This window comes from Chiloscyllium punctatum, chromosome 3 (assembly GCF_047496795.1).
Source record: "Chiloscyllium punctatum isolate Juve2018m chromosome 3, sChiPun1.3, whole genome shotgun sequence".
NCBI lineage: Eukaryota > Metazoa > Chordata > Chondrichthyes > Orectolobiformes > Hemiscylliidae > Chiloscyllium > Chiloscyllium punctatum.
Genome location: NC_092741.1, coordinates 39,445,093 through 39,589,271, shown reverse-complemented (window position 1 = coordinate 39,589,271; position 144,179 = coordinate 39,445,093). Strand labels below are relative to the sequence as shown.

The window sequence follows — 144,179 nt, the reverse complement described above, 5'->3', positions numbered from 1 at the left end:
TTTCCCTCCCCACCATTATCAGCGTTCCCTCTGTGACTCCCTCGTCAGGTCCACGCCCCTCACCAGTCCACACCCCACTCCTAGCACCTTTCCCTACCATCGCAGGAAGTGCAAAACCTGCGCCCACACTACTCCCCTCACCTCCGCCCAAAGTCCCCAAAGGATCGTTTCACGTCTTTCAGAAATTTACCTGTACCTCTACCAATGTCATCTACTGCATTCATTGCACCCAGTGTGATCTCTTCATCGGGGAGACAGGACACCTTTTTGCGGATTGTTTCAGAGAACATCTCTGGGACACCTGAACCCACCAACCCCACTGCCCCATGGTTGAACACTTCAACTCCCCCTCCCATTCCAACAAGGACATGCAGGTCCTGGGCCTCCTCCACCACCAAGCTGTTACCACCTGACGCCTGGAGGAGGAATGCCTCATATTCTACCTTGGGACCCTGCAACCACAGGGGATAAATGTGGATTTCAGCAGCTTCCTCATTTCCCCACCCTCTACATTATCCCAGTCCCAAACCTCTAACTTGGCACCACCCTCCAGACCTGTCCATCACTCCCCCCCTGACCGATTGCCTTCTCCCTCACCTTCATCCACCTATCGCTTTTTCAGCTACCTTCCCCCAATCCCTACCCCCTTCCATTTATCTCTCAGCCCCGATCCACAAGCATCATTCCTGATGAAGGGCTTAAGTACAAAACATTGATTCTCCTTCTCCTCGGATGCTGCCTGACCTGCTGTGCTTTTCCAGCACTACACCTTCGACTTAAATGTGATCTAACCTTATTAATTACTCTACCATGCGGAGCTTTGTCAAACACCTTACTGAAGACCATATAGACAATGTCCACCACTCTACCTTCATCAATCTTCTTTGTCATTTCTTCAAAAAAATCGTGAGACACAATTTCACACATACAAAACCATGTTGACTATCCCTAAGCAGTCCTTGCCTTTCTAAAAACATGTGTACCCTGTCCCTCAGAATTCCCTCCAACAACCTGCCCAATACTGATTTCAGCCTCACTAGTCTATAGTTCCCTGGCTTTTCCTTACCACTTTTCTTAAATAATGCACCACATTTACCTCCAATCCTTCAGCACCTCACCTATGGCTATCAATGATACAAATGTCTTAGCAAGGGGCCCAGCAATCACTTCCCTAGCTTCCCACAATGTGCTGGGGTACACCTGATCCAGTCCTGGGGATTTATCTATTTTTCTGCATTTGAAGATGTCCAGCACTTCCTCCTCTGTAACATGGACATTTTTCAAGATATCACTATTTATTTACCCAAGTTTTCTAGCTTCCATACCCTTTTGCACAGTAAACATTGATGCAAAATACTCATTTTGTTTCTCAGCCATCCCCTGCAGTTGCACATATATAATGTAGAAACAAAAACAGAAATTGCTGGAAAAGCTCAGCAAGTATAGCAACATCTGTGGAGAGAAATCAGAGTTAATGTTTTGGATAAGGTGACTCTTTTTCAGAACTAAAATTTAACCTTGAATATATTCAATAATCCAGCCTCTACTGCTTTCCAGTTGAATTGAATTTCATAGAATCCTTACACTGCAGAAAGAGGCCACTTAACCTTTTGAGTCTGCACAGACCCTCCAACAAGCAACCTACCCCCGTAACTACCATGGATGATCCACGTAGTCTGCACATCTTTAAGTTGGGGGAGGAAACCAGAGCACCTGGTGGAAATCCATGCAGACACAGGGAGAACATGCAAACTTCAGACAATCACTCGAATTTGAGATTTGAATCCGAGTCCCTGGAGTTGTGAGGTAGCAGTGCCAACCACTGCTCCACTGTGCTGCCCAGAATCACCATTTTACATTATAATGAACCTCTGAAGAAAAAAATCTCCTCATCTCTGTCCTAAATGGGAGGCAGATTTCTTATTCATAAACCATGTGCCCTAGTTCTAAACTCCCTGCAAGTGGAAACATCCTCCCTGATTTTGTCCTACTCCCTGCACCCCCTCCCCAGCGTCTTATGTTTCACTGAAATCACCTGCAATTCTTCTGAGCCAGAGTAACTCTAATGTCCTCAATTGTTCTTTGTTCTTCATAAAATCAGTGGTTCACCCCAATTATAAGTTAATTGAGTAAAGTGAACTTTTTCTGAATTTTTATCATGCAATTTTATCTTTTTTTCAAATAAGGAGACCCAAACTGCACACAGTATTCTAAGTGCAGCAATGTACAGAATTACTCAATCAGAGAAACCTGACAGCACAGAAAAGGGCACTCCTGTTGTTGAATCTATCCTGGCCAAGAAATTACTTACCCACCCTAATTCCTCTTGGCATAAATTGGTCTTTAGCCCTAGAGATTACAACACTTCAGGTGCATATCCAGTCACCTATTAAACAAGTTGAGGGTTTTGTTTCCACTATCCTTTCAGGCAGTGATTCCATACCCCTACCCCTCTCTGCTGAAGATTTTCTTTATCTCCCCTCTAATTTTTCTGCCAGTCACTTTAAATCTATGCCCCTAGTGACTAAACCCTCTGCTAAGGTAAATAGGCCCTTCCCATCAACTGTATGTAGGCCCCTGACAATTTTGTAAATTGCAATTTAATCTCTTACTTTTTATTCATTCATGGGGTAAAGGTTCACTGGCTGACCAGCATTTATTAACAATCCCTAGTTGCCCTTGATAAGTTGATGGTGAGCTGACTTCTTTAATCAGTGCAGTCCATGTACTGTAGGTTGACCCACAATGCCCTGAGGGAGGGAATTCCAGGATTTTGATCAAATAACACTGAAGGAACTGTGATATATTTCCAAGTCAAGATGGTGAGTGGCACAGAAAGGAACTTGCAAGCGATGGTGTTCCCAAGTATCTGATCTCCTTGTTCTTCTAGAAGGAAGTAGTCAAGGGTTTGGAAAGTGCTGTCTAAGGATCTTAGTGAATTTCTGCATCTTGTAGTAGTACACACTGCTCCTATTGAGCGTAAGTGGTGAAGGGATTGGATATTTGTGGATATGGTGCCAAGCAAGTGGGCTGCTTTGTCCTGCATGGTATCAAGCTTCTTGAATATTGTTGGAGCTTCACCCATCTGGGCAAGTGGGAAGTATTCCATCACACTCCTGACTTGTGCCTTGTAGATGATGAACAGGCTTTGGGAGTCAGGAGGTGAGTTACCCGCTGCAATATTCCTAGCCTCTGATCTGCTCTTGCAGCCACTGTATTAATGAGGTGAGTCGCGCTGAGTTTCTGATCAAACAGCATTAGCTGTAACCCCAACCAGAGTTTGTCCTCTGATATCCATTGAGCATAGTTTTGCTTGGACTCCTTGATGCCACACTTAGGTGAACGTGGCCTTGATGTCAAGGGATGTCACTTTCATCTTACCTCTGGATTTCAGCTTGTTTGTGTTTGAACGAAGGCTGTAATGAGGTCAGGAGCTGAGTGGCCCTAGTGGAACCCAAACTGGGCATCATTGATCAGGTTACTGCTGAGCAAGTGCTGCTAGATAGCTCTGTTAATGACACCTTCCATAACTTTACTAATGACTGATGAGGCAGTAATTGGCCAGGTTGGATTTGTTCTGCTTTTTGTGTACAGGACATACCTGGGCAATTTTCCACATTGTGGGGTAAATGCCAGTTGTAGCTATACTGGAACAGCTTGGCTAGGGGAGCTGCAAGTTCTGGTGCACAAGTCTTCAATATTATTGCCGGAATGTTGTCAGGGCTCATAGCCTTTGCACTATTCAGTGCCTCCAACTATTTCTTGATATCATGAAGAGTGAATCAAATTGGCTGAGGACTGGTATCTGTGATACAGGGGATGATTGACCACTTAGCACTTCTGGCAGAAGATTGCTGCAAATGCTTTAGCCTTATCCTTTGTTCAGATGTGTTGGGATCTTCCATCATGGAGGATGGGGATATTTGTGGGGCTTCCTCCTCCAGTGAATTGTTTAATTGTCCACCACCATTCATGACTGAATGTAGCAGGACTGCAGAGCTTAGCTCTGACCCACTGATTGTGGAATTGTTTAGCTCTGTCTATCAATTGCTGCTTATGCTGTTTGGCAAACAGGTAGTCCTGTACGCTAGCTTCACCAGGTTGACACCTTATCTTCAGGTATTCCTGATGCTGCTCTTGGCATGCCCTCCTGGAACCAGGGTTGATCCCTGGCTTAATGGTAATGGTTGGGTGGGGAATATGCTGAGCTATGAGGTTACAAATTGTGCTGGAGTACAATTCTGCTGCTGTTGATGGCCCACAGTGCCTCATGGATGCCCAGAATTGAGTTGCTGGATCTGTTCAAAGTCTGTCCCATTTAGCACGGTGATAGTGCCACACAACACAGTGGAAGTTATTCTCAATGTGAAAGTGGGACTTCATCTCCACAAGGACTGTACAGTGGTCACTATTTCTGATACTGCCATGGTCAGATGCTTCTGTAGCTGGCAAATTGGTAAGGATGAGGTCAAGTATGTTTTCCTTCTTGTTGGTTTCCTCACCACCTGCCGGAGATCCAGTCTAGCAGCAATGTCCTTTTGGACCTGACCACCTCAGTCACTAGTGCTGCTGCCGAGCCACTCTTTGTGATGGACATTGAAATCCTCCATTTAGAGCACATTTTGTGCCCTTGCCACCCTCATTGCTTCCTCCATCATGGAGGAGTACTGACTCATCAGATGATTGTCAGAAAAACCCATCTGGCTCACTGATGTCCTTTCAGGAAGAAAGTCTGCCATCCTCACCAGGTCTGTCAAACACATCAGTCTAGATTTTTTTTTCCCGACAATCAGTAATGGATCCATAGATTCTTAATTCCAGATTCTTATACATTGAATTCAAATTCACCATCTGTGGTGATGGGATTTGAGACCATGTCTCCAGACCATAAGCAGAGTTTCTGGATTAATAGCCTAGTCATAATGCCAGTAGGCCATCACCTCCTCAGTTCAAAGGAGAACAAACCCAGGTTATCCAATCTTTCCCATACTTGCATTTCTCCAGTTCTGCCAAATACTTACTAATCTTTTCTACATCTTTTCTACATCATGAGGTGACCTGAGCTGCGCACAGTTTGCAACTTAAAGTCTGATTAATGATTTGTACACTTCCAGCATAACCTGCTCTTATTTTCTATACCTCAGTGAATAAAATAAATAATTCCATTTAACCACCTTATCAATCTATTCTGTTACCTCAGGGATCAATGAACAGTCCTCACTTTCCCTCCACCCCAGTATCCTCCCACTAATTGTTTCTTTGCCTTATCTGGCCAGGGAAATTGTACTGAATAATTTATTGGAACTGTGACTTTTGAGGTTTTAAACAAAGTAGGTCTTAATTTTCCAAAACTCATTAGGTTAGGAAAGGTTCCTTCAGATTGGTAAATAGCTAATGTAACCCCTTTATTCAAAAAAGGAGAAAAACAGGAAACTGTAGGCCAGTCATTTTAACGTCTGTTATAGGGAAAATGTTAGAAGGTATTATTAAAGACATTATAACAGAGCTCTTGGGTAAACTCAACCTAATCCAACAGAGTCAAAATGGTTTTGTCAAAGGGAAATCACATTTAACTAATTTATTGGAGTTCTTTGAAGAAGTAACTTGTGATGTGAATAAAGGGGAACAAGTGGGTGCATTGTATTTAGATTTCCAAAAGGCACTTGGTATGTGCCACATCAAAGGTTACTGCAGAAAATGAAAATGCATGGTGTCGGGGGTAACATATGGCATTGATAGAATGTTGACTAGCTGACAGGAAGCAGAGAGTAGGATGTTTTGTCAAGCTGGCAGGATGTCACGAGTAGTGTTCTATAGGTATCCATGCTGGGGCCTTAATTCTTTGCAATTTATATAAATGAAATGGATGGAGGACTGAAGGTAGGGTTGCTAAACTGGCTCAAAGACAGGTGGGCAAGTGAGTTGTGAATAGGACATAAGGAGCCTACAAAGGGATATATCTTCGAGGAGAAAGTGAGGACTGCAGATGCTGGAGATCAGAGCTGAAAATGTGTTGCTGGAAAAGCGCTGCAGGTCAGGCAGCATCCAAGGAACAGGAGAATCGACATTTCGGGCATCAGCCCTTCTTCAGGATACAAAGGGATATAGATAGTTTTAGTGAGTGGGCAAACATCTGACAAATGGAGTATACAGTGGGCAAGTGTGAAATTATCCATTTTGACAGAAAGAATTTTTTAAAAACTATTTTATCTAAATGGTGAAAAGTTGCGGATCTCTGAAATGCACAGAGATCTGGGTATCCTAGCATATGAATCACTGAAGGATGGTATGCAGGTACAGCAAGTAATCAGGGAAGCTAGTAGAATGTTATGCTTTATTGCGAGGGGAATTGAATGCTAGAATAGGGAGGTTATGCTTCAATTATACAGGATTATATTTGTGAGATTGCATGTAGAGTACTATGTACAGTACAGGTCACTACATATGTAGAAGGATGTTAACGTTGGAAGCAGTTCAAAGAAGGTTTACCAGCTAATACCTGAAATGAGTAGATTGTCTCTTGAGGAAAGGCGAGACAAGCTAATACCTGTATTCTTTGGAGGTTAGAAGAGTCAGAGATGCCTTAATTGAAACATATTAGATCCTGAGGGGACTTGACTGGGTAGATGTTGAAAGGATGTTTCCTCTTGTGGGAGAAGCTAAGGAGCCTTGGAGAATTTCTGCAGTGCATTTTGTCGATAGTACACACTGCTAGCAGTGAACATGCTGAATCTAAATCGTTCGGTCTCCTGATCATTGAAGACAGATATTTGAGCAGAGATGTGCATCAGAACCTTGTGGAAGTTCTAATGTGCTAATCTCCATGGGAGTTATCTGGGAAGTTTCAACTTCTGGTGGATAATTCCACAAATGTCTCCTGACATATTGTGGGACTTGGGTAATGCAGGAAATGTTAGACTGAAGAAAACTCAATCTGAGTGCCTGGAAAATTACAGAGCTGACTTCCTAGTCATTCAGACTGAGCATCCTGACTCCCCCTTCCTGACTAACAACTTGACCCCCTACCCACCAATCCTAACCTCCTGACGAACCATCCTGACTATCGCCCAAACCTTTCCTCCAACCCCACAGCTACATCCTTCAACCACCCAAGTAACTCATTGCATCCAAACTATCCCCATGACCTCTCTGAGTACCTCCCAACCCGACTTCACAAGTTCTCCAACCTCCCAACTATCTCCTGTGACCTCATGACTGCACCCTTGCCCATCAAGTATCCAGCAACATATTCACACTGCTCTCATAGCAATCTGAATTCCACTCCAACCAAAACTTATCAACTTTCACCACCCAACATAACTGCCCACTCTAATATGACCCAACTCTACCACCTCAGCCATCTGTCTCCTCTCTTACTTGCCATAGTAACTTACAACAGCTTACTATAAAGGGTTGGTCTGGTTGGGAATATGCCTTTTGGAGAAAGTGAGAATTGCAGATGCTGGAGCTCAGAGTCAAAATATGTGGTGCTGATAAAGCACAGCCGGTCAGGTAGCATCCAAGGAGCAGGAGAATCTTTTGGAGTTTTGGAGTTTATACCTTTCGGAGTTCGAAGAATGAAAGGTGATCTTATTAAAAACAGATAAAATCCGGAGGGGCCTTGACAGTTTAGGTCGCAGGACAATTCCACTTCTAGCAGAGCCTAGAATAAGGGGCACTATTTTAAAATAATAAGAGGTCTCTATTTTGAGATGGAATTTAAGATGGATTTCTCTCTGAGTGTTGTCAATGTGTGGAGTTCCAAAGGAAACAGCACAGGCTGGGTCATCAAAATTATTGGAAACTGAGTTAGAAAAACCTTTAGAAAGATAGACAAGGGAGCCAAGAGTTGTGAGGGGTAGATAAGGAAGTGGAGTTGAGTTGAAAAAGAAATCAGCTGTGATCCTATGTTACGGCTGAGTAGGCTAAGAATGCTGAATGCCTATGTCTGCTCCTGGCTGTCTATCACTTCACCCATTTGCCACCTCTTCTATGTTCCAGCCTACCCACCTACCATCTTATTTGCCGTCTATCCTACCCAATTATCCATCCTACCCACCTATCATTTCATTTGCCTTCTATCCTACCCAATTACCACCTCATTTACCTTCCATCCTATCCACCTACCACCTCAGCTACCTGCAACTTCATTCATTGTACTCACTTAACTCACCTTCCTACTCAGCCTACATACCTGGTTAATTCACTACTTGAGCCATTCACCAACATTCACACTGGCCCATTAAACTAACCACATGGGACCTAAGACATAGCAGCAGAAGTAGGCTGTTCAGCTCATCAAATCTTCTCAACCATTTAATGAGATCCTGGCTGATCTACTAATATTCAACTCAACTTTCCTACCTTTTCTCCATAACCTTACTGACTAAAGATTTGTCTATCTCTCAGCCTTGAATATACTCAACAACCCTGACTTACAACCCTCCGTGGTCATTTTAGATTGGATACAGGTGTAGGCAAGTCTGGACGAGAATGAAGGTGAAGCTGATGTCGATTTATTAGAGGACGAGGTCTTGAATCTTGCTTTGCTGATTGAAAACAGTATAAATGGTGAACAGGATCATTGCTGTGATGGGTTAGAATGGTGCTGGAAAAGCACAGCAGTTCAGGCAGCATCCGAGGAGCAGTAAAATCGACGTTTTGGGCAGAAGCCCTTCATCAGGAATAGAGGCAGAGAGTCTCCATTCTTCAGGCACTCTGTCTGTATTCCTGATGAAGGGCTTCTGCCCGAAATGTCGATTTTACTGCTCCTTGGATGCTGCCTGACCTGCTGTGCTTTTCCAGCACCATTCTAATCAAGATTCTGGTTTCCAGCATCTGCAGTCATTGTTTTTACCTCATTGCTGTGATGTTGCTTTAGTGAATGAGTTGGACAAGGTGATAAGAAGGTAGTGAAAGCAAAATATTGAGGAGGCTAAAGGGCAGAATGGCCTGTTTGAGTTCCTAATTCTTGTGTCCAAAATACTGTGGATATCTTAGTTCAGAGGCCCAGAGGGGACCTAGGTTCCAACCCTGCCACAGCAGATGGAGCGATTAAAGAAACGATAACTGATTTAATGAGCCATTCGCAGTTTCACTGTACCGTCCATGAGTACTTAGACACGCATGGCTTAATCTTTGAGACAAGCATATGCTACTGGCAGCATCAACCAGGTAGCCAAACCCATAAGACTGTCCACCGGCCGACTGGCGCCCGTGCACCCCTCGAGGTCAACCTGGTACCTGGTTCAACTCTTATGAAATTCAGCCTCTCGTCTGACCCCAAAGCGAGACACCCCGGTACCGATGGGTCAGATGGAGCATCATCTTCACGGAAGAAAGGGTGAGCACACGCCAGCCGAAACCAGTCATGTGCGCGAGCTCAGAGGATAGAGTGGGAGCTCCACCTCCCTGGCTCCTCTCCTCGGCTCATGTCCACCACACAGTGCTGAGAGAAATGGAATTCTGACACGCAAGGGAAACGGAGAGACGGCAAGAGCCCCCCACGTAAAGCCTCACTCCAGGAGCAAGGGCTGTGCACGGGCAAGCACGTTACCGGGGCCCACTCCCAAATGCTCGATTTCGGACCACTGGCTCTGCAAATCTGCGGCTTCTCGGCCTCACCAGAGCAATGTACGAGAGTCCATTTCAGAGGCAGAGGGGAGCCAGCTCTCCCGATCCTGCTGTGGTATCGTGACCCTTGGCAAATGAGAGCCCGTGTCCGGAAGCACCGGGGAGGAACCACTCGGCCTGGAGCACCGGCCCCAACAGGAAAGCTGGCCCGCCAATGGTGGAATTTGAATTCAATAAAAATCTGGAATTAAGAGTCTACTGATGATGATGAATCCATTGTAGATTGTCAGAAAAACCCATCTGGTTCACTAATATCCTTTAGAGAAGGAAACTGCTATCCTTATCCTTTCTGGCCTACATGTGACTCCAGACCCATAGCAATGTGGTTGACTCTTAACTGCCCTCTGACTAAATAGGGGTGGGCAATGAGTGCTGGCCTGACCAGCAACACCCACATCCTGTGAATGAATTTTTAAAAATTGGAACTCTGAAATAAAAACACAAGAACCGGAAACACTCATTTGGATTGGCAGTTAATAGGCTGGATTTTCCCATTTTCTCGAGTGAATTTAATGATGTTCAGGCTGCCAAATGACTAATTGTATATTCTTCACTGCTTAACTTATACAATGGGTTCTGTAAAGCCCAGGTGACATGTGTTAGTTGGCATCTAATTACATTTAGGTAAAAACAAGGACTGCAGATGCTGGAAACCAGAGTCTAGATTAGAGTGGTGCTGGAAAAGCACAGCAGGTCAGGCAGCATCCGAGGAGCAGGAAAATCAACGTTTCGGGCAAAAGCCCTTCATCGGGAATAGAGATTTTCCAGCACCACTCTAATCTAGAATCTAATTACATTTGCTTCGTTGACAGGACAAGGAGGCAATTCATGCAAATTATGTCACAATTGTGATTCCTTGGGTCCATGGAGTGTAATCTTCATTCTTGGACACTAAATGTCCTGCTATTGAAGGGCAACTTGATGCCAGATGAGTCGCATTACTGAATCAGTGGATGCATGTTTAATGCAATTGCCTCTAGCAGGACCTCACCTTCAAACAATTTTACTCTCCCTCAAAGACAAAAATAGCATCTTACCCCACTCACTCTGCCTGCAGTGGTAGCCATCTCATATTGTTCTTGCACAAACACGCAATCAGTTAAGTTAATTGTTGTTTTAAGTCTGTCCAAGAGAAAGGCTGTATTAGTGAGTACAGTGGGTTCTTTCTTGATTATTTGTTTTTGGAGATAAGTCTCTTGATTAAACTTAAAATATAAGCCACAGCTATAAATTTAACCTGGTGCAGTATTTTGTAGAAGAATAAGATGGTGTTATTTTCTGGGTCTGTAGATTGTGAAGGTGCAAAAATGGCCTGTAGTACAGTGATATGTACTTCTTGTCATATGTGGGAGTTTACAGAGAGTTTAAGGGTTACTGCAGATTATATCTGCCATAATTGCTGTTGGATGCGAATCTTATCAGATCGAGTGAATTGGTTGAAGAGACACAGAGAAGCGATGAGGAATTTGCAACAGCAACAGTATGTGATGGATGGCAGTTATAAGAAGGGGGGAACGTCTCAGGTACAGTCACATAGATGGGTTAACTCCAGCAAGGGTAAGAGAGTTCGGCACCTAGGGCAGGAGTCTTTTGTGGCTATCCCCATTTCAAACAGGTATGCTGTTTTGGAAACTGTAGGGGTGATGGATTCTCAGGGGAACGTAGCACGAACAGCCAAGTTTCTGGTATTGAGACTGGCTCTAATGCAACGAGGGTTACGTCAGCTTCCAAGAGATCAATTGTGTTAGGGGGCTCTCTAGTCCGAGGCACAGACAGACGTTTCTGTGGCTAGCAGAGAAAAAGCAAAATGGTGTGTTGTTTCCCTGGTGCTAGGATCAAGGATGTCTCAGAGAGGGTGCAGAATGTTCTCACGAGGGAGAGGGGCCAGCAAGAGGTCATTGTCCACATTGGAACCAACGATATAGGAAGGGGAAAAGTTGAGATTCTGAAGGGAGATTACAGAGAGTTAGGCAGGAATTTAAAAATGAGGCCCTTGAGAGTAGTAATATCTGGATTACTCCCAGTACTGCAAGCTAGTGAGGGCAGGAATAGCAGGATAGAGCAGATGAATGCATGGCTGAGGAGTTGGTGTATGGGAGAAGGATTCATTGGAAGGGGACTAATATACTGGCAGGGAAATTTGCTAGAACTGCTTGGGAGGATTTAAACTAGTGGGGGGGTGGGGGAGGTGGTGGGACCCAGGGAGATAGTGAGGAAAGAGATCAATCTGAGACTGATACAGTTGAGAACAGAAGTGAGTCAAACAGTCAGGGCAGGCAGGGACAAGGTAGGACTAATAAATTAAACTGCATTTATTTCAATGCAAGGGGCCTAACAGGGAAGGCAGATGAACTCAGGGCATGGTTAGGAACATGGGACTGGGATATCATAAGACCATAAGACATAGGAGTGGAAGTAAGGCCATTCGGCCCATCGAGTCCACTCCGCCATTCAATCATGGCTGCTGGGCACTTCAACTCCACTTACCCGCATTCTCCCCGTAGCCCTTAATTCCCCAAGACAACAAAAATCTATCAATCTCTGCCTTGCAGACATTTAGCGTCCCGACCTCCACTGCACTCTGCGGCAATGAATTCCACAGGCCCACCACTCTCTGGCTGAAGAAATGTCTCTGCATTTCTGTTCTGAATTTACCCCCTCTAATTCTACGGCTGTGTCCACGGGTCCTAGTCTCCTCACCTAACGGAAACAATTTTCTAGCGTCCATCCTTTCCAAGCCATGTATTATCTTGTACGTCTCTATTAAGTCTCCCCTTAATCTTCTAAACTCCAATGAATACAATCCCAAGATCCTCAGCCGTTCCTCATATGTTAGACCTACCATTCCAGACATCATCCGTGTGAATCTCCGCTGGACACGTTCCAGTGCCAGTATGTCCTTCCTGAGGTGTGGGGACCAAAACTGGACACAGTACTCCAAATGGGGCCGAACCAGAGCTTTATAAAGTCTCAGTAGCACAATGGTGTTTTTATATTCCAACCCTCTTGAGATAAATGACAACATCGCATTCGCTTTCTTAATCACTGACTCAACCTGCATGTTTACCTTTAGAGAATCCTCGACTAGCACTCCCAGATCCCTTTGTACTTTGGCTTTACGAATTTTCTCACCGTTTAGAAAGTAGTCTGTGCTTTTATTCTTTTTGCCAAAGTGCAAGACCTCGCATTTGTTCACGTTGAATTCCATCAGCCATTTCCTGGACCACTCTCCCAAACTGTCTAGATCCTTCTGCAGCCTTCCCACTTCCTCAGTACGACCTGCCTGTCCACCTATCTTCGTATCATCGGCAAACTTTGCTAGAATGCCCCCAGTCCCTTCATCCAGATCATTAATATATAATGCGAACAGCTGTGGCCCCAACACTGAACTCTGCGGGACACCGCTCGTCACCGGCTGCCATTCTGAAAAAGAACCTTTATCCCAACTCTCTGCCTTCTGTCAGACAGCCAATCCTCAATCCATCCCAGGAGCTCACTTCGAACACGATGGGCCCTCACCTTGCTCAGCAGCCTCCAGTGTGGCACCTTATCAAAGGCCTTTTGGAAGCCTAGATAGACCACATCCACTGGGTTTCCCTGGTCTAACCTGATTGTCACCTCTTCAAAGAATACCAACAGGTTTGTCAGGCATGACCTCCCCTTAGTAAATCCATGTTGACGTGTTCTAATCAGACTCTGCTCTTCTAAGAATTTAGAAACCTCATCCTTAATGATGGATTCTAGAATTTTACCAACAATCGAGGTTAGGCTGATTGGCCTATAATTTTCCATCTTTTGTCTTGAACATCATAGTAATTACAGAAACATGGCTCAGGGATGGGCAGGACTGGCAGCTTAATGTTCCAGGATACAAATGCTACAGGAAGGATAGAAAGGGAGGCAAGAAGGGAAGGGAAGTGGCATTTTTGATAAGGGATAGCATTACAGCTGTGCTGAGGGAGGATATTCCAGGAAATACATCCAGGGAAGTTATTTGGGTGGAACTGAGAAATAAGAATGGGATGACCTCCTTACTGGGATTGTATTATAGATCCCCTAATAGTCAGAGGGAAATTGAGAAACAAACTTGTAAGGCGATCTCAGCTATCTGTAAGAATAATAGGGTGGTTATGGTAGGGGATTTTAACTTTCCAAAGGATAGATCAGATCTAAAAGTTGAAGTTCTAAATTGGAGAAAGGCCAATGTTGACGGTATTAGGCAAGAACTTTCGAAAGCTGATTGAAGGCAGATGTTCGCAGGTAAAGGGACGGCTGGAAAATGGGAAGCTTTCAGAAATGAGATAGCAAAAATCCAGAGAAAGTATATTCCTGTCAGGGAGAAAGGGAAGGCTGGTAGGTATAGGGAATACTGGATGACTAAAGAAATTGAGGTTTGGTTAAGAAAAAGAAGGAAGCATATGTCAGGAATAGACAGGATAGTTCGAGTGAATCCTTAGAAGAGTATAAAGGAAGTAGGAGTATACTTAAGAGGAAAATCAGGAGGGCAAAAGGGGACATGAGATAGCTTTGGCAAATAGAATTAAGGAGAATCCAAAGGGGTTTTACAAATATATTAAGGACAAAAGGGTAACGAGGGAGAGAATAGGGCCCCTCAAAGATCAGCAAGACGGCCTTTGTGTGGAGCCACAGAAAATGGGGGAGATACTAAATGAATATTTTGCATCAGTATTTACTGTGGAAAAGGATATGGAAGATATAGACTGTAGGGAAATAGATAGTGACATCTTACAAAATGTCCAGATTACAAAGGAGGAAGTGTTGGATGTCTTGAACGGTTAAAGGTGGATAAATCCCCAGGACCTGATCAGGTGTACCTGAGAACCTTGTGGAAAGCTAGGGAAGTGATTGCTGGGCCTCTTGCTGAGATATTTGTATCATTGATAGTAATAGGTGAGGTGCCGGAAGACTGGAGGTTGGCAAATGTGGTGCCACTGTTTAAGGAGGGCAGTAAAGACAGGCCAGGGAACTATAGACCAGTGAGCCTGACCTCAGTGGTGGGCAAATTTTAGATTAGATTAGATTCCCTACAGTGTGGAAACAGGCCCTTCGTCCCAACCAGTCCATGCCAACCCTCTGGAGAGTAACCCATCCAGACCCATTTCCCTCTGACTAATGCACCTAGCGCTATGGGCAATTTAGCATGGCCAATTCAGCTGACCTGCACATTTTTTTTTGGACTGTCGGAGGAAACTGGAGCACCTGGAGGAAACCCACGCAAACACAGGGAGAACATGCAAACTCCACACAGACAGTCACCTGAGACTGGAATCAAACCTGGGATCCTGGTGCTGTGAGGCTGCAGTGCTAACCACTGAGCCACCATGCTGGAGGGAATCCTGAGAGACAGGATGTACATGTATTTAGAAAGGCAAGCACTGATTAGGGATCGGCTTTGTGCGTGGGAAATCATATCTCACAAACTTGATTGAGTTGTTTGAAGAAGTAACAAGAAGATTGATGAGGGCAGAGCAGTAGATGTGATCTATATGGACTTCAGTAAGGCATTCGACAAGGTTCCCCATGGGAGACTGATTAGCAAGGTTAGATCTCATGGAATACAGGGAGAACTAGCCATTTGGATACAGAACTGGCTCAAAGGTAGAAGACAGAGGGTGGTGATGGAGGGTTGTTTTTCAGACTGGAGGCCTGTAACCAGTGGAGTGCCACAAGGATCGGTGCTGGGCCCTCTACTTTTTGTCATTTACATAAATGATTTGGATGCAAGCATAAGAGGTACAGTTAGTAAGTTTGCAGATGACACCAAAATTGGAGGTGTAGTGGACAGCGAAGAGGGTTACCTCAGATTACAACAGGATCTGGACCAAATGGGCCATTGGGCTGAGAAATGGCAGATGGAGTTTAATTCAGATAAATGCGAGGTGCTGCATTTTGGGAAAGCAACTCTTAGCAGTACTTATACACTTAATGGTAAGGTCCTTGGATGTTGCTGAACAAAGAGACCTTAGAGTGCAGGTTCATAGCTCCTTGAATGTGGAGTCGCAGCTAGATAGGATAGTGAAGAAGGCGTTTGGTATGCTTTCCTTTATTGGTCAGAGTATTGAGTACAGGAGTTGGGAGGTCATGTTGTGGATGTACAGGACATTGGTTAGGCCACTGTTGGATTATTGTGTGCAATTCTGGTCTCCTTCCTATTGGAAAGATGTTGTGGAACTTGAAAGGGTTCAGAAAAGATTGACAAGGATGTTGCCAGGGTTGGAGGATTTGAGCTACAGGGGGAGGCTGAACAGGCTGGGGCTGTTTTTCCTGGAGCATCGGAGGCTGAAGGGTGACCTTACAGAGGTTTACAAAATTATGAGGGGCATGGATAGGGTAAATAGGCAAAGTCTTTTCACTGGGGTCAGGGAGTCCAGAACTAGAGGGCATAGATTTAGGGTGAGAGGGGAAAGATATAAAAGAGACCTAAGGGGCAACCTTTTCACGCAGAGGGTGGTACATATATGGAATGAGCTGCCAGAGGATGTGGTGGAGGCTGGTACAATTGCAACATTTAAGAGGCATTTGGATGAGTATATGAATAGGAAGGGTTTGGAGGAATATGGGCTGGGCGCTGGCAGGTGGGACTAGATTGGGTTGAGATATCTGGTCATCATGGACAGGTTGGACCAGAAGGTCTGTTTCCATGCTGTACATCTCTATAACTCTATGACTCGAATTGACTTTGGATAAAAGATGGCAAGTTCCAACTTAGCATCTTTGCGAGTGACTAGTTTGCTCCACCTGAGATGCAGGATGATCACCCCACTCTCCCATATTCCCTCTCGTGCTTCTGTCGCTGTGTCCCCAAAACCATTCAGCCATCTCATGTTTACATTCCATTCCTTTTCTGTAACTATTAATGTCCCCAGTTTACCTCAGGGCCATATCCTTATTAGCAATATACTCTCATCAGGTAAAAGACAGTGATAGTGATTTATGAATCCTCCACCCTGCTCCCTACAGCTTCCCCACTCTCCTGTTCCTTTATGGGATCCCACCCTTCTATCTTCAATTGCCATTTTCACTGCAGTCATACTTTCAGTGACCCAGTCCAATAAAGACCATCCCCAATATATAAAGCCCATCCCCAGATTTGAGTTGCCCAATTTTCTCAAGAATCCATGGACTGTCAATTGAAAAGACTCTTGACAGTGGCTCACCCCCTGACTGAGATGTGAGAGTAGCCCCACTCAAGTATAGCCCTCTTGCACCCCCTTGCAATTTCAGCACCACAACAAACCCCACTTTGACCTTTAGGGCTGACCATAGGCCAATCCCCAGAATACGAAGACATCCATCCCCCATTTTCGATAAGGCCCAAACACCTAGCTGATTGCAACCTATGCCCTGGACTGTATTCAGACGATGGGAGCATCTAATTGACCATAACCCCCATGACCACAATAAGACCTGTTCCTTTTTGACCCTCAGATATGGCCATTTGGTTGAGGCACATTTAGTATGTTTGCCGTCTAAGCTGCTGGCACATGCTCTGTGTGACATTGGCATAGTGCCACGCAGTGACTGGTCCATCTATTTGACTGTTCAGTGCTCTGACGTGTGACGAGCTGCCTGCCTCTCCCTTTGCACCAGTAGGCAATGCAAGCCACATAACTGGCAGCTTCCAAGTGAATGAGTGACAAGAAAGGAATCTTACGCTCATTAGGTACATCCTGTGTAGATCCATGAGACGCATATGTGTCCCAGCATGCAAACCATACTGGCAGAAGTGTTCAAGTGCAAGGTTTCCCTGAGCATCTAAGTGAAACTGTGAAGGACCAAAGTGATGTGGGAGTTGGTCTCAGAGCATGGAAGCTGACATGGTCAGGCTGATGGTTTGTTGGTGCCGAGGGGCAGACAAAGGGTGGAGGAGGACAAGTGTCTATTAAACATTTAGTGCCATTGTGGTGCAGACAAAGTTGTCAGATGCCAAGGAAAACAAGCTGCTGTTAGCAAGCTCCAGTTTTCATGATGGGCATTGGCACTGTACAGATTCATGTGGAAAGAGAGGAGAATTGGAAGCTGCGTAAAAATGACATGGCTTGTGGTATTAATGGGATTTTAATGCAGAAAATAAGATAGTCGCTGCACAATACAGAGATTCTGAGGTCATCGAGTTTTCTTTTAAAGTTTGACATTTGGACCTTTTAATTCATTCTCACTTCATTTTCCCAACTGGTTCAATTTGTCCCACACCCTTCAATGCAGTGGAAGATTCAGATCAGAAATGTTTAATCAGAAATAAATTGCTTGTTATAAAGTCATATAAGTCATAGAAGTATACAGCATGGAAACAGACCCTTTGGGGGTCATCCATGCCGACCAGATATCCTAAATAAATCTACTCCCATTTGCCAGCACTTGGTCCATATCCCTCTAAGTAAACCAAATCATCCGACGACATTTCCGCCACCTCCAAACGGACCCCACCACCAGGGATATATTTCCCTCCCCACCCCTTTCCGCCTTTCGCAAAGACCGTTCCCTCCGTCACTACCTGCTCAGGTCCACGTCCCCCAACAACCCACCCTCCCATCCTGGCACCTTCCCCTGCCACCGCAGGAATTGCAAAACCTGCGCCCACACCTCCTCCCTCACCTCCATCTAAGGCCCTAAAGGAGCCTTCCACATCCATCAAAGTTTTGCCTATACATCCACCAATATCATTTACTGTTGCTCCCGATGCGGTCTCCTGTACATTGGGGAGACTGGGCACCTCCTAGCAGAGTGCTTTAGGGAACATCTCCGGGACACCCGCACCAATCAACCACACCGCCCCGTGGCCCAACATTTCAACTCCCCCTCCCACTCTGCCGAGGACATGGAGGTCCTGGGCCTCCTTCACCGCTGCTCCCTCACCACCCGACGCCTGGATGAAGAACGCCTCATCTTCCGCGTTGGAACGCTTCAACCCCAGGGCAACAATGTGGACTTCACCAGTTTCCTCATTTCCCCTTCCCCCCACCTCACCCCATTTCCAAACTTCCAGCTCAGCACTGTCCCCATGACTTGTCCTACCTGCCTATCTTCCTTCCACCTATCCACTCCACCCTCCTCTCTGACCTATCACCTTCATCCCACCCCCATTCACCTATTGTACTCTTTGCTACCTTCCCCCACCCTCCTCTCTGACCTATCACCTCCATCCCCACCCCCACTCACCTACTGTACTCTATGCTACTTTCTCCCCACCCCCACCCTCCTCTCATTTATCTCTCCACCCTTCAGGCACTCTGCCTATATTCCTGATGAAGGGCCTTTGCCCGAAACGTCGATTTTCCTGCTCTTTGGATGCTGCCTGAACTGCTGTGCTTTTCCAGCACCACTCTAATCCAGTATCCCATATCCCTCTAAACCCTTCCTATTCATGTACCCATCCAGATGCCTTTTAAATGTCATAATTATATCAGCCTCCACCACTTCCTCTGACAGCTCATTCCATACACGCACCATCCTCTGCATGAAAAATTTGACCCTTAGGTCCCTTTTAAATCTTTCCCCTCTCACCATAAACCTATGCCCTCTAGTTTTTGACTCTCCTACTCAGGGAAAAGACCTTGACTATTCACCCTATCCATGCCCCTCATAATTTTATAAACCTCTATAAGGTCACTCCTCAGCGTCTGATGCTCAAGGAAAAATAGCCCCAGTCTGTTTAGCCTCTCCCTATAGCTCAAACCTTCCAAATCTGGCAACATCCTAGTGAATCTTTTCTGAACCTTTTCAAGTTTCACAACATCCTTCCTATATTGTTGTCGAGTTTGTCCCAGCTTCAACAAATATATTAATGCTGCCAACTTTACTCAGCTTTACTCATGGAAAGGCTTTCTGTCAGTCTACCCAACACCTGTTCATTTTCATTCAAGCCAAGCTAGCAAAGATAGAAGGCTTATGATTGTGTAATCCACATTGAATCAAAGATACTCATTCAGAACAAAGAGCCCAGACAGATCACCAACCTCACGAGAAGAAGAGTTTTTAACATCCAGAGATTATTATTCCGCTGTTGGTCAGAAAAGCAGTAAATATAAAGAAAAACAACTGTAAAAGGCTATTTGCACAACAATGATGGTCATGGGGGCTATGCTCCCATCATCTTAATACAGTCCAGGAAGTAGGCTGCAATCAGCTAGGTGTTTGGTTCTTATTGAAAGTGGGGGCTCCACAAATCAGGGAAATACTGTCATATTACTGGAAAATACTGAAGCTTTTTGTCTCACACTCATCAGGGAGCATTGATTCACAAGAATATCAGGTAAGGGGAAATCAGTATTTATGCTGCGTGAGAGGAAAGTGCTGACTGGTTAACAAGTGGATGCAGCTTAGTTGAAGAATTCCCATCGAGAATGCACCAGTTAATGATGACTGACAGTTAACTGTAAGTCAAGCTTTGTTTAAATTTTAAACCAGGCAGCTTGACACTGATTGGTCAAGGTATTACCTGAAGAAATGAACCACTAACTGGCTGTCACCAACCGTGTTGATGTGGCATAAGCACAGTCCATGTACATGTTTTCATTTTCCTGCAAAGAATATGGACTTGTGTCTTAATGCATGTAGCTTGCAGTGCATGTAAATGCAACACGTTACCAGCCTGACTGATGAGTCAAAATTGCCTGTCTCAGGTTGGTTGGAAACAGTAAGTACTTTGTTTATTGCAAATTGCAGACCAATCAGGATCAACATGCCTGGTTTAAAATTTAAAACACAGCTTGACAGGTCATCATTAACTAGGCCATCCTGTATGGCAAAAACTCAAACAACCAGAATCCACTTGTTTCCAAGTCGGCACAGTGCTCTCATATTGTACAAATTTTGGTTTCCCAAACATGGGTTTGATTGCAGGTTCCTGATAAGTTTGAAATGGAAAACTTCAACAAAATAAGTCTGTTTTCAGTATACTGACATTCTATACTTTCATATGATCAGGAGTTCAAGTGTTTGAGGAATGGTCATATTTGGCCCAAATAGACTTTTCTCACCAACCTTTCTTAAGTTATTATGTTATTCTGTCTTCCAGCTATTAATATTCTTTCATCCATGAATGATTACTATAATAATCATGCAAAACTTTTCTAGATAGAGTCATAGAGTCATAGAGATGTACAGCATGGAAACAGGCCCTTCTGTCCAACCCGTCCATGCCGACCAGATATCCCAACCCAATCTAGTCCCACCTGCCAACACCTGACCCATATCCCTCCAAACCCTTCCTATTTATACTGCTTCTTAAATGTTGCAGTTGTACCAGCCTCCACCACTTCCTGTGGCAGCTCATTCCATACACATACCACCCTCTGCATGAAAAAGTTGCCCCTTAGGTCTCTTTTATATCTTTCCTCTCTCACCCTAAACCTATGCCCTCTAGTTCTGGACTCCCTGACCCCAGGGAAAAGACTTTGCCTATTTACCCTATCCATGCCCTCATAATTTTGTAAACCTCTATAAGGGGCGGCATGGTGGCACAGTGGTTAGCACTGCTGCCTCACAGCGCCGGAGACCCGGGTTCATTTCCCGCCTCAGGCGACTGACTGTGTGGAGTTTGCATGTTCTCCCCGTGTCTGCGTGGGTTTCCTCCGGGTGCTCCGGTTTCCTCCCACAGTCCAAAGATGTGCAGGTCAGGTGAATTGGCCATGCTAAATTGCCCGTAGTGTTAGGTAAGGGGTAGATGTAGATGTAGGGGTATGGGTGGGTTACGCTTCGGCGGGGCGGTGTGGACTTGTTGGGCCGAAGGGCCTGTTTCCACACTGTAAGTAATCTAATCTAATCTAAAAAAAAATCTAATCTAAGGTCAACCCTCAGCCTCCGACGCTCCAGGGAAAACAGCCCCAGCCTGTTCGGCCTCTCCCTGTAGCTCAAATCCTCCAACCCTGGCAACATCCTTGTAAATCTTTTCTGAACCCTTCCAAGTTTCACAACAACTTTCCGATAGGAAGGAGACCACAATTGTACGCAATATTCCAATACTAAACTCTATCTTAAAATGTTTATGTCAAAACTGCACCTATAAGTAACAATCCTGCATTTAAATACTAGGAATACTAAATACTTTGTTCAAATTCACATAATTTTCTCTGTCATAATAAAAACTAAGTGTTTAGAATTATTAACGAATGTGACAAGAGCAGATAGAAAAATATACTTCTCACTGGTCATGGGGACTAGAACATAGATGTAAGATTAAACATTAAGAATTAAGAATTGAGAGTAAGAGAATCTTCTATGAAGTAAAGATGGGTGTTGAGATGGTGAAATGTTGTAGTGAAGACTTGTCTGACTTTTTCATGGAGCAGGGCCATGTTTTATTTTTTTCTGTTTTATCAGGGTTGGTGTGAACATTTTAGATTGACAAGCAGTAAACATAAATTTTAGGAAAGAAAAACCAAAGCAATCAATCAATAATTTCAAAGTTTTAATAGTAAATAATTAACACATAAATTTAATCATTCAGTCACTCACAGACATAGAATCACTGAGACACCCAGATACAGATTGAACCATTCACTCACCCAGACTGAATTTCTGATGCACATACACACTGGTAATCTGAGTTTTGAGAAGATTTGTAGCTCAGGTTGAGGTTCTGGATGTAGATTTGCTCACTGAGCTGGAAGGTTCATTTTCAGACATTTCTTCACCATATTAGGTAACATCTTCAGTGAGCACTCTGAATGACCTTCCAGTTCAGTGAGCAAACCTACATCCATACTGATAATCCACTCAATCTCACTCTCATAGAAACTAAAGCACTCACTCTCTCTCATTTATACACACATACACACACACACATACACACACACAGAGTTTGTTTCCACCCTTCCAGTGTTTCACCACATTGATACATCGTGTAAGCGACCATATCATTTTCCGTTTTGGACAATGCATTTTGGAAAGCCAAGTACAGTTAGGAATTATACAATGAATGGGAGAACCCTTAGGAAAACTGACATGCAGAGGGATCTGGTTGTGCAGACCCACAGATTTTCACTAGAACACAGGAGGTTGAAGGGCATCTGGATAGAAGTTTATAAGGTTGTGACTGGCATGGCTAAAGTGGAAAGTCTGAGGTTTCTTTTGCCAGGGTGGAGGGGTCAATTACCAGGGGTCACAGGTTCAAGCTGCAAGGGAGGAAGTTTAAAAGGCACGTTCAAAGCAAGTTTTTTACAAGGTGAATGCTTCGAATGTGTTGCTAGTGGAGGTGGTGGAAGCACCTGGATGAATACAGGAAGGGAATAGAGAGATAAGGATCCTGCAAGTGAAGTTTAGAAGGGCAGGCATGGAGGGCTGAAGGGCCTGTTCCTGTGCTGCATTGTTCTTTGTTCTGTGTTTGTTCTAGATTGAATTGTAAATTGCACTACCACATAGCAGAAGTACCAGGAGAGTTTTGCAACTTGGAAAAATTGCATGATGTACATTTTTAGTTGTACAAGACAGTGTTGATTTCCAAAACAGTGGGGAAAAGATTACTTTGAGGTGGAGCAGCTTCAAGAATCTTTGAATTAAGGGAAGCTTACCTGATGACAGGTGCCTTTACCTGATGACAGGTACCTTACCTGATGACAGGTACCTTACCTGGTTGAATTATGATTTGCTATAAATCTGTAGGTGCAGGGCAGCCTGAAATAGAACACATCTCTCTTTCTCCCCCTCTACCTCCATGTGAAAAGACATTAAAGCCAAGAATGCTTGAAAGAAATAATTGTAGCAAGAGAAGACCAAAATCTGCCAGGTAAGCTATCAAAATTGAGACAGACCAACATTTTTATAGACAACTGCAATTGCAGAAACCAAAAGAAACTATGAGTGGTAATTTAACTCTCCCCTGTGATCTGGATTCTTCATCTTCAGAATTTGTTCCATATCTATATATTTTACAAGCCATTGTATTTGTGTCAACTGCCTGTCTTTTATCTGTTTTAATCATGAGTGAGTGTGTATTGTGTTTTTAAACGGACAGAAACATAGAAAAATAGGAGCAGCAGCAGGCCATTCAGCCTTTTGGGCCTGCTCCATCATTCAATATGATCATAGCTGATCACCCACCTTAATATTTTGTTCGTGCTTCCTCCCCACATCCTTTCATCCCCTTAACTCCAATATATTAACTATTCCTTGAAAGTATTCAATGTTTTGGCTTCAAGTACTTTCTGTGACAGAGATTTCTAGTGGCTCACAACTTTCTAGGTGAAGAAAATTCCCCTCTGGACACCTGGGAAAATCCTTCCTGTGTTATAGTCCTCAACAATCCAGTTTTTCTTCATATGTCAGTCCCACCATCCCAGGAATCCATTGAGTAAACCTTTGTAAAATAACTCCGCGAAGACTGGTCTCCCATCACCAAGTCACCCTTTGTTTAAACATGCATAGTACATGATACTGATCCAGCTCCCTCAGCGTGAAGAGAATCTCTGAAACTCCTGCTTATATCTATCAGCTGGGTCTCCTTGATTGGACCAGATGGACAGCCCCAATCAGGGAACTCATATTCTATGAGATAATTTAGCTGACCTTGCTCCAAATACAACATCCCTCCCCCTCCAATTTCTGCCTCGACTATGGGGGCATGTAGTGGACCGTAGACTGCCTCTTGCACCTGGAGCATACTAGCCGAAGAAGCAATAACAGGGGGCGGGGGGGGGGGTCAGGTGGCAAGGCTGCAACATCTCCCGTGTCCATCTCATCTTCATAGGTTTCTTTGAGGCCATACGGAGGGGAAGAACCCACCCGTTCTCACAGCCCTGTGGTTGTTCTGAGGGGCTGGCTATGTTTTGCTTTTGCCCCATTTGCAAGGTTGCAGCTTTCATGTGGTCCATGCACTTGCTCAGGACCGCCTCTCCTTCCTGAACTTTGTATGTCACTGCACCATGCCTCTTACCCTTGCAGGGCCATTCCCATGGTTTCAAAACCAGATATCATCCCCTGAAGTAAACTGTCTCTCTCACTTAGCGGAGTCTTGGTGTCTGGCATTGGTGTTCCTGATGCTGTTTCACTCCTTCACCTCCCACCCTCACCCCTGCCAGGTCCACGAATATCAGGTTTAATTTGGTGCAGAGTTTTCTCTCCTTTAACAATTCTGCAGGAGCTATCCCTGTAGTTGCATGAGTATGGTCTTATAATCAAACAGGATCCATGACAGCTTGGTGTCTAGTGAAGCTGTTGGCTGCTTGTTTAACCCTGTTTTGAAAGTTTGGAGTGCTCTTTGCGCAAGACCATTGGATAATGGATGGTATGAAGCTGTCCTTACATGCCAAATGCCATTCGACTTCAGGAAATACTCAAATTTCCTGCTGGTAAATGATGACCTGTTGTCTGGGAGTTTGTGTACTGGAAAGGATGCTCACTGCTTTTCAAGTGTCATCTCTCTGTTCAGGATATGTTCTGAGTGAGGCTATACAATTGCATTCATTCAAGTGGTGCTCCTAAGCTCAGTCAGCCTGGTGAGGGTGTCCACTTCCATCAGCATCTGCTGTAGCTCATAAACTCCACTTGCCACATTTTCTAACAACAAGCCAGTTGTGGTGCTGATTGAAGTCCAGTTAGAATTCAGCCAGTAGGCACTTTTGCATGGTCACATCATTAATTCCACACACCAAACAGTCTCTCAGCATCTCAATAAGGGTCAAACCAAAATCACATGCCTCTGCCAGTTGTCTTAACCTCGTCAAAGATCCTGATAAGGATTCCCCTGGTTCTTGAACTGTCAAGTAAGACCAATAGCATCTCAGAATTGGAGGAGCTTTGAGATTGTAATATGCGTTGTCTAAATCTGTCACCTCTTGGAAGGTTTTAGTATTTGTTGCCTCCGGGAAAGTTAAGTTCTTAATATCCGAAAAAATTGTGGGTCCACAAGCTGTCAGAACTACTCACTGCTTTTCATCTGCCCCAATGTCATTTGCATTGAAAAAAAAACATATTCTTTTCTACATACTAGACCCAGTATTCGATGGCAGGATCAAATGAGTCAAGCTCCCCAAATAGCAGCATGATGTGAGAAATGGTTACCCGATTCAAAGGTAACTGTTGCAAGTGAATATCTTCAGGAGCATCTTTTCTCTCAGGAAAATTTGTGCACTACAAATAACTGTCTAAATTCTTTAATTGCGTTAAAGTCAATGCGCATTGAAGAAACACAAGTTACAACCACAGGCATTTCAGTCTCTGGGCTAATATTAACCTTTTCAGTTAGAAAATGAATCAAGTGTTCATCAACTTGTCATACTCCAAGTGGCCTTAGTTGAGATCGATCTGAAACTTTTACACCATTAGGTCACATGGAGTGAGATGGGAATAATATCATGATTATGTCTTTTAAAGGTATGCAGCATACTAAATGTAAGACATGACTGCCAAAGTGGTGGTGCAGCACTCAAGTGTATAATGGTGCCATTTCCAGCAGATTTGGATATGTGGGTGAAACATCCAGATTGTATCAAAATCTTGTTCTTCAAGCATTACCAACCAGGAGTAAAGTGGTTTAAGTTAGTATATATTCTACACTTTTGTCTCAGTGCAGGATACTGCAGTCAGAATCTTGAAACAAGAGTTTGTATAAGCAGCAAATCTTTGCCTACAAAGCTACAAACAGGTTGAAATTCTGTTTATTACTATATTAGCACATCGATTAACATGTTGTGTAAAAGTTTATTACACTGATTAACAGTCTTGTCTCAACTTTCTATCTGCATAATTTAGTTCAGTCATCAACCCATGCAAAACACAGCTTATTAACTTGTCAAAGCAACTCTGATTGTCATTTCTTTAGTACTTTATCTAGGCAGGTAATAATTTTAATCACATACAGATTTATCATGTGACTAGAGATGGATGGCAGCTTTACATCAAGTCTTCTGATCCTATCCCATACCTCTGTCCTGTTTTCAAGTAGATATCGCCTTTCCTTCAAAAGATGCTTTTGCATCTGATTCTCTAACCTGTTGAGGATGTGTTTTGCTGGTTGTAACAACTGGCAGTACTGAAAAAAAATCCTTACTTCCCCCTCTTGGTCTCTAAGACCATTGACTATAAGAATAGAATAGAATATCCTCTATTGTCATGTATACAGAAATACAGGAGTACAGTGAAAAGATTTTACAATGACTGCCTCTTATGACGTCATACTGGATTAGTGGTGCTGGAAGAGCACAGCAGTTCAGGCAGCATCCAACGAGCAGCGAAATCGACGTTTCGGGCAAAAGCCCTCTTATGACGTCATCTCAGGTAAAAGTACCTAGGTACAAATCTCGGATAAAAGGGAAAGTAGTAGCATTACTTACAGTGTCTAAAAAATAAGCTAGAAATAAGATGATTATAACATGGTTAAAAGATTGACATTACAGTGCAGTAAGAAGTTCAGTTCGTCACTACAGTGCAGCAGCTCAGCAAGTGTATGGTCTGAGTGCCTGTGCCAGTCCACACTCCAATAACTGTCCCACTCCTTCCAGGCCTGCAGTCCACTCGGCACAGGCATTCAGCTGCACCGAGGTAGGTTGTGCTGCTGCAGGACTCATTTTTCCTCTCACGAATCTCCAGGACTCATTCCCCCTGGTGTTGCTCTGGGACACACTCCCCCTTGTGCTGCACCAGGACTTGTTACCCTTGCTGCACTGGGATGCACTTCCCTTCGAACTGTTCCAGGGCTCGTCATCCTTGCTCTGCTCCGGGATTCATTTTCCCATACGCTGCTCTGGGACTTATTTCCCCACATGCTGCTCTGGGACTTGTTTTCTCTCGCACTTCTCAAGGACACGTTTCCCTGTGCACTGCTCAAGGACACGTTTCCCTGCGCACTGCTCAAGGACACATTTCCCAACGCACTGCTCAAGGACATGTTTCCCTGCTCACTGCTCAAGGACACGTTTCCTTACGCACGGCTCAAGGACACATTTCCCTACGCACTGCTCTAGGACACATTTCCCTACGCACTGCTCAAGGACACGTTTCCCTGTGCACTGCGCAAGGACACGTTTCCCTGTGCACTGCTCAAGGACACGTTTCCCTGTGCACTGCTCAAGGACACATTTCCCTGTGCACTGCTCTGGGACACGTTACCCTGCGCACTGCTCTGGGACACGTTTCCCTGTGCACTGCTCAAGGACACGTTTCCCTGCTCACTGCTCAAGGACACGTTTCCCTGCGCACTGCTCAAGGACACGTTTCCCTGCGCACTGCTCAAGGACACGTTTCCCTACGCACTGCTCAAGGACACGTTTCCCTGCGCACTGCTCTGGGACACGTTTCCCTGTGCACTGCTCAAGGACACGTTTCCCTGTGCACTGCTCAAGGACACATTTCCCTGTGCACTGCTCTGGGACACGTTACCCTGCGCACTGCTCTGGGACACGTTTCCCTGTGCACTGCTCAAGGACACGTTTCCCTGCTCACTGCTCAAGGACACGTTTCCCTGCGCACTGCTCAAGGACACGTTTCCCTGCGCACTGCTCAAGGACACGTTTCCCTACGCACTGCTCAAGGACACGTTTCCCTGCGCACTGCTCTGGGACACGTTTCCCTGTGCACTGCTCAAGGACACGTTTCCCTGCTCACTGCTCAAGGACACGTTTCCTTACGCACGGCTCAAGGACACATTTCCCTACGCACTGCTCTAGGACACATTTCCCTACGCACTGCTCAAGGACACGTTTCCCTGTGCACTGCGCAAGGACACGTTTCCCTGTGCACTGCTCAAGGACACGTTTCCCTGTGCACTGCTCTGGGACACGTTACCCTGCGCACTGCTCTGGGACACGTTTCCCTGTGCACTGCTCAAGGACACGTTTCCCTGTGCACTGCTCTGGGACACGTTACCCTGCGCACTGCTCTGGGACACGTTTCCCTGTGCACTGCTCAAGGACACGTTTCCCTGCTCACTGCTCAAGGACACGTTTCCCTGCGCACTGCTCAAGGACACGTTTCCCTGCGCACTGCTCAAGGACACGTTTCCCTACGCACTGCTCAAGGACACGTTTCCCTGCGCACTGCTCAAGGGCACGTTTCCCTGCGCACTGCCCAAGGACACGTTTCCCTACGCACTGCTCCGGGGCACGTTTCTCTATGCACTGCTCAAGGACACGTTTCCCTGTGCACTGCTCTGGGACACATTTCCCTGCTCACTGCTCTGGGACACATTTCCCTGCGCACTGCTCAAGGACACGTTTCCCTACGCACTGCTCAAGGACATGTTTCCCTGCGCACTGCTCAAGGACACATTTCCCTGCGCACTGCTCAAGGACACATTTCCCTGCTCACTGCTCAAGGACACGTTTCCCTGCGCACTGCTCAAGGACACGTTTCCCTGTGAACTGCTCAAGGACACGTTTCCCTGCGCACTGCTCTGGGACACGTTTCCCTGCGCATTGCTCAAGAACACGTTTCCCTGTGCACTGCTCTGGGACACGTTTCCCTGTGCACTGATCAAGAACACGTTTCCCTGTGCACTGCTCAAGGACACGTTTCCCTGCGAACTGCTCAAGGACACGTTTCCCTGCGCATTGCTCTGGGACACGTTTCCCTGCGCACTGCTCAAGAACACGTTTCCCTGTGCACTGCTCTGGGACACGTTTCCCTGTTAACTGCTCAAGGACACATTTCCCTGCGCACTGCTCAAGGACACATTTCCCTGCTCACTGCTCAAGGACACGTTTCCCTGTGCACTGCTCAAGGACACGTTTCCCTGTGCACTGCTCAAGGACATGTTTCCCTGTGCACTGCTCAAGGACACGTTTCCCTACGCACTGCTCAAGGACACGTTTCCCTGCGCACTGCTCTGGGACACGTTTCCCTGTGCACTGCTCAAGGACACGTTTCCCTGTGCACTGCTCAAAGACACGTTTCCCTGCGCACTGCTCAAGGACACGTTTCCCTGCGCACTGCTCAAGGACACGTTTCCCTGTGCACTGCTCTGGGACACGTTTCCCTGTGCACTGCTCAAGGACACGTTTCCCTGTGCACTGCTCAAGGACATGTTTCCCTGTGCACTGCTCAAGGACACGTTTCCCTACGCACTGCTCAAGGACACGTTTCCCTGCGCACTGCTCTGGGACACGTTTCCCTGTGCACTGCTCAAGGACACGTTTCCCTGTGCACTGCTCAAAGACACGTTTCCCTGCGCACTGCTCAAGGACACGTTTCCCTGCGCACTGCTCAAGGACACGTTTCCCTGTGCACTGCTCTGGGACACGTTTCCCTGTGCACTGCTCAAGGACACGTTTCCCTGTGCACTGCTCTGGGACACGTTTCCCTGCGCACTGCTCAAGGACACATTTCCCTGCGCACTGCTCAAGGACACATTTCGCTGCTCACTGCTCAAGGACACGTTTCCCTGTGCACTGCTCAAGGACACGTTTCCCTGTGCTCTGCTCAAGGACATGTTTCCCTGTGCACTGCTCAAGGACACGTTTCCCTAGGCACAGCTCAAGGACACGTTTCCCTGCGCACTGCTCTGGGACATGTTTCCCTGTGCACTGCTCAAGGACACGTTTCCCTGCGCACTGCTCAAGGACACGTTTCCCTGCGCACTGCTCAAGGACACGTTTCCCTGTGCACTGCTCAAGGACACGTTTCCCTGTGCACTGCTCGAGGACACGTTTCCCTGCGCACTGCTCAAGGACACGTTTCCCTGTGCACTGCTCAAGGACACGTTTCCCTGTGCACTGCTCTGGGACATGTTTCCCTGTGCACTGCTCAAGGACACGTTTCCCTGCGCACTGCTCAAGGACACGTTTCCCTGCGCACTGCTCAAGGACACGTTTCCCTGTGCACTGCTCAAGGACACGTTTCCCTGCGCACTGCTCAAGGACACGTTTCCCTGCGCACTGCTCAAGGACACGTTTCCCTGCGCACTGCTCAAGGACACGTTTCCCTGCGCACTGCTCAAGGACACGTTTCCCTGTGCACTGCTCAAGGACACGTTTCCCTGTGCACTGCTGAAGGACACGTTTCCCTGTGCACTGCTCTGGGACACGTTTCCCTGTGCACTGCTGAAGGACACGTTTCCCTGTCCACTGGTCAAGGACACGTTTCCCTGCGCACTGCTCAAGGACACGTTTCCCTGCGCACTGCTCAAGGACACGTTTCCCTGCTCACTGCTCAAGGACACGTTTCCCTGTGCACTGCTCAAGGACACGTTTCCCTGTGCACTGCTCAAGGACACGTTTCCCTGTGCACTGCTGAAGGACACGTTTCCCTGTGCACTGCTCTGGGACACCTTTCCCTGTGAACAGCTCAAGGACACGTTTCCCTACGCACTGCTCAAGGACACATTTCCCTGCTCACTGCTCATGGACACATTTCCCTGCTCACTGCTCATGGACACGTTTCCCTGTGAACTGCTCAAGGACACCTTTCCCTGCGCACTGCTCAAGAACACGTTTCCCTGTGCACTGCTCATGGACACGTTTCCCTGTGAACTGCTCAAGGACACATTTCCCTGTGCACTGCTCAAGGACACATTTCCCTGCGCACTGCTCAAGGACACATTTCCCTGCTCACTGCTCAAGGACACGTTTCCCTGTGCACTGCTCAAGGACACGTTTCCCTGTGCACTGCTCAAGGACATGTTTCCCTGTGCACTGCTCAAGGACACGTTTCCCTACGCACTGCTCAAGGACACGTTTCCCTGCGCACTGCTCTGGGACACGTTTCCCTGTGCACTGCTCAAGGACACGTTTCCCTGTGCACTGCTCAAAGACACGTTTCCCTGTGCACTGCTCAAGGACACGTTTCCCTGCGCACTGCTCAAGGACATGTTTCCCTGCGCACTGCTCAAGGACACATTTCCCTGCGCACTGCTCAAGGACACATTTCGCTGCTCACTGCTCAAGGACACGTTTCCCTGTGCACTGCTCAAGGACACGTTTCCCTGTGCTCTGCTCAAGGACATGTTTCCCTGTGCACTGCTCAAGGACACGTTTCCCTAGGCACAGCTCAAGGACACGTTTCCCTGCGCACTGCTCTGGGACATGTTTCCCTGTGCACTGCTCAAGGACACGTTTCCCTGCGCACTGCTCTGGGACACGTTTCCCTGCGCACTGCTCAAGAACACGTTTCCCTGTGCACTGCTCTGGGACACGTTTCCCTGTTAACTGCTCAAGGACACGTTTCCCTGTGAACTGCTCAAGGACACGTTTCCCTGCACACTGCTCTGGGACACGTTTCCCTGTGAACTGCTCAAGGACACATTTCCCTGCGCACTGCTCAAGGACACGTTTCCCTGTGCACTGCTCTGGGACACGTTTCCCTGTGAACTGCTCAAGGACACATTTCCCTGCGCACTGCTCAAGGACACATTTCCCTGCTCACTGCTCAAGGACACGTTTCCCTGTGCACTGCTCAAGGACACGTTTCCGTGCGCACTGCTCAAGGACACGTTTCCCTACGCACTGCTCAAGGACACATTTCCCAGCTCACTGCTCAAGGACACGTTTCCCTGTGCACTGCTCTGGGACACGTTTCCCTGCGCACTGCTCAGGGACACGTTTCCCTACGCACTGCTCAAGGACACATTTCCCTGTGCACTGCTCAAGGACACGTTTCCCTACGCACTGCTCAAGGACACGTTTCCCTGTGCACTGCTCAAGGACACGTTTCCCTGCTCACTGCTCAAGGACATGTTTCCCTACGCACTGCTCAAGGACACGTTTCCCTGCTCACTGCTCAAGGACACGTTTCCCTGCGCACTGCTCAAGGACACGTTTCCCTGTGCACTGCTCAAGGACACATTTCCCTGCGCACTGCTCTGGGACATGTTTCCCTGTGCACTGCTCAAGGACACATTTCCCTACGCACTGCTCAAGGACACGTTTCCCTACGCACTGCTCAAGGACACGTTTCCCTGCGCACTGCTCAAGGACACGTTTCCCTACGCACTGATCAAGGACACGTTTCCCTACGCACTGCTGAAGGACACATTTCCCTGTGCACTGCTCCAGGACACGTTTCCCTGCTCACTGCTCAAGGACACGTTTCCCTGTGTACTGCTCTAGGACACGTTTCCCTACGCACTGCTCAAGGACACGTTTACCTACGCACTGCTCAAGGGCACGTTTCCCTGTGAACTGCTCAAGGACACGTTTCCCTACGCACTGCTCTGGGACACGTTTCCCTGCGCACTGCTCGAGGACACGTTTCCCCTTGTGCTGCTCCAGGACACGTTTCCCCTTGTGCTGCTCCAGGACACGTTTCCCCTTGTGCTACTCCTGGACACATTTCCCCTTGTGCTGCTCCAGGACACATTTCCCCTTGTGCTGCTCCTGGACACATTTCCCCTTGTGCTGCTCCAGGACACATTTCCCCTTGTGCTGCTCCAGGACACGTTTCCCCTTGTGCTGCTCCGGGACACGTTTCCCCTTGTGCTGCTCCAGGACGCGTTTCCCCTTGTGCTGCTCCAGGACACGTTTCCCCTTGTGCTGCTCCTGGACACATTTCTCCTTGTGCTGCTCCAGGATACATTTCCCCTTGTGCTGCACCAGGACACATTTCCCCTTGTGCTGCTCCAGGACACGTTTCCCCTTGTGCTGCTCCTGGACACATTTCCCCTTGTGCTGCTCCAGGACACATTTCCTCACGAGCTGCTCCAGGACACATTTCCCCTTGTGCTGCTCCTGGACACGTTTCCCCTTGTGCTGCTCCAGGACACGTTTCCCCTTGTGCTGCTCCTGGACACATTTCCCCTTGTGCTGCTCCAGGACACGTTTCCCCTTGTGCTGCTCCAGGACACATTTCCCCTTGTGCTGCTCCTGGACACGTTTCCCCTTGTGCTGCTCCAGGACACATTTCCCCTTGTGCTGCTCCTGGACACGTTTCCCCTTGTGCTGCTCCAGGACACATTTCCCCTTGTGCTGCTCCTGGACACGTTTCCCCTTGTGCTGCTCCAGGACACATTTCCCCTTGTGCTGCTCCTGGACACGTTTCCCCTTGTGCTGCTCCTGGACACATTTCCCCTTGTGCTGCTCCTGGACACATTTCCCCTTGTGCTGCTCCTGGACACGTTTCCCCTTGTACTGCTCCAGGACACATTTCCCCTTGTGCTGCTCCAGGACACATTTCCCCTTGTGCTGCTCCAGGACTCATTTTCCCTTGTGCTGCTCCAGGACTGCTGAAAAGAGAGAAAAATAGAAAGGAAAGTAAAAGGACAGGCGAAGAGGAGCTCCAGGTGGAACATTCTCCTATGCCGCCATCTTGCTGGAAACAGAAATGGCGATTTGGCTCATTGAGTCTGCTGTACTTGATCACAGTTGACATATTTCTCAACCTTATTCTCCTGCTTTCTGCCTATAACCATTGAATATGTCCCCATAACCTTCTCCCCATAACGTTTTGAAAAATACCTCAGTCTGTGCCTCTCTCTTTCTTTCTGTGTCTCTGTCTAGTCTTTTGGATCGGTGTCAGCTTGTTCTGACTGTGCCTGTGTGAAACACTTGAGCCTGGCTGAAGGTGGTTGGGTGAAAACTTACCTTCACATTTTTGATTAAGCTGACCTTAGGAAACGAATATTTTCAAAGATATGGCCAAAGAGATGCAAATGATACATTATCCAATTAATAAAGTGAAGGCCAGCTTGGAAAATATCGATTCATGCTTGGAATTAGGCTGGGTATTTTAACTGAGCACAACTCAGCTCCTTCTCATCTCAACAAAGACCTTTCAAATCAGGGCCCAGAGGTTTGGATGTTTTTTTCTGCTATATTGTTGCGCAGTGGGAGGAGTAACCCAGTCTGAGTGCTCAAAGTATCTTTTATTCCTCTGTTCAAGTATATGCAAGGGAGCCAAAGCTCAGAGCAATGTCTTCCCTCTGACTCCCAGAGCAATAGTCGCAGTATGTCTTATTGAATAGATTATAATGCTCACACAATACATCTGTCACACATGATGTCACATCCAAATGTCTACAACATGGTTAATGGATTCTCTTCTTTTGGTCCAAGTCCATCCATTGCTTCTTCTAAAAGAAAACCCTGAAAGAAATGTAAATGCTGTAAATCGGAAACAAAACCAGAAGTTGCTGGAAAAAACTCAGCAGGTCTTGCAGCATCTGTGAAGAGAAATCAGAGATAATGTTTCGGGTCAGATGACCCGTCCTCAGAAGGGTCTTCTTCTTGGCTGCTTGCCCAGCCTGTTGCTCAGAGTTCACACACTTCCTGTACTTGACCAAACATGGTTGTGCTACATTAACCCTTTCAGTGCTCCCCCACGTCCCCCAATCCCATTGTTCCATGTGAAACACTTGACTTCGGTCTGGCCACCTTTGGACTATGGTCTGTACAGTAGGTTGACCAGACCTCCTGGGTGGACCAAGTTGTTTGTAATTTGGTGACACTGAACTGAGCCTTCTCCCCAGTTCTTCTGCATTTCTAAGTATGGGGTTTGGAATGTCCTTCTTATCCAGGTATTTCTCTAGATCCCTGTGTTCTACTGCTATTTCTAATTCTTTTTCCTATGGTCCACAACAGGATATAACATTACCCCTTTGATTTAAGTCCATTGACTTGGCAGAATGTTGACCAGGTAATATTACATTGTTGGTTCATGTGACCCTATATATTTGTCAGCCCTTATGTGTGGGCACTCACTGGAATGGACCTCTGGGGCCAATGTTTATTCCATATCCTTGTTGGACCTCAAATCCAGATTGATTGACAATTGTCATGGCAGGGTGTGGACGTTCTGCCATCTGCAGACCCTTGCAGCCTCCTGTTGGGTCTACTCCATATGTCTGATTTCCCATTCATATCGTCTATCAAGCTGTAGGGGCAAGCTGTACCCACCATCCGACGGTACTGTCCCAATATTTTATACCTGGTAGAATAGTTGGGACTGGGTGTCACTCAGTTGTGGGATTCTGATGACATTCCCATTAAGTATTGATTGAGCTTCTCCTAAAAGGTTTTAATGGGATATACCCTGCCACTTTCCTGATAGGACACACAGGATTGCCACTTCCTTCCAGGAGCCAATCTCAGACAGTTTGGTCCCCGACTGTTCCCAATAGGCTATCTGCTCTGAGTATTGTGCTGGTTACCAGGAGCCAAGTTCTGTAGGTTACACGTCACCATTGTATGTCCACAATATATCTGATTAACTGTGTCAGTATTCCCCTCCCCACCCAAACACACAAGCCCTTCTCACTACCTCACTTGGCAAGGCTTAGAGGGCTATTGTGGCATAGTGGTAGTGCCTTTACCTCTAAGTCAGGAGTCCCAGGTTCAAATCCCATCTACTCCAAAAGTATGCAATAATATCTCTGAACAGGTAGATTAGGTAAATGCTTGGCTGTGTTGCTCCAAGACCTCAGTGTTCTAGCTTTGTAAGCCCTATCCTTCTCCATGCTCTAGTTCTGTGTCTATTTTAGTTGAGATTTCTTTGTATTGGAGGCAGACAGTTGACCTTCTTACTTATCACTTCTGTGTCCAGACTGTTTACTGGGGCCTGGCCCCATGTACAGACCCTTTCATTCAAGAAGCTTTGTCCAGATCTTCTCCCCACCCCACATACCTCCCCTCCCCATTCAGGTGCAGGCTCACTGTTGGGAGGAGCAGATTCTTATATAATCCTTGGATGCCCTGGGAATGTTCCAATGTTCGAATTATTCTGAAAAGTAAGGGCTTTACCTGATGGGAATCTTGGGATGACCTGTAAGTTGTGTTACGATACTGATCCAGCTCCTGGTTCTTTCATTAACACAGGACATTCAAGTTTGAGGGGTGCTCATGGGGTACAGTAGGTTTGGGTTGCTCAGATGTAAGGGTCCTGATCTTTTCTTCCACTGTGGCAGGGCGTAGATTATATTGGCACATCCATGTACTTGTTTGGTATCATATTGATACCTCAAAGGGGCCTCTCTTGCACCACCACATAGCCCCATGGTGGTCCATCTCCTTCATCCAAGGAGGCTTCTCTTCATTGCTGGATCCTCTTCTTGAAACAGGCGAGGACACTATACTAGGTCAAGGAGGATGCAGTCAGTGAAACGTTAAGGTTTCAGGTGATCTCCTGCCACTGAGCATGTGGCTGGTGCTCTGTCTGCCATTTCTAACTGGTGCCTGTGGTCACCTGACCAAAACTCCAAGGTCAGTGAGCTCCACTGAGACAGACTCCCTCCATGCCAGCTAAGGATTCTCGGACTGCACTGGGAGCTAAAAGGAAGGCAAGCTGTTATGGGCACTTGGTGGGACAGGTGAGGTGTTGTTCTAAACACCTTCTCCCATTTATAAATACAATATAGAAGATGCAGGGGCCACTCATCCTTAACACGACACAATGTCCAAGGTGTGCAGAGAGTAGCTCTTGCACTGTGAGCAAGCATTGGTTAAATGCCAAGTCATTGCTACTTTAACTCTGATGCTCTGTCTTTCTGGATGGACAATCATTTGTACAGGATTGCAGACAGCAGAATGATTCAGGTATGGTGTCACATGGTGTGTTCAAGCTCATCTGGTGCAGGGACCGGGACTGTACACAGTGGGCTCCTGCCGAAGGTTCACAGCCAGTATGTAGTGCACACTGTCTGGGTGTAAGCGTAATAGGGTCAATCTTTGAAGGTTCCCACATCAGTGGAAAGTGAAGCCCCCTTCCTCTGTCCCTCCCGGAAGGAAACATTAACCCTTCCCACTGCAGCCACTTCCATCTCTGTTGCTTGTTATTGAATTGAATTGATTTGAATTTATTGTCACGTGTACCAAGGCACCGTGAAAATCTTTGACAGCACAACGGAAGGCACTCCCTCATCAAACAGTGGGTCTCCGGCTCAGCCTCTCCCCTCGGTCAGTCCCCAAACGTAAACATTCCTTTCCTGGTTGCCTTCCCGGTTAATCCCAACTCTATGCGTCCCCACATCCCCATCCACATCTACATATCTAAATCTTCATCTGACCACTTTCACCACCCCCAGCCCAACTCCGGACACATTGCGTGAACAAACCTGAAATAGTGATACAGTGCCTCCCCATCTCGTCCTCCATTGATGTTGCTAACTATCGATATCCCCTCTCCCATATTATCCCCTTCCTGTCAATGCTCTACTGTCTTCACATCCTCATATATTGAGAGGCCCCTGCCTTCACAATTGGACAGACCTCTGATCAACACCAGACCACATCTGACTGACAGTGCCCAAGCTCCCAAACTGAGATCAGAGGCTACCCCTGACTTACTGTTTCAAAACCTCCCTGACTGCAGGATGTTCCTCAGATATGACTGAAGACTACTCCTCCTAGACTTTGAGACATGGCAGCCTGCATGAACCACACCTGGTGTATTTGATACATACACAGGTAGCACAAGGTGGAGGTGTAACACTGACTTAACACAGTGCCATACATCAATGTGCCCACTCCCTTGGCATTCAGCTGCTGCCATGCCAAGCTGCCTGGCTTTGTGTGTGCACTAAAAGGCAACTCAGGGTAGAAGTACAGTGGGTCTTTAAACCCTGGCTGAGGGGGCAAAACTCCAAAAGGCAAGGCAAGGATACTGTCAGCGTTAAAGTAGACACTCTCAGCTAAAAGAGCGAGTGATGATCCCTGAGCTGCACCAAACTCCAAACCATGAGCTGGGGTTTCTGTCTCTGTCTGTAAAGTATGGGGCAGCAGCACTGCAATGAGAGGGGCTCAGAGTGCAGCATTGAAATGTAACAGTGTATTGGAAGCAGATTGGCGATATGACATAATGATGAAAAATGGCTGGCACGTGCCAGATGCCAATGTGGTGTGGACATGGAATCCATGGAGTGTACGTTGAGATATTGGTGCCTTATGACCACGATGGTCTGAAGGACCAAGCAGTGAGCTCGAGTTGCTAGGTACCCACCCAAACTTTCATGTCAGGAATTGTCAGCATCTAGTTTATTTATTTTCTTTTTATTAGGGTGAACAGAATGTTTGACACTTTTTTTTATCATCACTCATCTTTTTTTTGTTCATTTTTTTTCCTTTTTTTTCCATTACCCCCACACTACCGCCTAATTGCGGTAGTGCTTATTTTTCCCCTGCACCCATGTGTGTGTGTGTGTGTGTGTGTGTGTAGGTGTGAGACACAGTGAAAGACACAAGGTGCATGAATCTTTATTCAATTTCCACCACCAGGAAGAAAGGAAACACCAAAGTGGCCAGTGACAAGCAGTGCCCTTCACATCAAAGGGCAATGCTGTGTGAACACCTAGTTTTTATTCAGCAGCCTGGAGAATGGGTCAGGACATGTTAATGAGATGTGATTAGAGATTAATGAAGGTGAGAATAATCCTTTTCAATTGGTCTTTTAATAGACCAGTCATCAGTGAGAATCTCAATTTGCCACCCAGCATTTGTTTGGAAAATTGGCCTTTTTGATCTCAACGGGATCTCCAGGTCTCATTGGACATTTCACTCCCAAATTCCTTATCATGACACCAATCTGGGGCAAGGAACATTCCATCCAGGAGCTTTGATACTGGCCTCATGTTGACTGGGATATTTGATGACACAAGAACATAAGAAAGATCCGCACCCCCCCCCCCACCCCCGCACCGCCACCCAACACCTCTCCCATTCAGTAAGTTCATAGATGATTTTCTATCTGTGACGGTAACAAGGTACAAGAAATATGAACAGGAGTAGGCCATTCTGCCCCTCGAGCCTGTTCCACCATTCAGTAGGATCGTAGCTGATCTGATATTCCTCATGTTCACTTTCCTCTATTTTCTCTGTAACATTTGATTCTCCTACTGATTAAGCATCTAATAGGAGTTGGCTAGCTCAGTTGGTTGGACAGCTGGTTTACAAGGTAGAGTAACCCTAACAGCATGGGTTCAATTCCTATGCTGGCTGAGGTTACCATGAACGGCTCTCCTTCCCAACCTCCCATCTCACCTGAAGTGTGATAACTTTCAGGTTGAACCACTACCAATTGCCTCTCTCCAGTGAGAGAGCAGCCCTGTAGTCTTCTAGGACTGTGGTGACTTTCCCAAGAGCATAATATAACTCTCACTATCTTGTCCTATCCACACATTCCTTGGTTGTCCTGAGTGTCCAAAGAGCTGTTGATTTAAGTCTTGAATACGTTCAATAACTAATGAGTGCTATAGCCTTCACTGTAATATAAAGATCCATTAAAAAATCCCTGACTGCTGTAAGCCTACCCTTGGGAGCAATCACACTACATCTCCTGGTGAGCCAATGCCCTTCCCGAGGGAGTGATCACACCAGATTATATGGGAATGTAAACAGTCTCCCATGGAGAGCTGCCACGTAACTGGTTTACTCTTTGCCATAAAGTTAACGGGATTGTAAAACAACTATTTGGTATCTATTTTTAAATAAAAGAAAATGGTGAAACATGAAACAGCAGAAGAAGACAACAAACCAATAACCTTTGGTATCCTTTGTTTTGAGAGAAACTCAGTGATCAAAGTCAGTAGATTAATTTTTGTTTGCAATTGGCTTCCAGTTGGCTTAAAGGCAAAGCTAATTTCTAACTTTGCAGCAATTCTATAATCCCCGAGTTAATAAATCAATAGGCATCAAAGAAATGACACACTGTACTTTTGCAGATAAAATATTTGCAGAAAAGCAATTCTGTGTGCCAACTCAGTGTTAACCATCCTCAGGACTGGCATGGAACCCAGTCTCATTTATTGACTGTATTAATCTCTGCTTCATTGTATGAGCAAGATGCTGAACTAAACCTCATTTGTAGGTTAGTGTCAGTTATCGTTAGCTTCATGAGTGTTTGTAACCCAGCTTTCATTGAGAGGCTTCTGACAGTTTCCTCTGTGAGGAGTGTTGGTGATAAAAACTGGAAAAATTTGTCATTCTTGGCACAGTGGAGGGGAGGGTTACTTCACATTCGATGTGTTAGCACCATCATAAACACAGCCCGACAATTTTCTCACTTACTTCAGGAGAAACCAGAAAATCTTTTGAATACAGATGATGAGCTGAAGAAATCTCCCTACTAATTGTCAGCACTGAGTAGTCTCCAGCTGAGTAAAACGCAGCTCACTTTAGATTGTAGCTCTTTTCACTTTATACTAGCAATGTTTAATAATGGCAAAATTAGCTGAATACCAACCACAATCATGCTACATCGTACAATCTTACATTTCTACACAGTGAAAGCTATTTCTGACTGAACTTGCCCATTTGTGTGGAATTACTGGTCATTGTACAGACTTACAGCTTGTTTTGTGCTATGTACCCATGCCCATTTGGAACCGAGTTGAGCCTGTCAGCAGAGAGAGGAGACTTCTTTCCAGTTCCAGCTAGCTGAATATAAATGAAAGTGCTCGAGCTGAAGGATATTGTTCTCATTGAGTGGGTCACCTAGTCTGACTTAGATTCAATTGAAAGTTGCATTTTCCCAGTCCTTGTAAAGCTCCACGCCCACACAAGACTCAACAAAATCACTAAGTGGAGCCTGTGATTGGAATCGAGGCCTTTACTAGAGACATGTTCCAAGCAAAATCCCCACCTCACTCCCAACAGAAAAGCACCAAATATGGCATCTCTTTGCTTTGTGTATAAATCAAGTGCCCATGATTTTGGCTGCTGCTTTTATATCTCTCCTGTCATTCCTTTTGAATTTGAAGCAAATAAAATTTGGGACAGCTGTCAAACAGGCTGCCAGTTTTCGAATACCCATTTTATACGATCGTGCGAAGGAGCTATCAGTGTCAATGACTTTTGTCTTTGATTTATAGCTTGCTATTATTAAAACTAAATCAGAGAGAATACAATTACAACCTTGTTTTGGTAGGTACAGAACCACTCTGACAAAGAGTTGGATTTTAACCAGTCGGAAGCCAGGAATCAGCAATATCTGCACATCCTGATTCGATCCTTTGTGGAGAAAGATTACTCTTTGGGATTTCCACAGCCGTGCCCTCTTAATCGGCCTGAAGATGGGTTCCTTGTGCAATAAAGGTTGACAAAAAGGCTCATGAGGCTGGAAGGTAAAGTGTAGGCCTTCGAGTTTGAGAGGAACAGGAGGAGCTGAGTCACTTGAAGTGTGATTTGATACAGAGGCTCCCTCTCACCAACATTGTTAAAATGGAGGATTTGAACTACAGGGAGAGGCTGAACAGGCTGGGGCTGTTTTCTCTGGAGCGTCAGAAGCTGAGGGGTGACCTTTGTGGGCGGCACGGTGACACAGTGGTTAGCACTGCTGCCTCACAGCGCCAGAGACCTGGGTTCAATTCTCGCCTCAGGCGACTGACTGTGTGGAGTTTGCACATTCTCCCTGTGTCTGCGTGGGTTTCCTCCGGGTGCTGCGGTTTCCTCCCACAGTCCAAAGATGTGCAGGCTAGGTGATTTGGCCATGCTAAATTGCCCGTAGTGTTAGGTAAGGGGTATATGTAGGGGAATGGGTCTGGGTGGGTGCGCTTCGGCGGGTCGGTGTGGACTTGTTGGGCTGAAGGGCCTGTTTCCACACTGTAAGTAATCTAATCTAATCTAATCTTATAGAGGTTTATAAAATCATGAGGGGCATGGATTAGATAAATAGACAAGGTCTTTTCCCTGGGGTGGGGGAGTCCAGAACTAGTGGGCACAGGTTTAGGGTGAGAGGGGAAAGATATAAAAGCGACCTAAGGGGCAATGTTTTCATGCAAAGGGTGGTGCATGTATGGAATGAGTTGCCAGAGGAAGTGGTGGAGACACTGGTACAATTACAGCATTTAAAAAGCATCTAGATGGGTATATGAATAGGAAGGGTTTCAAGGGATATGAGCCAGGTGCTGGCAAATAGGACTAGATTAGGTTTGGATATCTGGTCAGCATGGGTGAATTGGACCGAAGAGTCTGTTTCTGTGCTGCAGATCTCTATGACTCTAAATAGGTAGGCTGCACTGTTACTATGTGTATCTGTGAGAATGTAGGCAGATGGTGAGGGTTGTGGGAGTTGGGTCTCGGAGCTGGAGATTGACTGGGAAAGTCCCATTTGTTCCTTTGTGAGTTTGAGCTGTTGATATCCTAATTGATTACCCACTCCAGAGGACTGGTCATGAGACATTGTCCAGGCCAGAATCTCCTTGGGAGTACCACCTGCACTGGGAACAGTGTCGAGAATCTGGGACACCAGCTATTGCCAATATTACAGGCCCTATCTTTTCCAACTTCAGATCAGATTTTTTTTTTGAATTCTGCTGCATGCTGTGGCAATCACTGGCCGGAGCAGTATTTATTGTCCCTTTCCTAATTACCCTTGAGAAAGCAGTGAGCTGGCACATGAACCACAAGTAATGTAAATACACCCAGAGTGCTGTGAGGGAGGGAGTTTAAGGAGTTTGACCCCCCTGATGCTGAAGGAGTGGCGATATGCTTCTAACTAGGATGGTGAGAGGTTGGAAGCTTGCAAGTGGTGGTGTTCGCATATACTTACTCTCCTCGTTCTTTGAAATGGTAGGGCATGAGGTTTGGAAGGTAGAGCCGCGGGACTCCTGGTACGTTGCTATAAGCACAGAAACAGGCCATTTGGCCTAACAAATCCACACCAACCTTCCAAAGAGCATCCCACCCAGACCCATTCCCCTGACTAATGCACCTAACCTACACATCCCTGAACACCACAGGCAATCTAACAAGGCCAATTCACCCAACCTGCACCTTGCTGGACTATGGGAGGAAACCCACGCAGACACAAGGAGAATGTGCAAACTCTATACATACAGTCACCTGAGGCTGGGATTGAACCTGGGTCTCTGATACTGTGAGGCAGTAGTTCTAACCACTGAGCCACTGAGCCACCGTGCTGCCCCTATATCTGAAGCATTACAAATAGTATTGAACATTGTGTAATCATTGGCAAGCATTCCTAGTTCTATAGTTATGATGGAGGGAAGGTCATTGATGAAGCAAGTGATGATGGTTGGCCTTAGGACACTTATCCTGCGGAATTCCTGCAGAGATGTCCTGGAACTGAGAGGACTGACTTCCACCAACCAAAAATCACCTTTTGTGCTGTGTATGACATCAAAAAATCGTGAGGTTTCTCCTGTTTCTCCCATTCTGCCCCTGATTCCTGACTCTACTGTGAGTTCTGAAGTGAGGGTCATATTGAACTCAAAGCATGAACTCTGTTTCTCTCTCAGATGCTGCCAGACCCCTATGAGTTTTTTCTGGCATTTTCTGTGTTTGTTTCCCATTTACAACAATTTTATTAGGATCCTTGGTGCCACATTCAGCCAAATGCTGTCTTGAGTTCAAGGGCAGTCATTCTCATTTGCCCCCAGAGTTCAAAGGTTTTTGTCCAATTTTGAACCAAACCTGTAATCAATGAGCTGAGTGGATCAGGTGGAACAAGAGGGGAAAAAAAGACAGATTTAATATCAGATATTGGTAAGTGTTATCACCCACTGGGGTAGTGCATTGTAAATTGAGGTCTGCCATTCCTGGAGTCATACCAAATGTTAAAGATTTTTGTTTAAGGTAGACACACTACCTCAATTAACATGACTTTCAAACCAAAGTTCATAGATGGCATTAACCAGGTTTTATTTACATAAAAAGCATTATTGTTTATTATAAGTAATTTCACTATACTTGCAAGAGAGCAGATCGATACCATTGGTATATAATACTACTGTAGTAATTATAGTGAGGTTAGCCAGGTGGACAACGTAGAATATATGTTCCCTGATTGGGGCTGTTAATCAGGCAGCCCTGGCTGACAAATATAAACAGGAGCGTCAGAAGGTTCTGCTCACTCCCAGAGCTGACCCTGAGGAAGTCAGTGTGAAGGACTCTCCATGTGTAAGTAATAATTTGGTGATGGGATACCAGCCTCTGTGGAGTTATCTTAGTGGTGACGTGAGAAAAGCAGGCTCCTGAAGAAATTCACTCACAACAGTGGTCTTTGAATTGGGGTTAGCATTTCTAGCACAATGCCATTATTTGGGAAGTTTGATTATTTTTTTCAAGGCAAATGACATTGGGGCAGATGTAAAGTACCGAGTAATTCTCCTGACAGCTTGTGGACCTGTAGCTTTTTTGATTATTAGGAGCTGAACTTTCCCTGAGGCACCAGATACAAAAACCTTTAAAAATTGATGGATTTATTTAAGGAATATTAGGCTCCGTAAGCCTCCTCTAATTCTGAGATGCTTTCAGTTGGTATTTAGAGAACCAGGGAAATTTGGAATAGGATTTTTGACTAGGTTAAGATGATGAGCAGAGGCATGTGACTTTGGTTTAATCCTTAATAAGATTGTAAGAGACCATTTGGTATGTGTGATTAATAATGTAACCATGCAAAAGTGCCTGTTACCTGGAGCCCAACTGGACTTCAAAACAGCTATCATCCTCGAAGGTGTTGGCACAGTATGATCCCAACAGAGATCTGGTATTGACATGCAATGCCTCCCCATATGACATCAGCATATTGTTAGCTCACTTGTGGCACACTGGAGAAGAAGATCCAAAAGCCATATGCACCCAGGACTTTGGCTATCCCCCAGATAGAGAAGGAAGGTTCAGCTGTCATATGGAAGTCCCACCAATATCCTTATAGATATAAATTTGTAATAACAATAGACCACAAACTCTACAAAGCTTACTTAAAGAGGACAAGGCAGTGCCCCCCATAGTTTCGGGTTGAATTCAGTGTGGGCTTTAATACAAATCGTGTATAATTACGGGTTGCAACACTGCCCTGGAGGCTAAGTAGCAAATGTGGATGCATTGACCTGCTTCACACTGACAGACACGCCACCTATGGAAGAGTCCATCATGGTTTTAAATGTTCTCGACACACTTTCAGTCACAGCTGACAATATCAGACTTTGGATGCAGAATGATCTCATCCTGGCAAAACTGAAACAGCTGGTGGTGATCAGGGAAACCAAAGGACCATCACAATGAGAATTAAGACCTTTTTGGACCTTGAGAGACCAGATCACAGCAGAGGGTCGCATATTATTATGGGGAACAAGAGTGAATGTTCCAAGCAAAGGTCATGACCAGCTATTGGCTAAACTCCACCAGGGTCATCCAGGGGTTTCCAAAACATAGATGTTGGTAAGACGTTATGTTTGGTAGCCAGGACTGGATGCAAACATAGCCATGTTGTTGGGGCAATATCCACAGTGCCAACAAGGACAAAAATTACAGTCAGCAGCTCCCCAACATTCAGGGGAATGGCAGGGTATACCCTGGACTCGGTATAGGAGGAACTACAGAAAAAGAGCCCATGTCCTTGAACTGAGAGGGGGAGGGATGTAGTGATTATAACAAGGTCAACCAGATGGACTGCATAGAAAATGAGTTCCCTGATTGGGGCTGTTAATCTGGTCCAATCAGGGATCCCTGGCTGACAGGAGTATCAGGGTTCTGTTCACTCTGAGAGCTGGTTCTGATGGAGCTGGATCAATGTCAAGTGTAAATAAAAGGTGACTTGGTGATGAGATATCAGCCTCTGTGGAGTTATTTCAACCAGAAGCTAAAAATTCTATTCCCCTCACACACCCAAAACACACACACAGAGCATCTCACAGACAAACATACACACAATTGTGTGCATACAAACATATAAACATATAAACACGCCCAGACACAAACATGGAGATGAAGATGGAGGCAGAGCTTCAGCCAGAGCTGGTCCGCTCCATTCCTTCCTTTTTCTTTTATTTCTCTTTCACTTCTGTTTTTGTGTTTCATTTCTTTTCTTCTTTCTTCTCGCCTTAGCGTGGACCCAGGGTGGTGACCTCCCGGCTTGGCACAGGAATCTTTCGGCGGGCTGCAGAGGTCTCTCCACCCAGCATGGCAGCCTCTTGGTGGCCTGTGGCAATATGTGCAGCAGCAGCAAGACTAACCAGCTGAGTGAAGTGGAGGTAAACGGGGCCTCAACATGGCTGAGCACTCAAGAAAGACTATTGAACTTTTAACTTCATTCCTTTATTTTACTAGTTTCTATTAAGAAGAACTTTAACATTAATGATTACCTTATTTCTTTATTTTTCTACTTATTCTATGAAGGTCTGTAATGTTAACTTTTTAACTTTGCTTCTCTCTTTTACCAAGTTGTACCTACGATTTTTACCTAGGTACCTTTGTACCTTAGACAGTGCCATGTGTGGCGCCATTAGACACTCCTGTACTTGGGTACAATGAAGTCTAAATCTCAAACACACACATCTATACACACACATGCATCACACAGACACACATTCACGCATGCACTCACATGCAAACACATGTATAGACACAAGCACAAACATATATGCACAAACACATACACGCACACACAAGCACAGATACAGACATAAACATAGACACGCATGACATGCACACACAGAGACACACACCCACACACACCTATGCAAACAGAAACACACACACACAAACCTCCCATTTGTTTGTAAGAAATACAAAGTGACTGATTCACTTTGAAAATGTCTCTGATTTATGGTTTAAAAGTCATAGCTCACAACAATTGCTGTAGGCAAGCAAACTGTTTTTTCAAGTATGAATTGAGTTTTTTTTAACTGCAGAGAACAGGCAGCTTCTGCTGAGAACAACTGCACATATTTCTGTGACTTCCTCTCTCTCTCTGTGTCTGTGTGACAATAACTTGCCTCCAGTTCAAATTTGCTCAGTTAGTTGAGAACCAATTGGCAACACATGTGAACAACTCCTTTGGGACCTGACCAACTCAATCAGTACTGCTGCTGCTGAGCCACTCTTGGTGGGGGGGCATTGAATAGAGTATATTTAGCACCTTCTCCACCTTCAGTGCTTCCACTTAAGTGGTACACAACATGGTGGAGCACTAATTCATCTGCTAGGGGGTGAGGGGATGTGGGTGGTACGTGGTAATCAGCAGGAGCTTTCCTTGCCCATGGTTGATGTGATGATACTTCATTATTCAATGTTGAGTAGCCCCAGTGCAGCTCCCTCCCAACTGTATCTCACTGTGCCGTCACCTCTGCTGGGTCTGTCCTGCCAGTGGAACAGACATATCCAGGGATGGTGATAGGAGTGTCTGGGACATTGTCTGTAAGGTATCATTCCGTTACCTTAGGCTGTTATTTGACTAGCTGTGAGTTAGCCCTCCCAATATTGGCACTAGTCCCCAGCTGTTGGTAAGGAGCATTTAGTAATATTGACAAGGCTGAGTTTGCATTGTAACATGTACTTTGTCCAGTTTCCTTTCTTGTTTATGGCTTTTTAGTAGATTTTATTCAATTGAGTGGTTAACTTTTAGGGAGCAGTTAAGAATTAACCACGTTGCTGTGTGTGTCAATTCACATAGAGGTCAGACCAGGTAAGAGTGAGAGATCTTCTGTAAAGGAAGGGGGAACTGAACATGTTTTTCTGACTTGGTTGCATTTCGGCTGGATTCATTAATTTAGATTAGATTCCCTACAGTGCAGAAACAGGCCCTTCGGCTCAACCCACCCAGACCCATTTCCCTCTGACTAATGGACAATTGAGCATGGCCAATTCACCTGACCTGCACATCTTTGCACTGTGGGAGGAAACTGACGTAGACACAGGGAGAATATGCAAACTCCACACAAACAGTTGCCCGAGGCTGGAATTGAACCTGGGAACCTGGTGCTATGAGGCAGCTGTGCTAGCCACTGAGCCATCATGCCACCCCTCTTTTCTTAAAATTTAAATTCCTCCATCTCTCCATCCGCCATTGTGGGATTTGAACTCAAGTCCCCACCATATTACATAGAAATCTGGTGACAAAACCCATGCAATATTTATTCACAGAGGTCAGGTAATGCTTGACAATCGATGCTTCAGATTGTTTGTAATTAACATCTAATAAACATCTCTTCAAATTAAAATCTACAACCTCAAGGACATTTGAACACCAATTGGCAGAGACCCTCAACACAAAAATTGCTTTATGGTTTATTTCACTGCATTGGGGGATTTTATTTGAGATTTTGGACTTCAGAACTTCCTGACGTCAGTAGATGTTATCACCTTTTGTTTTCATAATGTTTGGCTTTTTATAAGATGGGGAACTCCCTTCTTCCCTTGTCCAGTGATTCAAAAATGTACAAAATCAGTCCCAGAGTTGGCAACATGTTTAAAAAAAAAGTGACATTGAAATGATTTAAAATCTCAGCTGGTGACAGGCTTTGTCAGAATGCTAGACAAGTTGCTCTTCTGCTATTGCAGAATAGAACACTGGCCTCAGTGCTCAGGGAGATCGATAGTGTTGCACCATGATCTGCTGCTTCTCCTCAGCTCCATTGTAATAAAGGATTTGGATGGGGCTGTGTCCCATTGGTAAATGAAACAGGTAACCCCTTCACCATGGAAAGAAGTAATCACTCTTCTGAGTTAATTTTCCTCAAGCGTGGGGCCATTTGTGGCTATAGTTTCATGGGGCATGTAAGGGGCATTGTTGGGCATGGTGGAGGTGGTTGAAGAGAACCTATTGTTTTACTGACCTCTGACTTGGTGGCACTCAATTCCCAGATTAGGCCACACACATCCGAAAGGTTACAGTGGATTGCTAGGCTTGGCAGAGCTGTATCCTATCATAAACACCAACCTCAAATAGGTGAACATGACCCAAGTATCTGAACAGAAAGTCAATCTATATGTTTCTATACTGTGTATCAGTTTCACTGAATTGTCAGTTTTCACACTGAGCTGAATACTGTGTTAACCGAGGACAGGTTTTATTACAAGAATGTGTCACAATCACTGGGATCATGGGGTAATTAGTTATGGCCAACAGACATTCTACACGCCAATTGAGATGTCAAGCCCACTTGAATTTTGATCTCCAACACAGCAATGAAATTCCAGTGTGTGACCAGGGCTCATTTAGATTAGATTCCCTATGGTATGGAAACAAGTCCACACCAACCCTCCAAAGAGTAACCCACCCAGACCCAGTCCCTACATTGAGCCCTGACTACTGCACCCAACACTATGGGTGATTTAGCGAAGCCAATTTTGGACTGTGGGAGGAAACTCCACAAAGACAGTCACCCAAGGCTGGAATTGAACCCAGGTCCCTGGTGCTGTAAGGCAGCAGTGCTAACCACTGAGCCACTGTGCCATCCATATGGATCAGCTGTGTCTTTGGGGTCAAATGAATTTTGCATTCTTCAGAGAGAAAGCTTTATTCCACTCTAATATTTGTGTCATTAAAAAGAGGCTGAAGGTTGAAAATACGTGTCCTTTTTGAGGTCAGTGTGGCAGTAATGTTGAATCTTGGATATATGGTGAGAAAATAAGAAATGATATATGTAAGAGTTCACTGCTTTTGATGTGCAGCCAAGCTTCCAGAGTCAACTGACAACTTTTTGAATGCAGTTATTGGCCTTTTGACACCAGGCAAAATCAGTTTATATTTTAAACAAATTTTATTTTAATTTTTATTTACTTTAAAAATCTTTTTAAAATTACCATTGGAGAAGCTGACCCAAGCTGACCCCAGTTGGTTACAAAATCTGTGTAAACTTCCGTGTAAACCACAAAACAGGAACGTTTTCATCTCAACTAAAAATATATTTTACATCAGGTAATGAATGCTTGATACAAAAGTAGTAAGTTGTTACAATTAAATGATAGGAGAGTGGGAAGCAAGTAAAATTCCACTAGTAACTGAGGATAACATTCCTATACACATAATAGTGCTGTGGGGACTAGAGTTTCAGACTGTAGTTTTGTAGACACTACAGACTGTAGTGTCTGTAGTTTTCTTTTTCTCTGCTGGAGACGTCACTGTCTCACCAAGCCCCCACCCACCCTTTAAAAGCACGTTCACAATAATGTTTTGTTTACAAAAATTTGGAGAGGAAAGGTTCAGAAGCGACATCATGTCATGCACGCAATTTACATCATTATGACAGTTGAAAACAAATTCTCTAAGTTTACTAACTGTTTATTCATGAGAGTAGTGTCTTCAACCAATAATTGTGACAGTTTGTTAACACGGTTGATGCATCATTGTGTTTTGCTTAGAGATTACAGAACGAGGAAAGGAATATTTCCATTTGTGCCTCACCAAGGAACCAGCCATCCCAAAGATTTGAAAATATTAACTCTGTGAATTTTCCTTCAATTTTTTTGATATTATCCTGTGTACCGCCATCCCCATTTTCTGAAATTTGCCAAAGGTGTACGGTTCCCCTGGCCTTGGAGAAACACTGGGAAGTCTGTTGTCATTGCTCCTCAATCGTTGATTAATCTATGATCCACATCAATGAGCTGGAGAAATTACACTTGCTCTTAACTAATCTAACTTATCTAATTTTTCAGCCAATACAAAGCCAGGCAGGAGATGATACAAAAACAAAGGAGCAAAGCCAGGTGAAGGGAGTGGAGAAGTGTTAGATGGAATCTAAGATGAATCAAACAGCCAGCATATTGGATAAACTAAGAAATTGCATGTAGATGGGAGTATAGGTGTAAGAAGATCCTTGCTGCGATTATAAAGGAATTTGTCAAGAACATGCCTGGAGTTTTAGTTTCCTTACTTAAGGATGTACCTACCTTAGGGTAAGGATAGGATTAGAGTTTCTTTTTCTTGTTTTCATTCATGGAATGAGGGCTTTACTGGGTAGGTTGCATTTATTGGCCATCCCAGAGGGTAGATCAGAGTCAGCTTCATTGCTGCAAGTCTGGAGACACAGACCAGGTAAGGATAACAGTTTTCTTCCCTAAAGGTCATCAATGAACCAAATGGGGTTTATCTAACCATCTATTTTTTAGACTTTTAATTCCAGATTGTTATTGAACGTGAATTCCACCGTCTGCCTTGACAGGATTTGAACCTGGGTTGCCAGGACATTACCTGGGTCCTCTGGATTAATAGTCCAGCGATAATCCCATAAGGCCTCACCTCCCCTACAAGTCCAGCTTTGACACGCTCCATAGTTGAAAGCTTTCTGACTCCGGAAATTGGGATGGAAGAAATAAAACCAATGAATTGTACTCTTTTGCAGAAAACAACAGTGAGGTTGGAACCAATCAGAAACTTATTGATGTGGCCATAGAGATCAGGGCATGGTCTACCTGAGTGTTCTCCTGGTGCTTGTGGCCAATCTGAAAACAAACAGATAGGCTGGTGTTCCTCCTGCTGTGGTGAATCCACCACCAACAATAGTATGTGAGTTGACCCGACTCTCATCATTACTTCAGAGACAACTCAAGAGACATTTTATTTTTAAAAAAAATCACTTGGGAGGCATTTCCTTGGGAGACCGACAGAAACACAAAATGTTGTCCCATTGTTAATATCCGTTTTTCCAAGGAGTACATGGACATGTATTTACCATCAACTAAGTATTATACAACATCTATTGCACATTGTCCTCTTTAACACACAATCTCCCTTTGAGCAAAATTGAAACAGCTTGAATTGGATTTGAATGTAGTACTGTCTGAATATGTATTGAATGATTAAATGTTGCTGAAATCCTGTTGCCTTGAACATAGAAGTGTTTTTCAAATACCCGTGGGTCATGTCTGGTTCCAGCATTGTTACCTTGATGCAGAGCAACTGTTCAGTAGATTAAACAGCCAATTAACATCTGAAGCCACCCCATTATATATCAAGAGAGAAATCACTGCCTGCAGCACTGAGCCAGCTTGGCATGGTTCAGATAAACCACAATAACTCCATACAGTCAGGCCCCTCTCATCTAAGTGTTTGCACTGAGGAAAGAGCAGCCATTGTAAGCGAATTGAACAGGAACAAGGTCAGAGGCTTAAAGTGGGACAGTATGAATGGTGGGTAATGGTCCAACTGGTGGAGCAACATACTCCTCTTCTCTCAGCAATCGGAGGAGGATTCGCTTCTGATCTCTTGGCCAATTATAAATGTGTGTGTTCTGTAGCCATTTGGGTACATGAGCCTGGAATGAAAGGAAAGGTTTACAGTCAGTATGTAACAAACATAGAATGATGGAAAACAAGACAGTGAAGTGCATAGTATTCATTTACTTTGTTCCAAATGACATTGGACTAAAAACTAAAAACCTCTGGTATAGTACTGATTGTGTGTGTGTAATTGTGTGTGTGTGTGCATGTGTGTGTAATTGTGTGTGTGTTCTGTGTGTGCGTTGTGTGTGTGAGTGAGAGAGTATGTGTGTGTGTAAGTGTGTGTGTGCGTGAGTGTGTGTTTGTGAGTGTGTGTGTGCGAGTCTGTGTGTGTGTGTGAGTGTGTGTAAGAGAGAGTGTGGGTGTATGTGTGTGTGTAAGTGTGTGAGAGAGTGTGTGTGTGTAAGTGTGTGAGAGAGGGTGTGTGTGTGTGCGTGAGAGTGTGTATGTGTGAGAGTGTATGTGTGAGAGTGTGTGTGAGTGTGAGACAGTGTGTGTGTAAGTGTGTGTGTGAGAGAGAATGTGTGTGCGTGTGTGAGAGAGTGTGTGTGAGAGTGTGTGTGTGTGAGAGTGTGTATGTGTGTGAGTGTATGTATGTGTGTGAGAGTGTGTGTGTGTGCATGCGTGTGAGAGTGTGTGCGTGAGAGTGTGTGTGTGTGAGTGTGTGTGTGTGTGAGAGAGAGTGTGTGTGTGAGAGAGAATGTGTGTGTGAGTGTGTGTGACAGAGTGTGTGTGTGAGTGTGTGTGTGCGTGTGTGTAATTGTGTGTGTGTTGTGTGTGTGCGTTGTGTATGTGAGTGAGAGAGTATGTGTGTGTGAGTGTGTGTGTGCGAGTCTGTGTGTGTGTGTGAGTGTGTGTGAGAGACAGAGTGTGTGTGTAAGTGTGTGTGAGAGAGTGTGTGTATGTGAGAGAGTGTGTGTGTGTAAGTGTGTGAGAGAGGGTGTGTATGTGTGTGTGTGAGTGTGTGTTTGCGTGAGTGTATATGTGTGAGAGTGTGTATGTGTGAGAGTGTGTGTGTGAGAGAGTGTGTAAGTGTGTGTGTGAGAGAGTGTGTGTGCGTGTGTGAGAGAATGTGTGTGTGTGTGTGCGTGTTAGCTTGTGTGTGAGTGTGTGTGTGTGAGAGAGAGTGTGTATGTGTGTGAGAGAGTGTATGTATGTGTGTGAGAGAGTGTGTGTGTAAGTGTGTGCATGCGTGTGAGATAGAGTGTGTGTGTGTGAGAGAGTGTGTGTGAGAGTGTGTGTGTATGTGTGTGTAAGCGTGTGTGTGTTGTTTGTAATTGTGTGTGTGTTGTGCATGTGAGTGAGAGAGAGAGAGTGTGTGTGTGTGTGAGTGTGTGTGTGAGAGAGAGTATGTGTGTGTGCAAGTGTTTGTGTGGGTGAGAGTGTGTGTGAGTGTGTGTGTGTGTAAGTGTGTATGTGTGTATGTGTGTAAGTGTGTTTGTGTGTGTGTGAGTGTGCGTGTGAGTGTGCGTGTGAGTGTGTGTGTGGGAGAGTTTGTGTGTGAGAGAAAGTGTGTTTGTGTGTAAGTGTGTTTGTGTATGAGAGTGTGTGTGAGAGAGTGTGTGTGTAAGTGTGTGTATGTGTGAGAGAGAGTGTATGTGTGTGTAAGTGTGTGTGTGATAGAGTGTGTGTGATAGGGTGTGTGTGAGAGAGTTTGTGTGTGTGAGTGTGTGTGTGTGAGAGAGTGTGTGTGTGAGTGTGTGTGAGAGTGTAAGTGTGTGTGTCTGTATGTGTGTGTAAGCGTGTGTGTGTGTGACAGTGTGTGTGTGTGCGTAAGTGTGTGTGTTTGATAGAATGTGTGTGTGAGAGAGTTTGTGTGTGTGTGACAGAGTGTGTGTGTGAGATTGTGTGCATGTGAGAGTGTGTATGTGTGTGTGAGAGAGTGTGTGTGAGAGAGAGTGTGAATGTGTGTGTAAGTGTGTGTGTGCGAGAGAGTGTGTGTGTGTGAGAGTGTGTGTGTATGTGAGAGTGTGTGTGTGAGTGTGTGTGTATGCGCTTGTGTGTGTGAGAGAGTGTGTGTGTGCGTGTGAATGAGTGTGTGTGTGAAAGTGTGTGTGTGAGAGAGAGTGTGTGTTTGTGAGAGAGAGTGTGTGTGTGCAAGTGTGAGTGTGTATGAGAGTGTGTGTGAGAGAGAGTATGTGTGTGTATGTGTGAGAGTGTGTGTGTGAGTGTATGTGTGTGTGTGAGTGTGTGTGTGAGTGTGTGAATATGTGTGTGAGAGAGTGTGTGTGTGCGAGTGTGTGAGAGTGTATGTGTGTGTGTGATAGAGTGTGTGTGTGAGAGAGTTTGTGTGTGTGAGAGTGTGTATGTGTGTAAGTGTGTGTGTGTGAGAGTGTGTGTGTGAGAGAGTGTGTGTGTAAGTGTGTGTATGTGTGAGAGAGAGTGTATGTGTGTGTATGTGTGTGTAAGTGTGTGTGTGTGATAGAGTGTGTGTGATAGAGTGTGTGTGTGTTAGGGAGTTTGTGTGTGAGAGAGAGAGAGTGTGTGTGTAAGTGTGTGTAAATGCGTGTGTGAGAGAGTGTGGGTGTGTGTGAGAGAGTGTCTGTGAGTGTGTGTGAGAGTGTGTGTGAGAGAGTGTATATGTGTGAGAGAGAGTGTGTGTGAGTGTGTTTGTATGTGTGTGTGTGTAAGTGTGTGTGTGTGTGACAGAGTGTGTGTGTGTGTGAGTGTGTGTGTTTGATAGAGTGTGTGTGTGTGAGAGAGTTTGTGTGTGTGAGTGTGTGTGTGTGTGTGAGAGAGTGTGTGTGAGTGTGTGTGAGAGTGTAAGTGTGTGTAAGTGTGTGTGTGAGAGAGTGTGTGTGTGAGTGTGTCTGTATGTGTGTGTAAGCGTGTGTGTGTGACAGTGTGTGCGTGTGCGTGAGTGTGTGTGTTTGATAGAATGTGTGTGTGAGAGAGTTTGTGTGTGTGTGACAGAGTGTGTGTGTGAGATTGTGTGCATGTGAGAGTGTGTGTGTGTGTATGTATGTGTGTGTGAGAGAGTGTGTGTGAGAGAGAGTGTGAATGTGTGTGTAAGTGTGTGTGTGCGAGAGAGTGTGTGTGTGAGAGTGTGTGTGTATGTGAGAGTGTGTGTGTGAGTGTGTGTGTATGCGCTTGTGTGTGAGAGAGTGTGTGTGTGCGTGTGAATGAGTGTGTGTGTGAAAGTGTGTGTGTGAGAGAGAGTGTGTGTTTGTGAGAGAGAGTGTGTGTGTGCAAGTGTGAGTGTGTATGAGAGTGTGTGTGAAAGAGAGTATGTGTGTGTATGTGTGAGAGTGTGTGTGTGAGTGTATGTGTGTGTGTGAGTGTGTGTGTGAGTGTGTGAATATGTGTGTGAGAGAGTGTGTGTGTGTGAGTGTGTGAGAGTGTATGTGTGTGTGTGATAGAGTGTGTGTGTGAGAGAGTTTGTGTGTGTGAGAGTGTGTATGTGTGTAAGTGTGTGTGTGTGAGAGTGTGTGTGTGAGAGAGTGTGTGTGTAAGTGTGTGTATGTGTGAGAGAGAGTGTATGTGTGTGTATGTGTGTGTAAGTGTGTGTGTGTGATAGAGTGTGTGTGATAGAGTGTGTGTGTGTTAGGGAGTTTGTGTGTGAGAGAGAGAGTGTGTGTGTGTAAGTGTGTGTGTGTAAGTGTGTGTAAATGCGTGTGTGAGAGAGTGTGGGTGTGTGTGAGAGAGTGTCTGTGAGTGTGTGTGAGAGTGTGTGTGAGAGAGTGTATATGTGTGAGAGAGAGTGTGTGTGAGTGTGTTTGTATGTGTGTGTGTAAGTGTGTGTGTGTGTGAGTGTGTGTGTTTGATAGAGTGTGTGTGAGAGAGAGTTTGTGTGTGTGTGACAGAGAGTGTGTGTGTGAGATTGTGTGCATGTGAGAGTATGTGTATGAGTGTGTGTGTGTGCGTAAGTGTGTGTGAGAGAGTGTGTGTGTGAGAGTGTGAATGTGTGTGTGAGAGTGTGTATGTGTGTCTGTGTATGTGTGTGAGAGAGAGTGTGTGTGAGAGAGTGTGAATGTGTGTGTGAGAGAGTGTGTGAGTGTGTAAGTGTGTGTGTGCGAGAGAGAGTGTGTGAGAGAGAGTGTGTGTGTGTGTGTACGTCAGAGTGTGTGTGTGTGAGAGAGTGTGTGTGTGTATGCGTGTGTGTAAGTGTGAGAGTGTGTGTGTGTAAGTGCGTGTGTGTGAGAGAGAGTGTGTTTGTGAGAGAGAGTGTGTGTGTGCAAGTGTGTGTGTGTGAGAGTGTCCGTGTGTGTGTAAGTGTGAGTGAATGTGAGAGTGTGTGTGTGAGAGAGTGTGTGTGTGTGTGGATGTGTGAGAGTGTGTATGTGAGTGAGTGTGTGAATGTGTGTGTGAGTGTGTGAATGTGTGTGTGAGAGAGTGTGTGTGTGAGAGTGTGTGTATGTGCGAGTGTGTGTGAGAGAGTGTATGTGTGTGTATGTGTGTGTGTGATAGAGGGTGTGTGTGAGAGTGTGTGTGTGAGAGAGAGTGTGTATGTGTGTAAGTTTGTGTGTGTGTGACAGCGTGTGTGTGAGAGTGTGTGTGTAAGTGTGTGTATGTGTGAGAGAGAGTGTAAGTGTGCGTATGTGTGTGTATGTGTGTGTAAGTGTGTATATGATAGAGTGTGTGTGTGAGAGAGTTTGTGTGTGTGAGAGTGTGTATGTGTGTAAGTGTGTGTGTGTGAGAGAGTGTGTGTGTAAGTGTGTGTATGTGTGAGAGAGAGTGTATGTGTGTGTGTGTGTGATAGAGTGTGTGTGTGTTAGGGAGTTTGTGTGTGAGAGAGAGTGTGTGTGTGTAAGTGTGTGTAAATGTGTGTGTGAGAGAGTGTGGGTGTGTGTGAGAGAGTGTCTGTGAGTGTGTGTGAGAGTGTGTGTGAGAGAGTGTATATGTGTGAGAGAGAGTGTGTGTGAGTGTGTTTGTATGTGTGTGTGTGTAAGTGTGTGTGTGTGTGACAGAGAGTGTGTGTGTGAGATTGTGTGCATGTGAGAGTATGTGTATGAGTGTGTGTGTGCGTAAGTGTGTGTGAGAGAGTGTGTGTGTGAGAGAGAGTGTGAATGTGTGTGTGAGAGTGTCTGTGTGTGTCTGTGTATGTGTGTGAGAGAGAGTGTGTGTGAGAGAGTGTGAATGTGTGTGTGAGAGAGTGTGTGAGTGTGTAAGTGTGTGCGTGCGAGAGAGAGTGTGTGTGAGAGAGAGTGTGTGTGTGTGTACGTCAGAGTGTGTGTGTGTGAGAGAGTCTGTGTGTGTATGCGTGTGTGTAAGTGTGAGAGTGTGTGTGTATGTGTGTGTAAGCGTGTGTGTGTTGTTTGTAATTGTGTGTGTGTTGTGCATGTGAGTGAGAGAGAGAGAGTGTGTGTGTGTGTGAGTGTGTGTGTGAGAGAGAGTATGTGTGTGTGCAAGTGTTTGTGTGGGTGAGAGTGTGTGTGAGTGTGTGTGTGTGTAAGTGTGTATGTGTGTATGTGTGTAAGTGTGTTTGTGTGTGTGTGAGTGTGCGTGTGAGTGTGCGTGTGAGTGTGTGTGTGGGAGAGTTTGTGTGTGTGAGAGAAAGTGTGTTTGTGTGTAAGTGTGTTTGTGTATGAGAGTGTGTGTGAGAGAGTGTGTGTGTAAGTGTGTGTATGTGTGAGAGAGAGTGTATGTGTGTGTAAGTGTGTGTGTGATAGAGTGTGTGTGATAGGGTGTGTGTGAGAGAGTTTGTGTGTGTGAGTGTGTGTGTGTGAGAGAGTGTGTGTGTGAGTGTGTGTGAGAGTGTAAGTGTGTGTGTCTGTATGTGTGTGTAAGCGTGTGTGTGTGTGACAGTGTGTGTGTGTGCGTAAGTGTGTGTGTTTGATAGAATGTGTGTGTGAGAGAGTTTGTGTGTGTGTGACAGAGTGTGTGTGTGAGATTGTGTGCATGTGAGAGTGTGTATGTGTGTGTGAGAGAGTGTGTGTGAGAGAGAGTGTGAATGTGTGTGTAAGTGTGTGTGTGCGAGAGAGTGTGTGTGTGTGAGAGTGTGTGTGTATGTGAGAGTGTGTGTGTGAGTGTGTGTGTATGCGCTTGTGTGTGTGAGAGAGTGTGTGTGTGCGTGTGAATGAGTGTGTGTGTGAAAGTGTGTGTGTGAGAGAGAGTGTGTGTTTGTGAGAGAGAGTGTGTGTGTGCAAGTGTGAGTGTGTATGAGAGTGTGTGTGAGAGAGAGTATGTGTGTGTATGTGTGAGAGTGTGTGTGTGAGTGTATGTGTGTGTGTGAGTGTGTGTGTGAGTGTGTGAATATGTGTGTGAGAGAGTGTGTGTGTGCGAGTGTGTGAGAGTGTATGTGTGTGTGTGATAGAGTGTGTGTGTGAGAGAGTTTGTGTGTGTGAGAGTGTGTATGTGTGTAAGTGTGTGTGTGTGAGAGTGTGTGTGTGAGAGAGTGTGTGTGTAAGTGTGTGTATGTGTGAGAGAGAGTGTATGTGTGTGTATGTGTGTGTAAGTGTGTGTGTGTGATAGAGTGTGTGTGATAGAGTGTGTGTGTGTTAGGGAGTTTGTGTGTGAGAGAGAGAGAGTGTGTGTGTAAGTGTGTGTAAATGCGTGTGTGAGAGAGTGTGGGTGTGTGTGAGAGAGTGTCTGTGAGTGTGTGTGAGAGTGTGTGTGAGAGAGTGTATATGTGTGAGAGAGAGTGTGTGTGAGTGTGTTTGTATGTGTGTGTGTGTAAGTGTGTGAGTGTGTGACAGAGTGTGTGTGTGTGTGAGTGTGTGTGTTTGATAGAGTGTGTGTGTGTGAGAGAGTTTGTGTGTGTGAGTGTGTGTGTGTGTGTGTGAGAGAGTGTGTGTGAGTGTGTGTGAGAGTGTAAGTGTGTGTAAGTGTGTGTGTGAGAGAGTGTGTGTGTGAGTGTGTCTGTATGTGTGTGTAAGCGTGTGTGTGTGACAGTGTGTGTGTGTGCGTGAGTGTGTGTGTTTGATAGAATGTGTGTGTGAGAGAGTTTGTGTGTGTGTGACAGAGTGTGTGTGTGAGATTGTGTGCATGTGAGAGTGTGTGTGTGTGTATGTATGTGTGTGTGAGAGAGAGTGTGAATGTGTGTGTAAGTGTGTGTGTGCGAGAGAGTGTGTGTGTGAGAGTGTGTGTGTATGTGAGAGTGTGTGTGTGAGTGTGTGTGTATGCGCTTGTGTGTGAGAGAGTGTGTGTGTGCGTGTGAATGAGTGTGTGTGTGAAAGTGTGTGTGTGAGAGAGAGTGTGTGTTTGTGAGAGAGAGTGTGTGTGTGCAAGTGTGAGTGTGTATGAGAGTGTGTGTGAAAGAGAGTATGTGTGTGTATGTGTGAGAGTGTGTGTGTGAGTGTATGTGTGTGTGAGTGTGTGTGTGAGTGTGTGAATATGTGTGTGAGAGAGTGTGTGTGTGTGAGTGTGTGAGAGTGTATGTGTGTGTGTGATAGAGTGTGTGTGTGAGAGAGTTTGTGTGTGTGAGAGTGTGTATGTGTGTAAGTGTGTGTGTGTGAGAGTGTGTGTGTGAGAGAGTGTGTGTGTAAGTGTGTGTATGTGTGAGAGAGAGTGTATGTGTGTGTGTATGTGTGTGTAAGTGTGTGTGTGTGATAGAGTGTGTGTGATAGAGTGTGTGTGTGTTAGGGAGTTTGTGTGTGAGAGAGAGAGTGTGTGTGTGTAAGTGTGTGTAAATGCGTGTGTGAGAGAGTGTGGGTGTGTGTGAGAGAGTGTCTGTGAGTGTGTGTGAGAGTGTGTGTGAGAGAGTGTATATGTGTGAGAGAGAGTGTGTGTGAGTGTGTTTGTATGTGTGTGTGTAAGTGTGTGTGTGTGTGTGACAGAGTGTGTGTGTGTGTGAGTGTGTGTGTTTGATAGAGTGTGTGTGTGAGAGAGAGTTTGTGTGTGTGTGACAGAGAGTGTGTGTGTGAGATTGTGTGCATGTGAGAGTATGTGTATGAGTGTGTGTGTGTGCGTAAGTGTGTGTGAGAGAGTGTGTGTGTGAGAGTGTGAATGTGTGTGTGAGAGTGTGTATGTGTGTCTGTGTATGTGTGTGAGAGAGAGTGTGTGTGAGAGAGTGTGAATGTGTGTGTGAGAGAGTGTGTGAGTGTGTAAGTGTGTGTGTGCGAGAGAGAGTGTGTGAGAGAGAGTGTGTGTGTGTGTGTACGTCAGAGTGTGTGTGTGTGAGAGAGTGTGTGTGTGTATGCGTGTGTGTAAGTGTGAGAGTGTGTGTGTGTAAGTGCGTGTGTGTGAGAGAGAGTGTGTTTGTGAGAGAGTGTGTGTGTGTGCAAGTGTGTGTGTGTGAGAGTGTCCGTGTGTGTGTAAGTGTGAGTGAATGTGAGAGTGTGTGTGTGAGAGAGTGTGTGTGTGTGTGGATGTGTGAGAGTGTGTATGTGAGTGAGTGTGTGAATGTGTGTGTGAGTGTGTGAATGTGTGTGTGAGAGAGTGTGTGTGTGAGAGTGTGTGTATGTGCGAGTGTGTGTGAGAGAGTGTATGTGTGTGTATGTGTGTGTGTGATAGAGGGTGTGTGTGAGAGTGTGTGTGTGAGAGAGAGTGTGTATGTGTGTAAGTTTGTGTGTGTGTGACAGCGTGTGTGTGAGAGAGTGTGTGTGTAAGTGTGTGTATGTGTGAGAGAGAGTGTAAGTGTGTGTATGTGTGTGTATGTGTGTGTAAGTGTGTATATGATAGAGTGTGTGTGTGAGAGAGTTTGTGTGTGTGAGAGTGTGTATGTGTGTAAGTGTGTGTGTGTGAGAGAGTGTGTGTGTAAGTGTGTGTATGTGTGAGAGAGAGTGTATGTGTGTGTGTGTGTGATAGAGTGTGTGTGTGTTAGGGAGTTTGTGTGTGAGAGAGAGTGTGTGTGTGTAAGTGTGTGTAAATGTGTGTGTGAGAGAGTGTGGGTGTGTGTGAGAGAGTGTCTGTGAGTGTGTGTGAGAGTGTGTGTGAGAGAGTGTATATGTGTGAGAGAGAGTGTGTGTGAGTGTGTTTGTATGTGTGTGTGTGTAAGTGTGTGTGTGTGTGACAGAGAGTGTGTGTGTGAGATTGTGTGCATGTGAGAGTATGTGTATGAGTGTGTGTGTGCGTAAGTGTGTGTGAGAGAGTGTGTGTGTGAGAGAGAGTGTGAATGTGTGTGTGAGAGTGTCTGTGTGTGTCTGTGTATGTGTGTGAGAGAGAGTGTGTGTGAGAGAGTGTGAATGTGTGTGTGAGAGAGTGTGTGAGTGTGTAAGTGTGTGCGTGCGAGAGAGAGTGTGTGTGAGAGAGAGTGTGTGTGTGTGTACGTCAGAGTGTGTGTGTGTGAGAGAGTCTGTGTGTGTATGCGTGTGTGTAAGTGTGAGAGTGTGTGTGTGTAAGTGCGTGTGTGTGAGAGAGAGTGTGTTTGTGAGAGAGTGTGTGTGTGCAAGTGTGTGTGTGTGAGAGTGTCCGTGTGTGTGTAAGTGTGAGTGAATGTGAGAGTGTGTGTGTGAGAGAGTGTGTGTGTGAGTGTATGTGAGTGAGTGTGTGAATGTGTGTGTGAATGTGTGAATGTGTGTGTGAGAGAGTGTGTGTGTGTGAGAGTGTGTGTATGTGCGACTGTGTGTGAGAGAGTATGTGTGTGTATGTGTGTGTGTGATAGAGGGTGTGTGTGAGAGTGTGTGTGTGAGAGAGAGTGTGTATGTGTGTAAGTTTGTGTGTGTGTGACAGCGTGTGTGTGTGACAGCGTGTGTGTAAGTGTGTGTATGTGTGAGAGAGAGTGTAAGTGTGTGTATGTGTGTGTATGAGTGTGTAAGTGTGTGTATGATAGAGTGTGTGTGTGAGAGAAAGGTTGTGTGTGTTAGAGAGAGTGTGTGTGCGTGTGAGAGTGTGTGTGTATGAGTGTGTGTGTGTGTATGTATGTGTGTGTGAGAGAGTGTGTGTGAGAGAGAGTGTGAATGTGTGTGTAAGTGTGTGTGTGCGAGAGAGTGTGTGTGTGAGAGTGTGTGTGTATGTGAGAGTGTGTGTGTGAGTGTGTGTGTATGCGCTTGTGTGTGAGAGAGTGTGTGTGTGCGTGTGAATGAGTGTGTGTGTGAAAGTGTGTGTGTGAGAGAGAGTGTGTGTTTGTGAGAGAGAGTGTGTGTGTGCAAGTGTGAGTGTGTATGAGAGTGTGTGTGAAAGAGAGTATGTGTGTGTATGTGTGAGAGTGTGTGTATGTGTGTGTGTGAGTGTGTGTGTGAGTGTGTGAATATGTGTGTGAGAGAGTGTGTGTGTGTGAGTGTGTGAGAGTGTATGTGTGTGTGTGATAGAGTGTGTGTGTGAGAGAGTTTGTGTGTGTGAGAGTGTGTATGTGTGTAAGTGTGTGTGTGTGAGAGTGTGTGTGTGAGAGAGTGTGTGTGTAAGTGTGTGTATGTGTGAGAGAGAGTGTATGTGTGTGTATGTGTGTGTAAGTGTGTGTGTGTGATAGAGTGTGTGTGATAGAGTGTGTGTGTGTTAGGGAGTTTGTGTGTGAGAGAGAGAGTGTGTGTGTGTAAGTGTGTGTAAATGCGTGTGTGAGAGAGTGTGGGTGTGTGTGAGAGAGTGTCTGTGAGTGTGTGTGAGAGTGTGTGTGAGAGAGTGTATATGTGTGAGAGAGAGTGTGTGTGAGTGTGTTTGTATGTGTGTGTGTAAGTGTGTGTGTGTGTGAGTGTGTGTGTTTGATAGAGTGTGTGTGTGAGAGAGAGTTTGTGTGTGTGTGACAGAGAGTGTGTGTGTGAGATTGTGTGCATGTGAGAGTATGTGTATGAGTGTGTGTGTGTGCGTAAGTGTGTGTGAGAGAGTGTGTGTGTGAGAGTGTGAATGTGTGTGTGAGAGTGTGTATGTGTGTCTGTGTATGTGTGTGAGAGAGAGTGTGTGTGAGAGAGTGTGAATGTGTGTGTGAGAGAGTGTGTGAGTGTGTAAGTGTGTGTGTGCGAGAGAGAGTGTGTGAGAGAGAGTGTGTGTGTGTGTGTACGTCAGAGTGTGTGTGTGTGAGAGTGTGTGTGTGTATGCGTGTGTGTAAGTGTGAGAGTGTGTGTGTGTAAGTGCGTGTGTGTGAGAGAGAGTGTGTTTGTGAGAGAGAGTGTGTGTGTGCAAGTGTGTGTGTGTGAGAGTGTCCGTGTGTGTGTAAGTGTGAGTGAATGTGAGAGTGTGTGTGTGAGAGAGTGTGTGTGTGTGTGGATGTGTGAGAGTGTGTATGTGAGTGAGTGTGTGAATGTGTGTGTGAGTGTGTGAATGTGTGTGTGAGAGAGTGTGTGTGTGAGAGTGTGTGTATGTGCGAGTGTGTGTGAGAGAGTGTATGTGTGTGTATGTGTGTGTGTGATAGAGGGTGTGTGTGAGAGTGTGTGTGTGAGAGAGAGTGTGTATGTGTGTAAGTTTGTGTGTGTGTGACAGCGTGTGTGTGAGAGTGTGTGTGTAAGTGTGTGTATGTGTGAGAGAGAGTGTAAGTGTGCGTATGTGTGTGTATGTGTGTGTAAGTGTGTATATGATAGAGTGTGTGTGTGAGAGAGTTTGTGTGTGTGAGAGTGTGTATGTGTGTAAGTGTGTGTGTGTGAGAGAGTGTGTGTGTAAGTGTGTGTATGTGTGAGAGAGAGTGTATGTGTGTGTGTGTGTGATAGAGTGTGTGTGTGTTAGGGAGTTTGTGTGTGAGAGAGAGTGTGTGTGTGTAAGTGTGTGTAAATGTGTGTGTGAGAGAGTGTGGGTGTGTGTGAGAGAGTGTCTGTGAGTGTGTGTGAGAGTGTGTGTGAGAGAGTGTATATGTGTGAGAGAGAGTGTGTGTGAGTGTGTTTGTATGTGTGTGTGTGTAAGTGTGTGTGTGTGTGACAGAGAGTGTGTGTGTGAGATTGTGTGCATGTGAGAGTATGTGTATGAGTGTGTGTGTGCGTAAGTGTGTGTGAGAGAGTGTGTGTGTGAGAGAGAGTGTGAATGTGTGTGTGAGAGTGTCTGTGTGTGTCTGTGTATGTGTGTGAGAGAGAGTGTGTGTGAGAGAGTGTGAATGTGTGTGTGAGAGAGTGTGTGAGTGTGTAAGTGTGTGCGTGCGAGAGAGAGTGTGTGTGAGAGAGAGTGTGTGTGTGTGTACGTCAGAGTGTGTGTGTGTGAGAGAGTCTGCGTGTGTATGCGTGTGTGTAAGTGTGAGAGTGTGTGTGTATGTGTGTGTAAGCGTGTGTGTGTTGTTTGTAATTGTGTGTGTGTTGTGCATGTGAGTGAGAGAGAGAGAGTGTGTGTGTGTGTGAGTGTGTGTGTGAGAGAGAGTATGTGTGTGTGCAAGTGTTTGTGTGGGTGAGAGTGTGTGTGAGTGTGTGTGTGTGTAAGTGTGTATGTGTGTATGTGTGTAAGTGTGTTTGTGTGTGTGTGAGTGTGCGTGTGAGTGTGCGTGTGAGTGTGTGTGTGGGAGAGTTTGTGTGTGTGAGAGAAAGTGTGTTTGTGTGTAAGTGTGTTTGTGTATGAGAGTGTGTGTGAGAGAGTGTGTGTGTAAGTGTGTGTATGTGTGAGAGAGAGTGTATGTGTGTGTAAGTGTGTGTGTGATAGAGTGTGTGTGATAGGGTGTGTGTGAGAGAGTTTGTGTGTGTGAGTGTGTGTGTGTGTGAGAGAGTGTGTGTGTGAGTGTGTGTGAGAGTGTAAGTGTGTGTGTCTGTATGTGTGTGTAAGCGTGTGTGTGTGTGACAGTGTGTGTGTGTGCGTGAGTGTGTGTGTTTGATAGAATGTGTGTGTGAGAGAGTTTGTGTGTGTGTGACAGAGTGTGTGTGTGAGATTGTGTGCATGTGAGAGTGTGTATGTGTGTGTGAGAGAGTGTGTGTGAGAGAGAGTGTGAATGTGTGTGTAAGTGTGTGTGTGCGAGAGAGTGTGTGTGTGTGAGAGTGTGTGTGTATGTGAGAGTGTGTGTGTGAGTGTGTGTGTATGCGCTTGTGTGTGTGAGAGAGTGTGTGTGTGCGTGTGAATGAGTGTGTGTGTGAAAGTGTGTGTGTGAGAGAGAGTGTGTGTTTGTGAGAGAGAGTGTGTGTGTGCAAGTGTGAGTGTGTATGAGAGTGTGTGTGAGAGAGAGTATGTGTGTGTATGTGTGAGAGTGTGTGTGTGAGTGTATGTGTGTGTGTGAGTGTGTGTGTGAGTGTGTGAATATGTGTGTGAGAGAGTGTGTGTGTGCGAGTGTGTGAGAGTGTATGTGTGTGTGTGATAGAGTGTGTGTGTGAGAGAGTTTGTGTGTGTGAGAGTGTGTATGTGTGTAAGTGTGTGTGTGTGAGAGTGTGTGTGAGAGAGTGTGTGTGTAAGTGTGTGTATGTGTGAGAGAGAGTGTATGTGTGTGTATGTGTGTGTAAGTGTGTGTGTGTGATAGAGTGTGTGTGATAGAGTGTGTGTGTGTTAGGGAGTTTGTGTGTGAGAGAGAGAGAGTGTGTGTGTAAGTGTGTGTAAATGCGTGTGTGAGAGAGTGTGGGTGTGTGTGAGAGAGTGTCTGTGAGTGTGTGTGAGAGTGTGTGTGAGAGAGTGTATATGTGTGAGAGAGAGTGTGTGTGAGTGTGTTTGTATGTGTGTGTGTGTAAGTGTGTGTGTGTGTGACAGAGTGTGTGTGTGTGTGAGTGTGTGTGTTTGATAGAGTGTGTGTGTGTGAGAGAGTTTGTGTGTGTGAGTGTGTGTGTGTGTGTGAGAGAGTGTGTGTGAGTGTGTGTGAGAGTGTAAGTGTGTGTAAGTGTGTGTGTGAGAGAGTGTGTGTGTGAGTGTGTCTGTATGTGTGTGTAAGCGTGTGTGTGTGACAGTGTGTGTGTGTGCGTGAGTGTGTGTGTTTGATAGAATGTGTGTGTGAGAGAGTTTGTGTGTGTGTGACAGAGTGTGTGTGTGAGATTGTGTGCATGTGAGAGTGTGTGTGTGTGTATGTATGTGTGTGTGAGAGAGTGTGTGTGAGAGAGAGTGTGAATGTGTGTGTAAGTGTGTGTGTGCGAGAGAGTGTGTGTGTGAGAGTGTGTGTGTATGTGAGAGTGGGTGTGTGAGTGTGTGTGTATGCGCTTGTGTGTGAGAGAGTGTGTGTGTGCGTGTGAATGAGTGTGTGTGTGAAAGTGTGCGTGTGAGAGAGAGTGTTTGTTTGTGAGAGAGAGTGTGTGTGTGCAAGTGTGAGTGTGTATGAGAGTGTGTGTGAAAGAGAGTATGTGTGTGTATGTGTGAGAGTGTGTGTGTGAGTGTATGTGTGTGTGTGAGTGTGTGTGTGAGTGTGTGAATATGTGTGTGAGAGAGTGTGTGTGTGTGAGTGTGTGAGAGTGTATGTGTGTGTGTGATAGAGTGTGTGTGTGAGAGAGTTTGTGTGTGTGAGAGTGTGTATGTGTGTAAGTGTGTGTGTGTGAGAGTGTGTGTGTGAGAGAGTGTGTGTGTAAGTGTGTGTATGTGTGAGAGAGAGTGTATGTGTGTGTATGTGTGTGTAAGTGTGTGTGTGTGATAGAGTGTGTGTGATAGAGTGTGTGTGTGTTAGGGAGTTTGTGTGTGAGAGAGAGAGTGTGTGTGTGTAAGTGTGTGTAAATGCGTGTGTGAGAGAGTGTGGGTGTGTGTGAGAGAGTGTCTGTGAGTGTGTGTGAGAGTGTGTGTGAGAGAGTGTATATGTGTGAGAGAGAGTGTGTGTGAGTGTGTTTGTATGTGTGTGTGTAAGTGTGTGTGTGTGTGTGACAGAGTGTGTGTGTGTGTGAGTGTGTGTGTTTGATAGAGTGTGTGTGTGAGAGAGAGTTTGTGTGTGTGTGACAGAGAGTGTGTGTGTGAGATTGTGTGCATGTGAGAGTATGTGTATGAGTGTGTGTGTGTGCGTAAGTGTGTGTGAGAGAGTGTGTGTGTGAGAGTGTGAATGTGTGTGTGAGAGTGTGTATGTGTGTCTGTGTATGTGTGTGAGAGAGAGTGTGTGTGAGAGAGTGTGAATGTGTGTGTGAGAGAGTGTGTGAGTGTGTAAGTGTGTGTGTGCGAGAGAGAGTGTGTGAGAGAGAGTGTGTGTGTGTGTGTACGTCAGAGTGTGTGTGTGTGAGAGAGTGTGTGTGTGTATGCGTGTGTGTAAGTGTGAGAGTGTGTGTGTGTAAGTGCGTGTGTGTGAGAGAGAGTGTGTTTGTGAGAGAGTGTGTGTGTGTGCAAGTGTGTGTGTGTGAGAGTGTCCGTGTGTGTGTAAGTGTGAGTGAATGTGAGAGTGTGTGTGTGAGAGAGTGTGTGTGTGTGTGGATGTGTGAGAGTGTGTATGTGAGTGAGTGTGTGAATGTGTGTGTGAGTGTGTGAATGTGTGTGTGAGAGAGTGTGTGTGTGAGAGTGTGTGTATGTGCGAGTGTGTGTGAGAGAGTGTATGTGTGTGTATGTGTGTGTGTGATAGAGGGTGTGTGTGAGAGTGTGTGTGTGAGAGAGAGTGTGTATGTGTGTAAGTTTGTGTGTGTGTGACAGCGTGTGTGTGAGAGAGTGTGTGTGTAAGTGTGTGTATGTGTGAGAGAGAGTGTAAGTGTGTGTATGTGTGTGTATGTGTGTGTAAGTGTGTATATGATAGAGTGTGTGTGTGAGAGAGTTTGTGTGTGTGAGAGTGTGTATGTGTGTAAGTGTGTGTGTGTGAGAGAGTGTGTGTGTAAGTGTGTGTATGTGTGAGAGAGAGTGTATGTGTGTGTGTGTGTGATAGAGTGTGTGTGTGTTAGGGAGTTTGTGTGTGAGAGAGAGTGTGTGTGTGTAAGTGTGTGTAAATGTGTGTGTGAGAGAGTGTGGGTGTGTGTGAGAGAGTGTCTGTGAGTGTGTGTGAGAGAGTGTCTGTGAGTGTGTGTGAGAGTGTGTGTGAGAGAGTGTATATGTGTGAGAGAGAGTGTGTGTGAGTGTGTTTGTATGTGTGTGTGTGTAAGTGTGTGTGTATGTGACAGAGAGTGTGTGTGTGAGATTGTGTGCATGTGAGAGTATGTGTATGAGTGTGTGTGTGCGTAAGTGTGTGTGAGAGAGTGTGTGTGTGAGAGAGAGTGTGAATGTGTGTGTGAGAGTGTCTGTGTGTGTCTGTGTATGTGTGTGAGAGAGAGTGTGTGTGAGAGAGTGTGAATGTGTGTGTGAGAGAGTGTGTGAGTGTGTAAGTGTGTGCGTGCGAGAGAGAGTGTGTGTGAGAGAGAGTGTGTGTGTGTGTACGTCAGAGTGTGTGTGTGTGAGAGAGTCTGTGTGTGTATGCGTGTGTGTAAGTGTGAGAGTGTGTGTGTGTAAGTGCGTGTGTGTGAGAGAGAGTGTGTTTGTGAGAGAGTGTGTGTGTGCAAGTGTGTGTGTGTGAGAGTGTCCGTGTGTGTGTAAGTGTGAGTGAATGTGAGAGTGTGTGTGTGAGAGAGTGTGTGTGTGAGTGTATGTGAGTGAGTGTGTGAATGTGTGTGTGAATGTGTGAATGTGTGTGTGAGAGAGTGTGTGTGTGTGAGAGTGTGTGTATGTGCGACTGTGTGTGAGAGAGTATGTGTGTGTATGTGTGTGTGTGATAGAGGGTGTGTGTGAGAGTGTGTGTGTGAGAGAGAGTGTGTATGTGTGTAAGTTTGTGTGTGTGTGACAGCGTGTGTGTGTGACAGCGTGTGTGTAAGTGTGTGTATGTGTGAGAGAGAGTGTAAGTGTGTGTATGTGTGTGTATGAGTGTGTAAGTGTGTGTATGATAGAGTGTGTGTGTGAGAGAAAGGTTGTGTGTGTTAGAGAGAGTGTGTGTGCGTGTGAGAGTGTGTGTGTATGAGTGTGTGTGTGTGTATGTGTGTTTGTTTTGTAAGAGAGTGTGTATGTGTGAGAGAGCGTGTATGTGTGTGTGCGTGTGTGAGAAAGAGTGTGAGTGTGTGTGTGAGTGTGAGAGTGTGTGTGTGTGAGAGTGTGTGTCTGTGTGTGGGTGTGTGTAAGTGTGTGTGTAAGTGTGTTTGTGTGTGTGTGAGTGTGAGTGTGAGAGTGTGTGTGTGTAAGTGGTGTGTATGTGTGAGAGTGTATATGTGTGTGTGTGTGTGTGATAGAGTGTGTGTGTGTGAGAGAGAGTTTGTGTGTGTGTATAAGTATGTGTAAACGTGTGTGTGAGAGAGTATGGGTGTGTGTGAGAGAGTGTATGTGTGTGTGTAAGTGTGTGTGTGAGATTGTGTGTGTGTGTGAGTGTATGTGTATGTGAGAGAGAGTGTGTGTGTGTGAGAATGTGAATGTGTGTGTGAGAGAGAGTGTGAGAGTGTGTCTGTATGTGTGTGTGTAAGTGTGTGTGTGAGAGAGAGTGTGTGTTTGAGTGTGTGTGTGAGAGAGTGTATGTGTGTGTGTATTTGTGTGTGTAAGTGTGTGTGTGTGAGAGTTTGTGTGTGAGAGAGAGTGTATGAGAGTGTGTGCGTGTGAGAGTGTGTGCGTATGAGTGTGTGTGTGTATGTGTGTAAGTGTGTGTGTAAGAGAGTGTGTGTGTGTGTGAGAAAGTCTGTGTGGGTGAGTGTGATTGTGTGTGTGAGAGTGTGGGTGTGAGAGTGTGTGTGAGAGAGTGTGTGTGTGTGAGAGTGTGTGTCTGTGTGTGAGAGTGTGTGTGTGAGTGTGTGTAAGTGTGTTTGTATGTGTGTGAGTGTGCGTGTGAGAGTGTGTGTGTGAGAGAGTGTGTGAGAGAGAGTGTGTGTGTGAGTGTGTGTGAGAGAGTGTGTGTGAGAGTGTGTGTGTACAAGAGAGAGTGTGTGTGAGAGCGTGTGCGTGTGAGAGTGTGTGTGTGTATGAGCGTGTGTGTGTATGTGTGTGTAAGTGTGTGTGTGTGAGAGAGTGTATGTGTGAGAGTGTGTGTGTGTGAGTGAATGTGCAAGAGTGTATGTGTGTGAGACAGTGTGTGTGCATGTGCGTGTGTGTGTGAGACAGAGAGTGTGTGTGTGTGTAAGTGTGTGGGTGAGAGAGAGTGTGTGCGTTTGTGAGAGAGTGTGTGTATATGAGAGAGAGTGTGTGTATGTGTGAGAGAGAGTGTGTGTGTAGGAGAGTGTGTATGTATGAGAGAGTGTGTATATGTGTGAGAGAGTGTGTGTTAGACAGTGTGTGCGTGTGTGAGATATGTGTGTGTGTGTGAGAGAGTGTGTGTTTGAGAGAGATTGTGTGTGCAAGTGTGTGTGTGTGAGAGAATGTGTGTGAGAGAGTGTGTGTGTGCGTAAGTGTGTGTGTGAGAGAGTGTGAGTGTGTGAGAGAGTGTGAGTGTGTGTATGTGTGTGTGTAAGTGTGTGTGTGTAAGAGAGTGTGTATGTGTGAGAGAGAGTGTGTATGTGTGTGAGAAAGTGTGTGTGTGTGTCTGAGTGTGTGTGTCATGTGTGTGTTGTGTGTATGTGTGTGTGTGTTGTGTGTGTATGTGTTTGTGTGAGAGTGTGTGTGTATGTCTGTGTGTGTGTGAGAAAGTGTGTGTATGCTGTGTGTGTGTGTTTTGTGTGTGTGTGTGTTGTGTGTGTATGTGTTTGTGTGAGAGTGTGTGTGTGTGAGAGAGTGTGTGTATGTTGTGTGTGTGTATTTTGTGTGTGTGTGTGTATGTGCGTGTTGTGTGTATGTGTGTATGCATGTGTTGTGTGTGTGTTGTGTGTGTGTGTGTGTTGTGTGTGTATGTGTGTGTGTTGTGTGTGTATGTGTGTGTGTGTGAGTATGTGTGTGTCATGGGGGAGGGTGACAGTTTTCCAAATGTTAGCTGACTGTAGCAAAATCATAAATGCCTTCTTTGGACTAGCAATGATAATCTCACTACAAGTAACGAAAAGAGGATGTTTTTCTCCACAGATAGACTTCTCCTGTTTTTGTATCTGAGATTTGTATATTTCATCTTACAATCTTGCATCATGTAACAAAAACATATCGTAGGACATTACATTAAATTTAGAGTTTGCTGACAGAAAGAGGCAATTTTATTGACAAATAATAATTCATCAGCTTTTGGCTTTTTAAAAATTGTGTTAATGTAATTACTGTAAAACTGCTTCTTCACCATGAATAACCTTCACAAAGAACCACTATACGGTGTGCTTCAAGGGGGCGATAAAATTCTAGTCATTGTTCCTCACTGATGTTCAGGTGGGAGAATTGCTTTGTGAACAACTTTTCTCAATAGGTCATGGGACATGGCCATTTCAGGCTGGGCATGCATTTAATGCTCCTTCCTCATCGCCCAGAGGCCAGTTAAGAGTAAACCACATTGCTGTGGGTCTGGAGTCACCAGATAAGGACACACATCTCCTTCCATACAAGGCAGGTGGTTTATGACAATAATTGAGAGTGCTTATGTGGTTGCCATTTGGCTAGCTTTTATTTTTTGTTTGTAAAAAATGAAGTCAACTGTTACCATCCATCAGTGATGGGATTTGAGCCCTTGCCCCCATAGGACTGGGGTTCTGGATCACTAGACCAGTGACAGTACCTAGAAACTACTGCTGCCCTGGATAGGGAGGAATGCCTCCTGAGAATCTTTCTTGCCCTCTGTCACCCTAATCTCTGTCAGCAGTTGGTTCTCCTCTGCACATTCTCCAGACCATTCTACATTTCAAGGACAGTACCTACCGATCGGATTGGTGCTGGAGCCTGGAAGTCAGGATAAAGGTTTTCATCTCCTGCTACACACTTTCAACCTCTACAATGTTAAACTTGTATAGAAAGCACCAAACCCTGTAAAATTATAGTAACAGCCCGAAGGGATAAATCAGCAAAATATCTGCAATTGGTTGATGATTCATTCAAATAAGTGTTAGTGGAGCGGGGTGGGATGGGGCAAATTGTTCCTGCTGCTGTGCACCCAAATAACTTCCCTGGATGTAATCCCAGGAATATCCTCTCGAAGTACAGCTGTAATGTTATCCCTAATCAAACAAGCTGCTCCCCCCTCTTCCTCCCCTTTCTATCCTTCCTATAGCACCTTTATACAGCCCTATATGACATTCACAACATACCCTGTTACCCTCAGTGACTGTGAACATTTATTTGTCATATCTTTCTGTTCTTACACCCTTTTTGGCATTTCTTTGTCTCGCTTCTCCTCGTTGACTTGATCCCTGCACTAGCCATATAACCAAATAAGCTAATGACTTGCAAATGCTCAGTATTCTTCCAAGTTACTGTACCTGTCCATGATACCCTGCACCTGAAATGCTTGCTGTGATATCTGCAAATACTCCAGTAATAGTTGGTCTCTTATAAAAGTCGGCCCCCTTTTCCATATATCTCATATAAACGTTGACTCTAGTTCTCCACAGACAACAGATCACATTTATGAGTCAGTGTGCCAGCTGTCATGTCCTGCCCCAGCTTTTCGGTCTGTTGGTTATTCTGTTCTGCTCCACTCCCGGTCCTCCAGTCCGCTGGCTGTTGTGCTCCGCTCCGGGAGTTTGGAATTACCACAATTCAAGTTTTTCTCTTTACTTGTTTCGAGATTAATTGAGCTTCTGCTAATGATGCAATATGAATTTTGAATTTTGACGGGCATGAACGTCAGTCCCTCAAAAGTAGCAACCATGTAATCGTCGACCCCATAAAATTAACCTTAAAAAGTTGTCAAACAAATTCGACTCTTACTCGAGTATATGCGGTAGTTCTGTGTGCAACCAAGTCTAGGTCATTCATGTAGATCATGAAAAGCAGTATTCCTGATATCTTCCCCAGGTACCCCACAGAATAAGTTCTTCCAGTTTGAAAAGCAACTGTTCAGCACCACTCCCACAGTTTCCTGTCACTCAGCTAACACTGTAACATGGTACAACATTTCTTTCAATTCCACAGTGTTCAACTTTATTTGCAAGCCTTTTATAAGGCACTTTTATCAAATATCTTTTGGATGTCCACATAATCACATTAATTAGTCCTTAAACAACCCTCTCTGAAATCTCAGTTCATCAGTTAATTTAGTAAAATATGATTTCCCGCTGATAAACCTCAGCCGGCTTTCCTCAATTTATCCACAATTGTATAAAATGATTTAATTTTGTCCTGGATTATCAGACCTAGAAGTCTGTGTACCACTGCGATTAAGCTGAATGGCCTGTAGGTCCTGGGCTTATCCTTACTTTTAGTGACTACCTTGTTTTCAGATTTTGTTTATACATTTCCAGAAATCTAAGTGATGTTCACTAAATGCTTCAAGCAGTGTTCAATTTAACCTTTCCAGCTAAAACTGCAGCTGGAAAATGTTAATTTAACAAAAAAAAACATTTCTTATGTGCAGGAACTCCTAGGGCAAAGGAAAGATCAGTCTTTACTTGCCTTGGTAGCATTTGCAAAGAGTACTGGTATAAACCTGAAGTTCATGCTTGATTGTTGTATGAACTCAATCTGCATCTGAAAGAAAAACAATACTCTGAAAGGCCACAGCAGACATTTCAATGCAGGGTGTCATGGACAGGTACAGCAGGTTATAAGGTTATCCTCAGTTGACACTGAAACACTGATCTGGTGAATATAGGAAATGAAAGAAAAGAGGAAGATATTTGCTTAGCCATGCACCATGTTGAACTGGATTTGAATGGAAAACATTGCTACTGGAGGCTTTGCTTTGTAAAGAGTGTTGTCAAAGTTATGGTGTCTCTATAGTCCAACTCAAATAAAGCCACCATTGTCAATGATTGTTCATTCCAATGCCATCCTTGCTAGCAATGCCATGGAACTATGGAAGGCTGCCATTTCGGACAATGGTGAGGCAGTACAGAGTTACATCGAGCTAGCTATACCTTGCTTTCTCATCTTGGACAATAATTGTGCTGCCTTTCTTATTGACACTTGTACCACCACCCCACTATTACCAAGTTGTGGGATTGCTCCAAACTCCAGCAGTCAGTAGCTGTCACACATGCATCACCTTAAGTAGCATGGCATATTCCAATAAGAAAAAGTGTCATTCTTCATGTGCAGCTTGTTTATAATTCATTACACTGCGTCTTGCAAGTCAATGCTAATTTCTTTGGACATTATCACAATTCTTTATTGTAAAGCAGGCCATGATGCCACATAATGAAGTGGTTTGGTGACATTCATAGGATTCCTACAGTGTCGAAATAGGCTATTTGGGCCATCAAGTCTACACGGATCCTCCAAAGAGCATCCCACCCAGACCCAGCCTCTATTCCTGTAACCCTGCATTTCCCATGGTTAATCCACCTGGCCTGCATAGCCTTGGACACTCCAAAGTCAACATTCTCTCAAAAATGAGCAAGTAATGTTGTCTTTTCATCAACTTTGTGTAAGATGCTATCATTGAGACTGCAATGAAGCATTTGTTACACCACACCCAGAAAACCCTTTATCAAAGTAACAGTTTAAAAAGGAGCATTCAGGTTGAGAACAAATCTACAGAAGTGAAATTATATAAAGCTTTTACAAACAACTTGCTCATTTACGCTTTGTTCACATCACTGTGTCTAATGATGCCTGCGAGCAGGTAATTACATTCAAGATGAAGCAATGGGAATGCTATCTAATGATCTAGTTTTTCCTTTGTTGCAACAATGGTGAACCATAATTACTTTAAGGTTAATGTGAATGCCAATTCTTGGAGGTTGTATGCATTGAAACACAATGTACAGTTTGAGGAATGAGGAAAACCAGAGAAAGGCACCCATCTAAGTGTGGCCTCATGAGCTGTTTGGTAATTTCTAACTGGCATATTAATCAACAGTGCCATGCTTTTGGCTTGACATGAAGACTCTGCTGGGGTTAAAAGCACATGAATTTGCTCCAACAAGTGAGTAAATCAATCCTATAATCATAGAACACAGAATCCCATTTGGCCCATCGAGTCCACACTGGCCCTCTGAAGAGCATCCCACCCAGACTCATGCTCCCCACTCTACCCCTGTAACCCTGCATTTTCCATGGCTAATCCACCTAACCTGCACATCTTTGGACTGTGGGAGGAAACCCATGCAGACAATGGGGAAAATGTGGAAATTTCACACAGTCACCTGAGGGTGGAATCCAACCCAGGTCCCTGTCACTATGAGGCAGTAGTGCTAACCATTGGGCTACCATGCTCCCCCTAATTTGTAGACTGATACCAAGACATACAACCCAAGAGGGTGGCAGGGTGATTTCTGCTATATTCTGATATTACTGCATGCTGCACCATAGGCTTCATTATTCCAGGTTAAGAAGGATAAAATTGATGAGCCAAGATTTCTGCTCTGGAGACGTGACCATCAATTCCTGTGAGAAAATGCCCACATGTAGAATCAAGCTTTGGCTGATCATATTGTTCAATAGCCCAGCCACATTTTCTGAGCAGACACATATATCAAAACTCAAAAAAGGTGGCAGCAATGAAACCATTCTGTATCCATGTCACCAGAGGGACATTCCTGTAGTACACTATCCCCACAGGAATCAGCAGTGGAACAGTACACTTCCAATGGTGTCTTAACAGGAGTCAGCAGGTAGAGCAGTCACAGAAGAGTCATGAGAGGAACAGTATGCAGGGAATCACATTGTGATAGGAATCATAGCCTTCAGGAAAACAAAGTACATTAAAGGGAGTGAAAGTGATTTACATTTCAAAATTATTATCTTTCTAGAATTCGCCATATGAGCAATTTGCTCCCCATTCCCAAGGTTGAAGGGTTTGGTTTCGATTTCACATCAGATTGTAATCATTAGCATTCCCTACCTGCTACATGAGTACATTTGATGGTGTTTTATTTGGATTCGAAATAGTTAATACCAAGGAGTACCACCAAGCACTTTGCACTGTGATGATGTCATGTGGACCTGTCAGTAGAACTACTTATGATCTCAGAAGAACGAAGTCTAACATCTGATCCTGCTCAAAGTCTCTGCAACAATGTCTATGTCACTTGCCAAAAGCTCGCTGATGTAAAATAAATTATTTCATGGAAATGACAAGAGACCAGCAAGTGGTTTCCCTCTGCCATCTGAGACCAGGTCAGCCCTGTCGATTCTTACATGGCACAGGGCAGTGCAACACAACCCTCAGCAGGACAGCAGCTCACACAGTGTAGGGACACAGCACGTACAAACTACAGATTTTACCTGAAAGTCTCTGCTTTCTTTGGGTCTTTGATCTAAACTACCCCGTTAGCACTGGGTTTACTTTTAGCAATTACTAAAACAAGAAGTTGCATATCAAAGACTCGAGCTTCATTTCCTTACCATTCTGTGGATGTATTTTGTGTGCAAGCTGTGCTCATCTTTCAGTTGTTCTGATTTGGTTCCCTCGACATCCTGTTTGTACTTTGGACTAATTGCGATGACAATCATCACCTCCCTCTGTAAGCAAGAAGAGCAGAACAGTGACTCTTCTATCATTTGGTTGAAGCAGCACTGTTGCTCTATTGCCATTAGTGCAGTCATTCCAAGAAATAAGCAGTCACAAGTTGGATATATTTTATCTTGCTCCCACAGCAATTTCCATACCTTCATGTTGAACAACAATAAACAATGAGGGAGTGTTGACAGAGTGAGACTACAGCTACAATTTCACTGAGTTTCTGAAGGAACAATTCAAACTGCTGATGGACATGGCTGCCTTTTTATTGTGAATCATTTATCTTAATACATAACATGCTGTCAATAAAATATGAACATTTTGTAGGTGTCAGCCTTGTCTCAAACTGTTGTCTGGAAGTGATAAGACTATGGCACCAAGGGCCATTCTCGAGACTGGTGCAGGTAATCTAGGCTGACACTTCAGTGCAGTATGTGGGGTGGGGCTGCTTTTCATCTGTTCTCTCAGGTAGGCATAAATGTTACAATGGATTCAATATTAACCTCCCATCCCTGGTGGTTGGGAAGATAATGGTTAGGCATGACAAACAGATCCCCAATCCAACAAGGTTGGGTTTCGAGACCTTAGTGACTCCTTGGAGATGTGTGCTCATTCATTTCCAAATATAACTCTTACAGTACAATAAAAAAACCCAATTTAAATTGGACAGCTACTGTCTGGGTCTCAACAGGGCTGGGGAAAGCCAGCAGTGACACAATGGTAGGAACTGCTGGCTTCTTCAGGAGCTGGTTCCCCAAGGAAACATTTGGTGTCTCTACGGACTGTGGCTTCTTTCTTTCCCATGCCAATCTCCCTAAAATTGAATGGCCAATCATCCTCTCCCTGCGGGTCTTGTTCTCTGACTACTGGTTTGCCTACTCACCTGTCTATCCGATTGGCTGGCAGACAGGAAATGATCACCAGCTCTTGCTGTTGTATTTGGCACAAAGAACTGACAGCAGTTTACCCAGTGATTTATCTTACTAGTGTCTGCGAGACCCTGCTTTGCAACAATGACCATGAGTCAGTGCCTCCTGTGAAAGCAAGTTCACATCAGAAGTAGAGTGAAAAATAGACGGATGGGAAAGCCCCAGGCTGCAACTCAGCCAGAGCTCACTCGCCTGCAGAATCCCATCCTCTTCACTGCACGGCCTTTGGGGGTGGAATCAACCTTCACTGTCACTTGTGTATCCAGCAAAACCCCCAGTGAAAATCTCAGATGATGAACATGGTCATCTTTGCCTCCAAGGACAGAAAAGGCCGGTACTTCTTCGACTTTGGTTTGGGCTATTCTGCACTTTTGAAAGGTGCTTTTTAAAATTCATTCACAGGGTGAGGACATTACTGGCTAGGCCAGCATTTATTACCCAACCCGAACTGCCCAGAGGGCAGTTAAGAAGCAAACCCGTTGCTATGGGTCTGGACTCACCTGTAGGCCAGACTGGGTAAGGACAACAGTTTCCTTCCTGAAAGGATATTAGTGAACCAGATGAGTTCTCTGCACCCCCCCCCCCGGACTCCTGATAATCAACATGAAACTCTTAATTTCAGATTTTTGTTGAATTGAAATTGCACCATCTGCAACAGTGGGATTTGAACCCAAGGCCTCAGAATGTTATCTGGAGTCTCTGGATTAATAGTCCAGCAATTATACCACTATGCTATCAGCTCCCACAGCACCATACATATGGACATCTATCCTTTCTATTTATAGTTCAGACCTAAGACCAAGAAGTCAGAGATGCTGCCTAGCTGAAACCAGTCAAGCATGACTGACAATTGGGCCTGGGATCATTCTAGTTCACTGCACTGCTTTAGACCAGCAGCAGAATGAGAGAGTTTCTCAAAAGGAATGTGGATATCGTGTGTTCTGTGTGAGGACAGTTACTTCGCAAAGATTAAATCTTTAAAAATGTGTATGGCACAACTCTGAACTGTTAGGTAGAGTTGCACCTATATAATGCCTTTCACAAATATGACAGCAATGAAATATTTTTGAAGTGAGGTCTGTTAGTGTTTGAATGTACAAACACAGCATCCAATTGGCATGTAGCGAAACCTCTAGGAACACTAATGCGATAATAATCAGCTATTTGAATCTGTTTTCGTGATGCTGTTTGGGTAGATCGAAGTTAATTAAGACATAGGAAACAGTATTCCCCCTGCTCTTCTTTGGTGAAATATGTTGACAACTTTCATATCCATCTACCACAAGGGGGTACCAGAAAGATCTCACCCCAGTGCATCGACATTGGAGTATCAGCACGATTACCTTTTCACATCCATGACCCAGTTGGGGGCGGGAGTGGTCCTGGAGCCATAATCATTGCGCTGAGAGGCAAAGTTCCTCCCACTGAGCCACAACTGGCACCTTCCAAGTTGTGTATTCCAACAGTGTTTTATTGCACTGGAGTACTTACATTGGTCAGGTAGCCTTCCATCCATTTGATAATGTCTATGCCACGAACAGAGTCTTGAAAAATGTCAATCTGTTGAACAAAAATAATCCAGCTTGATGATTTAAACATGGCGTTTGTGGGCTGTCCATCACCTGAAGAATCTTTAATGAAGGGTTCGCACGGAGGCCATCAAGTTATGAATTGGAGGGTGAGCATTCAAACAGAATCAGCTGGCCCAGAGGCACAGCAGGGTCACACTGCACTAGCATGTAGTAAAATGTCATGAAGGACAGGACTTTGAGACCATGGAAATCTCCATGCACATTATACACATGAATGTATGTTTTGTTTTGGTTTGTCTTTGTGTTACTTTGAACCACTGCAAGTCAGAGCATTGAAGGAGGCCGTTTGGCTGTGCTGGCTAGTTCCATACTTCAGCTTTTTTGTCTCAAACTGTGTAGGTTCCTCATGCTCACATACCTGTCCAATTCACTTTTAACATTACTCACAGAAACAGTTTCCACCACCTATTCTGGGAGTTTTTCTAGATCTCAACCATCGCCCAAAAGGAAGAAAAATCTCCTTATCCTCCATCTAGATTTTGAGTCTATGATCTTTAGATATTGACCAACTCACGAGACAGTCTAGATTTTCTCGATCTATCTTGATAAAATCCACTCACCATTGTGGGTTAGTCCTGAAAATGTGTTGCTGGAAAAGCGCAGCGGGTCAGGTAGCATCCAAGGAGCAGGAGAATCGACGTTTCGGGCACGAGCCCTTCTTCAGGCTGATGCCCGAAACGTCGATTCTCCTGCTCCTTGGATGCTGCCCGACCTGCTGCGCTTTTCCAGCAACACATTTTCAGCTCTGATCTCCAGCATCTGCAGTCCTCACTTTCTCCATTGTGAGTTAGTCACCTTCTAACTGCCTCTGTTTTAAGGTGAACATCCCTTACATAGCCAGACTCTCTTCAGAACTGAAGGCTCTTGTTCCTGGACCATCTCTGTCTTTTGTTCACCTTCACATCTTTTCTGAAGTATGGTGCCCCCAAATTCTGCAGCGGAAGCCTCTAACCAGGTGTTTTAGGGAATTCTAGAATGACCATTTTGCTTGTATTCCATAGAAACACAAGATACAGGAGCAGAAGGTAGGCCATTCAGCCCATCAAGTGTCCCCTGCCATTAATGCGATCAATGATCTGATCATACTTAACTACAATTTCCTGCCTTTTACTGAGCACACTTGGTTTCCTTGCTGATTAAAAGTCCATTAGTCTCAGCCTTAAATACACTTAACAACCCAACCTCTACAGTCCTTGGTGGTAAAGAATTTCACAGATTCACTACCTTCTGACAGCAGATATTTCTCCTCATCTCTGTCTTAAATGGGTGATCCCTTACATGTGATTGTGCCCTCTGGTCCTAGACTTTCCCATAAGTGGAAAGACTTGTCCTTTTGTGTACAATTTCTCTATTTATAACTACAAGCAACCAATGTCATTTTTTAAATGCCCCATCAGCTTGCCATTCCAACTTAAAGGATTTGTGTGCGTGGACACCAATGTTTCTGCTCATCTATACTTTTTCAAATCCAAAACTTTTATATGACACAGTCCGTCTGCGTTAAAGGTGTCCCATTGCTTGATATTGAACTGGGTCTGCTATAGTCCTGCCAATTCATCATCCTGTCAATGTTGTCCACAAATCTACAATTATCTTCATCATGATTCTCTACCAAATATCCGATCATTGGAAACTTGATAGTGGAGCTCCTCAGATCTGGCTCCAAGCCCTTCCTAAAAAAATGACAAGGAATACTGGGCCCAAAGCTGGTCCATCCTTGGGGAACACAAATGCAAACATCCACCCTGTGTAAAAATATCCAACCATTGCAACTCTTGTTTCCTGTCACTGAGCTTTTGTGTGTATACTGCTATTTTCTCCTTCATTACTTGGGACTTATATCTTCTTTTATTATTTGTAAAGTAAACACATTTGGTTAGAATCCAAAAGCTTCAAAATCTCCATCTGTGAACGCTCCCCCAAATAAAACAACCAGAGCTGCTGCTCAATTTTGCTTCCTACACTATCGGACGACCAAATAAGGTGAAAGTAAAGTCGCCATCTTCCTACCCACCCATCGGGCTGCTCTCTCATTCATGAGAAACGACTGGTGGTGATTTAACATGAGGGTCACCGTCTCTCAGGCGAAGGTGGGACCTTCTTCGGAGGAATAAATCATGTGTAACTGGCCTGGGAGCATTACTTACTGCTGTTTCGAAACCGTTAACACGCAGGAAGTTCACAAAGATACGAATTTCATTAGCTGAGTCCACAGAATAAGTAACGAATACCTTTCCTACAAAAGAAACAACATCTTCAGAAAATCCACTCAACCCATTGTGGTTGTCAAAGTGTCAGTCAAACACAGAAAGGTGTGAGGTACACTCTGCTATGGTCAGAGCAATGACAGAAGGAACAAGGTTTTACTTTGTACATGAGTGAAAAGAAGGAGTTTTGTATTTGTACAGTACCTTTGTTGACATCTGCAATTCAAATGCTTTTCCACCAATGGAACACCTTGGAATTGCAGCCACAGCTACAGAGGCAAACCTAGCTGCCCATGTGTACACAGCAAGATCTCACATCCAGTAACATGTGACTGGATCTTGGATCAGCTGTAATGAGGCCATCAGTCTGGGCAATCCACCCAATGACCTCACCAATGGCTTTGAGCCATTTTAATGTTGGGTCTTCTTTCAAAAGCTGGAGCAATGTGACTGAGAGTGGTCATGTTATGCTGGTCTGGCCTGTCCATTGATGAGATAATTGGTTTAGTTATGTTTTTAGTCTGGAGCAAGAGTGTTAATGAGAAAAGGGCTTCCTTTGATTTTCGGCAGTTCCCCTGCAGCTTCCAGATTAAGAGCTCCCAGAGTGTCTCCTTGCGATGAGGAGAGGCGAGTGAGAGAAACAAGAGACTTACGTAATGCATCCGGCAGGTTCACAGTTCGCAGAGTGCCTTGTCCATCAATGCCACTGGTGGAACTGTCCCTTGTGTTGGTATGGCAGATGGGATAAGCACAGGCAATGTGACCTCTCTCATGTAGAGGGAGCCCTTCATGCTGAGGGACAACTGCAATCATACGTCCAGCTGCCTCACAGTGCAAATCTCTGGCATTTACACAACTGGGATATTTCCTGGGGAGAAGAAAACCATAATTTTATTGATAACAGAGGTAGCTTAAGCTCGTCATTTTGATCAGAATATCATTAGAAGTGAGAAATCTAGGTTTATATAAGTGTCAGTCTTTGTCATGAGAATTCTCAGGGAAGAGATGAACCATGAACTGAATTTTTAATACTGCTGGGTGGAGACAATCCTTGTACATGGCAATGCCATTAATGCAGTAGCTCTCAGAGCTGGGAAGTTGGGCACAGGTTTGGATTCAATTTCCGAAGCTGAGCGGTGGCACTTAGAGTCATAGAGATGTACAGCATGGAAACAGACCCTTCGGTCCAACCCATCCATGCCAACCAGATATCCCAACCCAGTCTAGTCCCACCTGCCAGCACCCGGCCCATCTGCCTCCAAACCCTTCCTATTCATAGACCCATCCAAATGCCTTTTAAATGTTGCAATTGTACCAGCCTCCACCACTTCCTCTGGCAGCTCATTCCATACACGTACCACCCTCTGTGTGAAAACGTTGCCCCTTAGGTCTCTTTTATATCTTTCCCCTCTCACCCTAAACCAATGCCCGCTAGTTCTGGACTCCCGAACCCCAGGGAAAAGACTTTGTCTATTTATTGAATCCATGCTCCTCATAATTTTATAAACCTCTATAAGGTCACCCCTCAGCCTCTGACGCTCCAGGGAAAACAGCCCCAACCTGTTCAGCTTCTCCCTATAGCTCAAATCCTCCAACCCTGGCAACATCCTTGTAAATCTTCTCTGAACCTTTTAAAGTTTCACAACATCTTTCCAATAGGAAGGAGACTAGAATTGCATGCAATATTCCAACAGTGGCCTAACCACTTGGGTTAGGGTTTTGGAAGAATTTCCCAGATGGAAACAGAGGTCAGGAGCCTGCTGGATCTTCCTGCAATCCCGGCAGCTGACTGATCTGTGAGTGGGCATGCTGCTGGGATCACAATGCTGGGGCTGGAGGTCCTACCAACCCCTCAGAACCTGGCATCTCCTGGACACAACAACACCACAGTCTATCAGTTCTGTTGTTTAGAGGAATGTGGTGCTCACCAACAAACACTAACAATCCAAAAGGATGCTGAAGGTTTTGGATGAATCTTGGAATGGTTTTGGTATAGAAGGAGGCCATTTTATTTATCTATTCGTTCACAGGATGAGGTGCTGCTGGCTAGGCAGTGTTTATTGCCTAGAGAGTAGTTAAGGGTCAACTACATTGTTGTGGGTCTGGAGTCACATGTAGGCCAGACCAGATCAGATAAGGACGACAGACTTCCGTCCCTCAAGGGCATTAGTGAACCAGATGGGTTTTTCCAACAATTGACCAGTGGATTCATGGTCATCATTAGATTCTGAATTCCAGATATTTTTTCCCATATATTCAATTCAAATTTCATATTTGCCGTGGTGGGATTTGAACCTGGACATTATCTGGGTCTCTGTATTAGCAATCCAGCGATAATACCATGAGGCCATTACCTCCCCTAATTTGGCCCATCACGTCTGCATCACCTCTGTGAATGGGCTTTATAATTTGAGTGCCATGCTTCTCATAATCCTGTGCATTATTTCTATTCAATAACCATCTCATGATCCCCTGAACGCTTCCATTAAAACAAACTGTACTGTACGTCCAGGAAGTGCATTCCAGAACCCAATACTCACTGTGGGAAAACGTCCTTCTCAGGTTGCATTCCCTCTTTTGGTGAAAATTACTTTGAGTCCATGCCCTTTTGGTCCTTATTTTTCACAAGTGGGAATAGCCTCTTCTCAGTTACTCTGTTCAAATGCTTCATGAAATTCTAAACTTCTATCAAATCTCCTCTTAGTCTTCTCCTCTCCAAAGACAGTGGTTCCAAGTTCTCCAGTGTATCTTCATACTTGGAAACATTCACATGAACCTCTTCTGCAGCCTCTCCACCACACTCACATCCTTCCTGAAGTGTGCACACTACTCCAACTGAATTCTAACTAGTGTCTTTTACAGCATATCCTCTCTGTTCTTGTATTCTATACCAATAGCAATAAAGCCTAGAATACTGGCTGCTTTAGTAACTGCTGTCCCTACATCTTATCAAATTTAGTTACATGTTCACCATACCTTCTGGTCTTTCTGCTCCTGTGCAGCCTTTTAAATAGTGTCCTTTATTTTATATTGTCTCTCCATGTGTTTTCTACTAAAATGTATCACCTCACAATTTTCTGCACTGAGCCTTATCTGTCACCTCTCTGCCACTGCACCAACTTGGCAATGTCCTCTCCAGATTTGACTCTATCCTCTTTACAGTTCCAAGTTTTAAACCATCTTCTAATGTCAAAATTATCCCCTACCTACCAAAGTCTGGATCACTAATATATATCAGGATGATAACTACATCCTGGTGAACTACACTCCAAACACTCCTCCAAGCTGAGAGATATCCATTAACTATCACTCTGTCTTTCTTATAACTGGCTAATTCAGTATCTGTGTTGCTATTGTTCCTTATATCCCATGACCTACAACTTCGGTCACAGGCCTGTTTGTGACTCTGAACCAAATGGCTTTTGGAACTCTACATAAACCACGTTGACAGAGTTCCCAATATCAATCCTCTCTGTGATCTTGCTTAAACTAAACTCCATCAAGTCAGTTAAACATTGTTTTCCCTTTGGAAATCCAGGCTGGCTCTCCTTAATTAACCAACATTGGTCACTATTAGGTCCAACCTGAATTATTGTTTCTCCTAGTTTCCCACCACTGAAGTGAAATGGTTTGGTCTGTAATTGCTGGGCTTTTCTTGAGTGAAGGTGTAATGTGAGAGACAATTACGTTTTACAATTCAGGACTGCTTTACAGTATGATTTTCTGTTTCACTTTCCTCCTGCTGTTTATACCTTAACTTTCTGTTAAATTCAGGTCATTCTATTAACGTTCCATCTTTTATGCATGTTTCCTTTTTCATATTTGACAGAAAAAAAAGCCCCTTCATAAAACTTCTTATCTTTCTTTCATTTGTACGAAAGCTAAATCTCAGCTGCTATTCCAGATCAACTGGGCTTCCTGCTCTTTCTCTCTCACTCACTCACGTACACACACGCACAAACACCTAGGGGAGTTGGGCCAATGCTCAGCAATATTACAGATGGAAGAGCAAAAACTAATGCAAATATATTGGATACTTACCAAGAAAACAATGCACTTGAAAAAGAAGTAGGGTAACTCAATCGAAGAAGGGCTTATGCCCGAAACGTCGATTCTCCTGTTCCTTGGATGCTGCCTGGCCTGCTGCGCTTTTCCAGCAACACATTTTTAACTCAACCTTACATTCTTTTAGAAGAGCTACAGCATTTGGGAGCATATTTTTACATCGTCTGGGTTTGGAGAGAAATGCTGTTGGGGAGGATGAGACAGCCTGAGAAATTCTGTCATAGCAATGGTCATTTTAATTATACAAAATGAAAAGACTGAGAGAACATTCAATAAGCCACTGTTACAAATCTCTGGGCAGTCAGCTTGCAAGGACAATTCTCACAGTTATGAGTATCACTTTGCACAGTACCCAATTTGAGTTCTGCCAAGATATGAGGGCTCAGGCATCCTAGGAGAAATTTAGGACAACGTTGTTGTCTGGAGAACAGAAAAAAACCCTGCAGAGTGCACCCACCGGAAACGTCAGGGGGGATATTTATATCAAAGAACTTCAATTTACACATTAAATGCAGCCGAATTCTCAGAGCAGGTGATTGTGAACACAAGAGAAGGTATCTGTTATAGACTAAGAGAGGTATCAGCCTGAAGTTCACTTGCTGGCCCCTTGACATTTCCATTTCATTTGGAGAAGGCAGTGCTGACATGCTTGAGGTGATCCAAACAGACATGTATATGGCTACACGGTGTGAATACACCCATGTTACAGAATGTTAACAGCATGTCGAAGCAATCATTCAGTTTACTTGGGAGTAACAGATGTAAAAGAACCAATCTGAATGGTTGCAAGAGCACCCTCCTTCTGGCCTATCTGAGGGAGCGTGCCAATCTGTTTCTCATGAGCTTTCTGAGACTTATTTTGTGCTGTGGGCCTGGGAGCATTAGGAACTCGGTTAGTTGCAGTTGCATAGACACATTATCAAAGTTCATTTCATTCCAAACCCTTCCAACTACAAGGGAGACACCGGTTTATGTACCCTGACTACAAACCCCTATTCCTCCCCCAACTGATGTGATGATTTGATTTGTTATAGTCACATGTACCTGAGTACAATGAAAAGCTTTGTTTTGCAAGCAGGCCATGCAGCTCATAACATACAAGAACATACAGATCATAGGGTGATTAGGCAGAGCAAGGTATACAGGGTTACAGCTTCACAGGAGGTGAACAAAAGCAAGATCAACATTAGATTTGAAATTAAAGAGGTCCATCCAGCAATCTAATTACAGCAGGGGAAAAGCTGTTCTTGAACCTATTGGTACATCTGTTTAAGCTTCTGTATCTTCTGCCTGATGGAAGAGATTGTAAGAGAGTATTATTGGGGTGGGAAGGGTCTTTGATGATGTTGGCAGCTGTTTTGCAATGACAAGAAGTGTAGATGGAATCCATGAATGGGAGGTTGGCTTGTGTGATGGACTGGGCTGTGCACACCACCTTCTGTAGTTTCTCACGGTCCCAGGCAGAGTAGTTGCTGTACCAAGCTGTCATGCAACTGTGGCACGTGTCTAACTGAAACAGATACCCACTGGCTCCGGTCACATTTCCAGCTCCAGAGAGACTTAGAAACATGGAAACAAAGATAGTAAGAACAGCAGCAGGTCATTCAGCCCAATCAAACCTGCTGCCTATTCAATACCATCATCAACTCAATATCCTGTTCCTGTTTCTGCTCTCTCCCTTTACCCTTTGATCCCTGAGCACTATATATAACTGATTCTTCCAAATATTTAGTGTTTTGCCTCAACTGCTTTCTGTGGCAGTAACTTGTAGAGATGCACTGTTCTATAGGTGAAGACATTTCTCCTCATTCCAGCCCTAAATGGTGGACCCTATATTCTTTGACAGACCTCTTGTTCTGGACTTACACGATGGAGGTGGGCCTGAATATAATTCATCATATTACAGCCCCATGAGATGTGGGTGGATAGGAAAGGCAAGTGATGTTGTGTAAGTCTATAAGGCTCTGTGAAGAGCAGAAGTAGGCCATTCAGCCCATCGAGTCAGCTCCACCATTCAATGAGATCATGGCTGATCTGCTGATCCTCAAATCCACTTTCCTGCTTGTCTCCATAATCCTTGATTCCTCTACTGATTAAAACCTCTCTCTCTCAGCCTTGAATATACATAATGTACCATTCAAACAGCCCCCTGTGGGAACACATTCCACAGCTTCATTCCCCTGGAAGAAGAAATATTCCTCATCTCTGTTTGAAATGTGCCACCCTTTATTCTGAAGGTGTGCCCTCTGGTCCTAGATGCTCCTACAAAGGGAAACAACATTTCCACATCTACCCTTTTATTTTTCAAAAAGGCCGGCTCTCAATCTTCTCATTTCCATTCAGTACATGCGAAACCTACTCAACCAATTCAACCTTGTGCCCGCCTAGTGAACCCTGTCTGAACTACCACCAATGCCAGTATATTTTTCCTTCGATAAGAGTCCCAAAACAGTATTTCACATGTGGTCTGACTAGTGCCTATAAAGTTTTAGCAAAACATCCCTACTTTTATACCCCATTCCCTTTGTAATAAAGGCATATATTCCATTTGCTTCTTGTTTAAGACAAAAGCCTCTTCCCATCAGACTCTATTTCCTCTATCACACTGGTCAAAGGGTACCCTATAGGGTACTGTCAGGTGGGGGCAAACCTACGAGATGGACTTTGCGCCCAGATGAGCTGTGGTGCGGATTCACCTTACGACGGGTCACCGGTGAGTAGCTGACTTTCTGGCTCAAAGATTTTCAGTCAATGATGAGGCCTGTGTACACGTGTGCTTCAAGAGGATTATCTGAGGCACTGATTATTATTCTGTCAGCTAGACCTTCCGACTCTGGGTGCTTCAGACTGACAGTTAGCCTGGCATCCTGCAGTGGGAACATCAGGAATGCTGGTTAATTGACCAGCGATAGGTGGAGGGAACGTCAGGAAGGCTGGTCAATTGATCAGTGATAGACGGAGGGAACATCAGGAAGGCTGGTCAATTGATCAGCGATAGATGGAGGGAACATCAGGAAGGCTGGTGAATTGATCAGTGATAGATGGAGGGAACATCAGGAAGGCTGGTCAATTGATCAGTGATAGATGGAGGGGACATCAGGAAGGCTGGTCAATTGATCAGTGATAGATGGAGGGAACATCAGGAAAGCTGGTCAATTGATCAGTGATAGATGGAGGGAACATCAGGAAGGCTGGTCAATTGATCAGTGATAGACGGAGGGAACATCAGGAAGGCTGGTGAATTGATCAGCGATAGATGGAGGGGAAGGCAAGTGTTTCCACCACATTAGATCCAACAAACCATGCTCAGGAGGACGCAGACAGCCCAGGTTCATAGTTATAAAGATCTGCTTTGCTGCCTCACAGTGCCAGGAACATGGGTTTGATTCTACCCTTGGGTGACCGTCCGTGTGGAGTTTGCACATACTCTCCATTGCCTGCAAGGGTTTCCTCCAGGTGCTCTGGTTTTCTCCCACAGGCCAAAGATGTACAGGTTAGGTGGGTTGGCCATGCTAAATTGCCCGACAGTGTGCAGGCGAGGTGGATTAGCCAAGGGAAATGCAGGGTTACAGGGATAGGGTAGGGGAGTGTATCTGGGTGGGATGCTCTTTGGATGGTTGGTGTGTACTTGATGCACCAAATGGCCTGCTTCCATGCTGTAGGGATTCCATGGCTCAAAAGATACTGAGAGCCAAGTGACTGAGAGAGGAGGGAATACCAACCAGGAGGATGTGAATGAATAAGTGATATTGTGAATCATATCATATCACACTACAACAGAAATGTGCCAAATACCATTTACTCAAAAGGTATGCTCAGATTTAAATTCAGATTGAGTTAGTTGATTTGAATCCAGGTCTGACAAGTCTTATAAAAAGGTGCTAAACTGCTGCACTGTTCAGTTCTACTGTTGTGTTTCCAAGCTAGTTAATATAGTTGGGTTTTTACATAACAGCCAACACTGACTGGGTTAACATGTAGAACACACTGAACTCATAAGTCAAACTGACAGTTTCATTTCTACCCAAGTCCTGTAAGACAGCATCAAAGTTCCTCTATCTCCTAAATACACAGCTGACTGGTACACGAGGTGTTACATTTCTAAGGCAAAACAGTGATGTATATAGTAAAAGATTGAAAAGTACAGTCTAAATTTTCCAGTGATTATCCAGAAATGTCTTGTTAAAAACTTACACCATTATCTAATATAGTTACTAATTTTTGTGCATTCTAAGTTGCTGGAAGCTCAGCCATTAAAGACAGTATCTAATTCTGTGAGGCCAGGGTCCAGGTTCAATGTTTAATGAACAGTAGTTGCTGAATTCAACTGAGTTGCAGCTGAAGGAGTCCTGGACAATGAGATATCACGCAGGGTGCTGTGGGACAGTGGGCTCCATCATCAAGGGATGTTCTTCAAAAGGCTGACAGTGTCAACGGTCTGGGCTCATATTTGGAGGGTGGCTCTTTGGACAAAGTATATCAGCCAAGCAGCACACAGCTTCCAGAAATGTTGGGATTGTGAAAGAGAACAAATTTAGCCAGCTGTCCTCCTTCACAACACAGTCATCAGCAAATACTGCAACCATCCAATTTATGGGACACACATTGTGAATAGTTGAGGTCCCTGCAATGATTCCTGTGGTATTCCACAAATTGCAGCTTGTCCACCTAAAAATGACCCATTTAACCATTCGGCTTTCTTCTCTCTAGGCTCAATTGAATGATTTTATTGACTTGTGTATTTTCCTGTAAGAATGCAGTAAAATACAGTGAAAGGCTTTCAATTGCATGAAATTAGTATGTCACCAGCTCTACACCAGGAACTTTTAATTTGCACAGTCCCCTTTGATGTTGCACATTATCAAATACCTTCTGAAAACCCAAGTACTCAATATTTTCCGGCCATCCTTTATCAATCTTGTTCTTAATTTCTCAAAGAACTCTAATAGAATAATTCAACACACTTTCCCTCTCAAAACAAACCCAAACTGACCCACACTTGCATCACATTAAGATTTTCAAAGTATCCTACTATTTTAAGTGGCCTCTAGTTTCCTTCATTCTGTAGCCCCCCGCCCCCCAACCTTCTTAAATATAGGAGGCACACCTATAATTTTCCAATCTAATGGCAACCTTCAGGAATTCTGGAAAGTTGCCATCAATGCATTTACTGACTCACCAATCATTTCCTTTTAAACTTTGGAATACAGATCCTTTGGTCCTGAGGACTTCTCAGCCAGATGTTCATGTGAACTTATCCAGTTCTAACAACGTTTCAGTACCCTTTATAGTTTCTCCTGCCTTTCACTTCTTGATGATGTCTGTGAGGCTCTGTAGCCCATCAGAATCATACTCCAACACAATATACAAACTCATGGCCTGGTATGGGGGATTTTAGTTAGGAAGGAAGGTTGGATAGACTGAGTTTGTTTTTACTGGAATGCAGGAAGTTAAGGGGGTGACCTGATAGAAGTTCATAAGATTGTGAATGGTATAGATAATGGGGAAGGTATGAGGCTTATTTCTAGGGTGGAGGGGTCAATTACTAGGGCACACAGGTCCAAGGTGTGAGGGGGGATGTTTAAAAGAGATGTGTGAGACAAGTTTTCACACAAAGGGTGGTGAGTGTCTGGAACGCGCTGCCAGAGGAGATGGTGGAAGCAGACAGAATAGCAGCATTCAACAAGCACCTGGACAAACACATGAATAGGAAGGGAATAGAGGGATAAGGATCCTGTAAGTGAAGATGGTTTTAGTATAGAAGGGCAAAATGACTTGGTGCAGATTTGGAAGGCCTGTTCCTGTGCTGTATTGTTCATTGTTCTTGAGGGTATGCCAGGAGCAGCATCAGGAATATCTAAACATGGGCTGTCAACCAGATATTGCTGCACACCAGGGGTCTTGTGTGCTGAACAGCATAAGCAGCAAGTGATAGACAGATCAAAGGATCAGATGTAAACTTTGCAGTCCTGCCACAGCCAGTTGTGAATGGCGATTGACAACTAACCAATTAACCACAGGTGGAGCCTCCACTAATATCTACAGTCTCAACGGTGGTGAAGCTCAATATATCAGTTCAAAAAACAATGGTGAAGTATTTGCTTTCATCTTCAGCTCGATGTGACTAATGGATGATCCATCTTGGCCTTCCCCAGAGGTCCCCAGAATCACAGATTCCAGGCTCCAACCAATGTGAGTCACTCTACGTGAGATCAAGAACCTGTTGGAAGCACTGGAAACAGCAAAGACTGTGGGCCCTGACAACATTTCAGCAGCAATACTGTAGACTTGTGCTCCAGAACACACACTCTTCCAGTACAGGTACAACACTGGCATCTACCTGACAACACAGAAAATTGCCCAGGTCTGTCCTGAACACAAAAAGCCCCACAATTACCACCCCATAAGGCTAACTTTGATCATCAGCAAAGTTATGGATTGGCCATGAACAGTGCTACAAAGCGCCACTTGCTGTCTCATTTAACCTGCTGTCTTATAGCTGTGTCCGAGTTCCAACCACCTTCATGACCTTCCTTCCGTCATAAGGTCAGAAGTGGGGATTTTTGCTGGTAATTGCCTAATGTTCAGCACCATCGTCAGATACTGAAACAGTCCAGGTTCAAATACAGCAAGACCTGAACAATATCAAGGCCAGGGCTATTAAGTGGCAAGAAATAGTTATGCCACATAAATGCCAGGCAATGACCATCTCTAACAAGAAAGAACCTGGCCATTTCCACTTGACAGTCAATGACATTTGAATCCTTCATTGAATCCTTCATTGTCAACATCCTGGGGGGTTACCATTAATCAGCAATTGAACAAGTCTAACCAGATAAATACTGTGGCTGCAAGAGCAGGTCAGAGGCTAGGAATCCTGAAGCAAGTAACTTACCTCCTGACTCCCCACAGCCTGTCTGTCATCTACAGGGCATTGGTCGGGAGTGTGAGGAAATAATTCCCACTTGACTGAATTTGAGAGACAGGAAGAAGCATGCTTCACATTCACATACTCCCTCACACTTACACATATATTTATATGTAAGGATTTGGAAAAGGGGTGTAAAGGGGAAAAAAAAAACCATTGGAAACAGACAGAGAGGGATAAGAATGTGTAGTGACCAAGTGAAATTCAAGGAACTGTTACTCACCCATATACTGGTGCTTGTGATGGTCGTTGGATGAAGTTGCCTTGTGGTCCTTCATGACAAGGATATCTTGCCAAGTGCAGAGGGGAAGAGTTAACCAGTCCACATCCATATGGCTGAATGGGTGACACCTCACTCACAGAGACATCTTGGTTATATCTCATGGATGGAGGAAGGAGACCATTTTGATATGCCTTATTGTAGCACTGTTCACACTTGCAGGCTTGGGGAGGGACACTCACACCATCTAGTAACATAGAGATGTAAAAACAAACTGAGACTTAATTGACCAATAGTTGCACTGGAGTAATCAGTATTTATCTGGATAAAGCTTGTTTCCATTGTTGTTGCTGTGGAACCATCCCCTCACCCCTGACACTCATTCTCCCATTTTTACACCCTCTGTCCTAATGCAGGGTGCATTCTGGGTCCAACAGGTCATTGACTGAAGGGTCTACTACTCCTTTCCAAACTCAGAAAAGGACAGGACCTGCCCTCTCACCTTGAGAGGCATCATAGTCAAGGAGGAACCTGCTCTTATATATCTCCAGAGGCCAGATTTCCATCAATGGTGAAGCAGAGGCAAACACTAGTAGAATTTTCTTCTGCCCTGAATCAAGCAGAGGTTTCTAACCACCTCAAACAAGCTATTTGGAGAACAAGTAGAGCAAGTTCAGATCAGCATGAATTTAGTAATATTTATTAATCAACCAGATTAAAATGAGTCCCTTTACCTTCTCAAACAGTGGCCATCCTCTCCTCAATAGCTCTGACCAAACCTACAGCAGAAAGTTTGACAGGATCAGAGCTACCAGCCTTACACCAGTGCTTGGTGGTCAAGTCCACTGCAGCACCAATACCTGTCAGTATCTCATGTCAAATTGAACTAATCAAGGTCGGATAGAGACTTATTTTCATGTGATGTATTTGGCAGGTTCTGACATCTCCAAGTATGCAGATTACCTGCAGGAATCATGATTTGCAGGTGACAGTGTCGGGCTGGGGTGTACAAAGTTAAAAATCACACAAAACCGGCTTATAGTTAACCTGTTGGACTATAACCTGGTATAGCGTGATTTTTTTAACTTTGCAGAAATCATGAATTGTTCAGTCTGGATCTGGCCAAGATTTCAAATGCTCATGGTGACTTAGAGTTGTGGCAACTGCTTACTCCTGGCTCTAGTGGAACTGACTCTTGTTCACAGCATTGAAACAAAGTATGAATACTTTCCTTTCCTACAACAATGTAGCTGAAGACTTAGAACGCAGAACTGGAAACTGAGATAGATGCTGATTCCAGGGAGAATTCGATATCTTGTATCTGTTCAGTAAAGATAATGATACTTGATGCAGCACTGATTACCATTTTACATGAATATCAATACCTTGGTGCATTTTTCTAACATTGTCTTTTGAATGCAATAGATTTAGCTTGCCATGTGATTTATACTCCACAACATCACAACATAAACAATTTGCTAATTGTTCAGCTGGGAAATTCATAAATAATCAAAGGTGACAGATTAAGTGCTGACAGGAATGTTTTGCACACAGTTCTCTCTCCTCCTGAACTTGCACTAATCCATCAAACACCGAGAAGTCTTTTTTCTGTTGCCCATGAAATGGGAGGAATCTGAATTTCCAGGTTCAAAGCATTTCTGTCCCCATCGCAAAGCTCAGTAAATGATATTAAATTGTTCGACTCCTTCAAAAAGCCGAGATGATTGACTGCTCTGGGAAATTATGACATCTAAAGTGTTTCAGATGAGGATTAAAGAAAGATTTAAATTTAAATATCATATTATTACCTCTCCGAGAAACATCTTCAAAACATACTTCACAGAAGGTACATTTTTTTCAAGAAGCAGAGAGGATATAAATTAAAAGCTGGCATCACAAATTGAGAAAGCTGTTTTAAAGAACTGAGGGGAGACTTGGCTTTAGAAACCGAGGTGGAAGGACACAAAAAGAAGGCAACTCTACAAACTTGTAAACCATGAGCTAGACTGCAGTTTGAATGTTAGGTGAGTGGTGGGAAGGGACTTAACCTGGCAGTGGGGTCTGCTATTAATATATGTTAAAAACCAATTGCTTACATCTGAAACCCTGGAATCTGGCTTTAATTCCAGTGCTCAGTTCTTCTGGGCTGACTGGAGCTTTCATTTTGAACAAATTTCAGATGGCATGGTGGCTCAGTGGTTAGCACTGCTGCCTCACAGCATCAGGTACTTGCGTTCGATCCCACTCTTGGCAACTGTCTGTGTGGAGTTTGCACGTTCTCCCCGTGTCTGTGTGGGTTTCCTCTGGGCGCTCTGGTTTCCTCCCACAGTCCAAAGATGTGAAGGTCAGGTGGATTGGCCACGCTAAATTGCTCATAGTGTCCAGGGATGTGCAGGATAAATGGATTAGCTGTGGGAAATGTAGGATTACAGGGATGGGGTAGGCGGGTGAGTCTGAATTGGATTCTGTTCTGAGGGTCAGTGTAGACTCGATGGGCCAAATGGCTGCTTCCACTGTAGGGATTCTCTGAAATCAAGCATCAGTCAGAATTGAGGGGGCTGAACAGTTGACAGGTTGGAAAGTCTTTAAGTACAGAAGTATGACAACTGCTTATTGATTTTGGGAGACTGCAGCATAGCAGTGATGTCACTGGATTAATATTCCAAAGACCTGCTTAATGTTGTGGGGGCAAGGGTTCAAAACCCACTGTGGCTATTGATGGAATTAACACTCAGTGTTTAAATCTGGCAGCTCAAACTAATCTCAGGAATTATAATCATCAGGCTAGCACCAACTGCTGTAAAAGTCTATCTGAGGGTTCATTAATTCTCTTTCAGGGAAAGAAATCTATTACCCTTACCTGTTCTCGCATTCATGTGACTTCAGCAGTTCTAATACTGCGAGGGTCTTTGATCTGTGTTCACTGCTGTCATCCATCGCAGCAGCTGAATTAAGATCTCTAATGAGGTACAAAAAACCCAGCAACCCCCTCACCATAGGAGGGGGTAAAGTGGAGGGAAGAACCAGCCTCAGCACGGGGTCTACAAGCACCACTGCACCTGGACGCTGGATCACTGCTGATATTGGCAGCTCCCTGGAACAAGATCTCCAGTCAAGTGTTAAAAATCACACAACACCAGGTTATAGTCCAACAGGTTTATATGGAAGCACTAGCTTTCAGAGCACTGCTCCTTCATCAGATGGTTGTGGAGTACTAGATCGTAGGACACAGAATTTATAGTAAAAGTTTACAGTGTGATGTAACTAAAATTATATATTGAAAAAGACCTGGATTGTTTGTTAAGTCTCTCATCTTTTAGAATGACCATGTTGGTTTCAGTTCTTTCATATGTAAATCCCAGAACTTTCTTAAAGTTACATTCTCAAAGGCCATGTCAGCCCAGATAATGCATTGAAGGTGGGAGGTGCCCTGTGTGAGGCTGTCTGTGCACCAATGTTCAGACTGATTCTAATCTCAAAAAGGGATTTATAGAATCTTACATTGATTTAAGCAGTTTTTGAGCAAAATAAAATGTAACTCTGCAAGTACAAATTCAACCCACAAACTTTTATGTGTGTGCGTGCATGTGGGTGTGTGTGTATGGGGGGGACTGAGTGTCTGTGAGACAGTGTGTGTATGCTTATGTGTGTGACTGTGAGTGTAAAGGGGTATACGTTTGTGAGAGGATGCTTGTGGGAGTTTGGGATTGTATGTGTGAGCTTATGAGAGAGAGCTTGTGTATGAGAGAGGGTCTGAGCTGAAAATGTGTTGCTGGAAAAGCACAGCAGGTCAGGCAGCATCCAAGGAACAGGAGAATCGACGTTTCGGGCATAAGCCCTTCTATGAGAGAGGGTCTGTCTGAGTGTATGGGTCTGTAGGAGTACGTGTGTGTGTGTGTCTGTAGGACTGTCTGTGTGTCTGGCTGTCTGTGAGTGTGTGTCTGTGTGTGTGTGTGTCTGTCTGTGTGTGTGTGTAGTGCAGTGGGGTCACCTGTAATGTGACATGAACTCAAGGTCCTGTCTGAGGTCAGCCCCATGGATACCGAACTTGGCTATCAGCCTCTGCTCAGCCACTTTGTGTTGTTGCCTGTCCCGAAGTCCGCCTTGGAGGATGGTCACTTGAAGATCCGAGGTCGAATGTCCCGGACCACTGAAGTGTTCTCCGACTGGGAGGGAATACTGCTGCCTGTTGATTGTTGTGTGGTGCCCATTCATCCGTTGCTGTAGCCTCTGCTCAGTCTCACCAATGTACTATATCTCAGGGCATCCTTGCCTGCAACGTATGAGATAGACAAGGTTGGCCAAGTCACATGAGGACCTGCCAAGTACATGGTGGGTGGGTGTCACCACGTGTAATGGTGGTATCCGGGTCGAGACTGACACGTCTTGCAGCATCTACCGTGACAACGTTATATGGTGTTGTCCTGAGAGCCAGGCAGTCTGCTGCGAACAATGATCTGTTTGAGGTTTGGTGGAGGTGTGGGGAAGGTCTTGGCGAGGTGCTCATCCTCATCGATATTGTGTTGCAGGCCGTGAAGAACATGGGATAGTTTTTCAGCTCCTGGGAAGTACTGTCGCAGCTTGTGTCTGTCTCCTGAGGAGGTCATTACGGTTTATCACTGTGGCATGTCAGAACTGGCGGTCAATGAGTTGAGCATCATACCCTGTTCTTGAGTACTTCCAAGTGCCAACATGTTCCTCCACATGTGAACAGATCCTATGTGGCGTACCGCTTGTCCGTAGGGGATGACTGTTTTAATAAGTTTTGGGTGGAAGCTGGAGAAGTGAAGCATTTGTGAGGTTATCCGTGAGTTTGCAGTAGAGTGAGGTGCTGAGGTGCCCATCCTTGATGGAGATGCATATGTCCAAGAATGAGACAGATACTACAGAGTAGTCGGTGGTGAGTTTGATGGGGGGATGAAACTCGTTGATATCACTGTGTAGTTGTTTCAGTGACTCCTCGCCATTGGTCCAGGGTTACATCATGCTGTAAACTTTTGCAGTAAATCCTTTGTCTCAAGATCTTATACTCCACAACCACCTGATGAAGGAGCAGCACTTTGAAAGCTCGGGCTTCCAAAGAAACCTTTGGACTATAACCTGGTCATAGAATCATAGAGATGTATAGCACAGAAAGAGACCCTTTGGTCGAACCCGTCCATGCTGACCAGATATCCCAACCCAATCTAGTCCCATTTGCCAGCACCTGGCCCATATCCCTTCAAACCCTTCCTATTCTTATACCCATCCATTTGCCTTTTAAATGTTGCAATTGTACCAGCCTCCACCACTCCCTCTGGCTGCTCATTCCATACACGTGCTACCCTCTGCGTGAAAAGGTTGCCCCTTAGGTCTCTTTTATATCCTTCCCCTCTCACCCAAAAATGTATATTCTCTAGTTCTGGACTCCCCCCATCCCAGGGAAAAGACGTTGTCCATTTACCCTATCCATTCTCCTCATAATTTTATAAACCTCTATAAGATCCCCGTCAGCCTCTGACACTCCAGGGAAAACAGCCCCAGCCTGTTCAACCTCTCCCTATAGCTCAAATCCTCCAACCCTGGGAACATCCTTGTAAATCTTTTTTGAATCCTTTCAAGTTTCACAACATATTTCCAATAGGAAGGAGACCAGAATTGCACACAATATTCCAACAGTGGCCTAACCAATGTCCTGTACAGCTGCAGCATGACCTCCCAATTCCTGTACTCAATACTGTGACCAATAAAGGAAAGTATACTAAACGCCTTCTTCACTATCCTATCTACCTGTGACTCCACTTTCAAGGACCTATGAACCTGCACTCCAAGGTCTCTTTGTTCAGCAACACTCCCGAGGACCTTACCATGATTTGCTTTCCCAAAATGCAGCACCTCGCATTTATCTGAATTAAACTCCATCTGCCACTTCTCAGCCCATTGGCCCATCTGGTCCAGATCCTGTTGTAATCTGAGGTAACCCTCTTCACTGTCCACTACACCTCCAATTTTGGTGTCATCTGCAAACTTACTAACTATACCTCTTATGCTCACATCCAAATCATTTATATAAATGATGAAAAGTAGTGGGCCCAGCACCGATCCTTTTGGCACTCCACTGGTCACAGGCCGCCAGTCTGAAAAACAACCCTCCATCACCACCCTCTGTCTTTTATCTTTGAGCCAGTTCTGGATTTCCCATGCACAAAGCCATGTTGACCATCCCTAATCAGTCCTTGCCTTCCCAAATGGATGTACGTCCTGTCCGTCAGGATTCCCTCCAACAACTTGCCCACCACCAATGTCAGGTTCACTGGTTTATAGTTCCTGGCTTGTCCTTACCGCCCTTCTTAAACAGTGGCACCACGTTTGCCAACCTCCAGTCTTCCGGCACCTCACCTGTGACTATCGATGATACAAATATCTCAGTAAGAGGCCCAGCAATCACTTCCCTAGCTTTCCACAAGGTTCTCGGGTACACCTGATCAGGTCCTGGGGATTTATCCACTTTTATGTGTTTCAAGACATTCAGCACATCCTCCTCTGTAATATGGACATTTTTCAAGATGTCACCATCTATTTCCCGACATTCCATATCATCCATGTCCTTCTCCACTGTAAACACTGATGCAAAATACTCGTTTAGTATCTCCCCCATCTCCTGTGGCTCCACACAAAGGCCGCCTTGCTGATCTTTGAGGGGCCCTATTCTCTCCCTAGTTATCCTTTTGTCCTTAATGTATTTGTAAAAACCCTTTGGATTCTCCTTAACCCTATTTGCCAAAGCTATCTCATGTCCCCTTTTTGCCCTCCTGATTTTCCTCTTAAGTATACTCCTACTGCCTTTATACTCTTCTTAGGATTCACTCGATCTATGCTGTCTATACCTGACATATGCTTCCTTCTTTTTCTTAACCAAATCCTCAATTTCTTTAGTCATCCAGCATTCCCTAGACGTACCAGCCTTCCCTTTCACCCTGACAGGAATATACTTTCTCTGGATTCTTGTTATCTCATTTCGGAAGGCTTCCCATTTTCCAGTCGTCCCTTTACCTGCAAACGTCTGTTTTTGAAAGTTTTTACCTAATACCATCAAAATTGGCCTTTCTCCAATTTAGAACTTCAACTTTTAGATCTGGTCTATCCTTTTCCATCACTATTTTAAATCTAATGGAATTATGGTCGCTGGTCCCAAAGTGCTCCCCCACTGACACCTCAGTCACCTGCCCTGCCTTATTTCACAAGAGTAGGTCAAGTTTTGCACCTTCTCTAGTAGGTACATCCACATACTGAATCAGAAAATTTTCTTGAACACACTTAACAAATTCCTCTCCATCTAAACCCTTAACACTATGACAAACCAGTCTATGTTTGGAAAGTTAAACTCCCCTACCATAACCACCCTATTATTCGTACAGATAACTGAGATCTCCTTACAAATTTGTTTCTCAATTTCCCTCTGACTATTAGGGGGTCTATAATACAATCCCAATAAGGTGATCATCCCTTTCTTATTTCTCAGTTCCACCCAAATAACTTCCCTGGATGTATTTCCGGGAATATCCTCCCTCAGTACAGTTGTAATGCTATTTCTTATCAAAAATGCCACTCCCCTTCCTCTCTTGTCTCCTCTTCTGTCCTTCCTGTAGCATTTGTATCCTGGAGCATTAAGCTGCCAGTCCTGTCCATCCCTGAGCCACATCTCTGTAATTGCTAATGTATCCCAGTCTCATGTTCCTAACCATGCCCTGAGTTCATCTACCTTCCCTGTTAGACCTCTTGCATTGAAATAAACGCAGTTTAATTTATCAGTCCTACCTTGTTCTCTGCTTTGTCCCTGCCTGCCCTGACTATTTGACTCACTTCTGTTCTCAACTGTACCAGTCTCAGATTGATCTCCTTCCTCACTATCTCCCTGGGTCCCAACCCTCTACCTTACTAGTTTAAATCTTCCTGAGCAGCTCTATCAAATCTCCCTGCCAGTATATTAGTCCCCTTCCAATTTAGCTGCAATCCATCCTTCTTGTACAGGTCACTTCTACCCCAAAACAACTTCCATTGATCCAAAAATGTCAGTCCTTTGCCCATAAACCAGCTCCTCAGCCAAACATTCATCTGCTCTAAATTCCTATTCCTGCCCTCATTAGCTTGTAGCACCAGGAGTAATCCAGATATTACTACTCTCAAGGACCTCATTTTTAAATGCCTGCCTAACTTTCTGTAATCGCCCTTCAGAATCTCAACCTTTTCCCTTCCTGTGTCATTGGTTCCAATGTGTACAATGACCTCCTGCTGGCCCCCTCCCTCTTCGGAACATTCTGCACCCTCTCTGAGACATCCTTGATCCTAGCACCAGGGAAACAACACACCATTCAGATTTTTCGCTGCTGGCCACAGAAATGTCTGTCTGTACCTCAGACTAGAGAGTCCCCAATCTTGTAACCCTCATTGCATTGGAGCCAGTCTCAATACCAGAAACTTGGCTGTTTGTCCACGTTCCCCTGAAAATCCATCACCCCCTACATTTTCCAAAACAGCATACCTGTTTGAAATGGGGATAGCCACAGAAGACTCCTGCACTAACTGCCTATCTCTCTTACCTTTCCTGGGGTTAACCCATCTATGTGACCGTATCTGAGACTTTTTTCCTTTCCTGTAACTGCCATCCATCACATCCCTATCTCTTGTAAATTCCTCATTGCCTTTAACTGTCCCTCCAAATGATCCATTCGATCTATTAGGATTCACAACCAACAGCATTTATTGCAGGTATAATCCTCAGTAACACGCAAGCTCTCCCTCAACTCCCATATCCGTCAAGAAGAGCATCTTACTCTGCTAAAGGCCATTTTTGATTCTTCCACTCTACAGACCCAGAAAACAGCACTGTCTTATTCCTCTACAAAACACTGCTCCAGGTTAAATTAATACTTATGGCTTATATTTTTAAGGTTAATCAGGAGACATATCTCAAGAAAACATATAATCAAGGAAGAACCCACTCTACTCACTACTGCAGATTTACTGTAAGAGTAGATTACTTTACAGTGTGGAAGCACAACCCACCCATACCCCTTACCTAACACTACAGGCAATTCACCTAACCTGCACATCTTTGTGACTGTGGGAGGAAACCCACGCAGACACGGGGAGAACGTGCAAACTCCACACAGTCAGTCGCCTGAGGCGGGAATAGAACCCGGGTCTCCGGCGCTGTGAGGCAGCAGTGCTAACCACTGTGCCACCGTGCCGCCCACAAAGCCATGCTTAAAATATCATCATCTCTGTGTCTGTGCTGTGACCTCTCCCAAACAGGTTCCTCCAAAATCAGTTGTGAATTTCAATGTTTGTTAATTTTCCCAGACACACTCCGATGTCCAGCAATACATGAATTTAAACAGCAAAGACAGTGACTGCAGGTTCACTGCTGTATCAGCTAGCAAAGTGGGTTTCTTTCTCTCTGTCTCTCTTGCACTGACCTCAACATGTGCTGCCTTTGTCTGTCCCTCTCCCTTTTAAAAGTGCTGTTGTTTTGACCTTTTTTCCTCCAAAGTTCTAAAACAATGCAGGAGCATATAAAACAGTAACTACTGACCTCTATAAAGGAGCAGCTGTTGAAGCCAGAATTTCTTTTTCCCATTCTCCATTTAGATTACCCAGAATGGTGTTGTGTGATTCTTGACTTTGTTACACCCCAGTCCAACACCGACTCCTCCAAACCCAGTCAGGTGAAGCAGGCTGTCAGTGGCTGTAGAAATCCCCACAACCCCACACTCCTTCACCACCATCCCTTTGCAGCTGTATACTGTCATGTTCCCAACCAGAGAGTTAATGTGACCTGCATTTAACTGGGATGATCATCTTCAGATGGAATTACCCAAATAAAGAGTGCTGTACCTCTTTTTCAAATTGAATATCCTTAGGATTTGGTTGGAAACAGAAGGCCATACTATAGGCCAGTGAGTCTCACTTCTGTTGTGGGCAAAGTCTTAGAGAGAATTGTAAGGGATAGGATTTATGCACATCTGGATAAGAATGATGTGATCAAGGATAGTCAGCATGGTTTTGTGAAGGGCAGGTCGTGCCTCACAAACCTTATTGAATTCTTTGAGAAGGTGACGAAGGAGGTAGATGAGGGGAAAGCGGTAGATGTAGTATATATGGATTTTAGTAAGGCGTTTGATAAGGTCCCCCATGGTAGGCTACTGCAGAAAATACAGAGATATGGCATTGAGGGTGAGTTGGAGGTTTGGATTAGGAATTGGCTCTCTGGAAGAAGACAGAGGGTAGTAGTTGATGGCAAAGATTCATCTTGGAGTGCCGTCACTAGCGGTGTTCCGCAAGGATCTGTTTTGGGACCATTGCTGTTTGTCATTTTTATAAATGACCTGGAGGAAGGGTTAGAAGGTTGGGTGAGCAAGTTTGCGGATGATACGAAAGTCGGAGGAGTTGTAGACAGTGAGGAAGGATATGGCAGGTTACAGCGGGATATAGAGAAGCTGCAGAGCTGGGCAGAAAGGTGGCAAATGGAGTTCAATGTAGCTAAGTGTGAAGTGATTCACTTTGGTAAGAGTAATAAAAAGATGGATTACTGGGCTAATGGTAGACTACTTGGTAGTGTGGAAGAGCAGAGGGATCTTGGTGTCCATGTACACAGATCTCTGAAAGTTGCCACCCAGGTAAATAGTGCAGTGAAGAAGGCATATGGCGTACTGGCTTTTATTGGTAGAGGAATTGAGTTCCGGAGTCCTGAGGTCATGCTGCAGTTGTATAAGACTCTGGTGCGGCCGCTTCTGGAATATTGTGTGCAGTTTTGGTCGCCATACTATAGGAAGGATGTGGAGGCACTGGAACGGGTGCAGAGGAAGTTTACCAGGATGTTGCCTGGTATGGTAGGAAGATCCTATGAGGAAAGGCTGAGGCACTTGGGGTTGTTTTCTTTGGAGAAAAGAAGGTTTAGGGGTGATTTGATAGAGGTGTACAAGATGATTAGGGGGTTAGATAGGGTTGACAGTGAGAACCTTTTTCCACGTATGGAGTCAGCTATTACAAGGGGGCATAGCTTTAAATTAAGGGGGGGTAGATATAGGACTGATGTTAGGGGTAGGTTCTTCACTCAGCGAGTCGTAAGATCATGGAATGCCCTGCCAGTAGCAGTAGTGGACTCTCCCTCTTTATGGGTATTTAAGCGGGCATTGGATAGGTATATGGAGGATAGTGGGTTAGTGTAGGTTAGGTGGGCTTTGATCGGCGCAACATCGAGGGCCGAAGGGCCTGTACTGCGCTGTATTGTTCTATGTTCTATGTTCTAGTTCAGATCTGAGCTATCTAAATACAGTAGTGTTATTGTCAGAGTATGCTTTTTTTAACCAAAAAGTACTAAAGACCAAAAACAGGCCTATTCCTGTTCCTACACTCCTATCAACCATTTAGGGATTCAACAGAAGTGAACTTTGTAATATCAAAGTCATCTTTATAAAAAGCGTTTTTGTCAATGATTACAGCTTAACACTAATACCTAGTACAGTAACTCAAATCATTTAACATCAGGCATTGCTTAGTGAAATGAAAGTGTTTTCAATTATTTCTGCTGGGTATTGGAAGGAGGTAAAACATTTAAGGAAGAAAGGTTTTGGATGGCAGACATTGCTTTTGAGAAAGTGTAATCTGTGATACATCAAATGAACCACAGATGACAAAAAGAGTATTTTAACTGTAAAATGAATCACATTAGTCATGAAAAGGGAGCAAAAGGAAAGCAGCAGCGACATGGTTGATTTCTCTCTATGATTGCTATGTTTAATTTCAGAACAATGTAACCGACAACAGTAAATCCAAGGAACACTGAAAATGTTTGGGGAAGGTTGAAAAAATGAAAGAAATTCTGGACCTCAAACCTGCCAGAGAGAGACTATCGAGATGGAGGAGGGTCAGTCATTAATAAGGCCAGTCTGCTACCTAACTACAAAGGTATTATCACCCTAAGAACAGAGTTTAAACATTACAATAATAACTTGGACTGTGGGTTTTCTCTTTATTTTGAGCAGATGAGTCTGTAACATTGTGAAACAGTGTGTTCAGCCAGCGATTCCATCCGTTACCAAGGTCATTAGTCATGATGTTTGTGGCATTGTGTGCCTTTTAACATTTTAAGAGAAACAAATGTATTTTGTAACTAGCAACCGAACAGGAAGGTGGAGGTGCAGGGGTGGGGGTGGGGGGAGAGTTGATGAACTTAGTTTGAATGAAAACGTGTTCACTCGATAGCAGATGGAGGGGTGGCCTTGAGAGCTCAGATACAAAGTCATTAATGTTCGGAAACACAGGTGGGGAGGGGAATTTTTACATCCCCTTTTATGATTTTGTGGTGTGTATTTACAAGAAACAGAGTCCTTCCCCTAGACCTTGGACAAAGGAATTGACTGCACCCATGTGAATGAATGGGTGATTCCAAGAGACTCAAATTGCAGAGTCTTTCCATGAGGTCAGAATCACAACAACAACTTACATTTATACAATACATTTAATGTATTCAAATATTCTGAGGCGCTTGACAGAATGTCTGTAAAATAAACAATTAACATTGAGCCGCTTAAGGAAATATTGAGTCAGATGACTAAAAGCATGGTCTAGGTTTGGTTTGTTAAATGCAAAGATGACATGGAAAGGCCGAGAGGTGTAGGAAGGGCACTGGGACCTTGGTAACTGAGGTATGGCCACCGATAGCAGAGAGATCAGATCTGGACATTCTGTAGAGGACAGCAGGGTATCTCAGGAAAACATGGGGGGGAGGGAGGCTGTAAGAGGTGACAAAGGCAGGAAGTGGCTAAGGCCATGGACAATTGAAAACAAGGATGGGAATTTTCCAATCAAAATGCTGCTTTGACTGGGACCAAATTTATGTGAGTAAACACAGAGATGATGGATGATCAGGACTGTGTCCAAATAGAAGATGGGTTGCAGAAATTTGGGTGGCCTCAAGTTTACGGAGATTTGAATATGGGAGAAGGCCCAGGAATGATTTGAAACAGTCAAGTCTGAAAACAAAGGAGCAAGTTCAGGGGCTACATTGTCAAAAAATCTGTATTGGTTTATCACACAGCTGTCACTTGACAGAACTGAAGATAAAGTGTCTCCTGACATCATGGTTTTATAATGTGCTTTCTCTGCAAGTGCACTGATGGTAGCTGATAAACAACCATCTGTGTATGTTTGCAAAAGCAGGACACTTGCACAAAGGTAGACTTGCACTTTGTTCAGGATTGTTCATGAGCTCAGGGCACCCCCAAAGGACTCCACAGCCAAATGAAAGGCTGTTTTTTTTTACATATGATGTTGCAAACATTGTGGGAGAGTCAGAAACACAGTAGTCAAATTGTGTACATCAAGCAACAATGTGATAATGACCAGATATTATCCATCTTTTTGTGGCAAATTTGGTGGTTGGGAGAGCACGGTGGAGTTGCTTGGGAAGGGAAGAAATCAGGCAGGTGTGAAGTGAATTAATCCATAGTGTAAAATTCGAGTTTCTCATCCACACTTGCCTTGCTCCACCAGCAAGTTGTGGTTTCTCACATTCCAGTCTCTCTTTGCACTTGGGTACATGCGTCTACAGTATCTGTGTCAGAGAAATCAGCATTTTACTTGAGAAGAGTGCAATTCAGCCCCTTCCACTCATTCTCCTCCTCTTCATCACATTCAAAAAGTAAGGTATTTCCTTCAAGAAGTTGTATCAAGAGTGCAAAGTACTACAAGCAGAATCAAAGGCTAGTCCTGACCCTGAGATTATTGAAAATGTTGTTGTGTGCAAGAAGCAGACAGAATGACTTCCTCATTGTGTTATCCACCCTGCCATTCTCACTGACACTGACAATAGTGACAGTATTTATCTGGGATGAGTGAGTTAGCCCCACAATCAATTATCATGTACTTTTGCCCGCGCTCTCTTCTAACGCGATTACATTTAATCCTGTGGCTGAGACACCACACTCCATTTTTAATTGCCCAAACTGCTAAAAGATATTGTGCTGTGATCTACTCTCACACCATCTCTTATCATTGTAAACCTCTTGACCAGAATGCCTTGCAATCTGAGTGTCCCTGATGAAAAAACACAAGCCATTTTTAGTATTTATCTTCATTCCAAATAGCTTTCTATTAAATCCTTCATTTTCTTCACACAATATAGATCCCAGTACTGCACACAATCTAGTTTACTATCTTTTCCCTAATTCTATACTCCTTCATGCTTTTGGATAATCTGCTGTGCAATACCTTGCTGCTGTTGCTTAACAAGAAATTCAACGAGACCCTGGGCTGAGTTAGTGGCTGGTGTCAGTTATGGTTGAATTGTTGGTCAGGATCCTAGGAAACTCCTTGCTTTTCAATGGATAGTTTCACAAGATCTTTAAGATGCAAGAAGAACCACAGGAATAAGCGAGGTGGTATCTTGGTTTAACAGCTCCCTCAGAGCACAGTAATTAATGCTCTCGTGCTAAGGACCACATCGTGAAAACAAAAGACACCATCTGCCATTGCAGGTCATAACCCAGGAAACTAATCAATAAAACAGCCCTGTTCAGCAGTAAATCTATCACTGTAGATTGTCCCTATGTAAATGTTTCCTGCAGATAACGTTGCTAAAGTGTAACTATCTTCTATCCCAAAGAATGCGGGCACAGCCTTGTGGTACAATGGCATAATCGCCTTCATGCAAATGTAGTCAAGCACCGAGAGAAACTTTCCAGCCACAGGTCAGTAACTATAAGGCACTGATTTAAGGTAATTGGCAGATAAACCAGAGTTGATATGAGGATTAGAGAATTGAAGCATTAAAAATTATTTTGTGGAATGAGCTGAACGGAGTAGTGGAAACAGATTCAGTAATAACTTTCAAAAGGGAATTGGAAAAAAAATACTTGTAAAGGAAACTTTTGCAGGATTGCATGGTAAATAGCAGCACAATGGGCCAAATGATTACAGTGTGGAAACAGACCCTTCGGCCCAACAAGTCCACACTGACCCTCTGAAGAGCAACCCACCCAGACCCACCCTTCACCTAACATTACAGGTAATTTAGCATGGCCAATTCACCTAACCTGCACATTTTTGGACTGTGGGAGGAAACCCACACAGACTCAGGGAGAATGGGCAAACTCTACACAGACAGTTACCTGAGGCAGGGACTGAACCCAGGTTTCAGGCACTGTGCTAACCACTGTGTCTCCCTCTATGCTCTATAAAGTTTCAAACTAACCTCTAGCTAATTCAGTACACTTTCTTCACTAGCATGCTGTTGATTAAAGGAATAGAATAGTCCTTTCGCTATTAAATGATAATGAGTATTCCTGAAAAGGGACATGCTTTCTCAGCTTTTTGAATTGCATTCAGCAGGCAGACACAGGAATGCAAAATTTCAATGGGAGCGGCAATCAATGCTGCGTGAGAAAAGGATACCGAGTGGTTGATTAAGTGACTCTGACTGGTTGAGGCATTGCTGTGAAGAATGTACTGGCCAAGTATTGTCCTCTGTGCTTTCATTTATTTAAAGAAAAGCACAATGGGATGGTCATAAATATCAAAGACCCTTGGATGCTAGAAATCAAACTGGAAACTGCTGTAAAAACTCAGCAGGTCAGGCAGCATCTGTGGAGAGAAAGCAGAGTTAATGCTTCAGCTCCAATGAACAGTTCTGAAGAAATATCACTGGATCCCGAAACGTTTAGAATGCCGAGGTGCATTCCTTCTGTTTGCAGAGAATAGGTCACTGCGTACGAATAGATGCGGCTTCTAGTCAGTGCAAATGAGAGACATTGTGTGTCTAATTGATAATCTTAAATCGCTTGTTAATGAATTCAGGGTTGGGATGCCAGCTTAAAGAATGGTGCTGATCAGCTGCAGTACACCCAAAGGTGGGAGGGTGAACATTCAGCAGACATGGTTCACATTAGTGCCATCAACATAGGCAGAAGGAGAGATGTGGTCTTGCAGTCAGGAGTAAGGTAAGGTATTAGCAAGCAGAACCTCAGAAATAATAATCTAGAGACTACTCCTGTAATCACTTGCAAGTGTAGAATAAAAGGATAGATCAGATTTACGTGCAGATGGAGAGATGGTACTCGATAGAGGGTTTCAGATTATTGAGCTATTGGAAACAGTACTGGGGGAAGGTAAACATAGAGTTGCCATAGTCTGGGGCTGCTCTCTCATTGGACGGAGAGATCGCTGGTGGTAGCTTAACCTGAGGGTCACCATACCTCAGGGGAGGGGAAAGGTTGACAGTCCTTCATGGGAACCTCAGCCAGTGTGGGAATTTAACCCACGCTGTTGGTATCACAATGCATCACAAACCAGCCCTCTGGTCAAGTTATACATAAACAGAACTGGGACCAATTTCTTAGATTTGCTAATGCTATTCATCAGAGGGTCATGAGAAGTGTCAGTAGGCTGATGGCCATTTGGTGCATTAAGTCCACTCCACCATTCGATAGGATGACAACTGGATGATATATAGGATGATAGGATGATTGTGGCCTGTTCCCCATATCCCATTCACTCTCTTACCAGTCAAAGATCAGTCTAATCCATTCTTGAATACATTCAATGTCTAGCCTTCACTGTTCTCTGGTGGAATAGAAGTCCAAAAATTAGCTCTCTAAAGCCAAAGATTTCCTCTGAAATTCCTCCTCACCTCCATCTTAAAGTCCCATATTTTTGAACTGTTCCCTCAGTTCTAAAGATCCCAACAGAGGATAAAGAGTGGAGCTGGAGAAAGCACAGCAGGTCAGGTAGCATCAGAGGAGAAGGGGAATTGGCACTTCAAGTCAGAATTGTCAGCGCAGTTCCTCTGATGCTGCCTGACCTGCTGTGCTTTCTCCAACTCTACTCTTTATCCACTCTGACTCTCCAGCAGCTGCAGTCCTCACTATCTCCCTACAAGAGGGAACTTACTGTCCAGTCTTATCCTGCCAAGGTCATCAACAACTTAAATATTTTAATAGATCACCTCATATCTTTAATTCTAATTTATTTGGACCAGACCCACTGAAATTGGCTATCTGCAAGTGAACTATTTATACTTTAGCATTTCTCCTATTTTTCTCTCCTAGCCAATCTAGAATTAGCACTGTGCGTGAATTTTCTCTGACTGACATCTGAACCACTTGGCCCAGCTCATACGCAAGATCCACAGCTAGCAGACCCTCCTTTTCTGTCAAAGGTATTGCCAACAGTTCTCCTGAGTTCTGTCTCGGAACTTGAGCTATGTTGGAGAAAGGAACACGTTAGCACATATTGTCAAAGCATTTTCTTCACCCTTCAGGATAATTCACCAATGTCAGTTTAAGGGGATAACCAATAAGGAGACTGCATGAGAGGGGACTGCTAATTGATTGGCAAATGGATTCTGTCTGGAAGTGGTATTAATGGTGATTGACATGAAGCAGGCTACCTCTGACTTTTTTTTTCCTTATTCAAAGGATTTTGGCTTTGAGGAGCTGACTAGTATTTATTGCCATCACTAATCGGCCCTTGGGAAGGTGGAGCTGAGATGTCATCTTGAACAACTGCAGTCTATTTGGTGAATGTGAAAACATTTGGGGCGGGGAGTTGCAGGATACTGACCCAGTGACAGTGATAGAGCAGCAATAAACTTCCAAGTCAGGATTGGTGTGTGGCTTGGAGAGGAACTTGCAGGTGATGGTGTTCCCATGTTTTTGCTGATCTTACCCTTCTGGACAGCAATGATTTGGAATGTGCTGTCTGAGGAAACTTGGCCAATTTCTGATTGGTCAGATTGAACCTCTCTTGTTGAGTTGAAGCAGGGACAATGTGTCTATGTTCGTTTTGTCTGTAAAGGACATGGGTCCTGTGTATTAATATGTAATGTCCAGTACCACCCAAGGACACCACACAGTGCACCGACTGACAATCCTAAATTGATGCTAAGCATAATTCTTTGTACACTCAGGAATGTTGGCCAATTGCAGAATCATATCTAATGCTGGATACTATGTTTTGAGCTTTGCAAGAACATGCTAGTTGGGTATATGCTGGTAATCCCTTGCTTATTGTAAACAACAGAAGGGATATGCTGTTTGATACAATCCATTAGTCTTTCCAATATACCTGGCATCTGAAATTCAACTGAAATTCACCAGTTTTCATGTCACCTGTGGATATCTTGATCATACTCACTATATTTAAGTCGAAATCATTAGTGTACTTCCCAAACAGCAAGGGTTTCATCATTGGGCCTGTAGAACTCTGCTGGAAACAGTCATAGAAACATGCCTCTACCATCATGCACTGCTTCCTGCCTCTCAGCCAATTTTGGAGCCAATATTGCCTTGGATCCCATGGGGCTTTCTTGATCAGTCTGACAGAAGGGACCTTATCAAAAGTCATAGAGTCACACAGCACGGAAACAGACCCATCGGTCCAACATGTCCACGCCAACCAGGTATCCTAAACTGAACTAGTCCCATTTGTCCCATATTCCTTTAAACGTTTCCTATCCATGTACCTATCCAAATGATTTCCAATGTTATAATTGAACTCTGGTAGCTTCCTCTGGCAACTCATTCCATATACACAATACCCTCTGTGTGAAGAAGTAGTCCCTCAGATCCCTTTTAAATCTTTCCCCTCTCACCTTAAACCTAGTTCTGGACTCCCCACCCTATGGAAAAGGTCTTGTCTATTCACCCAATCCAGCCCCTCATGATTTTATAAACCTCTATAAGGTCACCCCTCAGCCTCTGACACACCAGGGAAAATACCCCCAGCCTCTTCAGCCTCTTCCTATCGCTCAAACCCTCCATCTTTGTATTTTTTCTGTCCCCTTCCTAATTGAACAACATCTTTCCTATAGCAGGGAGAGCCCAGACTTGTATGCAATATTCCAAAAGCAATGCCCTATATAGCCACAACATGCCTTACACTCTGACCAATGAAGGTGAATGTACAAAATGCATTCTTCACCATCCTGTCTACCTGTGATGCCACTTTCAAGAAACTATGTAGCGGCACCCTAGGTTCTTCTGTTCAACAACACTCCCCAGGACCCTACCATTAACTGTGTAAATCCTGCTCTAGTTTGCCTTACCAAACTGTAACGCCTCACATTTACCTAAATTAACTCCATCTGCCACTTTCGGCCCATTGGCCATCTGATCAAGATCTCATTGTACTTTTAGATAACTGTCTTCATTGTCCACTACACCACTAATTTTGGTGTCATCCACAAACTTACTAACCATACCTCCTGTATGCTCATCCAAATCATTGATATTAAAGTCAAATAACAGTAGTCCCAGAATCGATCCTTATAATACAGTACTGGTCACAGGCCTCCAGTCTGAACAACAACCCTCTCCTACCACCTGCTGACTTCTACCTCAAGCCAATTTTGCATTTAATTGGCTGTCTCTGCCTGGACTGCATATCCCATACTAACCAGCCTATCATGTGGAACCTTGTTGAAGGCCTTTCTAAAGGCCATGTAGACAACATCTACCGCTTTTCCTTTATCTACCTTCTTGGTAACCTCTTCAAAGAATCCATCCTTGCTAATTCCATGTACACCATGTCAAATGCATTACTTTCATTTACACACAAGGTCACTGCCTCAAACATTTGATCGAGATTTATCACACATGACCTTCCATTAACAAATCCAGGTCGACTATCCCTGATTAATCTGTATCTCTCCACCTGCAGTTATATTCTCTGCCTTAGAATTCTTTCTGGTAACTTCCCCACCCCCCGAGGTTCGACTGACTGCCAGTAATTTCCTTGCATATTCCTTTCTCCCTTTATTAAAAATACTGGGACAATGTTAACAGTTCTCCCGGTCCAACCTTCCCTCAAACTTTCCCTCCAGCTGCTCTGGCCTCCGAGGCCAATGTGTGGCAGTGACCTCTGGAACTGGAACTCAATGCTGACTCTGACTGCCACATTTAAGAGCAGCAGAGCTGTGCACCTCAGAGGGAATGTTACTCCGGTCGTCCGGCACCCCAATTGTGTCCAAACAGGGATTTGAAACATAGTGACAGAGCTCTCGATATCGACACTCCCATGCCTTCATAAACAGCTTGGGATTCCAGTCCAGCCCTGTGAATGTATCCCCATGTGAAGGCTGCTAAACCAACCAGTATCTCCCCTCTGTCTATGTTAATCCCTTCTGATGTTTCCCAGTCCTCCACCCTGAAATTTATATTCCATTGCCCTTTTACACGGTGAGAATCAATGCAAAATATTTATTGAGGGTTGAGCATACACAGATTACTTCGATCTTTCCTATTGGACTCTACTCTTTCTCCAGTAATTTTCTTGTTTGAAATAAATTTGAAAATACTCTATGCACCAACGCTTTCTCACACACATTCCCTAATATCCTCTTTCCATATTTTAAGTTCCCCCTTGCACTCTCTAAAGACCTTACCATCGCAAACCCTCAGTGTCTGCCGGAAGTTTCTCTTCTCTCCTTCATCCTAAACTTTGTGCTCTTGACATCCAGAATCCTTCAGTTTTTGTCTTTGCTGGACCATTTTTCTTCCTTGCACTCTCACCATCTCCTCCTTGAAGCTCTCCCACTGCTCCAACGCAGTTTTATCTGCAAGTGACTGTTCCCAGTGAAATTGTATCTTGGCAAAATTAGCCTTTCCACTGTTTAGGATTTTTTTATTCCCAGCCTATTCGTATCCGTATCCATAATTATCCTAAATCTGGCTGAGTTATGATCACTTTCTTCAAAACGTTCCCCTGCTGACAGACCTCCAACCTATTGCTGCAAGCGTGGAGCGGAGGATCCTGAAGGAGAACTGTTGCTGGTGTTTTTGAATCTGTAGTCTGTACTGTTTGTCCTGTTCGGGTCCGAACTCTGCTGGTTTAAAGGTGGTCCGGAGTCCGTGTGGGAAGAGTTGGTTACGGAGGCAGGCACTGAGGAAGCGAATGTGGCTGTGGTAGCGAGTTTGTTTCACGACATGGTTGAAGAGCTTCAGGGCAGAGGAAATGACCTGGGAGTTGCAGTGGGAGAGGGACTCCCTGAGATTCTTGTAGAGAGAGGAGGAAAACTTCTTCAAGGCAGGCATCCTTGCAAGAGGATTCGCAGTAGGGTTAAAATCAACGAGGTAAAAACCTACCTCCAACCTACCCAAGCTCGTTTCTGATTATTACATCGAGAACCGCCCTTTCTCTTGTTGGGCTTTCTATGGACTTGCTAAAAACATTCTCCTGGATGCAATTGAAAAATTTGGCTCACTCCCTTGCACACTAAACAATCCCAGTTTAGAACTGGTTGGTTAAAGTATCCTACTGTTACTGCCTTGCTATTCCTACACTTCTCTGATATCGAATTACATATTTCTACCTGACTGTTTGGGGGCCTGTTGTACACAGCTAACTTAGTATTTATCCCTTTGTTGTTTTTGTTAGCCTCAACTGTCCATCCATCCCTTCCCACTGCTAGACTTGATTCCTGGACCAATATTGCAAACCTGCCAAGAAACCAGAGTGTAAAGGTCAGCGCGGGCCATTGGGCATGTTTCTGTGCTAAATGGCAATGTCACTGGAAATAGTTAATAACTCTATCTGTAATTAAGGAGATAAATTCACTCACACTTACATTACATTCACTCAAGGAGGTAAATGATTCACTTACAAGGGCTTTGCATTTGTTTGACGGCCTGTTGGTATCCGTATTGAGGTATACCCGGAAAGTATCGAGGAATGATGGCTGGGACCCTGGGATATGAAAAGACAGGATACATGTGGGGTCCCCCGGCAGGAAATTCTCGGGACTGCAGAGGGAGAGGAGGCTCCAGGTCATTCAGCCCTGAGAGGAGGGGCCCAGGAGGATCCAGGTGACCGATTCCAAAGTCATTGTGAGATTCGTACCCTGTATCTTTACTGGGCAGTTCAAAACGGCCCTGACACTGTGAGAGTGAAACACTGTCAGGATTGCTGCTTACACCCGGAGAGGCATTGAGGAAAGCCTTCTCGATTTCTTGAGGGTGGTCCAGGTTTAACGAGGAGGCCGTGCTGCTTAAAGAAGCCGGAACAGAGGCACGTTTCATCTGCTCTGTGTACTCAGGTCTGCTGCATGGATCCAACCATCCACCCTGGCGCTGTTTTTTTATCATAGCTGCTAAAAACATGCTGGTGTCAGAAGATGTGCCATTTCCAAATTGTGAAGAATAATCAAGCTCATTCATCGTTGCAAAGTCCTTAAACTCAGATTCCAGAGCCTCCTTTGGCTTCCCCTCAGCTTCTGCCAGTGAGAGGTCATACTGTTGACTGTTACTAACCAGGGCTCCAGGCTGAGTCTGACAGTGATGGCGACCAGTGTCGAGCTGATCGAAAGCTGGTTTCTGCTTCTCCCCTGACATCTTACATGCAACGGTGTACGGAGCTGACATCTGGTCACAGTGACTGGCTTCAGCCATTTGTCCAGTGGGCCATTGATACCTCTCCAGCTTCTCATCAACACCACTGCCCTGTGAGGGTGAGGACTGCATCCAGCAGTGTAGATCCTCATCCACCTCCTCCGCTTGGTTCTGGGGCCCTGCCATTGCTGAAAAACAAAAATTGAACCGAAGCACAATAAGTGGAATGTGAAGACAAAGACACTTTGGTGCAGCTAGAACTTTGACTCAGACGTGCTGTTACTGGCCACACTTAGTTTCCTTTACTCCTTGTGTATACACGTGTTCAGTTCAACTGCAATCACATTATTCCTGCTATCTCTACTTCTGCCAGCTCCACAACAGCCTTCACTAACTCTAAAGCCTTCTGAGAACTCTGCCTTCCTCAGACTCTGCACCTTGCAGCTTCACTCATTTGATCCCTCCACCATTGGTGAAGGTCAGTGCTTGAGCTCTAAGTTCAACCATTCCATCCTCAAAACTCTCTTGTAAAGACACACTGCAGAACCCATCTCCTTAACAGAGCCTTCCATCACCCAGTTTACAACCTCTTTGTATAGAGTGGTATGAAATTTTATGTGATAATGCTCCAGTGAAAGATCTTTGAACATTTGACTAAGTTAGATGAGTGGAATTTATTGTTGTCAAATTTGCCTCAGAAGAATATATTAAACAGTGGGTGACATCAATATAAATATAATAGATAGAGCATTTTAAAAAGGGGCTATGAGATAGCACTGGCAGGTAAGGTTAAGGATAATGCAAAGAGATTCTACAAGTACGTTAAGAGCAAAAGAGCAATTGGAGGGAGAATAGGACCTCTTAAAGATTAACGAGGGATGTATGGAATCATAGGAGATGGGAGAGATACTGAACAAATATTTCGTGTCAGTTTTTGCAGGGGAGAAAGAAATGGAGGCTAGGGAACTTAGGGAAATAAATATTGATATCTTGAAAACAGTCCACATTACAGAAGTGCTGGAGAGCTTGAAAAAACATAATGATAGATAAATCTCAAGTGATCTTCATCAAGTGTATCCCAGGACATTATGGGAAGTTAGAGAAGAAATTGCACTGCCCCTAGTGGAGATACTTGTATCATCTACAGCCACAAGTGAGGTACCAGTGGACTGGAGGGTGGCTAATGTTGGACTGTTATTTAAGAAAGGGTGTAGGAGAAGACTGGGATCCAGAGACCTATGAGCCTGACATCAGTGGTGAGAAAGTTATTGGAAGGAATTCTGAAAGGTAGGATTTACATGCATTTGGAGAAGCAAGGACTGATTAGGGATAATCAGCATGGCTTTGTGCAAGGGAAATTGTATCTCCCAAACTTGGCTGAGTCTTTTTGAAGATGCAACCAGAACGATTGATGAGGTCAGAATGTGAACATTTTCTACATAACTTTAGTAAAGTAGACTAATTAGTAAAGTTAGATTACATGGGATTCAGGGAGAGCTTGCCAATTGGATACAAAATTGGCTTGATGATAGGAGACAGAGGGTGGTGGTGGAGGGTTGCTTTTCAGACTGGAGGTCTGTGTCCAGCAGGAATCCACTGTGGTTTGTGTTTTAACCAAATGGTTTGGATGAGAATTTAGGAGGCATGATTAGTAAGTCTGAGGATGACACCAAAATTGGTGGGGTAGTCAACAATGAGGAAGGCAAATGTAAAAGTTCCATGTTCCAAATGCAATTCGATTGGTGAAATTACTGGCATCAAGCAAAACACAATTTACTCACACACTATAGTTAAAATACAAGATAGGAGAACTTAGAATGGCATAACTCTACTGGAAAACTTAACAGAACAATTGAGACAGTAGTTAATACTAATTAACTGCTTGAATATAAGAATGTCCCATAAACACATCCAAAAACGCAAATTCAGAATCAGATTTTCTCATATGCAATGCCCAGAGTAGGAAGAGAAACCCCAGCTTCTAGCTGTAACCGAGAGAGGGGAAAAATATCTTCTGCTTCTTCAAAACTCCAGCAGCCTCTGCTGAATCTAAAAGCTTAAGAAATCCCAGAAGTCCTGATCAGTGAGAGCTGGCCACACCCATCCAGGCTGCTTCTATTGTTCCAACTTTAATAAAAACCCAAGGCCTCACAAACTGTTTACATTATTTCAGGCTGTTCTTCACCTCTTGTTCAATCTCTCTCTCTGAAAGAAACCAAGACAAAATACAACTCCTAAAGCCACAAAATCATCATAAAACAAACTGGATCCTGTGGTACCCCACTGGACACATGCATCCAGTCACAAACATATCCACCATCCTCTGCTTCCAGCCACTAAGCCAATTTTGAATGTAATTTGCCAAACTGTACTTGATCCCACGTGCCCTTAGCTTCTTAACCAGTCTGCCATGTTAAATCTTGTTAAAAGTCTTTGCGAAGTCCATGTAGATGACAAAAGCTCACTACTGTCATCTATAAACCTTGTCATCTCGAAAAAATTAAGTCAATTTTTTTTAGATATGATCTCTATCTTACAAAGCCATATATTGGTTAGTCTCAGAGCACATATTAATTCAATTGCTCAGGATTTTTTCTAATAGTTTCCCTAGCACAGATGTTAGACTCACTGGCCTATTGTATTCTGGTTTATCCCTTCTACCCTTCTTCATTAATAGTACCACATTATCTGTTCTCCAGTTCTCTGGCACCTCTCCTGAGGCCACAGAGGACTTGAAAATTAATGTCAGCGCCCCTGAAATCTCTTCCCTTGCCTCTCACAACAGCCTGGGAGTCATCTCATCTGAGCCTGGGGATTTGGCCTGGCAATTTCAAGCCTGTGAAAACCACTAATACTTCCTCTCTCTCAATGCTCATTCATTCAAGTATATCACAATCTCCCTCCCTGTTTTCAATATCTCCATCATCCTTCTCTACAGAGAATAGAAATGCAGTGTACTCATTTAAAACCATAGTTATGTCTTTCAGCTCTGCTACTTTGATTCTTAATGGGCCCTACTCTTGCTGGTCATTCTTTTGTCCCTTACATACTTACAAAGTGCCTCGGAATTTTCTCTATTTTCACCTTTTCTCATGTCCCCTCTTTGCTCTCCTAATTTCTTTTTCAAGCAACCTCCAGAACTTTCTATCTTTCTCTAGGGTATCTGCTGTTTTGAGCCTTTGGTATATATCTTAAGCTTCCTTTTTTTCTCCTTATCTAATACTGTAAATCTCTTGACATCCAGGGTTCCTTGGATTTGTTGATACCTTTCGAAATGTTTTCATCCCACAATCTCACAACTACCCCTTTGAATATCTCCTGCTGTCCTGACACAGTCCACGTTGTCAGATCTTGTCTTATGTTATTAAAATCACACACCCCTCCCCTTCATTTCTGGTTCATCTTTGCCCTGATCCAAGACTATCTGAAATCTTACTGAGTTATGGTCACTATCACCAAACTGTTCCCCCACTCCACATCTACCATTTGCCTGTTTTTTTCTCCCCCTAAAGCTAGGTCCAGCATCACCCCACATCCCGAGGCCTTTAAGAAGCTTTTCTGAAGGTTTTTTCTCTCTGCCCTTTCAAATGTCATTCCATCAATAATTTACAAAACATCCAACTTTCTTTACACATCAGGATTTGGATTGTAAGTAGGAGCATGACTGAACTTGAACAAGTTAATCAAGTTGCTGTTTACGACTGAAATTTGGACAGTAATGACAGAACAGGAAAACCAAGTTAGATTTGACTTCACCTAAAGATGAAAATTGTTCCCTGAAGCAATGTACCACGTTGTTGCTGAGTTGATGCTTTGGATAAGTTGACCTAAAGTAGCATCCATTGCTGGCACACAGATGCCCCCAACATGACCCACCAGCTTTTAATTTGGCCACGACTACATAATCTGGCTCCAGTGCCCTCTCTCTGAATGACCACTCACCTATTTTGACTCCCACTCCCACCCCCACGCCACCCCTGCTCCCCCAAACCCATGTCCCGAGAAATAAGCACCATCTATTAGAAAATAGCTTGGTACTGCACAGAGTTCAGATACAAGGAAATGACTCTGGCTCAATGAAAAGAAAACACCAACCAAACAGCCAGGGAAGTATTTGTGTAATACTGCCGCTGTTCCAACACTGAAAACTCAGCGGTCATTCTTCCTGATGAAGGGCTTTTGCCTGAAACGTTGATTTCGAAGCTCCTTGGATGCTGCCTGAACTGCTGTGCTCTTCCAGCACCACTAACCCAGAATCTGGTTTCCAGCATCTGCAGTTTTTACCTCGGTCATTCTATACGTAGCAAGCTCCCATAAATAGCAATATCATTGAGACCATTTGTTACATTAGATCTACAAAGATTTAAGGTGGGGGGGCAGAAGGTTTAGAGGAGATGTGAGGAGAAACCTTTTAACCCAGAGGCTGGTGAGAATCGGGAATTCAGTACCTGCAACGTTTTCGTAACATATATTTTTCTTTTTCTACCCTTTTTTTCTACCCCCCCCCCCCCCCCCCCCCCCCCCCCCACTATCACCTAATTGCTGTAGTGCTTATATTTTCCCCAGCACCGATGATACTATTTAGATATACACTTCTGATACTAAGGTATACACAGCTGTGGGCCAAGTACTGGAAAATGGAATTGGTATAGTTAGGTGGTTGCTTTAGACAGGCATGGATGGGATGGGCCAAATGGCCTTTCTCTGTGCTGTAGATTACTATGACACGAATAGATGGATAAGCAGTGGCTAGGTAATTGTAGATAACTCACCTGCTCATGGTGTAATGACAGTGCAAAAGCAAGAGGCACAGAGTTGATTTTGATGCCTTCAAAATCGATGGTTGGAGAATGGTAAAAGCCAACATGCACAAGGGGATTTGTGTAGATTGAATTTGGAGAGGTGGGAATAGGTAAACAGCTTCCATCTTAGTTTGCTAAATAAAAAAGTTTCCAATGGCAAAGAGGCAAGTCTTCTTTGTTTTCTTCTGGTCACACAGTGAGGGATAAGGGAGGGATAATAAGGGAGGGTCGGAGGCAAGGACAGGGAGGGGGCTTTCACACTGCACCTATTTTCTCACCACCTGTGCCTCTAATTGGCTCCAAATCTGAGAAAAAAACTCTTTTTGTTCAAGAAAGGTTTGAAGAGATAGGTGTCAAAGGCAGGTATAGGGAGTGGGGCCAGAGATCAGCCATGACCTCACTGAGGGGTGGAACAGGCTGGAGAGGCCTACTCATGGTCCTATGTTCTATTTGGAGAATTGCAGTCCTCCCCATCCCACAACCCCAAGTGGGCAGGCAAGTTGCCACGGTTTCCCAGTTGGAAACCTCTTGCCTACTGGAGAAGCAGTTGATTTAGGATTGATCAGATGAGACCCTTAAATGGCCATTAAATGACCACATAAGGGTCTTAATCATTGGCATGTTGAGAAGGCTGGTCATGGATCCTTTTTCCCAGCACTCAGTAGCAGAGGTGGCTAGAAAAGGGTGAGTTTCTCTCTGAGGCAAATTTACTCGATTTTTCCCCCTTTTCTCAAAATATCCAGGGAAGGGAAAATTCTAACTTCTATATATTCATAAAATCCAGGATCATGAATGGCTTTTTGTACCAATTTCTCAACCAGTCCTTCAATGATTTGTGTACCTTTGACCCCCAGATTTGTGTTCCAGCACCTTCTTTAGAATCGTACTCCTTATTTGATTTGTTTTTCCAGCCAAAATGTATCACTTTGCGCTTAAATCTGAATTAAATTTCTATTGTCACTCATTCCGCCAGCCTGCCTTCCTTCTCTTTAAGTTTACCACCATCCTCCTCAAGCTGCATTGCACTTCTAAATCTTGGGTCACCCACAATTTTGAAATTATGTCCGTCCCCAAAATCTACATCATTGGTATATAGACAGTAGAAACAGCAGTTTTAGCACTGAACCCCAGGAATCCTACTGTTTAATTTTAGCCAGTTTGAAAACTCTTCTGAGCCTCGTGTCTAACATTTGGCCAATTCAGATCCATGTTACTGCCATCCACTTCATTCCACGGGCTTTCACCTTGGCAGGCCTGTCACCTGGCACTTCACCAATCACCTTTTGGAAGTCCATGTAAACCACATCCATCTCAAAACCCTCAAAATACAATGTGGTTTTAACAAACTGTGCTGACTTTCCCTGAGTATCTGGTGAGATTATTCTAATCACTTCTATAACTTCCTCCATCACTGAGGTTAATCATGTAGATTCAGAGGCAGGGATTGATACCTACTGTGAAACAACATCTCTTTTACACTTACTGTTATATGATTGCATCAAATACGAGACCATAAAAGACAGGAACAGGAATAGACCATTCAGCCTCTTGAGACCGGTTCTACCCTTCAGTAGAATCACGGCTGATCTGACATTCTTCACCTCCAATTTCCAGTCTTTTCCAAGTAACCCTTGATTCCCAAAATGGCAAAAGATGTCATTCAATCATAAACATATATCGACCGATCAGTAACAGGGGACATCTTGTTTCTCAGAGGGCAATAATTGAGATTTGAGCTGTCTTGAATGATTATTTTATGAGGGATGGCCACACGGGCTAGGCAAATATGACTTGATGGGCCAAAGGGTCTGTTCTGCATTGTATGATCCTATGATTATACATCCTCTGCAGTTTAGAAGATTCAGAAATGACTGAATTGAAACATATCAGATCCTGAGGAGGTGGTCTGGGTTGACATTGAAACTATGCTTCCTCTTGTGAGTGATTTTAGATCTAGGGGTCAGAGTGAAAAAAGAAGGGTCGTCCATTTAAAATACAGACTTCGAATTACTCTTTTCTCTCAAAGGATTATGGGTCTTTGGAATTCCCTTCCTCAAAGGCCAGTGAATGCAGAACCTTTAAATATTTTGAAGATAGACACAGGTCGATTCCTGATTACGAAGGGACTGAAAGTCTAATCAGGGAGATGCAGGAAAGTGGAGTCGAGGTGAAAATCTGATCCGCCATGATTAGCTTGAAGGGCTAAATGGCCAAATCCAATGTTGAGCTTTCTGTGACAATCCAGCGACATAATGATTGTTTTTACTGAGTCTAGCTTTTTATTTCCAGATATATTCAAACTGTCACACAGAATTTGAACTCACATACGTCTGGATTAGAAACCCAGTAACATAACCATTGTCCCACAGAATGTGAGCCCTGATTGCCTTGACGAACGCAGCCCGTGTGGTTTCAAACTGTTATCTGGGAACTGCTGGCTAATGGTTAGAAGGCTCCAGTAAACAATGAACAACTGCTTTTACTTGTGTGACTATCAGCCCACAACTGAAGAATGCAGAATTGCAAGAGCCGCAACAAATTCAACTGAATGACCAGTGGGAGACCGTGTGCTGAAAATGGCGGCTATTGTGGTTTGGATCAGTGCCAGGTGAGAGTTACCGTTAATGCACTGCAGAGATAGCATCTGAGGGAGGGCTTTGGGCAGGGGCTGGGGCTGGGGTGGGAGAATGGAATACATGAACTGTAAGGGAGTGTGTGACAGTTCGTGGAAAAGGAAGTGGTCACTCTATCAGACAACAGATTATCAAACCTCATAGATGTGCAGTGCACATTTCGCCGCTGAGGAGTTCCCTTCCTATCTCCCATTGACTGAGTACCATTTTAGATTTAGATTTTATTGTCACGTGTACTGAAGTACAGGACTACAGTGAAAAGTGTATTTTCAGAGGTCGTGGGAGGTGGGGCTTTCTGAACTGCAATTTGGGTCTGCGCTTCCCAAGAAGATTCCAAATTGTCTTCACATTATCCATTTCTCACCATTGTATTCCTCAAGGCTGGAAAATGCACCAGGAAGAGTGGCAAAACAAGAGATTCTTTAAACCTTTTATGAAAGATATTGAAAGAGTGCAGCAAGACCGAGGTGACATCCAGCAGACTGATACCACCAGGCAGTAGCAGTACACAGGCAATGACTATCTCCAACAAGAGACAATCTAACACCACCCCTTGACATTCAGTGGCATTACCATCACTGAATTCCCCACTAACAATATCCTGGAGGTTACCAATGACCAAAAACTCAACAGGACTCATCAGATAACCATAGCACACAGGTTACAAGAGCAGGTCAGAAACTGGGAATTCTATGGTGAGTAACAGATCTCCTGATGTCCCAGTGCCTGTTCACCAAGGCGCAAGTTAGGAGTGTGATGGAAGGCTCTCCAATTCCCTGGACGGGTGTAGCTCCAACCATGCCTGAGAACACATCCAGGATAAAGTGGCCCACTTGTTTGCCCCCCTGAAACACCTTGACCATTCATTCATTCCCTGATACACAGTGACAGCTGTGTGTACTGTCTACAAGATGTACTGCAGTTACTCACCAAGGCTCCTCTGACAACACCTTCAAAACCCATGAATTGTTCCATCAACAAGGATAAGGGCAGCAGATAAACAGGACCACCAGAATTATAGATCCATACAGGGAGACGCTTTTTGGCCTGTCGAATTTGCACTGACAAAAATTACTCTAAACCTTCATTTGTCCCAATTTCCAGCACTTGGCCCATAGCCTTGTACACTGTGATCTTGCAAGTGCTATTCCCTCTACCTATTAAAGGTAGTCAGATTTCCTGCTTCAACTACTCTCCCTGACAGTGCATTCCCAAATCCCACCACTCTCTCTTCCTCCAATCCCTTCTAAATCCTCCTGCCTTTCACCTAAATGAAACCCCCTCTTACTGACCCTTCATTGAAGGTAATAGCTGCTTTCTATCCACTGTCTCCATGCCCTTCACAATCGTATACACCTCAAATTCCCGCCTCAGGCGACTGACTGTGTGGAGTTTGCACGTTCTCCCCGTGTCTACGTGGGTTTCCTCAGGGTGCTCCGGTTTCCTCCCACAGTCCAAAGATGTGCAGGTCAGGTGAATTGGCCATGTTAAATTGCCCATAGTGTTAGGTAAGGGGTAAATGTAGATGTAGGGGTATGGGTGGGTTACGCTTCGGCGGGGCGGTGTGGACTTGTTGGGCCGAAGGGCCTGTTTCCACACTGTAAGTAATCTAATCTAATCTAATCTAATCTAATCAATCAGGTCCCTCTTCACCTTCTCTGCTCTAAAGACAACCTGAACATTTTCAGCCTCTCTTCATAACGTTCTGGTGAATCTCCTCTGCTGTCCTTCCTACAGCAACCAGAATTACACACTGTACTCCAGCTGTGGTCATTTCAGTTCCTGACAGTCTTTGTAATGATACCAAACAAACAAATGTAGTATATACCTATTGTCACCATGGAATTAACGTCATTGTGTTGTTAATCCGAGTGCCTCTTCTTGTTAAAACTCACTATTGGTTCATATTGAATGTATGAGGAACATTTGAGAGCTCTAGGTCTGTACTAGATGGTGTTCAGAAGGATGAGGGGGGAATCTAATTGAAACTTACAGAATACTGAAAGGCCTGGACAGAGTGGACCTTGGGAAGGTGTTTTCTTTGGTCGGAGAGACTAGGACCTGAGGGCACAGCCCTAGTGTGAAGTGGACAAGTTTATTCACTTATTGGAACAATAATGGAGGATGGAGGAGCCAGTCTATGTCAGTCAGCCCCTCAATGTGCTCTGGGTCACCTTGCTGGAGGAGTAAATTAAAGAATATATTTTTAAAAGATGTGGAACTCTTAAATGATGTTCTGACAGATTTGTGTGTCTTCATACAAGAAACACAGAAAATTAACATTTTAGAACAGAAATAAGGAGAAACTTCTTCAGCCAGAGAGTGGCGAATCTATGGAATTCATTCCCACAGAAGGCTATGGAGGCCAGGTCATTGAGTATACTTAAGATGGAAATAGATAGGTTCGCAATTGTAAAGGGGATCAAGGGTTACAGGGAGAAAGTGGGAGAATGGGGTTGAGAAACCTATCAGCCATGACTGAATGGCGAAGCAGACTTGATGGGCTGAATGGTCTTATTTCTGCTCCTATGTCTTATGGTCTTGTGATTCATGAGAACGTGAGAACTAGGAGCAGGAGTAGGGCATTCAGCCTCTGTTCCCCCATTTATTACAATCATGGCTGATCTCATCTCAGCCTCAATTCCATTTTCCTGCCCACTCTCCATAACCCTTCATTAAAAATCTATCTATCCCCTCCTTAAATTTAGTCAACCTCCCAGCCTCAATCGCAGTGCGGGAGAGTGAATTCCAAAGATTCACCACTTTTTGAGAGAAGTAATTCCTCCTCATCTCTGTTTAAAACCTGCAACCCCTTATCCTAAAACTATGACTTCTTATTCTAGATTGCCTCACATGAGGAAATATCCTGTCTAAATCTACTGTGCATTCCCAGGGAGAATGTGTGTAAAATGGACATTGGTTTCAAATGTGATCAGGTCATGAAAAGGACTGAAATAAGTAAAAGGCTAATAATAGTTAGCAAATGTAGAATCTCTACAGTGTGGAAGCAGGCCATTCAACCCATCAGGTCTGCACCAACTCTCTGAGGAGCAATCTTTGTAACCCTGCATTTCCCACGGCTAATCCACATAACCTACACATCCTTGGGCATTGTGGGTAATTTAAGCATGGCCAATCCATCTAACCTACACAGCCCTGGGCACTATGGGTAACTTAAGCATGGCAAATTCACCTAACCTGCGCATTCTTTGACAGTATGGGTAACTTAAGCATGGCCAATCCACCTAACATGCACATCCTTGGGCACTATGGGTAACTTAAGCATGAGCTGAAAATGTGTTGCTGGAAAAGCGCAGCAGGTCAGGCAGCATCCAAGGAGCAGGAGAATCGAGGTTTCGGGCATCAGCCCTTCTTCATGCCCGAAACGTTGATTCTCCTGCTCCTTGGATGCTGCCTGACCTGCTGCGCTTTTCCAGCAATACATTTTCAGCTCTGATCTCCAGCATCTGAAGTCCTCACTTTCTCCTAGTAACTTAAACATGGCCAAACTACCTAACCTGCATATCCTTGGGCACTATGGGTAATTTAAGCATGGCCAATCCACCTAACCTGCACATCCTTGGGCACTATGGGTAATTTAAGCATGGCCAATCCACCTAACCTACAAGCTTTGGACTGTGGGAAGAAACCAGAGCAAACCCATGCAGACAGAGGGAGAATGCGCATACTCCTGAGGATAGAACTGAACACAGGGCCCCAGTGCTGTGAGACAGGAGCACAAGCTACTGGGCCAGTATGCCACCCTAGATCAGGAATAAGTGGGGCATTTTCAGGTGTGACTAGTGGAGTGTTACAAGGATCCGAATGGCAGCTATTTACCATCATTGTTAATGTCTAAATGTTGGGAATGTGATATATCAAAATGTGCAGTTATTACAAGTTGGGTGGCACTGTAAGCTCTAAGGATACAGAGGGACAGGAAAGGGGTACAGACAGCAAAAAATAAGGTGGAAGCTGGTTATACACACAAGGAATGCAGTGGTTCAACAAGGCAGCTCATTGCCTCCATCTTCTCAGGGATAATAAAAGCTGCCTTTGCCAATGACGCCCTCATCCCTTGAGTAAATTATAAAAAAAGTGTGGAGAAACACAAGTTTATTCATTTATTGGAACAATAGTGGAGGATGGAGGAGCTAGACGATGTCAGTCAGCCCCTCAATGTGCTCTGGGTCATCTTGCTGGAAGAATAAATTAAAGAATATATTTTTAACAGATGTGGAACTCTTAAATGATGTTCTGACAGATTTATGCATCTTCATACAAGAAACACAAGAAGTTTAACATGCAGGTAGAGCAAGCAGTTAGGTAGGCAGGCTGAAGTACGTGATGTTTTAAGACTTGCTACATTGTCTCGAAGCTCTATACAATGGGGTAAGAAATCAGATTTTCTTGCTGATTAATGAAAACTAATTTAAGTCTATTGACTGTGCATTGATTTAATTTAATTGCAATGAAAAATGTCTCCTGAACCATTTCAATCCTTCTTGTGATATGCTCTCTGTAAAAGGAGCTCAGCGGTGACATGATGAGAAACTGTGGTTTGGACTCTAATTAACCAAATGCTTTGTTAGCTCAAATGGTGTAAAAATAACCAAATATTCAAAATAGTAAACTTCAGCTGAAGTGTAGCATTGTGAACCCAAACAGATATCTGTGTGGTAACACGAATAAATACCGTTGCAGGATATCAGAAGCCCAGATGGAAGGAAAAGTCAACAGAAAAGTAATTGGCACACAGTCCACCATCATTGTCCTTGATTTGGCCAATAGCTAGCATCGAAATGTTTATAACCAGACGGGGGTTAGAGTTTGGGAATCCAGGGAGCGTGAGAGTTGGATCTAACTTGGTTAGGCAGATGGCTCAATGACACTGTGTGGTGGCTCAGTGATTAGCACTGTTGCCTCACAGCACTGGGGACCTGGGTTCAATTCACACCCTTGGGCAACTGTCTGTGTGGAGTTTGCACATTCTGTCTTTGTGGGTGTGCTCTGGTTTCCTCCCACAATCCAAAGATATACAGATAAGGTGAATTGGCCATGCTAAATTGCCCATTAGTGTTTAGGGTAGGTGCATTAGTCAGGGGTAAATATAGGGCAGGGGAATGGGTCTGGTGGGTTACTCTTTGGAGAGTTGGTGTGGACTTGTTGGGCTGAAGAGCCTATTCCCACACTATAAGGATTTGATGACACATTTTGCATTTAGACCACTCAAATCAGAGCTAGGCAATCATCAGGTTAAAATAGGTCCAGTGAGACTGCCTTAACATCAGAAACACCAGACTCAAGTCTCACTCCATAGGACTTCATTCATTATGTGACCAAACAGGTTGAGCATCAACCTGCAAATCTTTCCAACAAATGGCAATGGGAGATGATAAGGGGGGAGAGAGACTTCTGGTCAGCCAATTGAAAGAAAGGAAATGACAGCCGCTCCCTTCATTATGCATAGCTATGGACTACAACCAGTGTATAAAGCTATATGCTGTCACAGCTACTGACTCTGGGGGTGGGGAGTAACTGTGGGCTTAGTTGGCCGTAGGGTTCACACAAGGTGGCTTCAAGATCTGCATCCATAGATCATAAGACATGAGAGGAGGAGGAGGTCATTCAGCCCATTGAGTTTGTTCTGCCATTCAGTGAGATTATGGTTAATCTGAATATTCTCAACTCCACTTTCCTACCTCATTCCCTTGACACCTTTACTGATTAAAATGTTGACTATCTCAGCCGTGAATATACTTAACGACCCAGCCTCAATAGCCCTCTGCAGTAAAGAATTCCACAGATTCAGTACTATTTGAAAAAATAAATTCCTCCTCATCTCTGTCTTAAATGGGTGACTCCTTACTCTGGGATTCTCCCTGTTCCCAGATACTCCCACAAGGGGAAACATTTCTGCATTGACCTTGTCCACTTCCCTAAGAACCTTCTATGTTTCAATATGGTTGCTTCTCATTCTTCTGAACTCTATTGAGTACAGGCCCAATTTACTCAGCCTCAACCACTCCTCATAAGAAAATCTTTCTGTATTAGGATTAACCCAATCTCTGAACTACCTCCAATACCAGCCTACCTTTCTTTAAATATTGGGACCAAAACTATTCACTGTATTCTAAGTTTGGCCCAGCTGGTGTCTTGTACAGGTTCATTTTTGTATAGTTTCAGTCTTATATAGACTTCCTTATTTTCATACTTCAACCTTTTCGAAATAAAAGCATCCAAAGATGGTCAGGTAGATTGGCCATGCCAAATTGCCCACACTGAAATTGCCCAAAGCGTTAGGTGCATAGGTCAGAGGGAAATGGGTCTGGGTGGGTTACTGTTCGGAGAGTCGGTGTACACTTGTTGGGTCAAACGGCCTGTTTCCACGCTGTAGGGAATCTAACCTACCTTAATCTAATCTAATTTGTCTGTTCTATAATCCACTGACCTTGGATGCTAAACATTTTTCAATTAGAAAATGGCTGCCTGAGTGATGTTTTAAATAGCCAGATGATTTTCAGGAAGGTCAAGGGACTATCAAAGGGGCCAAGGCCACCAAGAAGCAACCCCACAATCCTGCTAGACCCGTCCAGTGCCATTTGGCTTACGTGGAAATGTAGAGGCAGAAATCAGGAGGCTGGAAAGTGAAGGAATCAAAACCAGTCCAGTTTGCAGAATGGGCAGCACTAGTCCCATTGACTCTGAAACCCGGGTTGGTTCACCTTGGTGGGGATTTTAAACAAATGGTAAACCACTTATTGCAGCTGGATAAATATGTAATGCCTTGAATAGAGGATTTGTACACAAAGCTGATAGGAGGGCTGCCCTTCACAAAGCTGGACATGAGCCATGTATACCTGGAATTGCTGTCAGATTAGAATTCCCAGAAGATGCTACAATTGATACCCATAAGGGTTTGTACCAATATGCAAGACTGCCATTTGGGGCATCAACAGCCTGTGATATTCTTCAGTGGACAATAGAGAATATTTTGCATGGTTTACTCCAGGTCGCCATTTGTCTGGATGACAAGCTAATAACAGGGAAGACCAACAAAGACCACTTAGAGAAGTTAGACATGGTCCATTGATGTTTCTCCAAGGCAAGTGTAGGTCTTAGGAGAGAAAAAGTGTGTTCCAGGCACGCTAAGTCATCTACTTGGGCTACAGAGACAACAAGACCAGGTTACATCTGTTGGAAGATAAAGTGAGGGCAAACAATGGTGCTCCGGCTCTGAAGTCCTAGGGGTGGCACTGCTGTCTCACATGCCATGGACCTGGGTTCGATTCCAGCCTCGGGCAACTGTCTGTGTGGAGTTTGCACATCCTCCCTGTGTCTGCGTGAGTTTTATCCGGGTGGCTCCGATTTCCTCCCACATTCCAAAGATGCGCAGGTTAGCTGGATTGGCCATGCTAAATTGCCCATAGTGCCCAGGGCTGCGTAGGTTAGGTGCATTAGTAATGGGAAATATAGGGTAGGGGGATGGGTCTGGGTGGGATGTTCTTTGGAGGGTCCGTATGGACTCGTTGGGCTGAATGCCCTGTTTCCACACTATAGGGACTCGATAGAAAATGTCTATACCAGAGCTTAGGCCATTCTTTGAGCTGGTGAATTGTTACAAAAGGTTCATACATATCCTGGCATCTGACACCTGCTATTGAGAAAGGGTCAGCCTTAGAAATAGTCTCATAGCCTTAGGGAAGTGAAGAAGCACTGTCATCAGCTAAGGTGTTGGCACACTCTGATCCCAAGCGAGCTGTAGTGCTGACATGCAGTGCCTCCCAGTAAGGTGCCAGGGTTGTGTTGGCTCACTGGTTGCCCAATGGAGAAGAATGCCCAATAGCATATGCTTCCTGGACTTTGGCTGGATGCAGAGTATAAATATGCGAGGTCAGGTCCTGTGATGTACAAAGTTCGGAGTGGGTGAGGTGGTCCTGAATAAGCATGTGGACCATATGAAAGCTGCTACCTCGCAAATAGGGCAGGAGCAAAACATACCCGACCCCCTCAGAACAGCCTGAAAGAATGTTGGAACCCATGCGTTTGTCCTCTCCGTCTAGCATTGAAGAAACCTCAGAATCTGAGACGGATACGGCGCATGTTGCAGAAGAGGATGAATCTCTTCTGAGATGCTTTGGACACAGGAGGCAGGCTGGCAGATATAAACAGGAGTGTTCAGAGGTTCTGTTGACTCTGAGAGCTGGCTGTGGGGGGAGGTGCTGGGTCAGTGCCATGGACCCTCCACGTGTAACCAGAGGCCAACTTGGTGACAGGATACCAGCCTCTGCGGAGTTGTTTCAGACCTAATTCCTGATTTGGGAGTCTCAGGATACAGGACAGAGATGAGTGAAGAAATTTTTCTTTAAAAGGTGGTGAAGCTGTGGAACTCTGGACCGCAGAAGGTTCTGGAGGCCAAATCACTAAAGATATTTAATGAAGAGATTGATGAACTTTTAGATTTGAAATGTAGTAAGGCATATGGAGAGAAAACAGGAATATGGCTTTGAGGTAGAGGATCAGCTGTGATCTTTTTGAATGGCAGAGCAAGCTTGAAGGGCCAGCTGGCCTACTCCTGTTCTCTATGACTCATTAAGCAACTATCTGACATCGTTACACTCCCCAACTCATTACTTAGAATGCCCCTGAGACAATCGTTCCTAACCCTGAGCATCTCCCACCAGCAGGATGGGACTCATCAGAGGGGCTGGCACAGTGATACACTATCAGGAGGGAGTAGTCATGTCTCTGGATCCTGTGAAATCTCATGGCATGAGGTCAAACATAGGAATGGGAACTTCCTGCTGATTATCACCCGCAACCCGATGGCTGATGAACTAGAACTGCAATGTGTTGAATGCCAACGAAGCAACTCTAAGGGGCACAAGGACAGTCTTCAGCCAATGTGACTATATCAAGAAACAGCTGAAGGCACTGGATACTGCGAAGACTGTGGGCATCCCGGTAGTGGCATGGAACAGTTGTGCTCCAGCGTTAGCTGTGCCCCTAGCCAAGCTGTTCCAGTACAGCTACAACATTGGCATTTACCTGGCAAAGAGTAAAACTGTCCTGGTATACCATGTCCACCAAAAAGCAGGACCAATCCAAACCAGCCAATTACTGCCCCAAGTGTACTCTGATCACCCACACTGCTATCAAGTGGTAGTTAACCTGCTGACTCATCGTCACGTGGCTCCCACTGCAATTACAGCCTTGACAGAAACATGGACAAAAGGGCTGACCGGGGTGAGGGGAGACTGACAGTGACATCAAAGCAACATTTGATCAGGTGCGGCATCGAAGAGCTCAGGCAAAACTGGGGGCCAGGGTGTCGGAGGGAGAGCTCTCCGCTGGTCAGTCATACCTGACCCATAGGGTCAGATCTCCAGGACATCTCTGCAGGAATTCCTCAGGGTACTGTCCTAGGCCTATCTTCAGCTGCTTCATCAATGATCCTCCCTCCATCATAAAGTCAGAAATGGAAGTACTTGCTGCTGCAATATTAAGTATTCGAATCCTCAGATACTGGAGCACTCCGGGCCCGTACTGGAGCACTCCAGGCCTGACACACACAGGAGCTGAGTGAGCTTGGCGGATCTCAAATGGAGCATCATTGAATGGTTATTGCTGTACGTGTGACGCTTGATACTGTTATCAATTCCCTCACTAGCTGCTAGATCCATCGGTAATTTTAAAGCTGTCATTGAACACCACAATGGCCTGAAGCTCCGGTTGTGGTAAAGTCCCACCTCTGTTGGTCCCACCAGCAGAGAAAGAAATCGAATATAAGGAAGCTGTCGATAAGCTGAACTGCTGGTCTGGGTCCTAGGTTAGCCGAGCAGGCTTGTTCTGTGACTGGGCTAACCTGTCAGAGTAGAACCAGGTCACACTAGAGAGTGGAAGTCTAAAAAGCCATGTTGCTTTGGGAATGGCAGTACATTTTCCAGATATTGTGAGGATAACAGAGCCACCTGGAAACCCAGGCATGGATCAGCAAAGTGGATAAAATGTACCAAAGAAAGGAAAGGAAAATTCTGGCTTTGATGGTCCTGAATTGTTTAATGAATGCCCCGCACTACCCCCACTTCTCTAGCTGAAACTGCGAAGGCCTGAGAGTTTTGAGTTTCGGTTTTGAATTCCTCTAACTGCAGAACAAAAACAAGGAAACATGTTTGACTGCATTGATGACATATCGAAAAACATCTTACTAAGCTGCAAAAGATCGGAGTTTTTCCAGAGTTAACTCCCAATGTTCCTCAGTGTACTTCTCTGTTCAAAGTCAGGGCACGGAAAGGTGTGAACAAACTGAAAAATAAAGACTTTTTTAAAACGTGATCAATCACTGTTTACATCTTTTTGACACAGAACACAGTTTTAGGTCAATCAGGTTACACAGGCTTCCTTCAATATCTTAGGGTTAAGGGTACAGAACAACCCCATGGTCTCAGCATTTAAAGATCACACAAAGTGGTCTAAGTCTGATCATGAAAATCATTTCTCTTCATGTAGACATTGGGCTAGCAACTGTGGAATCACAGACTATGTAAGCTCAGTGGCATGGTGGCTCAATGGTTAGCACTGCTGTCTTACAGGGTCAGGGACCTGGGTTTGACTCTACTTTTGGGCGACTGTTGATGTGGAGTTTGCACATTCTCCCACAGTCCAACTATATGCATGTTAGGTGGATTGGCCATGGGAAATGAGTTGGTGTGGACTGGGGTTGGTGCGGACTTGATGGGCTGAAAGGTCTGCTCCCATACTGTAGAGTTTCTATGATTTAGCCTGGCCTTGCCCAGCCAAGAGCAGGCCATTAATGTGTATTCTGTCCTAATCTGATATACACATACTTTCCAGCAAGGGAGATCTGACAGAACTGGATTAGGTAAAAACAATGACTGCAGATGCTGGAAACCAGATTCTGGATTAGTGGTGCTGGAAGAGCACAGCAGTTCAGGCAGCATCCAAGGAGTAGCGAAACCGACGTTTCGGGCAAAAGCCCTTCATCAGGAATAAAGGCAGAGAGCCTGAAGCGTGGAGAGATAAGCTAGAGGAGGGTGGGGGTGGGGAGAAAGTAGCATAGAGTACAACGAGTGAGTGGGGGAGGGGATGAAGGTGATAGGTCAAGGAGGAGAGGGTGGAGTGGATAGGTGGAAAAGGGGATAGGCAGATAGGACAAGTCTGGACAAGTCATGGGGATGGTGCTGAGCTGGAAGTTTGGAACTAGAGTGAGGTGGGGGAAGGGGAAATGAGGAAACTGTTGAAGTCCACATTGATGCCCTGGGGTTGAAGTGTTCCGAGGAGGAAGATGAAGCGCTCTTCCTCCAGCTGTTGTGTTGCTATGGTCTGGGAATGGAGGAGTCCAAGGACCTGCATGTCCTTGGTGGACCTCTCCATTTCTATCTTGGGCGACCAAATCAACACGGACATTTATTATAAACCGACCGACTCCCACAGCTACCTAGACTACACCTCGTCCCACCCTGCCCCCTGTAAAAACACCATCCCATATTCCCAATTCCTTCATCTCCGCCGCATCTGCTCCCAGGAGGACCAGTTCCAATACCGTACAACCCAGATGGCCTCCTTCTTCAAAGACCGCAATTTCCCCCCAGACATGATCGACGATGCTCTCCACCGCATCTCCTCCACTTCCCGCTCCTCCACCCTTGAGCCCCGCCCCTCCAACCACCACCAGGACAGAACCCCACTGGTCCTCACCTACCACCCCACCAACCTCCATATACATCATATCATCCGTCGTCATTTCTGCCACCTCCAAACGGACCCCACCACCAGGGATATATTTCCCTCCCCTTCCCTATCAGCGTTCCGAAAAGACCACTCCCTCCGTGACTCCCTTGTCAGGTCCACACCCCCCACCAACCCAACCTCCACTCCCGGCACCTTCCCCTGCAACCACAAGAAATGCAAAACTTGCGCCCACACGTCCCCCCTCACTTCCCTCCAAGGTCCCAAGGGATCCTTCCATATCCGCCACAAATTCACCTGCACCTCCACACACATCATTTACTGCATCCACTGCACCCGATGTGGCCTCCTCTATATTGGGGAGACAGGCCGCCTACTTGCGGAACGTTTCAGAGAACACCTCTGGGACACCCGGACCAACCAACCCAACCACCCCGTGGCTCTTCACTTCAACTCCCCCTCCCACTCCCCCAAGGACATGCAGGTCCTTGGTTTCCTCCATCGCCAGACCATAGCAACATGACGGTTGGAGGAAGAGCGCCTCATCTTCCGCCTAGGAACCCTCCAACCACAAGGGATGAACTCCAGATTTCTCCAGTTTCCTCATTTCCCCTCCCCCCACCTTGTCTCAGTCCTAACCGTCGAACTCAGCACCACCTTCCTAATCTGAACTCTTCTTCCTGACCTCTCTGCCCCCACCCTCACTCCCTCACCTTAACCTCCTTCCACCTATCGCATTCCCAACGCCGCCCCCCCCCCCCCCCCCCCAAGTCCCTCCTTCCTACCATTTATCTTAGTCTGCTTGGCACACTCTCCTCATTCCTGAAGAAGGGCTCATGCCCGAAACGTCGATTCTCCTGCTCCTTGGATGCTGCCTGACCTGCTGCACTTTTCCAGCAACACATTTTCAGCACTGATTAGGGAGAGTCAATATGTTTTTATGTGTGGGACATCATTTCTCACAAACTTGATTGAGTTTTTTGAAGAAGTAATGAAGAGGATTAATGGAGGCAGAGTGTTGGTCATGATCTATATGCACTTCAGTAACGCTTTCAACAAGGCTCCTCATGGTAGGCCGGTTAGCAAGGCTTGATCTCATGGAATACAGGGAGAACAAGACATTTGGATACAGAGCTGGTTCGAAGATAGAAGACAGAGGGTGGTGGTGGAGGGTTGCTTTTCAAACTGGAGGCCGTTGACCAGCAAGGATTGGTGCTGAGTCCACTGCTTTTTGTCATTTATATAAACGATTTGGATGTGGACATAGGACGTATGGTTAGTAGTGGTGTAGTGAACAGCCAAGAAGGTTACCTCAAGAGTGCAATAGGATCTTCAACAGATGGTCAGTTGGCTGAGGAGTGTTAGATGGAGTTTGGGATGGAGTTTATTTTAGATAAATGTGAGGTGTTACATTTTGGAAAGGCAAATCAGGGCAGGACATATACACTCAATGGTAAGGTCCTGAGGAATGTTGCTGATCAAAGAGACCTTGGAGTGCAGGTTCACAGTTTCTTGAAAGTAGAGATGCAGCTGGATAGGATAGTGAAGAAGGAGTTTGGTATGCTTTCCTTTATTGGTCAGGGCATCAATTATAGGAGTTGGGAGGTCACGTAGTTTATAAAATCATGAGGGGCATAGATAGGGTAAATAGACAGATCTTTTCCCAGGGTAGTGGGGTCCAAAACAAGAGGACATAGGTTTAGGATTTAAAAGATTTAAAAGGGACCTGAGGGACAACTTTTTCAGACAGAAGGTGGTGTGTGTATGGAATGAGCTGTCAGAGGAAGTGGTGGAGGCTAGTACAATTACAACATTTAAAAGGCGTCTGGATGGGTATATGATAAGCGTTTGGGGAAATGGGCCAAATGCTGACAAATGGAACTAGATTAATTTAGGATATCTGGTCAGCATGGATGAGTTGGACTGAAGGGTCTGTTTCTGTGCTGCACAGTTCTACTACGCCATGACTCTAGGGAAAATGTTCAAAGTTACTGGTACCTTTGAACTGGTCCCGCCAAAAGATGACTGTGGATATAAATTCAGTGACTGTGTGGAAAAGTCTTGTATGAACCTAGCAAATCAGGAAAACTCTCACAGAATGAACCATTCCCCTCTCAGCAAGAACCATCTGCTGCAGCCATATTTGCATACAAAATACTGATTATACACATAGAATGCAGATATACTGAAAAAAAAGGTTAAAAACTGATTGCAACCATTGGGTTTTGTGCTTATAGCCGAATGTACCATGTAGACTAGAGTGTTGTGAAGGTTACAGCTTAGGAAATGCCATTAAACCACCCCCACCCATGCACTGCAGGCAAAAGAGGCAATGGACCCTCACTCTGATCCTGCCAGTCGGTCGGCCACTGTCAAAAAAACATCAGAGCAATGGAATTTGCTAACCCTAATGCTAACCCTAACTTACAAAGCCAAGAATCTCCAAAGTGACGACTGCCAACACTATTGATGCCATCCAATGTCACAGCTATAAGATTCCACTGTCTACTCTTCACAAATGACTGAAGCATTATTCTTTCAGTTTCTCCCTTTTGTTGGACTCAGTCCTTCCTCCTCATCTGTGTATATGTGAGTTGTGTTATTATTCATTCTCACAATTAGCAACTAATAAACTCACTCTGCAGTTTAACTTAAGAAAAGTTAACTCCTTTTAACATATACTTTCATTTAATATGGAGAAAGGTACCTATAAAGGGAAAGGATCCTTTTAAAATTAACCTTGTTGCGACCAACCTGAGTGGGTCAAGTAATTTGATTTGATTTTGTTTGATTTATTATGGTCATATGTACAGTGAAAAGTTTTGTTTTGCGAACAGTACAGGCATATCATAGCAAACGAGGAGAGATCATAGGGTGCTTAGACAGAGCAAGGCATATAAGGTTATAGTTTCACACGAGGTGCACATTGGTAAGATCAACAATTATTTGAAATTAGAGGGTCCAATCAACAGTCTAATAAAAGCAGGGAAGATACTTCCTGTTGGTATGGGACAGCAGGGAAGAAGCTGGAATGACAAAGGGGAGCCAGTTTCTCCAGAAGTTTAACACTTTGAGGTATACCATCTGGAAATGTAAAAAAAAGCAGGGACTCTCACCCAGAACCTGGAGTTAACATCCTTTAAGACATTTTGTAAAACCTCCCTGTTCAGTTATACAGCTACATTATTCAGAGTCATCATAGAATCCTGGCAGTGTGGAATTAGGCCATTCAGTCAATCGAGTTCACGCCCAGACCCATCCCCTACCCTATCCTAGTAATCCTGCACTTTTTTTCCCCATGGCTAACTCACCTAACCTACAGATCCCTGGACAATATGTGTCATTCAGCTTGGCTAATCCACCTAACCTACAGATCCCTGGACACTATGGGTCATTTAGCATGGCTAATCCACCTAACCTACACACCTTTGGATTGTGGAAGAAAACTGGAGCACATGGAGGAAAACCACGCAGACACAGGGAGGACGTGCGAACTTTATAAAATCCAACAAAAGTAATGCCCCAAACTTTTATTATGTTGAAGTCACTTTGCTGAATGATCCGATAGGCTGACCCAACAGGCTACTGATAAAATGTGACTCAATGTGTCATCCTATAGTACCTTCACATCCCCCCCGTCCCACCTCACCCACCCACAGTCCCAGGCGTGACACCCCCAGGAGAGGCAAAGGCAATCTGCTGGCACAGCAGGATGGCACAAAACCAGGGGGATAGAAAAGGGCAGCTTTCTCTGACAGGTGGGGCACATCCTCTGTCTCTCCAACCATCCCCCCCAACCACTCCTCTTGGGTGTGAGAGGAGATCCCATTGGGCCGATCCTGTTGACAACACTGAAGCATTTACTGGATTAGTGGTGCTGGAAGAGCACAGCAGTTCAGGCAGCATCCAAGGAGCACTGAAATCGACGTTTCGGGCAAAAGCCCTTCATCAGGAATAAAGGCAGTGAGCCTGAAGCGTGGAGAGCTAAGCTAGAGGAGGGTGGGGGTGGGGAGAAAGTAGCATAGAGTACAATGGGTGAGTGGGGGAGGGGATGAAGGTGATAGGTCAGGGAGGAGAGGGTGGAATGGATAGGTGGAAAAGGAGATAGGCAGGTTCGACAAGTCTGGACAAGTCAAGGAGACAGTGCTGAGCTGGAAGTTTGAAACAAGGATGAGGTGGGGGAAGGGGAAATGAGGAAGCTGTTGAAGTAAGAGCTTCAGAGCAGAGGAAATGACCTGGGAGTTGCAGTGGGAGAGGGACTCCCTGAGATTCTTGTAGAGAGAGGAGGAAAACTTCTTCAAGGCAGGCATCCATTGCTGTCTCCCACAAACCAAAGCATTGTTCTAGCCCTGTCCCTGGACTCAAAGACCTCCTCCATCCCCAAGGACCTCCCCCGACCCTGGGCTCAGAGACGTCCCCCTGGCCCTGGACTCAGAGACCTCCCCCTGGCCCTGGACTCAGAGACCTCCCCAAAGACCTCCCCCAGGGCCTGTCTGCAGGGCCCTCCCCCTGTCCCTGGACTCAGGGACCTCCCCAGAGACCTCCCCCTGGCCCTGTCCCCAGGAGAATGCTAGCCCTTGCTGAGCCAGTGTGGAGAGACAGTGGGCTGAGGAAAGTTAAAGAAACTCCAGGGAAAACGCCATTTGATTGGCACCAGCGAGGGATCCACAGGGTGAATCTTTAAAAACCCCGAAGCCGGATTTGGTGGGAGTCAGACGGCCCCCAGCCCCTTAGTCACTGCGTTATCTCCGAAATGAGCCCAGTCCCTGGTGTTTCGGATCAGTTTCTAGCTGAAGGTAAGGGCTGACGTTGGGTGGGCCTATTGGGACAATACAAACTCACAGAGGATGGTAATGTGACCACCCAACTGTAGAGAGGTGTGGAGATAGCCCCCTTCAGCCTGTGATCCCGGAACTGAGGGTCCAGTCATGTCCTACCTTGCATTACGGAGTAGCGCGTTAAGGCAGCGTTGGTCCGGTCTGTGTTGACAAAAGCAGGAAGGAGGAAGATCCCGAGGCAATCCAGGAAGGTGCCTCAGCCTGTCCTATGCAAATCTGCTGCTCTCAAAATCCCCAGCGAGCAAAGCTCACCCAGACCGAGAAGTACAGTAACTGAAATCCCACTATAATGTACCTTGCGTTTCCTCATTCTGGGCTGAATACTGACAACTGCAGTGGACAGAAACACTTCAAAACACTTACTGTCACAACTGGCAAACTCACCGGGAGTAACCGAGGATCGGCATGGAACCCGTGAACTAAAACACGACCCTTCACTCACACTCACTCACTCACTCACACACACACACACACACACACACACTCACTCACACTCACACACACACTCACTCACACACACTCACTCACACTCACACACACACTCACACTCAACTCACTCACTCACACACACACACTCACACTCACTCACACACACACTCACTCACACACACTCACTCACACTCACACACACACTCACACTCAACTCACTCACATACTCACACACTCACACACACACTCACGCACACTCACTCACACACATTCACACTCACACACACACTTACTCTCACACTCACACTCACTCACACACACACTCACACACATACACACACTCACACAAACACACACACTCACACACACACACTCGCTCACACACACACTCACTCACACACACACTCACTCACACACACTCACACATACACACTCACACTCACTCACACACACTCACTCACACTCACACTCACTCTCACACACACACTCACACTCACACACACACACACTCACTCACACGCACTCACACTCACTCACACACACACTCACACACTCATTCACACTCACTCACACACACACTCACACTCACTCAAACATACACACACACTCACACTCACACACACACTCACTCACACTCACACACTCATTCACACTCACTCACACACACACTCACTCACTCACACTCAATCTCACACACACTCAATGTCACACACACTCACTCACACACACACACTCAATCTCATACACACAACCACTCATACACTCAATCACACACTCACTCACACACTCAGTCTCACACACACACTCACACACTCACTCTCACACACTCAATCTCACTCACACACTTACACTCACTCACACACACTCAATCTCACACACACAACTACTCATACACTCAATCACACACACTCATTCTCAATCACAGACACACTCACTCACACACTCGATCTCACACACAACCACTCTTACACTCACTCACAATCTCACACACACAACCAGTCACACACTCACTCATACGCATCCACTCATAAACGCATCCACAAACGCGCGCACACACTCAATCACGCACTCACTTATACACTTATATATACACATTCACACTCACACAACTCACGCTCAATCTCACATGCACACACTCATAAACACATATATCAACTCACACACTCAATTACACAGACCCACCCACTCACAAACACTCAATCACACACACACACCTACTCACTCACATACACACAAACACACATCCCTATTCACACACTCAATCACACACACCCACTCACACACTCAATCACACACACCCATTCACACACCCACCCACCCAATCATAAACATGCCCACTCACACACACACACACACACTTCTACCTGCCTACTCACTCATACACCCAAACATAAACACACTCACTCACACACACACACACACACACTTCCACCCACCTACTCACTCATACACCCAAACATAAACACACCCACTCACACACACACACACACACACACTTCCACCGCCTACTCACTCATACACCCAAACATAAACACGCCCACTCACACTCACACACACACACACTTCCACCCACCTACTCACTCATACACCCAAACATAAACTCGCCCACTCACTCACACACACACACACACTTCCACCGCCTACTCACTCATACACCCAAACATAAACACGCCCACTCACACTCACACACAGACACTTCCACCGCCTACTCACTCATACACCCAAACATAAACACACTCACTCACACTCACACACAGACACTTCCACCGCCTACTCACTCATACACCCAAACATAAACACGCCCACTCACACTCACACACAGACACTTCCACCGCCTACTCACTCATACACCCAAACATAAACACACTCACTCACACACACACACACACACAGACACTTCCACCGCCTACTCACTCATACACCCAAACATAAACACACTCACTCACACACACAGACACTTCCACCGCCTACTCACTCATACACCCAAACATAAACACACTCACTCACACACACACACACTTCCACCCGCCTACTCACTCATACACCCAAACATAAACACACTCACTCACACACACACACAGACACTTCCACCGCCTACTCACTCATACACCCAAACATAAACACGCCCACTCACACTCACACACACACACACACTTCCAACGCCTACTCACTCATACACCCAAACATAAACACACTCACTCACACACACACACAGACACTTCCACCGCCTACTCACTCATACACCCAAACATAAACACGCCCACTCACACTCACACACACACACACTTCCACCGCCTACTCACTCATACACCCAAACATAAACACACTCACTCACACTCACACACACACACAGACACTTCCACCGCCTACTCACTCATACACCCAAACATAAACACACTCACTCACACACACAGACACTTCCACCACCTACTCACTCATACACCCAAACATAAACACACTCACTCACACACACACACACTTCCACCCGCCTACTAACTCATACACCCAAACATAAACACACTCACTCACACACACACACAGACACTTCCACCGCCTACTCACTCATACACCCAAACATAAACACGCCCACTCACACTCACACACAGACACTTCCACCGCCTACTCACTCATACACCCAAACATAAACACGCCCACTCACACTCACACACAGACACTTCCACCGCCTACTCACTCATACACCCAAACATAAACACGCCCACTCACACTCACACACAGACACTTCCACCGCCTACTCACTCATACACCCAAACATAAACACACTCACTCACACACACACACACACACACAGACACTTCCACCGCCTACTCACTCATACACCCAAACATAAACACACTCACTCACACACACAGACACTTCCACCGCCTACTCACTCATACACCCAAACATAAACACACTCACTCACACACACACTTCCACCCGCCTACTCACTCATACACCCAAACATAAACACACTCACTCACACACACACACAGACACTTCCACCGCCTACTCACTCATACACCCAAACATAAACACACTCACTCACACACACACACAGACACTACCACCGCCTACTCACTCATACACCCAAACATAAACACACTCACTCACACACACACACAGACACTTCCACCGCCTACTCACTCATACACCCAAACATAAACACGCCCACTCACACTCACACACACACACACTTCCACCGCCTACTCACTCATACACCCAAACATAAACACACTCACTCACACACACACACACACACACACAGACACTTCCACCCACCTACTCACTCATACACCCAAACATAAACACACCCACTCACACTCACACACACACACACCTCCACCGCCTACTCACTCATACACCCAAACATAAACACACTCACTCACACACACACACACAGACACTTCCACCGCCTACTCACTCATACACCCAAACATAAACACACTCACTCACACACACACACAGACACTTCCACCGCCTACTCACTCATACACCCAAACATAAACACACTCACTCACACACACACACAGACACTTCCACCGCCTACTCACTCATACACCCAAACATAAACACGCCCACTCACACTCACACACACACACTTCCACCGCCTACTCACTCATACACCCAAACATAAACACACTCACTCACACACACACACACACACACAGACACTTCCACCCACCTACTCACTCATACACCCAAACATAAACACGCCCACTCACACACACACACACACAGACACTTCCACCCACCCACTCACTCATACACCCAAACATAAACACACTCACTCACACACACACACAGACACTTCCACCGCCTACTCACTCATACACCCAAACATAAACACGCCCACTCACACTCACACACACACACACTTCCACCGCCTACTCACTCATACACCCAAACATAAACACACTCACTCACACACACACACACACACACACACACTTCCACCGCCTACTCACTCATACACCCAAACATAAACACACTCACTCACACACACACACACACACACACACAGACACTTCCACCCACCTACTCACTCATACACCCAAACATAAACACGCCCACTCACACACACACACACACAGACACTTCCACCCGCCTACTCACTCATACACCCAGACAGAAACACACCCACTCACACACACACACACACACACAGACACTTCCACCGCCTACTCACTCATACACCCAAACATAAACACACTCACTCACACACACACACACACACACAGACACTTCCACCCACCTACTCACTCATACACCCAAACATAAACACGCCCACTCACACTCACACACACACACACACACACACTTCCACCGCCTACTCACTCATACACCCAAACATAAACACACTCACTCACACACACACACACACACACAGACACTTCCACCGCCTACTCACTCATACACCCAAACATACACACACACACACACTTCCACCCGCCTACTCACTCATACACCCAAACATAAACACACTCACTCACACACACACACAGACACTTCCACCCGCCTACTCACTCATACACCCAAACATAAACACACTCACTCACACACACACACACACACAGACACTTCCACCGCCTACTCACTCATACACCCAAACATAAACACACTCACTCACACACACACACACACACACACAGACACTTCCACCCACCTACTCACTCATACACCCAAACATAAACACACCCACTCACACTCACACACACACACACCTCCACCGCCTACTCACTCATACACCCAAACATAAACACACTCACTCACACACACACACACACACAGACACTTCCACCGCCTACTCACTCATACACCCAAACATAAACACACTCACTCACACACACACACACACACACACAGACACTTCCACCCACCTACTCACTCATACACCCAAACATAAACACACCCACTCACACACACACACACACACACACTTCCACCGCCTACTCACTCATACACCCAAACATAAACACGCCCACTCACACTCACACACACACACACTTCCACCCACCTACTCACTCATACACCCAAACATAAACTCGCCCACTCACAC

General features: G+C 44.9%; 1 protein-coding gene across 2 annotated transcripts; it reads right to left on the bottom strand.

Annotated features, from left to right (window-relative positions):
- Nucleotides 1–50,012: 50,012 nt before the first annotated feature.
- On the bottom strand, nucleotides 50,013–138,869 carry traf3ip2a (TRAF3 interacting protein 2a). 2 transcript variants are annotated; one of them, XM_072551776.1, is made up of 9 exons: nucleotides 138,794–138,869; nucleotides 113,989–114,900; nucleotides 92,352–92,595; nucleotides 81,789–82,003; nucleotides 81,076–81,164; nucleotides 78,828–78,896; nucleotides 76,293–76,409; nucleotides 73,398–73,472; nucleotides 50,013–52,444 (listed from the first exon to the last, which is right to left on the bottom strand). In XM_072551776.1, exons 1-9 carry the CDS (start codon nucleotides 138,798–138,800, stop codon nucleotides 52,298–52,300), a joined length of 1,875 nt encoding a protein of 624 aa, XP_072407877.1. In that variant the 5' UTR covers nucleotides 138,801–138,869; the 3' UTR covers nucleotides 50,013–52,297. The 2 variants fall into 2 exon arrangements, with proteins under 2 accessions (XP_072407877.1, XP_072407886.1); XM_072551785.1 differs by lacking the exon at nucleotides 113,989–114,900 and having other exon boundaries at nucleotides 138,794–138,833.
- Between the last annotated feature and the right edge of the window lie 5,310 nt (nucleotides 138,870–144,179).

Excerpts from the sequence above, each read along its gene's own strand:
- traf3ip2a (XM_072551776.1), bottom strand. Across the intron at positions 92,596-113,988 it reads CAAACAAATGCAAAGCCCTT|ATGGTGTGAGTGTCCCTCCC; the intron begins GTAAGTGAATCA and ends CTATGTTACTAG. Across the intron at positions 82,004-92,351 it reads TCACAAGCACCAGTATATGG|GAAATATCCCAGTTGTGTAA; the intron begins GTGAGTAACAGT and ends TCTTCTCCCCAG.